Source organism: Amblyomma mixtum, chromosome 6 (genome assembly GCF_055824585.1).
Source record: "Amblyomma mixtum isolate Tamu chromosome 6, ASM5582458v1, whole genome shotgun sequence".
In the NCBI taxonomy this organism is placed as follows: Eukaryota; Metazoa; Arthropoda; class Arachnida; order Ixodida; family Ixodidae; genus Amblyomma; species Amblyomma mixtum.
The window spans coordinates 94,360,364-94,472,423 of NC_143017.1; the positions used below are offsets into that span (position 1 = coordinate 94,360,364).

A 112,060-nucleotide genomic window follows, 5' to 3' on the forward strand; every position below is an offset into this window, starting at 1 on the left:
TTATCATACAGTTGTAAGGTAATGCATACACTAGGTTCGTCATCATTCGCCAAGAAGCAAAGCAGTGTTGTGGCCTATGGGTTCGTTCTCGCCTCGCAATATGAAGGTCATTGGTTCCATTCCCCGCACCTAGGGAATAAATCTTTTTCTTTGCTGACAACGTCATTGGGAGTTTTCAACCACTTTTCCTGGACACCGACGCCACCAAGTTTTGCGGCTAAAGAGCCGCATAAGGGTTTCGCGTTAAAAAACTCGCTACATTCGTGTAGCTATGGGATGTGCGCACAACCCTCACTGGACAAAGCTGTGTCAGAAAACGAGCAAGATTACTGACGTGAATGCAAAATTTGTTGAAAACAGCAATGAAGAATAGCAACTGCAAATCACATCACAAACCTTCAAATCACATTTATCTTGGAAGAGAACTAAAATATCCTGGACGTACAAGATGTGCAAAGCTTTACAGTTAACCATTCGCAATACTAAGCTGCAAACTTTCCAGCATTTTGCTATTTCTGACCGAAATGCAGGAATGTAGGTAATAGAACAGACTTATTATTCTATTGCATAATTAGGCTCTTTTTACAGAGACAGCTGTTGTAACAAAGTCGTGCGCTCGGACAGCAGGGGCAGAGGGAGTGTGCTGTCCGAGTGCACGGCCAGCTTCCCACTACTGTACTCCACACATGTTGAATAGCAAAGTGCAACTTTATTTCCAATAATGCACCGAGTGAACAGAACTCCACAATAAAACTCGACACATTGCAGCGGAATACAAAAATCACCTTAAAGTAAAACAACGAAACACGGCTGCTGCATCTACAGACTCTGATCACCAGTCTGCAACGTCGCATAGCAAAGTTTAAACAATCGATACCTTTCAGGTCACACAATACACAGGGTTACACTGCTGACGATCACTTACTTGCGCCATTTTTACTGGTCTCTTTCACGCGAGTTGACTGTGAAAAATGTACAAGCTGCCGCACACTGCTGATACATACCATTTTTGCATTCTTTCAGCACGCCAAGTCTTGGAAAAACTTGGCAGAGCTGTGTGAGCCACTAATACTGAAGGAAACGCGAGGTCATAAGCTGCATAATTTACCTGAGTCGTGTTAATTCTGCCTACCTTCATGTGGTGCCACCTCCCCTGAGATTCAGTACAGCCTACACCAGGATCAAAAGACCAAAGAATTCCAGGTTCTAACAATGATGAAGCTAGATTTCCTTACTGTACTCCAGCACCATCCTGACGGTCACCAATGTAGGCACTAAACTCTGAAAACTTTTCTGCACGCAGCTTCGCTGCACAGCAAAACACCCAGCTTCGAAACAGCCTTGCTTTCATTGTGCATACCCAAAACAACCAACACTGTTGGCACTGAATGTTAAGCTGCATCTACAAATTTCGCATACCACACAGCTGTAAGAAGCTGCCAAGACTTGGCAGGTACCGAAAAACTTCTGTAACAATAGTCAATTTCGTTCACACCCAATAACTTTGGCCACACCCGGTGACCATTTCAAGTATACCAACTGAGTTGTTCCCAGAGCCGGGTTGTTCTCACAACCGAGCTAGTGGAATATTAAATAAGAGAGGGCACATGGCCTCAGAATTCTCCAATGCAGACAGTGCACGGCACATGGGCCAAAAAAACAAAACGCATGCACACATGAAACTTCCCATGAACAAAGCGTGGTGGGGCACAGCCCTCCAATCGGCTAGCTATTCAAGGGAGCAGCAGCCAGACGCTCAATGGTGTGCCTGTATTCCAGCTCCAAATCCCTGTACTGACTCTCGAGCTGCTCAATGCGGTTCTCAGCGTTGAGGCACTGCAGAGTGGCGCGGAACTCTTCCGGTGTCATTGTCCGTTGCAGTTTCTCAACATCCGCCTTTTGTTTCTAAGAACGCCAAAAAAAAAAGAAACAGCAATTACACATCAAGTTGACACCTAACCTCCTTTATAAGGTTTATAAATTGCTTTGGAAGCAAAGTGTCCTGTCCGCATGTGTCTCTTTTGTGTCCATGTCTTTTGTGCTTCCAAAAGCATGAAGCCTTTGTGTTCGTGATAAACTCATATGTAGATTAAAAGACTGATATGTGATGTAGGGGTGTGCGAATACAGTCGCCGGCCAATTATTCGGACTCGGCGGGACCCGAAAAATGGTCCGAATAATCGAACAGTTCGAAAAATCTGTGAACTTAAAAAAGAGAACTTTTCCACGAAAAACCGGCTCTCAAAATCACGAAAATCGCTGCTTCCCATCCCATTATCTCGAATGGCAACGATGGAGAAATAACCAAACCTATCAAAGCCACTCTGACTGCGCCCGCCGATTACGTTTAAATCCAAGATGGCTTTTTTCACGGTGGTGGGGAACGAGTTGGTTGCGACAGCGATGCCCGCTCGAGTCTATATTGGGCCGAAATAATGAACTTTCAGTTGAAAAACGACCTCCACAATATTGTTGGTGTCTGTTTTAGTCCGAAAGTTCGAACTTCTAGACTCCACAAAGTCCAAAATATCGGTCGAGAAAATGTACACGTTCCTATGAGATGTGCAACGGTTCCTCAGCGAAGTCCGAAATATCGCGCAAGTCCGAATTATTCTCATTCTCGATAGCTTTCGCAGTCACCTTCTGGAGTCCGTTCGCGCGAAGTTGAGAGAATACCAGGTGATACCAGGTGATACCAGGGGGCCTCACGTCAATGCTACAGACTCTGGACGTATCTCCGAACAAGCCGTTCAAGGAGAACGTTCGGAGGCTGTATGCAGAATGGATGGCCGAAGGCCAACATGCTCCGACGCCGGGCGGCAAAATCAAGCGACCATCTGTGGAGCTACTGTGCAGCTGGATATCGGAGGCACGGAACATGATTCCCACAGACGTGGTCGTGAGAAGCGTTAAGAGAGCAGGCATTTCCAATGCCCTGGACACAACTGAAGACCACTTGGTGCCGGATGAGCAAGAAAAGCCGACGAAGCAGCGACCAGTAATGGCAGTGTCGGCACAGGACTCAGAGTAGAACTATCGAGGACGCTGTACCATCAAACGTGAGTAGAGATGGTAAAGTTGCGGGCTGCTGGCCTCGGCAAATAAAGTGCTTTTGCAGTTCGTGTCAATGTCGTCTCAACTTTTATTACGAGTCCTGCTTGAAAGTAAAGTTTTGGTATCTTTAGAATAGCTGGATTGAGAATCCCGATTCACAGCCTATTTGAATTTGCTTTTAGCACTCCAAAACATTCGTTCGAAAATTTTCCCTCCGTAAGTATTGCACCCCCTAACTTTGCATCGATTTTTCGCGGAAAAAGTGCAAGCATTATGCGAGTAAATACAGTAACCTGTGATGGAACCATGATAAACAGCTATTGCAGCACTGCTATCTCGAAAGCACTCAACCATTGCTCAGTCTTTCATAAAATACAGTTACTGCAATGCAAATGGTCTTTGGCAGTTTTGGGAGGCGGGGGAGGGGGGGTCATATGATAATTCAACTTCCGGATAACCCAAACATTTTTTTTTTGTCCGTTAAGCCTGAATTAACTGGCTTTGGCCAGATAAGACAGGATGTGGAACGTTTCAAAGCCCGCAACTTGGGAAACAGTAAATCTTGCTAAGGAAACCTGTGGCACTATGTTAGCAATGGTAGACTGAATGCGGACCTGCAGTAAGCTGTGTATGGGCACTTTAAGATGTCTGACGGCTGTTTTGGCAGAGGGCATTTGGAGAGGGACACCAGACAAAGAACTTCCTGTACCTGATAAGGGGCGTTGAGCCGGTTCTTCACTTCCAGGCGGTACTTTCGGTACTGGCTGGCGTTTGCAGTGTTTGTTGCTCGCAACCGGAGAATCTCGTACACCCTCCGTGCTTGTTTCTGGAAGAAATAGGCATAAAATGCTAAGATGTAAACACATTCATAGGCAAAACATCTTACAGGAACATTGGTTCTTACAGTGACAGAAATACATCGTGAACATACAAGGTACCCAAAGCAATGCAAGCTGACTGAAAAAACAAAGTACACAGAAGAAAATGACGTTGTATTGTTAGCAGTTGCCCTGTGCAAGCAGGAATACTTTTATTTCATAATTCCCAATTACTTTCTTTCTTTCTTTATTCAAGACATTCAGTTACAGAAATGCCTTGGGGGACGCGACAAAAGGCAATAGACATGCCTGACGGGGCCGCGCCCCCCTTGGCTGCGGCGGAAACAACATAACATAAGCACAATAATTACAAAGCAAAAGAAACATCAATACTGCATGATATGAAAGGGCATGAAAAACACAAAAATACAGGTACATAAAAACAATAAGTTGGATCAGTAGTGTGGTGTTATGAAAAACAGGGATCTATGTGCGCACGTCTTCAATCATCACAGTGAAAGTAAAGATCCGGAGTGAAGGCGAACGAAGTTATCAGCACAGCATGGTCTTTAGTTTTCATTTAAGAAAAAGTCTCTAAGTGTTCTTCTCAGTCGTTGCACCTTGGTGGCAGTAAACAGTATCTCAGCTAATTCAGGATGTGCATTAAGGAAATCCGGAATCAAATAACTTAGTTTTTGATCACCGTATGTTGTACGCGAACGGGGCCTTGGTATTAAGTTTTGTCGTAGATAATAAGGACCAGGTTGCGCATGATATTTAGTTTGAAATGTTATATCTGTTTGGTGAAGACGCGAAATTTCCAGGGCCAGTTTGTGTTTATGGAGTTTGTGAATGGGCATTATTTTATTACCTTTAAAATTAGGTGCAGTGTCCTCCGAAAGATCTAAATTGCCTATTGCTCTCACTGCTCGCTTTTGCAAAGAGAAAAGACGATCCAAATTTGTCTTAGTCGTTGTAGCCCATACTAGGAAGCAGTAACAGAAGCGTGAATGTAAAAGCGCATACAGTCGATCCCGGATATATCGAACTCGAAGGGGATCGCGAAAAAGTTCGATATATCAATAATTCTAAATATAAAATATGCCTATTAGACGCTTATTTTAAAACTGCGCAAATCTCGGACAATTTCCCGGGATCGTAGCAAGTGGGAACTTACCGATTTACTCCTCTCAAGTCCACAAAAACGAAAGCACAACTCCACGATCAGCGCGCTTTATTTCGCGAGAAAAAAGTCAGTGAGCTTTGCTTGCCTCTTCCTCTGCACCATGCAGTTCATTAAGCTGTCCTCAAGCTTGTTGATAGTATCCAAATGAGAAAGTCCAGTGCCCTCCATTGCGCCACAACAGCGACGAATGACGCTGAATGCGGATGCAAGTTCAGCCGCAGTGCATGGCGGCTGGGCCTCTTCGCACAATCTTCGTCACTGCTCGGGTCCGCTTCCTCGGTATCGATGTCAGCCACGATGTGAGCATCATAAATTAGGTGTCTGCGGGCCTGCGGCCAGCAGGGTTTCCCTCTTCCCAGCTCCTTATGGCCATTCCCATTTCCTTTCACACCCCCCACAAAGTTCCCATCAGTGACTAAGAGCGCAGCTGTCCAAGGCCAGCGCCGCGTGAACTCTTATTAGGAGAAGCCCATTTGCAGGAGCGCGCGCTAGTGGAAGAAGCCCACTTCCAGGGTGGCGCTTACTGGGAGAAGCGCACTTGCGGGGGCTCGGCATGGCACGGAGTTCGATATATCAAATATAGGGTGCACAGGAGTTCGATAAACGTAAACAAATTTCCTATACTTTTGCATGAGATTCCCAAGGGGATTCTACATCTGTTCGATATAGGCAATAATTCGATATATCCGGGTTCTATATATCCGGGATTGACTGTAGTAGATTTGCTTTTTTACAGCAGACGGAACATGGTATCTTATCTTGTTTAAAATTCCCTGAAAATTAGTTACCGTGCCTAATGCTGGCATTGAAAAGATGCCAACATGAAAGCTGCCAAAAGAAATGCACACAGCAGCATCGTCTGAAAACTGCTTAATTCTGAGTGTTTCCCTCCTTAATGCCTAAAACAGTGCACAAACACGCAAGCCAGAGATAGCAGCTGTACGAAATAACGGCGAAGTCGGCACTCCATTATTTCCTCAAAGCTACAGCAGCCACATGCAGTCATTCAAACTCTACTCCGTTTCATACTGAGCAGGCAACGCTGCCAAAGCAAGCGCGCCTGTTCGCACAGGCTAAGTCCGCCCCAAAAAGTAGTTCGCCACACAACCAAAGTGAGCACAAGCATATTTTGTTGCGACAAGCCTTAAGTGCCGTGACTGGCCCCTCCTGGGCTTCGTTTCACCTCTTGCCACATTTTCGTCCTGCGACTCATCGAGACTTCGAGAAGCAAGAACTAGATTTAGTTGTATGACGCGCGGCTGGTAGGGTAAACTGCTCTTACTCCACCTACGCCCAAAAAGTAGTTCACACTCAGTGAAATTTATAGCCAGAGGGCCCAAACACTGAGCGACTCACAGCTCCGACCGTGGTTTTCAGAGCTACCGTATAGTGCGGAATATAGGTCGAGGTTTTTTCCGAAAAATATTACCAAAAGGTAACCCCTCGACTTATATACCGGCCTTTGGCACAAACTGAATAGTCGTCTGGTCTGGCAACATGTGTGAGCCGAGGACATTTTGGCATCCGCACCGTTATCGTTTCCATGTTGACGATTCTTTCCTTCCTCTTTGTCGACCGACGCGGCTAAACGTTGACGGCGGTAATCGTTCTTGGTGTTGTAACGTATTAATTTCGCGACAGCCCGCAAAATGAGTACCGGTACTCGACGTCAGTTCACCACAGCGTTTAAAAAAAAAGTTATGGAATTCACTGAAGAGTATGGAAACATGTCCGCCCAGCGACACTTTGGCGTCTCGGAGAAGAGCGTCCGGTACTTGCGAGTGCAGAAAATCGAGCTGTCTGCCTGAAACGCGTGGAAGGCGACCTTTTGCGGGCGCCGCACGGTGCACCCTGAGCTCGAAGACAAGGTATGCGGGCATTCAAGAAATGTTGCATTAGCAACTCTTTGGACGGTACCGAGGACGACATGCTGTGGGACGCAGCCAGCACAAAGCAGTCATCTTCGGACGAGAGCTCAGACAGCTCGGACGAATGAGGAGGCAGCGAGTCTGGTGGCACCAGTGAATAAAACGAAATTTTGTGCCTCATAATTTTTATGTTGACTTTTTTGCTTCAAGGTAAGGGGGTCGACCTATATTCCACCTTGACCTATATTCCGCATTATACGGTACCACTTCGTACTATACCGCGCTGTGTTTTCATCCAAACACTGACCGAAGCTGCGAGAAGAAAAAATAACACGTGGCAGAGTCGTATCAATTCGCAAACACTACTTCTGCAGCCTCCGCAGCGTTGCCTGCCATGTGTGAAACGGATTATAGACAGCGAACCAAGCACTGCAAGAGGTGATGGGGCAGGCAATACCCCTAACCGCCTCAGGCATCTGCAAGCGTCCCCTGTGTTTGCAAGCACAGTGTTGCTCTATAGCTCGTGATTCTGCCTACCCTTCCAGCCACCTATCCCAACCAGGAGCATAACATCCAAAGCAGGCACCTCTGCACCAAACATCTGCAGGGCCTTGCAAAATTTTTAATCGCAATTTCAGTTGTTGCTAGGTTTCACTCAGCAAAGTAGGATCAGATAGGCACATACGCAGAGAAATCAAACGTCGTTACAGCGAACACGTAAAAAATCGTAGAATAGTTCAATAGAGCCGAAATTCATGATACAGTAGAATCTCGATCATACAAATCTCATGAAAAATATTCTTATCGTCGAAAATGAACATAATCCACGTGCAGAATTCACGCATATCTGTGTCTGTCAGGGTTTACATACCGTTGCACGCTTCCACTCATTGATAACGACACAACTAGCGATCACGACTGATGCATTCGTATCATCCGCAGTGGGGTTGTTCGTAACATCCCAATTTCTGCCAACTGCAGACAATGTACTCTGGCCAGGGTATTTTACGAATTCATATCATCCCAAAATTTATATCAACCAAGACTGTATTGTCGAGATTATACTGTATAAAATTCTGCCAAAATTGCACGCAAGAGCAGCACAATTTAGTCAGTGAAGGAACGGCAAGTGAGGCGACTCGTATTACTAGGGATATGGGGAGACCTTTTCCGAAGCTTTAGCGATGTTCTGATAACGACACAACTAGCGATCACGACTGATGCATTCGTATCATCCGCAGTGGGGTTGTTCGTAACATCCCAATTTCTGCCAACTGCAGACAATGTACTCTGGCCAGGGTATTTTACGAATTCATATCATCCCAAAATTTATATCAACCAAGACTGTATTGTCGAGATTATACTGTATAAAATTCTGCCAAAATTGCACGCAAGAGCAGCACAATTTAGTCAGTGAAGGAACGGCAAGTGAGGCGACTCGTATTACTAGGGATATGGGGAGACCTTTTCCGAAGCTTTAGCGATGTTCTGAAGGCACGCGTAACGATTCCGGAGACAGCAAATACCAAGCAACAGTTAGGTCGGCTTCCCCACACAGCACCGCCGCCAGCACACAAACCAAACATTAGAGTGCTTCACCACATTACAGCTGTGTCGTGGAAACTGGTACGTCAAAGCAAAAGCTACTGCCGTTTTTACCACTCCTGTGGCAGCTGACACGAGCTCAATATGGTTATTGCAAGGCTGTAACTGTCGACGGCTGCAAGAGGCGCGAACGCATGCTGACCGCCTGGCTACCAGGCCCTCGATGTGCCTGTAGTTTCCGTGCCACTGTTGGCAAGTGCGAGATTAAAACACTAGTGCAAGACAAACGCTTGCAACATAACCACCAGTCACTTGTGCACTGCGGCGAAGCCTGTTGCCTGCCATCCGGGCGGGCACCACTTGGCACCGAGTTCGATGCATCCGTTTCATGGCCAACCGCATTCGATATACCATATTATCTCACGTAATTCGCACACCCTTCTGTCTAAAATTAAGGCTTAAAAAAAAAGGATGTGCAAATCACACAGAAATTTCACGAACACATACTAAAAAATTCTATAAAGATCATAACCATAATGTGCAATGTTTACGGTATACCGTATAAATGCATGTAAGGCTTCCGTGTACGGGCCGCATCCTGGTTCCCCGAAGGAAATATTTAAAAAAAAACGATCCGTGTAAGGGCCGCACCCAAGCTTTCCATGACCCACGCGGGAATAGCGTTTGAAGTGCACGCACAGGAGCTTCCAGGTGCAGCCCATGGATGGCGCCCAAGGCCGCAGGTCATCATCGTCAACGTCGTCAACAATGCTTTCTTCCGCCGCAAGCTCCCGCTATCCATATCACCGCTTTTTATGGCTTTACTGGCGCTGAGCGCTGCAGTTCCATGCTGGATGGACAAGCACCTTAACAGTTACACGGCAGGGAGTTTGCTCTCGAACACGGCAAGCGTGCGGCAGGCAGGAAATTCGACGTGGCCGAGAAGTCGTCTGACGATGGTGCAACCAGAAGGATGCATTGCGGAACACAAGCTGCAAAAAGCGCGCTTTCCAAGGCAAGCCGTGCAATTTCCCGAACTGGAAGAACTGCTCTCCTATGTGATGGAAGTGCGGAACAAAGGCTGCGCGCTGACAACGGACATGCTGCACGACTTCCTGTGGGATGAGCAAGCACCGGAGCACAGCACCAGCTTGGAGCCGGAAGACTCCATGAGTGACAACTGCATGTAGATTAAATGTCACTCATTCTCTGATTGGTGAGGTTTTACTAAAAAAGTTTTTTTTCTGCACATCACGTGTGTGGACCGCACCCCTGAAATTGGCCCTCAAATTTGAAAAAAAGAAGTGCGGCCCTTACACGCATTTATACAGTATTGCCGTGCATATGTCGATCCCAAAAATCGCACCCCCCCCCCCCCCCTCTCCCGACCCATGTGATGCCTGACGGCACATATGTGCGCAGCTCGAAGAAATAAATGCAGAACGATACAATTGCAAAGCCAGCAGTCAGAGGCAGAGGCAGATACAAGGCGATAAAACAGCATCCTTGTACACGGCCCGGCCGAGTAGCAGCAAACAGCAGAGCCAAGGGTTCGGTAGTTTGGGATTACTGCACGACACATGCTCTGGAGGTACCAAAAGCTGGCTCTTGCAGCCGTTTGTACGACAAAACGACCGCCGGCATGAGCGAGATGGGTGAACAGCACTCAACTACGGTTTGACTATAACGTCTAGGAGCACCACGTGACAATAACAATATGTATGGATAGCCAAGAAAACATAATCTTTGGTTTCTCAATCTGAAATAAATTTCTTGCATAACTGGTAACAATCTGTCTTTGCGAGTGAATTCCAAAAAAAAAGTCAACAAAGACTGCAGAGACTGTAACCTCAGCTCCACTGGCACGTGATGCAGCAGTTTTGAACTTAGCTCTTGGTTTTCTGGATGCTCCCGCAGATTCACACCCACTTTTATCGTCCTTAGACAACCTGAAATCATCAAAATTAACTAGACTGATTTACCCCGTAATTATCCTTTCCCTAATAAACCTCCCATTTTCTTTTATTTTTGCCATGAAGGAACCATTAGCAATGAGACCCTCATGGTTCATTACTTTCATCTGCCACTTCCACTTCCTGGGCATTACACGGTGAGCCAGCATACTAAACTAACAAAAAGAAACACATACAGTAAAAGCTCGTTAATTTCGACACTGACGGGACCGCGAAAAATTGTCGAATTATCCGAATGTCGAATTATCGAATGAGCAACAAAAAAACAATGTTTGCCGCAACCTCTATTTGGCAAAGAAATCTGTTATCGTCGCCTGCTTTTTTGAGCGAATTTGAGCGACTACGATAGCTTTAACAACTGCCAGGTGCTGCACGGCACACGCACCGTCGGGGATTTGTTCACAGAAGTCCTCCTGCACGGACAAGGCTTCTGCGGCTTCTTTCACCGTGCACTTCGGCATTTGGGACAACTGCTCACAATCGTCGCCTTCCGACGAATCGAATCGTCGTTGTCAGCACCTGTCACTTATATTTTTATTATTATTATTATTTGAAAATACTGTTGGCCGTGAGGCCGTTACAGTGGTGGGGCGTGACACTTGGAAAGCAAAAAGGTTTCGACGATTATACAAAAATACAAAGTGAATCTTCATCTATACAATCATTTCTTACCGCGTAATGTTTCACTTTTTATACAGAAGCAGTGTTAATAAATATTAACTTGAAAAACAGTTATTTCACACAGAAAAGGAAAAAAAAACAACAAAAATTTCTACATTCCCGGCCTTCACCTTAGGTGAGTTGATTAGGCGTATGACACACACACACAAAAAAAAAGAAAAAAACTTTTTAGTGCGAAGTTGAGATAGCTTTTTCGAAAGTTGTTAATGTACTGGACTGTAAGAGAGATGCTGGTAAATTATTCCATTCTGCTATCGTCTTCGGAAAATAAGAATTAGCATACACATTAATGCGTGGGTTCGGGGTTTGGTAACAGTATTCATTGCTTGCTCTGAGATGTGTAAGTTGTTTTGGGACCAAGTAATGGGAGCTATTGATATTGAAGGAATTTCTTGAGAGCTGAAATAAAAATTTTAGTCTGGTTACTCGGCGACGTTCGGCTAGAGGTGGTAAATTGAGAACACATAACATCTCTGTTACAGAATCAGTACGTGCATATCTGGACAGTATGAATCGAGCTGCTCTTCTTTGCACACTTTCAAGTTTTTTTATCAAGCCACTTTCTACAGGATCCCATATAATGCAGGCATATTCTAATGTTGGTCGTACATAAGTTAAATAGGCAGCTAGCTTGGCAGACTGTGAGGCCAGTTTCAATCTTCGGAGCAAAAACCAGAGTTTCTTTTCAGCGGCTGAACAGATTTTCAGTACATGATTTTTCCAGCTTAGATCTCTAGAAATGAGGACTCCCAGGTATTTAAGTGTTTCCACTGTGGTAAGTGCGGTAGATCCTAGCGTATAACAGTACTCATGGACATGTTTGGTCCTGTTCGTGACGCGTAAGACTACTGTTTTCTCTTCGTTGATTTTCACTTTCCAGCATTGGCACCATTTTTCGACAGCTACGAGAGCATCATTAAGCGCTTTTTGATTATCTGTATTATTTATACAACAGTAGAGCAGGCAGTCGTCAGCGAAAAGTCTCACTGTTACATCTTTATCAATATGGGAAGCAATGTCGTTAATATAGATTAAAAATAAAACGGGACCCAAGACGGACCCCTGAGATACACCGGAGGTTACGTTTAATAATTCTGATTTACTACCATTGATTTCGACAAATTGAGTTCTTCCGCTTAGATAAGCTGATATCCAGTGCACGATTTTATGATTAATACCCATTAATAGTAATTTGTTAATTAAATCACTATGTTGGACCCTGTCAAAAGCCTTCGAAAGGTCAAGGCATATTGCATCGATTTGTTGCTTGTCGTTCAGAGCCTTCGCGAAGTCATTAACGGTCTCTACTAGTTGTGTTACAGTAGACAACTGTTGCCGAAAACCATGCTGATTTGAAAAAAAGCTTTTGTTGATTCAAGATGTGTATAGATTGCCTTTGATATTATGTGCTCTAGAAGTTTGCAACAAACGCAAGTTAAAGAGATTGGCCTGTAATTTTCAACTGTCTGCCGGTTCCCAGTTTTGTGTACTGGGATCATTTTAGCGGTAAGCCAGTCATTTGGGATCTGTTTCTGTTCGAGTGAGGTTTTGAATATAATAATCAGATAATGGGTTACCCATTCCGCATACCTGCGTAAAAAGGTGTTTGGTATGCTGTCCGGTCCAACAGACTTTTTACGTTTATATTTAGTACAAGAGATAACACGCCTTCATAAGTGAGCTCAATATCGGGCATTGTTGATTCTTGTATTTGTGACGACAAATTCGATGACACAGTGTTTGTTGCTGGGGTGGTAAACACAGACTGAAAAAACTTATTATGAGCGGTCGCAATCACAGAATATTACATCCTCAGTCAGCTGACAGGACACAAAGGCGAGGCGCGCAGGCACTGGGCGTTACCCACACGAAAGCAGTGCGGGGAGGAGGTGAAGCGAGCGTGGCTTCGGCCACTTATCTGTTCTTTCAGCCAGCGTCCGCTTCGCGGTTGTTGGCTGCGACGCGCGTCTTGTCTTTTCTCTTTATCTTTCCTCTGATCTTTTAACTCTCCTCTATCTGCACTAGGCAGCGGTGGTTGCTCGGCTGAGCCAGTAGGCAGGCCCGTGCAATTTCCTTTCATCCTTCTCTCAGTCGCAACAACAACAACAAGCAGCGCAGTAAACACGCTGACAAAAAGGCGCTGCCTTATGGTTAAACAACCGCGATCGTAGCTGCAAGAACACGTTGAAACTACGACACACGCCAAAACGAGACTTGCTGTGGATGACACCAACAAGACTGCTGCGACACAACAAAGCACAAAGAAAAGACGCCAGCTGCATCAGCTCGCTTCCCTCGCCCTCTCTCACGCTGGTGATGACGATGACCATACGGATGGCCTATCAGCCGTACAGTAGCGCCGCTCGTGGCAGTGTTTTTTTCTTTTTGCTCTCGGCACACCGGCTTGGCGGGCTGCGGAGTGAAGTCGAATTAACCGACGCACGGCAAAATTTGTTCGAATTAACGAGAGTTTCGCCCCATAGAATTCTATGTATAATTGTAGGGACCTCGCGTGCGCGTCGAATTATCCGATTTTCCGAATTAACGTGGGTCGAATTAACGAGCTTTCACTGTACATATGGAGAACCAAGCCCACGCACACAAATACACATGGAAGAGCCAAAAAAATTAAAAGAACCGCAGTCGTGCAAGCACCCACCTTGTTGATTTTCAGCTTCTCCTGGGCTTCTTTCCGCATCTCTTCCGAGAAACCGTTGAGCAAGTGCTCCTTGTCGAAGGAGGCAAGCTTGAGACAGTTTCTGGCATCCACAAAGTCCCTCAGCCGGGTGAAGACCTCGGAGGGGTCTTCCACTGCAGTAAAAATGACAAGGAATTCATATCAAATCACATGCACACACAGTCGCAGGAAGCAGAGTACTTTTGAGCTAGTTCGCAGAACGCAAGAAGAATCTGATGTAGCAACAACAGAGCGGCGAGCTACCTAAGCCACATCTAATCACACGCACACTTAAAAGGTTCCCAAGTTTTACACTTCCAACGAACCTCGCCAACTTTCCAAGGTAAGTAATAACAGCTGCTGACATGACTGGACTCAATAGTGCTAAGCGCAGAAAAAAGAACAGTTATTGTAACCCTTTTCCCTAACAGGCTTGCGATAACTCCAGGTCTGCTACAGCGTGTAAGTAAATAATAAGTAAACAGCGCACAAAACTGGACTCCAAACGGTCGGGCAAAGGGACCCACTCAAACAGTATGGCTACAGTGGCTTTGGTTTGGTTTGGTTTATAGGGTTTAAAGGGACACTGAGGAGAAATTGAAGTTGGCTTGTATCGACAGAATATCAGCTCCTGATTACAAAAACGCCACTCATACTGACAACAAAGCTCTTGTAACGTAGAAAAGAGCAAGAACCAAAATACAGGTATCGCCGCCACAGGCCAAACTCGCAAGTACAAGCGTGATGACGTCATAGGACAAAGCAGTGTTGCTAGAACCAATGGTTCTAGCAACTCTAGGACCCGAGAAGCCACAAATCACTGAGGCGCAGCCAATGCATGCGCAAATCTTCTTGACGTCGCCAGATGGCGCCACGTGCCCAGCAGCTATGCGCGCGCCTGAAGCATCGAGACGAATCAGCGCCTGCTCGCCAGCGGCAGGCGGGCTCCCGGTGTTCCGCTAGCGGTAACAAGGTACACGGTATGCTATAGGTGTCTATTTGCGAGAACTTCGCTGACGACTTCGAGAACAAGATCCATCGTAACGCTGGCATAACGCCAGTGCAAACGTAAGCGAAGCGATTGTAGCGACGGCCGCAATAGCCGATAGATGCCGTCAACGTGCGGCCGGCGGTAGCTTTCTTTTCGGCTGCTGCTGGGCCGCTATGCTGGCTGCCAGAAATCACGGAGTCTGCGTTACGTCATATCACGTCATGTTTCACGTCACTTAGTCCTGTGTCGTCATAGGAGAATCCCAAGTTTGAATCAGAGCGGCGGGAAAAACTTTTCAACTTCGACTCCAAATTTCTTGGAAATAAATGCATCTTTCGCTGCCGGCCAAGTGGCAACAAAGCCATGAAATGCCGAACTATCGGATTTTGCTATAAAAAAAATATTAATAGTGCTCTCCTCACTGTCCCTTTAATGTCCCAAAGCGACTCAGGCTATGAGAGACGCCGTAGTCAACTACAGTGGCTCATGGCACGTAACATGTACAACACCGGCCGCTAATCATACCTGTACCACACATAACGCGGAAATCAAGTAAGAAACGTAAGAGCCACAAAGAAATGAAAGAAGTGCGATGAGCTCACCTTTCTTTTTATAAAGGCTTAATAACTTTTTGTGGCCCTTTTCCCGGCCTCAAAACAAAGCATGGTGCATGTTCAGTAGAAGGGCAGATGGATGTGAAAGCTTAAATAATAGAATCTCTGGCCAAGCTTGAATAGTATACAATTCTAAGAATCGGTTGGATGGATAGATAATCTGATGTTAATGGAACTATGCAAAGAATTAAAAGTCGCTTGTAAATGCTTTTGCTTAGAAATGATGTTAAGAAGCATTCACATCAAGTATGAGTCTTCAGAATTGAGCCGGCAATTTATTATGAATTTTTTACATTCGCGGGCCGATTGGTGTGTTCGTAGCGACCGATTTTGAAACTAAAATCGTGAAAATAGACGCCACTGGTCCTGTGACGTCGGCAGGCCACCACACGCTGTCATTCGCTGGAGCCACGGCAGCCATGACGTCACGGGCACACTTCCAGTAGCTGTGAAAATCGCCTGCTCGTGCCGCCGCGCGAGCAAGGGCATTGCCTTCGCGCATATGGCTTCAATTTACCTCTGCCACCTCATTCTGTCGGGAGGTGGCAGGAAAGCAAAGGCGAAGAGAGACCGGAGAGACGCTGCCGACACTGCTGCTGGGGTGCTTGGTGCAACAACCGGAAGTCGCAAACCGAACGTCAGCGAATGACGTATTCATGGGCGGAGCCCAGTCCTAGAACTGTTTTCTTTATTTTTTTTCTGCTGCCCCATGTTTACGAGTTGAGGAGGAGAGGAGGAGCGTAATTTTTAATCGTCTGTAACTTCATTGTTATTGACGCTAGCTCAAAAATTCTTGTGCTGGGGTGACGAGTGATAGAATGCCTATCTCTTGTCTGCTTTACGCAACCTCAATTAATTTATTGCATAGTCCCTTTAAAATATCTGCTGAAGTAAACTAGACTAACAGCTCATTCTGGCCATGATATCATTTAGCAACCATAACTTGCAACGGCTCAAGCCAACTGCTGCAGCCAATAACTCTAGAATTAGCAAGCAGCAGCAGCTCAATCTGTTTCCCCCAAGAAACGCCACTATGCAAGCTTTTTATTCAGTCCATGGTGTTAACTGCATCACACCACAACTTGCTGACGAAAAAGACAGAATTTCCAGCCTTGTTCAGCAGTTACGGAATGCTAGCCAGCAGTTTTTTTTTTACTTGGCAAAAAAAAAATAGCCTCCAACAATAGAACTCTAGAACATAGGCCAGCAAGCACTAGCACAAAGGCACTCTCAAAGGACACGCTACCTGTAATATCCAGCACATCACTGCGGTCTTTGTAGTAGTTGTAGATTCCTTGCAGCAGCTCTGTGCCCAAGCCCATCTTCTGATATGGAGGTAGAATCAACATCTGGCTGCAAGGGGAAGGAACTCTTAACAGTGACTCTCACTACTCAGTTTCCGCAACACAAGGATGCACTTTGCACAATGACTTGAACTTATTCCAATTTTTGTGCAGCCCCTAACTATATTCAACCTTTTGTTCAGCTCAGTTACACCTACTCACTTGTAACCTATGCTCAGTCACCACCCTGAACTACTGCAGCTGACACACGGTTTGGAAATCGACCAAAGAGTAGACACATCAAATTTAAAGGACACACAGAGCTTACCAAATACTGTCTGCATGCACAAGGAGGCATACGTGCAAGTGTCAAAGGGAAACATTGTAATTAACAAACCTGATTTTATTTTGACTGTAAAGAATGCAGAGCTCAGCTTGACTGACTTTCAGAAGCTACCGTGAGCAACTTCACCATGACATATTAAATGGGGCTCAAAAACATACTTCTCCTGGACTGTGCATGCGTGAACGGCGTGCCAGGCAAAACACTGCATTCCTGACAGCCCTATACAGCACTAGAAAGGTGTTGTTGCACTTCCCCAGTTGAGGCAACTTATCAAGACCTCAACCAAGAGAAATCAACAGCAATGTTGCTGCACCAGAGTTCGCTCCGGTGCAGCAGGAGCTGACTAACGAAACTCCTATCGTCCAAAACGAACAAAATCCGTATGCGGAAACATAGGAAATGAATTCATGCAGGTCTTTTTATGGCTACCAGGAGTTATTTATGGCTGTGCACCAATTCTCACTGCTCGAGGTGTGCACCACGTGACTGCCAATCGCGCATTCATATTATCCACAATGACATAGGAGAGATTTCGGAACGACTGAATTTCTACACACTGTACACTAATTCCTCTGGTCAGGATATTTTACGTATTCTTATCATCGAAATTTTACTGCACAATTCCAAAGCATACTGAAGAATGATACACAGTGTTCCAGAGCTACTGATGTCATGAACAGTACTTACAAAAGGCACAACATGACTTACAAATTCAATCTCCCTTCCTGTACTGAGAGATCAAAGTCAACTGTCATGTGCACTAAAAGCTGCACATTTACATGGATGTCACACAACTGCCTCGCAAATCTTAAAAGATTCATATAAAGATGGTACATCAGATGTTTTGGTTTATGGGGGCTTAACGTCCCAAAGCAACCCAGGCTATGAGAGACGCCACAGTGGAGAGCTCCGGATTATTTCAACCACCTGGGGTTCTTTAATATGTACAGTCGACGACCGAAAATTCGGACGCCTGATTTTTCGGACATGCTTGATTATTCGGACTTTTTCGCGGCACCGCGACATGGCCCATAGAGCCAATGTGTAAGAGCGCTTGAAGTTTCGGACGCACCGCAACTGACCACTCGATTTTTCGGACCTCGTTCGCACTCGCCGCCAGTACCCAAGCCGCCATATAATGTGTACAGTGGAACCTCATTAATTCAGACTGCAGGAGATATCGAAAACTTGATCAAACAAAACGAAATTCAAGCTTAAAGGGAGCCTCTTGCGACGCTGAAATTCTGCGCGAGTCAGCACATTGCGCTCGCGTGTTTTCGAATTCGTACTGTCCTTGAATGTTTTCCGCCGCACGAACTTGAACCGTAGTCTGAGTTCACGGAACTCATCTGTGCCGAGTCTTTAGTCCCGAACACGGAACGCGAATATGATCGCGGAGGCTACGCGCACGCCGTGGCCTCCGCGATCGAAGCGCGCTTCGGGCGCGCCGCCGGATCTTATCGCGGCCGCGATCTGCTCCGGCGCTGCGCCGTTCGCGGAGGCCACGCGCGCGCACCGGAGCTTCCAAGTGCCGTCTATGGATGGCGCCGTGATCATTATCATCAACATTTTTCTCGGTCGCGATTTTCCGCTGTTCACATCGGCATCAGTATCGCCAGCTCCAGCCTTTCGTGGCGTGTTAGCATGCGTGTTAGCGCGTTCGCCGTGATAGTGGCTTTCGCGTGCTGCCGCCGAGCTTCACAGTTTTAGCGCGTTGGCAAGCACCTTAAGCTACACGGCTGGGAGTTAGCTCTCGAACGCGGTCGGTAAGCGTGCGGCGGGCGGGAAATTCGCCGTGGCCGAGAAGTGCGTTCGATGATGGTGCAACCAAAAGAGAAACAAAAGTTGCAAAAAGCGCGCTTTCCGAGGCAAGCCGTGCGAGTTTCCCGAACTGGAAGAAGAGCTGCTCCTCTATGTGATGGAATTTCGGAACAACGGCTACGCGTTGACAGCGGACATGCTGCGCGGCTTCTTTTGGCATGAGCGTGCACCAGAGCGCAGCACCAGCTCAGGAGTCTAAATACTTCGCGAGTGACGATTGAACGTAGAATAAATGTCGCTCATTCCCTGGTTGGTGTGTTTTTACTTCAAAAAAAAAATTTTTTTCCCATATCGCGTGTATGGGCCGCACCCCGAAAATTGGCCCTCGAATATGGAAAAAAAAAGTGCGGCCCTTATACGCGTTTATACGGTACTTCGCGCGGCGAAATATAGTCATGAGGAGCCTTAGAATGTGTGCAATAAAATTGGCCGCTTTCTCCGGCATAGTGGTAATAAGTTCGTGATTTTTTCGGTGAAATTTGATTTTCCGGACTGCCCGATTTTTCGGTCGTTTTCGCGGTCCCTAGAGAGTCCGAAAAATCGGTCGTCGACTGTATTGACATCGCACAGTACACGGGCCTCTAACATTTCGCCTCCACTGAAACGTGACTGCTGCGGCCAGGATCGAACCCGCGTCTTTTTGGTTCAGATGTAAAAGTGAGCACACCGTGGTGGGACGTACTTTGCAACCACCACAAGAAAGCCCAAAACAAGAAAACGATGATGACGGCAAAAATGCTAAGGCGGAACAGCCAACAATGCCCCCGCCAGCCAAATACCCAACCAGCATTAGTGATTAGGCCTGTAATCCTTTAGAATTGAAGGTCAATTTAAAAGCTGGCTATACTGCACATTGTTTTTAATTCCACTTTGCCTTTGCAATACAGGCTTCTTTCATTTACTCCAAGAGAGTGTTACCTCCTCCACCATTTGCACAAAACATTCTCAGCATTTAACGCTACAAATGACTCAAGCATGCCGCCATGCATGGCGCACGAAGAACAAGACTCAAGTCTCTCAGCAGGGAGAGCAGCTTCCGAAAGCAACAGATGCCGCGACGCAGTAGCAAGTGTAACGTACGAGTGGAGACTACTGCTTCTGTCTTCAGTCATCGGGCCTTACCACACATTCAGACGCTCATGCAAATATGTTTGTGTGTCAAACATCCACACATTGCAGACACTTTGAATGCCACTGAACTTACCTTATCCTCGGTCTGATGTGTGTTGGGTAGGCATAGTATTTGTACACTGTTGAGTAGCCAGCAAAGGGGTAACATGGGACTCCATCCACAACCTTTTTCTCGTGCCTGTCATCAGTGAACAAACCAGCAAAGAACAGAAAGAAAGAAAGAAAGAGAGAAAGAAGACAAGTTCATGAGTCCAGCTGGATACGATAGGGCACAAAATATCTTTTTCCCTTAATCACTGGTGCTGCATTGCAAGTTCCGGTTTCAGAGTACTTGTGGAATGACTACCATCTAGAGCAGGGGTTCTCAAACTTTCTTGCTTGGAGGAACCCCAAAAAAGCCTTCAATAAGTTCCAGGGAACCCCCCCCCCCCCCTGCTTTCACTTACCAGCAATGTTGTCGAGCGAGTGCATTTTTGCAAAGAGAGAGTTGCAAAAGTTAAATGTTTATTGCACAGATTAATACAAATACTAATGTGATGGGTGGTACTGCTTCCCTTTTGAGAGCAAGTCAAAGCGTGGCTCAGTAGCACTCAGAGCCAGTCTCATATCAGCTGCCGGGTCAGGGCAGGTGAGGGTTCTCGCGGAACACAAGAAGACAGCCCGCGGAACCCCTGTGTTCCACGGAACCCAGTTTGAGAACCGCTGATCTAGAGCATGGGTAGAGAATGAGCAGACCAGCTTCGCTGGCCACTGCACGAGAGCACTATATGCTATCGCTGCAGCCGAACACGCCTTGTGTTAAACTGCAACACAATTTCGCACTGTGCACAGCACATCGTCTTCTTCAACTATATATCCGTGCTTCGAGCTATGTGGTGCAGTGACAAAGAGAGGTGTGCTGCATGCACTGGCGTGGACAATACTGTGGCAGAAACGCAGCAAAAGGTGGCTCGAATATTGGTGGCAGCACGGAACAGTGCGGAGTGGGCGGCTTTGAGGGATTTTCCTTTACCACTCCAAAGTTTGAGTTTTACAAACACTTCTTTTTTTTCCCGCTACGTGATCTACGCAGCAGCGGTCTACTACAAAGGGCACAGCTGCATCACCATCATCATCATCACTAGAGCATAGGACGTCAGCACACATCGGGTAAATCGGCAATGACGGAAAGGTTGGAGACGCGCATAATTGGCTACCCAGGTCAGTGGACACCTCAACCGCGCTTTCAGGTATATCGCGGTGGTGTCCGCCTGCAAAAAACCGTGCTTTCGCGCAATATTTCGTGCTTAGCAATGAAAAAATGCCAGCCACTTTTTTTTTTGTTTTGGACAAGAAAATCAAGTACAAAAACTAACAGCGACACAGAACTTAAAGAAAGAAAGCAAGACAGGGTCAACTTTCTATTTAGGTTTAATGAACTTTTCCTGAGGCTTTTCAAAGCCTCATAGGGCAAATGGATCTGAAACTTGAAATATTAGGATCTCTGGTTAAGCTTGGATAGCATGCAATTCCAAGAATTCGTCAGATGCACAGATAATCTAACGTTAAAAAGTCTGTTCAAGTAGGCTAAACTTCAGGCATTCTCTGAGAGGCCATGCATCACCACCCTCTTTTTTACATGCTTTTTCAGGCAGGAGAGAACAGAAGCCTAGACACCTGGAGTTCCTTAGCACCTTTTGAAATTTGTTAGAGTCCTCCAAGGCCACAAGGTTTGAGGGGCCTCCACTTTAATGTGTAAATGGCACAACTCCAGTGACCCCAAAGAGACAACATTTTTGCATTTTGGGAAGAAAAATTCATTTTTGGTTCATTAAACCCTCTCAATACTTTCACAATGCCCCAGCCTTACGCAAGAAATAGGACAATACTCACAGAACAAAGTACTCCCACTTCTCATCGTCCGAGTCTATGTAAGAAGCAGCATCGATGAACCAGAGGATGAAGCTTTGCATGCGAGCGTGGTAGTCCAGGAAGCCGGGTGTCGTCACTCCTGCCGTGTACAGTTCGAATGTACGAGAGAGGCCTCCTGCAGGGAAGTGCGCATCAGAGGGCTCCATCAGACAGCTTCACATGCCAAGGGTGAAAACTGTCTGTGAGAAACGCCAGCCAAACTGAAGGCCGCTTCGGAGAGACACAATTGGCAAAGCTTCTTCATAGTGCACTCATATCTTCGCACGCACCCAAATCCACATCTTGCATCCAACAAAACCAGAGCACCAGAGACCAGGTATTGAGCTCGTGGTCTCATGCAAAGCAGCAAAAGTCCCAGACACATAACCTGCACAAACCATGTCGCCAGCAGGAATTTTTTTACATTAATGAAAGCTGCCGCATGCTGCAGTAGCAGAAACATCATGAGAGTTGGCCAAGTGCACAGATTGCAGCATTGGCCAAATTAAATGGAGCGAGGTACTAAGTCAAACCAGGCTTTTATACAAAGGCAAACTACCTGCTAAGCTGACGGACCACACAAACAAAACATTACGTGTTTGGCTCTTGTCATACAGCTGCACGCTCTAATCCCACACATACACAGCAAGTGACTGAACTCGAGTTTACACAGTAGGGTCAATAGCCTCACAAACGCAGAACATCCTAGTAGCCAAAATTAATCATATAGGGCCTGTTATGAACGTGACTCTAATGTCCCAAGGAGTTCCTTTTTTTTAAGCAGGTCACAACCATTAACATCATTATGTTTAAACCTTCACAACAATTTCTGTAGTTAGTGATCAGTACATTCCACAACTCAGCCACTAAGTCTGCAGAAGCACATAACAGAGGAAACAGGTGCTTTTTATGGCTATCCAATAAAGAAATTAATGCTTTTCTACCCAGACTTGATACTTTGTTCACATGTTAATCATTATATGATATGGAACTGGACAAACAACTTTACACGATACCGCACCTGCCTGTTTCTTACCTGCAGTATCTGTCAAGTTACAAAAACAAACTACTGCAGTCTGCGGAGTGTAAACTGCAGCCTTTGATGTAAAATGGTCTGCTGTAAGCTGGTAGAAAGGGCTGCACCAGTGAAGTGCCACTCCACAGTGTCATTTTAAACCACGCGGCATAAAGGAATCATCATAACTGCACCTTTTCTCCCCAGAAGCACCAACTTCAGAGCACCGTGAACGAAAGCACGAATACCCACCTTTTCCGACCTTGAAAGAGTGAAGTAATTCACCAAATGGCCGGAACGCAGGTTCTTTGGGCAGAACTGAAACAAACTCGTCGATGTTGGTGTGGACACCAGATGGCAGTTTTTCCAAGACAGCCTTGAGAACATCGTCAGCCTAAAAAACGAAAGTTGATTTCTAATGCATACCACCAACTTTTGCCGAGGGGCACACAAATGAGCATAACTCATACAATGCACAACACAATAAGAAATTGTCAATCAGCAACAAGTGCTCTACATTTGCCTCAAAGCAACCACACAAGCTGGCCCTGTTAACAAAGGCATGACATTGTGCAATGTGGCAACATACCTGGACACCATCACTTTTCCTCACATCAATCTTTTCAGCGTAGGACATGCCAAGGTACGGGGTGAGTGAGCAGGAGCCGTAGTACAGCTTGACATGCAAGTCCCGGTAGCCAAAAATACTTTCGCTGCAAGAACAAAAGAGAAAGAAAGGTTTGGTTTAGTTTATTGGGGTTTATCGTCCCAAAGCGACTCAGGCTATGAGGGACACCATAGTAAATGTCTTCGTTGCCGTCTAGGACAGTGTGGAATTGGTTTACACTGGTTTGCTACATTGCATTAAAACAAGAAATTGAACGTATTTTTGCAAAAATTACTGTACCTACGTACGCCTTTTGATGCTAGATTTGAGGCATTAAAAAGCAACTCCGCAAGTTTTTTTCAACATTTTGAGTTGATAAAGACATATTAAAGAGCAACTCTGCAGGTTTTTTTAAACATTTTGAGCTGATAAAGACATACTTTTTTAACTTCTTTGTCTTCACTACAACAAATCGCTCTCAAAAATAACATGGAGAAGTTTATAATAGTAAAAACGAGAAAACGATACCAAAACTGGGCTGCTTGAATTTTCGAAAGCGGTGCTTGCATGAAGGGATGGCATCACAAACATTACTTGCCAAATGCTATGTGTACAAGGGCTAAACCAGCAACTGCAAGCAATGACTCTGTTCTGAAACAAACCTATTATATCTTTTTTTGTTCAGCGATTGTGGAGCAAGTAACGATAGCAGGCAATGTTTCTGAGGTCACAAACGGAGGGATGTCCATAAAAATCAGCTGAACTACGCCAACTCTAAAATTAATTCACAGATACATAAAGCCCCACTGCGGCAAAATATGACAAAAAGGATTAGGAAAGAACACATGTACACTAAATATTTCAATAAAAGATGTGGGCCTCAAAAAAACTCTAGAAGTTGCTCTGAAAGTGCCATTTTTAGCAAACAAAATGGACTTTTTAATGATTGGAGGTGTGGTTTCTAATCATTTTGCATAATAAATAGCATAATGCTTAGCATGTCATTTATATACTCATGATTCATATAGCTTTGTTTTCAGCTGCTTGAGACTATTGCCTCATTGGTTCTGTTCGTGCACGGCTATCCTCATGTATGCCTGAAATGTTTTCTTTTGCTTTTCTGTTTGCATTTCACCCATTTTTGTTCCATGACGCATAGTTGCCTTGTACCTTTACCAATTTTTGTGAACTGCAATATGTTATTATCGGAACTAACTTGTTTTTGTCTGTTTTGCTGCACTTTTACTATGCTTTTTATTTCTAACCAATTTTACACAAACTTCTGTATTTGACCCCCCCTTACACAATGCCTCTCTGGAGGCCCGTAAGGTATGTGTAAATAAATAAATATCACAGTTATTTATTACTGCTGCAGTTGCCACGAGCAACCCATTGCACTTGCGAACATATGCAGTCATTGCCAGCGAGGCATTATCACTTGCATCAATGTGTATCTTGTTTTGCATTGCAGCTTGATGAATGCAATGTGCGCACATGAGGTCCTCTAACATGAAGAAATGACGTCATCCAAACAATGCCATTTCGTATTAGTCACTTTACGTTACTGCTCAAGAACTTGACTGTGCGTGCCTTCTTCAAGAGGCTAATCTCATTATTGAACAAAATGCTGCACTGCACAATGTAAATGTGCGACATGGAAGGGGCCAAGTTCAGAAGACTAGAGAGAGATGTAGCATACCGGAGACAAATACCGGTTTTACGTACGGGAGCTGCGCATGCGCAGTGGCAAGCGCGTGGCCGGTTAGAACAAGTGCACATGCGCAACAGGCGTAGGACGTAAAACCGTTATACGTCTCCGGTAATCTCCCTTACGACATAACAGTGGTGACACTCCTGGGAGCCCCTTGATTTGGACAAGTGTGCACACAAAAAATTTTCCAATAAACATTTTTTTTTTCTTTTGCCATGACCTGCGCGACTTCAAACACAAACCACTGTTTCCTCCCAGACATAACAAATACGCTAAACATGTAAGGGTACTAAAGTACAAGGGACAACAAAGAATCTTACCCCTCGCCAAAGATTTGATGTGACATTTCCGGGCGAAACGCGATGTCATCATCCTCGATATCTTTTGTTGTCATAACTGTAACCGGTCAACAAAACAGAAGTCAGCAACGATGCGACGAACAGTGACGACAGGCTCCTTACCCAGCTTGAACTGTACAACATCGTTCGCCGAAACGACGTAGGCCTCCAGGGCCTCTTTAGATAAGGAAACATCTAAAAAAAAAGTGACCAACACAATAATGTTTCGACGTATAACAGCAAATACGGCACGCTGGCAGGCAACACGTAGCGAAGCAGTAAAATCGCTGCGATGTTGACGTTCGCGACAACCGCTGTCACCAAGCGTTTATTCGCGCATCAGATTGCGCACACTGAAAACGTATGTAGAATTAGCAACTGCAGATTCCACAATAGGCGCTCTGCCAACAGCAGGCATACGTGAATACGCCGGCGCAAGCACTACAGTTGCTACAGTTGCCGAGTCTTCGGAGTCATGGGCAAGGTGGCGCTTCCCTTAAAGGTCGCTTCCGAGACTACCTCAGCGAAATGAGCAACAAGCCAAGCATTTTAAACAGCTTTCGTTACTAGACACCTGTCTTCATACGTCTTTGCGCATCGAGCTCGACGGTTCGCCGCCAAATGGCACGCTTACGGCGCCAACACGGCACATGAATACTCACCCGCCATTTTCATTGCTTGTTTTCCCGCCGAGTCACGTTGCGCGCATCCGGATATGACGTGACTCTGCTCGGTTGGAATCGGAACCAATCGCGTCTCACCAAAGGTTTGTCCAATGGGAGCGAGGAATGCAGACCGCTGCTTCCCTTTTCACATCATGGCCACTGAGAATGCAGAAGTGACCTTGCTCGAAGAAAAGGTACGGCCAAAGTTGTCATGTTTAGCTGACGAGCTGGCGAAACCACCTCCGTTACATGATCCTTAGTTCATGCTGTAGAGTTATGCCTGTTTTCCTTTGCATTCCTTTTGTTTTCTCCTGCATTTTTCTGTATCTAGGCCGGTATGGAAGATTACGGTCTCTTGAGCTTGCTCCTCACCCGTGCATCATGCGAGGTATGATATGAAGCCCGGTGCCGGTGAATCTGTTCTGGCTTTCTTTTCTTTCGTTGCTCTTCATCACTTTGTTTTTCTTCTGTGTTGTCGCTTCTGTTCACCTGTGTGCAAAACGTACTCGCCGACTCGCAATGGTCGAAACGTGTACGCTCTCTCACAGCCTCCGACAGCTCGAAACTCTCTTATTTCACTCGGCCGTTTTCCCGACATCCTATAGCGCAAGCCGTCAGAGAACGACCGTTATGGAAAGGTCGGACTTGCGACACAGATCGTTAATGTTTTATGACTCGGTTGCGCTTCTCAGCGGCCTCTCAAAACTATAATGTAATCGCGATTTGCAAGTTAACAGCTCTTATCTCTGCCCCGCTTGGATGACGTTTCATTCACATGCAAGTTATTGTAATTTCGCGATGATTAGTCTGCAGTGTCTGCAACGTCCACCACATCTGACGCTCTGTTTTAGTAAAATGGGCGGGGACCGCGGTTATACTGGATTGCCGACTAGTACCTAGTTTCTGCTTCGTTATAACGTTTTTACTGTCACTGACGGAATTTATACTAGCACTGGCGTTAGTGAAACACTCCGTGGTCTGCGAGGTACCTGAACGCCTCGACGCGATTAATCGTTTTGTTTTCAAAATTTCCTGTTCCTGAATACACTTAAATGAAGTTAGCTTTAGAAATTGTATTGTGTACTACGTGCCAAACTTAGTGGTTTTACCTGGTGCATTTTTTTTTCTGCTTGTTTCTACCTTGACGTGTAGCTGCAAGCGTTTATCTCCCATCATCATATGCTCAAAGGTGACAGAACTGAAAAAATTCTGTGTAGTTTGTGTGTAATAATTATAACTATTAAATGTAGTGGTATTGATTGACTGTATTAAACTATTACTTGAAATGTGTTGAAATCAAACATGACAAAAAATTAGCTTTCAACTTGCGCTTGCTGTTATTTGTCAATAAAAGGTTCTTGCATTCGCATGAGGATGCAAATAAGGTTGAACTTCCAAAAGCACCTTACTCTACTGAGCAAAGCAGGTGACCTGTTTGAATCACTGAATAGGGCTTTTGTATCAGTCCATGTTTATTATTTCATTTTAGCTGACTGTAACCATATTGGTTTATTGCCGTTTTATTTTATGTACGCATACAAGAAGTCATTACCATATTAAATTTTTTTAAAAGCCCTTTCTTGTGAAGTATCGACAGGTGAAGTTTGTGTAGTTTGAAGCTGCTTTGCTAGTGTTGCGATTTTCAGACCCCATGTGTAACTCTGTTGTCAAGGTCATTTCAAGAACTTGTGCACCAGCAGCAGGTTCTGCATGTTTTTGGCTTTTGTTCGTGTGAACATTTTGAAGTTGCAGTTTCGTCGTGTCATCTCTTCATGCAAGTATAGCCCTACTTGTATGAACACTGACTTTCTAGAGAAGGTGTGGAACAGAACATTGTTTCATATGAAAAATGTTGCAGGTTTTTCGGCACCTTTGTTGTCATAATGCTGCCTTTATTATTTCCTGCTTGGTCTGTTGGGTGTTGAGATGTAAAACCCCTCGGTAAACCAAACTCTGGCCTCAGCGTGCAGTAAATCTGGTGCCGATTCCTGTTGATGTTGCCTTCGGGTAATGTTGGCTGAACGTAATTAGCATGGCTCCTTTTATTTTGCATGCCCTTCTAGGCTGATGCCCAAAAAATGTACATTTATGTGTTGAGTCTGAAACTAGAAGCATGCTTAGTGGTGTGCACAGATGTTTGCTGCCCTGTTGTTTGTGCTCGTTAAACTCATCCGCACTTGATCTTCAGTTTGTGTTGTGTAGCTCATGGTGATGCACCTTTTGCTGGCACATTACAGGCAAGCCAACAGTACGTTCGACGAGCTGACAGTGACAGGCTTCGTGAAGTTTTTGACAAAGTGAGCGCGAGTTCTCTCTTCTAACAATAACTGCTCACACTAGGCATGCATTATGTGTCTGACTCATTGCTTATGTTTTTCAGTATGCCAGCATTGAAAAAGAAGGCAATCATTACATGACACCAAATGACTTCGTGCGAGGTTTTCTTGGCCTCTACGAAGGCCCTAAGTACAACCAGCAAGCAGTCAACATGCTGGGCAGCATTCTTGACACTTCCAAAGATGGGTGAGTAATGTTGAAAGATTTTAAAGAAGTGAGAATCCATAGTTGTAGAAGCTGCAGCATCTGCTTTTTCGGCTTGCAAAAGCTTTTCGTCTGGCGAAAATCTTTTCCAGCCCAACTGGTTTATGTAACAATTTCCAGAACCCAGATGGTTCCAACTGGAACCAGCTGGAAATTGTTCCATAAACCACTTGGGCTGGGAAAGATTTTCACCAGGGATATATAAAATGTAATTGAAAGAAAATGACTGAAACAAAATTTTTTTTGAGTGCTCATAGTTGGGCTGTCTTGAAATCTGGGCATGTAGCAATGAGCCTCAACATGACAGTATTGCCATGTGCAAAGAGTGTGGTGCAACAGGTTTTCTGGTCATGCAGGAATTGAGTAGAGAGCAGAGCATATGCATTATCCGGCACTCCGGCAGATACCTATAAAGGACACCTTGCACTTATCCATGTTTTTGCTTGCTTGTAAGAATACAAACTGAAATTCCAAAGTGGCAGTTTGATGCTGTAAGCAAGTTGAAGTATGCCGATTCATGAGTCACTGAGGCGATGATCTCCTAAGTCACTCAAGGCATGAACAGCAAAGCATGATCAATGAGTTACACAGGCAGAGCAGAACGGTGGATCTAAAAATTAGCATGCAGAAAACCAATGTAATGTTCAACAATCTCGCAAGGGAACATCTGTTCACAATTGGTAGGGAGGTGCGGGAAGTGGTAAGTGAATACGTCTACTTAAGGCAGGTAGTGACCGCTGATCCAGATCATGAGAGGGAAATAACTAGAAGAATAAGAATGGGGTGGAGCGCTTATGGCAGATTCTCTGAGATCATGAATGGCAGCTTACCAATATTCCTCAAGAGAAAAGTATACAACAGCTGTATCTTACCAGTATTCACCTATGGGGCAGAAACGTGGAGGATAACAAAAAGGATTCAGCTAAATTAAGGACAGCACAGTGATCTCTGGAAAGAAAAATGATTGGTGTAACATTAAGAGACCGGAAGAGGGCAGAGTAGGTGAGGGAACAAACGCGGGTTAATGACATCCTTGTCGAAATCAAGGGGAAGAAGTGGTTTGGGCAGGGCATGTAATGCGAAGGCAAGGTAACCGCTGGTCCTTAAGGGTAACAGAGTGGATTTCAAGGGAAGGCAAGCGTAGCAGGGGGCGGCAGAAAGTTAGGTTGGCGGATGAGATTTAAGAAGTGTACAGGGATGTGGTGGCTGTAGTTGGCTAAATGCAGGGTTAATTGGAGAGAGATGGGAGAGGCCTTTGCCCTGAAGTGGGCGTAGTCAGTCTCGTGGTGATGATGATATGATGCATGAGGTGGCTGCCACTATTGACTCCTGAGGATTGCTCACTATAAGCACAAAAAAAAAGTACCTTAACAATTTTCCATCACATGCAGTGTGCATTTAGGGCTCAGTATCTCTGTGCTTCTTTTATTCTTAGGCTTATTTCATTCATGGAATTTCAAGCTTTCGAAGGTGTTCTGTGTCAACCAGATGCCTTGTACAAGACGGCTTTTCAAATGTTTGACACGAATGGGTCTGGTTCGATTACGCATGGTAAGGCAGTGAGTTTTTAACTACTGCATGAAAGCTCAAGAGATGTTTTCGCAGTCATTGGTTTGACTGAAGTGTATCATCTTTGTCAATCTTTTTCAGACGAGTTTGAGGATATCATCAAGAAGACAACACTGTATGAAAAGATCCCATTTGACTTTAAGAGTGACTTTATGACACTGCATTTTGGAGCAGACCACACAAGGACTGTTAGCTATGCAGAGTTCTCTCAGCTTTTGCACGTGAGTCTATTTTTTGCGCCTGTCCTAGTTTGTGCTAAGTACTCAGATATATGTTTGTATTTGTTCGCTGGTTTTCATCCTCACCAATTTTCTTCCATGCTTTGGCGGTGCGCACAAATTGGCTTCTGTTTAGGACTTCCACGAAGAACACGCCATCCAAGCATTCAAACAGTATGATAAAAAGCGAGCTGGTGTCATTGCTGCTATGGACTTCAACGATATCATGGTGTCAGTCAAGTCTCACTTGCTCAGCGAAGATGTCAAGAAGAACTTGGTTGCAGTAAGTTGTCTTTTGCTTTTTTTTTCGTCTTGTGTCATTCCATTCGTTGTTCATCAAACAGTTGTACTAACGCGTCTCTGTCCACTCATGAAACACTTTCTAAGCTGTGTCGAATATGCTCTGTGTTTACTTTCAGGAGCCTACCATTTCATATTATCCCACAGTAAGTCAAAAGAACTGTGCCTGCAGTGGCAGTTGACAATTATTTTAATTGATGCTGCAGTTATTTGTGGTTCTCCGTGTTTATCGACTGGTCGTAGAAAAAGTATGGATTGACAAATAGATCCAGCATTGTTGAGAAGCAATATGCAGCTGATGTAGAACCCACAGGATGCACTAATGAAATGTTTCAAAACCAACAGTGCAAGCTGACAGTTGTGAGCAGATGGTCGCAAATGCTATGTTTTGACTGAAGAGTTGTACTCTTAAACCATAAGTAGTCACATGAGCAACCAGCATTACTGAGGAAAATTCCTCACAGGTGAATAGAAACCCGCTGTATCTTCTTTTTAGCCCTATCATGAGAAATGTCAGACTATCATATTTTTTATGCATGTTTGTACTGTGTTACCTCCGCTAAACTAAGCAAAGAGCTCGTGGCAGCACCTGACTGGGGATAATGATGGGGTGAAAAAAGCTCTCTTGATTGGATTCGCAGCAACAATATTTATTGACTTGAGGAGTAAGTAGGTGCTCTTCTGCCTACATTTACTACCTCGAAGAATTGCATACTACTGTACAGCCTGGCAGTGTGCGACATTGCAGTAGAAGTTTATGCGCCTGGAACAGTTTGAGGTGGTCAGGTAATGTTTGTGGCAAAGGAGCGGTGCTTGCTGCTTCAGAGGCACAGTTAGTAAATGTCCAAACAGGGTTCTGCGTGGTTAAGATTGCAAAGAAGGCCCTCAGTAAAATGAAATTGGTGCCTTTGCGTGATGCAGGTTGCAGGTTCTGCCTCTGGGGGCCACCAGGTTACGTTCCCATACTTCATGGCCTTCAACTCGCTGCTCAACAATATGGAACTTGTGAAAAAAATCTACCTACACTTTACCAAAGGAAACACTTCTCTCGAGGTTACAAAAGGTCAGTCTTGGTCTCTGCTACGTTGACGATGCAGCATTGGGCATGTTGCATCTCTTCTAGCAAGTTACCTAAAGGAATATTACAGTCAGACTTTTTATGAAGCATGAGAGATGAGTGAAATTTTGTTGCGCATGCTAGGACTTCATTACTTGCCCATTTTGTTGCATATTCTGATTTCTGATTACATTTTAAAACTGCATGATTGCTGCCTATTACATTTTTTTTATTATTAGCATTTCTTGTCAGAGGAGAGAGAGAGAGGGGCGGCATATATGCAGGGTGCTGCGGAATTATCGCAACCACTGATTTTGTATGCAAACAACTATTTCCCTCAAATATGCATTCATACCACCCTTTGCATCTATTAAAGGTGCACTGAAGAGGATTCTGAACATGTCTTTTTGCCGCGGGAACTCGATCCACACGTTCCTAGCATTCTTAGAAACAGTGACTTATTGCCCTGTGTGGCCGATTTCCCCAATTAAAATGAGTTAACGTCCGGCTCCCGCCTTTTTTTTTTTTAATTCTGCCTCGTACGGTGGGCGGAGTCGACCAACGCGTGGAGTGCCTTTCACCCAGTCCCGTGGAGGCTTTGCTTTCGCTTTATTTTGTTTTTTAGGTTTCTATGAGTAAATAGTTTCATTCGCAGATAATATAGCCGCAAAATAAGCCCGAAGAAATAAAAATACGCGCGGACTATTTGCTACTACGGACTACTACGTATTACTCCGCCGATGGCAGAGCGGCAAGCCGCCACGGGACTGGGTGAAAGGCGCTCCACGCGTTGGTCAACTCCGCCCACCGTACGAGGCAGAATTAAAAAAAAAAAAGGCGGGAGCCGGACGTTAATTCAATTTAATTGGGGAAATCGGCCACACAGGGCAGTAAATCGCAGTTTCTAAGAAAGCTCGGAACGTGTAGATCGAGTTCCCGCGGCAAAAAGACAAGTTCAGATTCCTCTTCAGTGCACCTTCAAAAGCATAATACATTGTGAAGCATAAGGGATGAGTTAAATTTTCTTGTGCATGCTAGGACTTCATTACTTGCCCATTTTGTTGCGTGTTCTGATTTCTGATTGCATTTGAAAACTGCATGGTTACTGCCTATTACATTATTATTATTATTATTAGCATTTCTTGTCGGAGGGGAGAGAGAGAGAGAGAGGTGGCATATATGCAGGGTGCTGAGGAATTATCGCAACCACTGATTTTGTATGCAAACAACTATTTCCCTCAAATATACATTCATACCACCCTTTGCATCTATTAAGTAGTTATGTTGAAATGCTGGCCCCGTCATGTTTCAAGTGTGGTGCTCAGGAATGGGCAATTTCGGTCCTAGAGTACAAGCTAACTATTGGATTATGATTCTTGAATACAAGATAACAACTTTATAACAAACTATGTAAACAAACTATGCAAGTGTAGCGGGTGATTAGCAATGCCATCAAATATAAAGCAGTTTAGTTTCTTTGCATTATTGCCAGGTGGCTCTGAGGTGCACACTGTAAAGCCCGTTATATGCTTTCAGCTACTGGAGACAGCAAGGTGCTTTTTATTTTCATGCTTGGTCTGGCACTGAGCCTTTCTACACTTACAGTGAGCTACCTACAGAAAAGAAAATGATATGTAACTATTAGAGACATGGGGAGAGCAGAGTGGGTTAGGAGCAAACATGAGTGAATGTTGTTGAAATTAAGAAGACGAAGTGGGCTTGGGTAGGGCATGTAATGCGATTGGAAGCTAACCTATTGTTCTTTAGTGTAACGGAGCGGACATGGGTAGGGCATGTAATGCGATTGGAAGCTAGCCTATGGTTGTTAAGGGTAACGGAATGGGCATGGGTAGGGCATGTAATGCAATTGGAAGCTAACCTATCGTTCTTTAGTGTAACGGAATGGACATGGGTAGGGTATGTAATGCAATTGGAAGCTAACCTATCGTTCTTTAGTGTGACGGAATGGACATGGGTAGGGCATGTAATGCAATTGGAAGCTAACCTATCGTTCTTTAGTGTAACGGAATGGACATGGGTAGGGCATGTAATGCAATTGGAAGCTAACCTATCGTTCTTTAGTGTAACGGAATGGACATGGGTAGGGCATGTAATGCAATTGGAAGCTAACCTATCGTTCTTTAGTGTAACGGAATGGACATGGGTAGGGCATGTAATGCAATTGGAAGCTAACCTTTCGTTCTTTAGTGTAACGGAATGGACATGGGTAGGGCATGTAATGCAATTGGAAGCTAACCTATCGTTCTTTAAAGTAACGGAATGGACATGGGTAGGGTATGTAATGCGATTGGAAGCTAACCTATCGTTCTTTAGTGTAACGGAATGGGCATGGGTAGGGCATGTAATGCAATTGGAAGCTGACCTATGGTTCTTTACTGTAACGAAATGGATTCGAAGAGCAGGGAGACATAGTAACGGGTGGCACAGAGTCTGATGGGCGGACAAGATTAGGAATTTTGCAGGGATAGAGTATTTGTAGGTGGCACGGGTCATGGTTAATTGGAGGTTAGTGGGAGAGGCCTTTGTCTGGCAGTGGGCATAGCTAGTCTGGTGCTGATGATGATGTACTCACCGCAGAGGAGTTCCTGTATGCGGCCCAGCAGATGTCCCAGGTCACACCACTGGAAATCGACATCCTCTTTCAACTCGGTGGCTTCCTTCATCAGTCCACAGGGTGAGCTCGCGGTCGATTCTTAACCGGTTGCATGCGAGTGTGTGTGAGGGGCATTTTTGTGATAAGTGGCAGTGCGCCATATTCACGTTTTGCGTCTGAGAAAGTGTCATTATTGACCAACTCTAGTTACAAAGGAAGTCTCCTTGGAAACACTTAGTTCCGCAAAGGCTATATCGCGACAGGAGGAGGCTGTGATGTGTTAGCCTGTAGCTTTGCCCGCTTTTAAGCTCACTACTGTCTTAACTGGTTCTTGTGCACTGAAATCTACGGCTTCTGCCTCATGAAGAAGCTTGGGCCAACGGCTAGTCCAATCAAAAAACTGCATATTTAACTACCATTTCATTGAAGACATTCCTTTTTTAAGCACCATGGTTTCCAGTGCATCCGACAAACAGATTAGCACAATATTCCCTTCAGGTGCAATGTCCACTTATGCAGATGCAATAAAAGCGCAGACATCTGAAAATCCTTGGGTAAAAAAATATCCAGTCAGGCATGTGAAATAAACATAGAAATCCGCTTTTTTTTTAAATAGGTGGCTCCTGGTTTTACGATACCCCTGATATGGCTCTGCTGAGCGTCAATTTTCGTGGCTTGTTTTGGTAGCATAAATGCTTTAGAATTCCTAAAATGTGTTGATTGCATGATATAATGATCTTTTTTGACATGAAAGAGTAAAAAAAGTATAATTGAGACATTGAATGTAGTGCTGAGTCTCGATGCAGATATATGAGCATCCAGTGGTAGTTGCATAATTACGATTGGAGAAGTTTGGAAGTAGTCGTTGCTGTGTGATCCTGGCATGCTTCTCGCAAGGAATCTAATGTTGGCAAGCTGCTCTCCCCACTGTATTAGAATACTCCACCTGAAGGGAATGTGTGTGGTCAGGAAGAACGCGAACAAATATGAGGCAGTCTGGCATACCTTCAATTAATTGCTGCGAGGCTGCAACTAAGGACAGCAATTAAATTCGCAGCTGCAATGCTTTGCTTCTAATTTATTTGCGGTCGTCTTTTTTCAGCCTTATATTTCACCTTTTGTTTCTGAACTGATAACAGGGTACTTTTATATTACTGCATGTTTGCAGTTTTTATTCTTCATAGTCTTGCCATATTTAGTGCTCTTAAATTTGCCATAGTGTTAAAAAAGAAAGGCGCCATCTAAACTTGTAGCTTTGCAGCAGTGACACTTTTAGTATTTTTATTCAATGCGATACGGGTAGCTTGCTTCTGTCAACATTTCTTTAGCATTCAGTTGCCATTACATAACACTGAACACGTAGGCATCTTAACAAACAAGGATTTATGCTTCTGCTGTCTTTTGGTGTGTTTTTTTCTTCTTTAAACAAGAGGAAAGGTATGTATTACAAGTGATCGATTGCTTTCGTACAAAATATTGTGGCAACAATGTTTAACTCATCTGTTAGAACTGACCCATTTCACTATTGCTTTTGTAGAAATTGCCATTTGCAGAAATTTCTTGCTTCTTATTGAAGTCATTCAGTGTCTAGTTTTTTTACTTTTTCCGGATGAAAAAGACAAGGTTAGTAAAGCAAGGTTCTGCAGAGGCAAACAAAGTTTAAGTTTACTTTAGCAAGTTCCCAATATCGTCTTTCCTCAGTTTTCTTCACTGTGTAATCTTCAGTTAATCCTGAAATTATAAGGTACTAGTCTCATTTTTGATGTGTTATAATTTTCCTCTGACATTACCTTGTCTTTTTCACCCGAATAATTTCCTTGGGAATAGTAATGCGGAATTTTTTATCTTTTTTTTGTGTGTTTCTCCTTTTCATTTAAAGCTGGGCATTAAGTTTTCCAGTAGCATGATTGAATGGTTATTTATTGCCAGCCTGCTAAGGCATGCATTTAAGAGCATTTCTAGTTATGCTGGCTGGTGCTGCGGGGCTGATCATTTTCTTCAGCATCGCAATTAAACAGAAACTGCAAAGTCACTGTGCTCAAATCTTCCACACCAAGAGCAATTTTTGTTTGTTTTCTAACCGTGGTTTTGTTGCAATCAGCATTGACTTGTGCTTCACTGGGAATTCTAGATGTAGCTAGTTGGTTCACAGCGACTTGGCCGTAGTGACAACGCAGCAGACAGCCCTTTAAGCAACAGCAAGGTCTCAGTAAAGTTGGAAAAAAAGACAAAGGACAGACTGAAAGTGGGGCACATATAAAGATAGGTGCGGTTGTCTATACTATTAGTATGGCTTCCTGTCTGCTTTGCACCGTTTGTTAAAGTTAATTGATATCTTTGGCTACTGTGGCAGTAGTCATCGACCAAGAGAGGTTAAGGAGAAAGGGTGTCTGTAGCGGGAACAGGCGAAGGACTAAGCAAGGCCGCGTGGTTTAGTGGCCTGCAAGAAGAAACGACTGTGTGGCTTCTTACATCCAGTATTCAGCACTGGCAGTGTTTGCTTCGGGCTAGGAATGTTGTGTTGGTGTCCACTGGAGTAAATGTAAAGTTCTCGAAAATGCCACCAAAGCTTGTCCTCATCCAAGAAAAATTGACAGAACTCTGCCGTTCACGCACCAAGAAAGCACACCCGCACTAGCCTTGCTGGTACGTGCGCTGTGTTTCAGTGGCCCATGGACATTCGCAAATAATTCACTCGAATGAGGAAGCTATTCACTCACTGAAATCATCTTGAATGGTATCTGCGTTAATCTTTTTTTTACTCTTCATTGGGACGTTGTGCTGCATCTTTCCAGTGCGATAAAATATTCGCTTAGTGGAAAGAAGAGAATTTATTGGCCTGCAGATAGAGTTACCAAGTCGCCGGTGCAGAATTTGTAAGATGCTGGAAGATCGTTGGAGTTCTTAGTGGGTTATAAACACATTGGGTAGCAAAGTGCTGGGGCAAAAAAATGCATCTGTCTAAATTTGCCTCTGCACAGCTGTGGTCACATGACTTAGTGGGCTTGCAACAAAATCGGGGTACTACCACTTTACGAGTAAGCTATTTTTTAATGCACAGTCCAATCCGGATATATCGAAACTCGAAGGGGATCGTGAAATGTTTCGATATATTGATAATTCGATATATAAAAAATGCCAATAGATAAGCTTCTCTGTAACCTGGAAGCAAGTATACACTACACCCACAGAAGTGATGCACTTCTTGAACAACGGCAACGAAGTGAGAGAAGCATGTCAGGCGAGGGCTGCCACTAGGCTTTATATAATTAAGTTGGCTTCACTGCATGTCAGCGATATGGCATGGGAAATGAGTGCAATAGGAGATATTCAAAATTCCGGATGTGCGCTTTCCCGCATAACAATGGTGCCCCTAACAAGATGGCCGACTTCGCTATAAAGGAATTACATGGGCTTCAGGACAGGCGCTAAAGGTGTGGATAGAATGTAAGAAACGTATTTGGGAAGAATCAAACAAAAAACCAGTCTTTTTGCTTTGTTTCAGCTGGAAACGCATGGTCCGCCATCTTGTTGGGGGCAACATTGTTATGCGGGAAAGCGCACTTGCGGAATTTTGAATATCCCCTATACCATTCAGAATCACACCCTACATCCAATTCCTCACACATTTTGACAGCTCTAGTGCTGCCCAGCAGATGGCCAAAGACCGCGCAACTGACCCACCTCTGGGCGCGAAAAGTGAATAAAGAGTACCACTAGGAGAAGCACCACTTGCAGGGGCACAGTGCATAGTTCAATATATCAAATGATCTGCGGAATTAGAGTTCGATATAGAGCATGACTTTCATATACTTTTACACAGGATTGTCAAGGGATAATCTGTGTGTTCAGTATAGCCAATAATTCATAATATCCGGGTTTGATATATCCAGGCTTGACTGCAGAACTTGTGTTTTATATCCCAGCAGCTAATTTCTTTTGTTAGAATGTTTGGCAAGGGTATGGACAACCAGCCCATCTGAATAGCCTTCCCTGTAAGGTTTCTTTTTGTTTTTGCTTGAAATTACACTTTATGGATACAATCTTGACCCAAAAAATATACATCTCTCGGTATAGTTTAAGTCAAACTATACTCACGGAGATACTTCAGGGCTTGGTCCAAATATGGGGTCAACTGTAAGGATGCTGTACATAATAAGCACTTTCAAAGATGTTTTTCCAGTTTTTAAACTGCCTTGGCTGCTTGGTCACATTAACTTAGATAATTTTTTCTGTGGGCTTTTGCCAGAGTATTTATCGGAGTTTAGAGCACATCTAATGGATGTGGTATATGTGCGGGACAGAGCTGACTCCTACAATCGATGGTCCACATTTATTTCTGGCATTCGGAAAATGTTAGTATTTTGGAACTGTTCTTGGTGTGGAAGTCATTTGTCAGTGAATTACACCGTGCCTTCTGGTGTCAAAAGCTACAGGCACTTCCGATTGAAAAAAAAAAAAAATGCTTCGTATCTTTTTTGAGTATCAGGCTAGTCCAGATACAGCTTTTTTTTTTTTCCAACCTTTGCAGTTTGCTGCCTGTTGAAGTGCCCGACAATTGCACCTCAATCTCAATTTTGCACAGTGCAGTCAGTGTACGGAGTGCTTGTTGCATGTTTTGAGTATTTTAGCTAGCTCAGTTGTTAAAAGGCAAAATTAGTGCACGGCTCAGAACTGTGGTGTGACCAAAGGAAAATGCTGCGTCAGCACTGTGGCCATCATGTGCTTATTCAGGTTTGAGCATGCGTAGTGAGCATACGCGGAGTGGCACTTCTTGCTGTCATGTTTTAGTGCCTAAATTTAAAACTCATTCTCTTTTTCTCATGGCATAGTGTGTGCATAGTGCTGATGTAGCAGCATTTCTCAGTTTCACTTCCGCACCTGTGTACTCTATTTTTTTTTTCAGCTCTTAATTGTCATTGCACGAATCATTACTGAATGTGATACATTGATCAACACACACGCAGTGTCCCAGAGTGTAATGCTACTGCATAGGTTAACATACATGCCAATGTGTGATCAAAACTGTGCCTTGGTGAAAAGAGTAGCATCCACTCTGCATTGTTTTCCCGTTTTTATAGCAATGCAAACCACTGTACACTGCTTTTGTGAAAGCTGCATGCTGAGAGCATTCTGTTGTGCCCAGTCCCTTTAGCTGTTCTGAGTATAAGTGTCACAATGTCTGGTTACTTGATAATTTGGATGGAATATGGACAGTCTTGAAAATTTCTTGTTAGTGTTGTACAGGCTGTACATGCTGCGTTAACTGTGCAGCGGTTTAACTAGTTTAGCAGTTTAACAGTTTAACTAGTTCAGAGGTTTAATGCCATAACTATGCATGTGGGATATGCATTGGTTCTTCAGTAGCACCATTAGTTAGAAACCTAAAGAGATGTTTAGAAATTGGCTCTGTAACTGGTGGGATTGCACTGTTATGTTTTTAGAGTGGCAAAAAAAGTCCAAAATCGGGCTATACACAACATGAGTGCTTTATTGTTTTGTTAGTGTTATTCCGTGTTGCTTGTTGTACTGGTCAAAAGTGGCTGCACTTATTGCTGACATGAAAGACCACATTCCTATAGCTTCTTTCTTTAGATGTTTAAAAAATTTCTTTGAGACTTTGTGGAAGAGCTTTTGACAAAATGAGATATGTTTCATGTAACCCAATGCCAGATCTCTTTGTTCTACTGCTTGCAAGGCTTTTCTGAAATTTGTTCACTTTTGTAGAGTGAATTGTTAAGAAATAATTCCCTGTAACTGCAGACTTACTGACACACAGAAAGTACTGCTAGATGACTGAAAGTATGTGAAAAATTATTTTGGGTTTCATTCACACACATTTGATTATCTTATCAATGAAGCTTTCTGTATGTGATTATTGTAACAGTCTGAGCATACATGTCAGCTCTGCTTAAAAAAAAAAAAATGAAGTAGGTAATATTGGAACATATTACCTACGGAAGTCCGTACTGATGCTAGTGGCCATGGAATCGGGGCAATCCTTTCCCAGCGTCAATCCGGCACACATCGCGTAATTGCCTATGCTAGCCGCCTCCTATCCCCTTCCGAGAAGAACTACTCCATTACCGAAAGAGAGTGCTTGGCCCTAGTCTGGGCTGTTGGCAAATTTCGACCCTACCTATATGGCAGGCCATTCACAGTTGTTACAGATCATCACGCACTGTGCTGGCTCTCTTCTCTGAAGGATCCTATCGGTCGCCTCGGTCGTTGGGCGCTACGACTCCAAGAATATGACTACGTTGTGATCTACAAGTCCGGACGGTTGCACAAAGATGCCGACTGCCTCTCTCGTTACCCTGTTGCCCACACTAATACTGTGACGAGCGCAAGCGCTATTGACCTGTTCTCTCTATCGCCGTTTACAACTATCGGCGAAGAACAGCGTCGGGATGCGGAGCTTCTCTCCATCATCGATCGCCTAACGTCCGCCCACACCGACCCTTCACTGAACCGCTTTGCTCTCGTTGATGGTATTTTATACCGCCGGAATCTTCAACCAACTGGTCCTGACCTTCTCCTCGTCGTCCCGAAGCACTTACGAACAGTCGTTCTCCACGAACTCCATGACCTCCCGACTGCTGGCCATCTAGGCGTTACTCGCACGTACGACCGCATCCGCCGTCGGTTCTTCTGGCCTGGCCTCTACCGCTCAGTGCGCCGTTACGTTGCTTCTTGCGATGACTGTCAGCGTCGCAAGCGCCCTGCATCTGCTCCCGCTGGCTATCTTCAGCCCATTGACATCCCTCCGGAGCCGTTCTACCGTGTCGGCTTGGATCTTCTCGGCCCCTTTCCTGAGTCCACTTCTGGGAACAGATGGGTTGCAGTAGCCACAGACTATGCCACCCGGTACGCGATAACACGTGCGCTCCCCACGAGTACTGCCGCTGATGTCGCCGACTTTCTTCTTCAGGATGTCATTCTTCATCATGGAGCACCCCACCAACTGCTCACCGACCGAGGCCGCACCTTCCTTTCAGCAGTGGTAAACGACATTCTTCGCGCGTGCTCAACTAAGCACAAGTTGACGACCGCTTACCACCCCCAAACTAATGGCCTCACTGAGCGACTCAATCGCACGCTTACCGACATGCTCGCCATGTACGTCTCCTCTGATCACCGAGACTGGGACGTCGCACTCCCATACGTTACATTTGCATATAATTCATCCCGCCACGACACTGCCGGCTACTCTCCGTTTTACCTCCTGTACGGCCGCGAGCCTCAACTGCCGCTTGACACATTGTATCGAACATCTCGTCCCCCACATTCTGAATACGCCCGTGAAGCCATTGCCCATGCTGACCATGCTCGCCAAGTCGCCCGTTCCCGCTTGCAAGCCTCCCAAGCTTCTCAGCAACAGCACTATAACCGCCGCCACCTGGACAGTGCCTTCTTGCCTGGGTCCCTTGTATTGCTCTGGGTGCCTTCTCGCCGTGTAGGGCTCTCGGAAAAGCTTCTTTCTCGATATGTGGGCCCGTATCGTGTGCTGCGCCAAGTCACAGCCGTCACATACGAGATTGAGCCTGCCTTCCCCGAGTGCACTTCCCGTACTCCACCCTCCGATATTGTGCACGTGTCGCGCCTCAAGCCCTACCACCTACCTTCTTCTGACACTCGCTAAGCAGCACCGCGACGGTGCTTTTGCGCCCGGGGGTCATGCTACGTGTCGACTCAGAGAAGATGAGGCCGACGAAGTGAGAGGGCGCTTGGCGCGTGCTCGGGCTCCGGATCCTGGACGGTGGCCTGTGTTTTGGCATCCGGTGCGCCCTGTGCTTGTGTTCTGTTCAGCGTGAGTGCACCAGTGTTCTTCGTGGCGTGAACGCCACGTAACAATATTGTGTACTTGCTTCAACATTTAGAAAACAGGGTAAATCAGCAGACTGGTATCATTAGAACAACACACACACAAATATAAAAGATTGAAAGAAATGAGCAGTGAAAGTAAATTATTTCGCTCTGTCATTGTTTTTCTTTTTGTGAGCAAGCATAACATCTTTCAAGCTGTTATAGCATTCCCGTGCCTGTGACATAAAATGGCTAATATCTGCATGCATTATAGTTCTATAGCATTATTTTGGGGCACTTTTTCTGGTATTTTGACTTCATTCTATTGAGTTCTGAAACAGTGGGACTGGGTATAGCCGTATTGCTCTCAGAATGTGGCAGTGTAGAATTTGTTATTCCTAAATGCTACCCCAATAGTAAGATTGAAAGACTGCCCAAGTACAGGACACAGGTGGGAACCCTGAACCCAGAGCCATTACTTCGACCCCAAGACATGTCGTTTACTAGCAACACCAGTTGAAGCCAGATACTGAATCAAAATTTTGCGCCACGGTGTTAAAGTTCATTCGAAAGGTCTAGAGGCCCTGTCTTCGAAAATTAGGCATGGCCACGGTGGCTCAGTGGTAAGGCGCTCGTCTACCAAGCCGGAGTACCCGGGTTCGAACCCGACCGCGGCAGCCTCATTTCGATGGAGGCGAAACGCAAGAGGCGCCGTGTGCTGTGTGATGTCAGTGCACGTTAAAGATCCCCAGGTGGTCGAAATTATTCGGAGACCTTCACTACAGCACCTCTTTCTCTCTTTCTTCTTTCACTCCTACCTTCCTCCCTTCCCTTACGGCACGGTTCAGGTGTCCGCCGAGATATGTGAGACAGATACTGCGCCATTTCCTTCCCTCAAAAACCAATTTACCAATTTTAACACTAGCAGCATGTGCACAATGTGTGGAGTAGCTCCTGCATGAATGCACATAGTGGCGCAGAAATAAAGGCTGATGTGCTAAATTACCACCTGCCACAATTGAACCTTAAATTTTCTTCAGCTTGAAGCAGCTGAAAAGGTCTTCGCTTAACCAGAAACAGTATTTAACCGACAAAACAAGTTGCTCTTTCACTGTCTGTGAGAAAATAATTTTTCTTTTTCAACGATTTGGAAACTTTTAAAGAAATCAAGGAGATTCAGTATCGGTATTTATAGAGAGCAGTGTTACAAAAGCATACTTCTCTGCGGTTTGCAAAGGCCTTCAGACTTGCTCATCTTGTAGCCACTTTTGTGGCGAGTAGGTTTGTTTCAAAGACAGGTTATAACACCGCAAAGGGTAGACATGTCTCTGACGTCAGAGTGCTGGCACTGGGCTCAGGGTTGTGAGCGGGGAAAACAGCCACCCAGGTTGTTCACACCGGGGGCTGCTTCTTCAGGTGGGGTGCCCTCGCCGAGCTCTTGCACCATCTGTTGGAGTCCCTCCTTTGGGTAGAGCGGTGCGAGGGGCCCCCGCAAAGGGGGGCAGTGTCGCAGGAGGCACCTGGTTTTGTCTTGTAGAAAGACGGGTGTGTAGAGGCAACCGGAGAGCGCCCTGAAGGCAGAGAGGCGCGCGCTCTCACCATGCGTCCCGTGGGGACCCACTACTGCACCTTCCTCTTGTGGGACTCTGTCTCCACGAGCGAAGGCAGGAGGAGGTTCCCAGGTAACCACTTCCCCCCCCCACTGGGCGGCACAGACTGCACTTCGGTGGGGTAGAAATAAGAATAATGGTCGGAGACATACGCTGTTAAGCACCATCTCTCCATCTCTTCTCTAGCTCTTATGTCCTGCAAGCAAGCATTGGTGCCCATTTGTACCACTGGGGATCACTTTGTCCATCCTAGATGTGTTGTGGCGACTGCACTTAGTGTGACTGCCTCGTTAGTGTTTGGATGTCTGGTACAGACTGGGTTATAACGTGACGACAGGAGACTAAGCTGCATTTATTTGACATCTGCCCAGACTGAAAAGATATCCTAAATTTGGATCTGTTTATCAAATACCAACTGATTCTGTAGCTAAGCCTTTCACTATTTTTTTTGTTTGGAAAAGTGATATGTTGGTATTCTTACTCAAACTCTAATTGGGTAGTCACTCTAAGCTTCTTCACCATTGTTTTGATATGAGCCAAACACTGCATTTCTGCACAAAGGTCCCCCCCCCCCCCCCCCCCCCCCCCCCGTGGAATTGACCTCTGGCTGAGGTGTGTGGATGGCGGGTGCTGAGGCAGTGTTGTGGAAAAAAGAGGAACACGTACGAGAGGTCTCTTAGCCATGACAGAGTGCAAAGCATAATTTCATTTTTTTTCCCCGTTCAATTTGTCTAAAACGTCCGTTCACTCAGATCACAGCTACCTCTAGCTAAGTGTGAAAATTAATTTAACTGGTTAGCACAGAATGCTGCGCCTCGGGTGAAAAGCAGCGCGAGGTCGTGTAGATGAAAGATTTGTTTCATTGTGGCTCCTTTTGAAAACCTTATGCTCTAGTTCTGCAAACAACCGATAGCAAATTCTGGCATGGAACCAGAGTTTGTGGGATTTTATATTAATTTTAAATATTTGCACAGAGGCAAAGCAGGCAGCACACATATATGAATGACATGAAAATAATTGCATTGCAGGAAGAGACTGCACAAGCAACTTGTGTGGAATGGTAATCGTATAATAAGGGAGGGGGGTGGCAACAGGTGCGGAACATGCAGCTGAAATGTGTACATAGAAATCTGAGTTCAAACAAAAATAAATAAAAAACTCACAATAATATTGCAGTTGAACCTCAGTGCAAGCAAGTCACACTTTAAGCTTAACATTTGGTTCCATTTTAGACTTTATTTTATTTCAGTGCATGTTCTAATAGCACAAGTAACTCTTCACGCATTCAAACTGCTCCTTTTGGCTAGCCTGTTAAAAATTAGTATTTCTAGCAAAAATTCTCGCAGGAATAGTTCGATACTAGTGCTCTATCCTTTTGTGCAGTCATGGAGATTGTGCCCGCCAAAGCACACTCTATGCAGTTGATCTGGACTTCCTCTGACAGGCAGTGTGATGGCGCATCTTTTCTCACTGCCTTGTATCTCGCTAAATTTGGTTGACAAACATGCACACACAGGTTATTGATGAAACCCTTCCTTAGTAGTTATTTTGCCTTGCTTTTTGTCTTATTTCATTTCTCGCTTCCTACAGATGCTATGAGGTTCATATGCGATGTGTAGTAAATTTGATAAAGCAAGAAAAGCGAAACGGCCGCGACGGCTGAATTTCTTTGGAGAAGAAATTCTAGAGGCCCGTGTACTGTGCGATGTCAGTGCACGTTAAAGAATCCCAGGTGGTCGAAATTTCCGGAGCCCTCCACTACGGCGTCTCTCATAGCCTTAGTCACTTTGGGATGTTAAACCCCATAAACCAAACCAAGAAAGGCGAAACTGTTGTCAACAGAAGTGAGATGTGAAGGCAAAGTATATTGTTATATTGTTACATTATATTGAGGTTCTCCTGTACTGTTACTGTGCACAGTATGTAACAGCCTATCCGGGGGGCTCTAATGGCTACTGAAGATTCACTGGAAGCGTGTGTACTAAGAAAACTGGAGCAGGTTAAACTAGAGAGTAAATTATATATCATCTGCGGATTAAAAAGAGCTAGCAGTGCCTGATGCCACGAATTTCAAACTTTACTTCAGTTTATAGCATGTCATGATACAGTTAGTATTGTGATGTTCAACATTAGGCAAGTGCGCTCAATAGGTGGGTGCTACCGACTGTTGCGCAAATCAGAGAAAATCGAAAAAAAATTCTCTCGGCTTAACCGCGCGTTTGTTCGGGCTAAAATTTCGCACAGAGGTTGCATTTGGTGGTCAGTTTTGTTTTCTATTATATTTAGGTGGGTTACTTGCCTGATTCAGTCAAAATTATAAGGAAATCCCCATCGTATGCGGTGACGGCGAACCAAAACCGGAAGACTTCGCAGCAGTGGTACCCGTGGCGCCATCTCGCACCCATCAGAGAAACGAGCTCTCTACCGGGGTGGAGTTGGCCTCGCATAGCCATGCGCATAGCCAAGTCACGGCCATGGCCTTCTCTTGATCGCTGTACGATCGCATTTTCGGTGATGTCTCGCGCTGCTTCGCAGCAGAGAGCACCAAGCAAAGATAATTTGCTCACCAACTTAGCCCAGCTGGGTTTCTCCAGTGGGTGCGAGATGGCGCCACGGGTACCATTGCTGCGATGTCTTTCAGTTTTGGATCGTCGTCGCCACATACGATGGGGATTTCTTAATAATTCTGACTGAATCAGGCAAGTACCCCACCCAAATGTAGTATAAAACAAAACTGACCACCAAATGCAACCTCTGTGCGAAATTTGAGCCCGAACAAACGCGCAGTTAAGCCGCGAGAATTTTTTTTCAATTTTCTCTGATTTACGCAACATGCGATATTATGCTGGCATGTCTAGGGCTTACTTGTTTAGCGGGTACTATTATATAGGGTATTATTTGTAATGCTTGCACTTTCACACTGCGTGTCTGTCAGAATGATACTGTTTGTAAATATTCTTAGTTTTCTATAAAAGGCATACCTAACTATCATATTTTTGTGCATATTTAGATATAGCATATCAAAGAAGCCACCTACCTTTGCAGAAAATGGAACGAAAGGATTTTTTTTTTTTAGGGACATAATTTACTCATAAAATGCTATGCTAGCCCATTATGTACTCAAGAGCTACGGAAACAGAAAGCTACAATTTTTAACAATATATCAGTGGCTTTTTGCCAGATGTTGTGGCTATGAGACCTACTCTTTATACAAGACAGATGTGTGCTACCAATGTTAGCCAGTCATAATTCAAGTACCATACTATAATTCGCAACATTGTTTCTACTTTACATTGTGTACACTGAGGTGAGTGCACAGAAAGAACTTTGTGGCGAAAAGAAAAATGGCTAACAGCCTGTTTTCTGTTTCTCTTTATGTTGAAAGCATTGCCGATCTTCGCCAAGCCACTTAAGGGTGCATATCGGGAAGTTCAGGATGCGTTTCCAGATGTTGTCGTTTTTAACATTACTGCTAGTTACGATAGAATGAAATGAATGATCTGGCAAGACCCTACAGATTACATTCTGATTATGCACATAAATAATCTGGCCTGCGTGAAAAATTTTACTGTGCTGGTAAAATTTGTGATCCTAAATTTAGCAAACAAATTAGCGATGCCATCAAAGTTGTTTTGTAGTTGTACATGTGAGTAATTTTAATTTCACCAAAAATTTTGCTGCGCCGTAATGTTTAGAGGTTTTTATAATGCTGAACAAAAATTCAGTGTCAAGGGTTAGTGACTCAAAAAGATAGTGCATGTCACAAAGGTGTGCCATAAATCGTGTGTACAAATAGCAGGTACATGTGGGCAAACAAAACCTCCTAACCTGCTTGGGTAGAAGGGGCAGAAGTGTCGGGAATGCTGGAAACTGTGTACTGTACTGCGGTGCTTGCTTCAAGTTTGATACATGTGGCAAGAAGTCCGGCTTAAGCCTCGGTGGTGATGAAGAAAATGATTAAGGTAAAGCACTTATCTTATTAAAATGATTTATTCCTCGTTATCATGTGAAACATACCTGTAATCAGGCTGTTATGCCTGCAACAGAACATGATGAAACAGTGGATAATATCTACTTGAATAATAAATTGTGAAATGACTGCATCATAAAGCGAAACAGCAGCAAGTTCTTATTTTTCAGGAGCCTTTGATTTCTGTAGAAACTCCCGCTTGTAATGCAGTGTTATTACAAGCATACATGGAAATATCATATTTCTGATCTTGGTGCATTGGTTTAAGGGGGGATGGTAGGCAGAGTTGAAACAAAAAAAGGCTTTTTTTATTATTTTGCCCTTCAAAAATATCGGGAATCCTAAAGAATGTGCCCCCCAAATAGCATGCTGCACTGGAGGATGTTTTAGAACGGTTCCAACCACACCTATTCACTGTTTAAATGAAGCATAACTTAAGGCAGGATGCGTTTGCGAGGCTTGTTTTGTTTCAAAATAAAGAAACGATCTCCTAAAGTGTGTCTTCCTTTTATAAACTAGACACAGCTTACTAGAAAAAAAAGATTTGACTTTTGAGCAGTTCATTTTTTTTTTTTTTGTGCTCTGGTGCTGTATTTTGGTGCTGAAGCGCCGTCAGTTGTTTTGCTAGTCGTGCGAAAAATTAGAGTTTTGCAAACAAAACATTGCAAAGCATGCTGGATCACATGGACAGAAACCTGATAGCAAGAGGCATACTTTCATGGCCCTGCCGAATGGAGGGACAGATAGAAGACGAAGGAATGCATTAGGACTGGCTTTATAAACTACTTCAAACAAATGTCTGTGAAGGCTAGCCACCAAGCAAATTTTAAGATTGGTGCTACGCCACCAAAGTTAAAACGACAATTTTTGATAACTCAACATTTTGTGCATTTAAGTAACATTTTCTCACCAACCTTTAGAAAAAATCAGAGGAAACTATCGGGACTTCTAAGTGTACACCTTTACCATTTACTGAAATAAGGGAGTAATTACCCATTGGCATCCACCCGAGCACAGCCATACGGCTACAAAGGAAAGCTATACAGCTTTCTCGGAAACTTCGTAGTTAAAGAAAAATTCGTCCTTGTCCGGGGTTCGAACCCAGGACCACCGCTTTACCGGAGCAGTCGCTCTACCAATTGAGCTAACCAGGACGGCAAGCTTATGGTAGGGCGAAAGCGAATTGATCAATAACTCGAAGTGGGAACTGTGTTGGTCCTTTGTAGCCGTATGGCTGCGCTCGGGTGGATGCCAATGAGTAATTACTCCCTTATTACAAATCTACTCCACCTTGGGGGATTCCCCTAAACATTTGACCAACACAGTTCCCACTTCGAGTTATTGATCAATTCGCTGTCGCCCTACCATAAGCTTGCCGTCCTGGTTAGCTCAATTGGTAGAGCGACTGCTCCGGTGAAGCGGTGGTCCTGGGTTCGAACCCCGGACCAGGACGAATTTTTCTTTAACTACGAAGTTTCTGAGATAGCTTTCCTTTGTAGCCGTATGGCTGCGCTCGGGTGGATGCCAATGAGTGATTACTCCCTTATTACAAATCTACTCCACCTTGGGGGATTCCCCTAAACATTTGACCAACACAGTTCCCACTTCGAGTTATTGATCAATTCGCTCTCGCCCTACCATAAGCTTGCTGTCCTGGTTAGCTCAATTGGTAGAGCGACTGCTCCGGTGAAGCAGTGGTCCTGGGTTCGAACCCCGGACCAGGACGAATTTTTATTTAACTACGAAGTTTCTGAGAAAGCTGCATAGCTTTCCTTTGTAGCCATATGGCTGCGCTCGGGTGGATGCCAATGAGTAATTACTCCCTTATTACAAATCTACTCCACCTTGGGGGATTCCCCTAAACATTTGACCACCATTTACTGAACTAAAAAAATCATGGTACAAATAAAGGTTCTTTTTTTTTTTCAAATAAATATTTATATCTCTGAAGAAGGTACGATAAACTGAATGTCAAAATTCAAAGATGTTTTTGAATTTTTAATGTTTTTGAAGTATTTAAGAATATTTATGCAAATTTTCGTGATTTAATGCAGAATTTATATCATAAATGTACCTTTCTCAAAGCTCCACAGCGCAGATATTGTTTTTTCTTTAACTTCAAATTGGCGCAGTATATTTTAGTATAACTTGGTGGTCTTTACAGAAACTTACAGATCAAAGATCCAGGCAACTTTCAAGTTTTCTTGTCACTACCAAATCTGAGCTTATAAAAAAAATCCTTACCCACACCTGACGATATACCATCCCCCCTTAATATTTTCGAACGGGAAAATGTTCTTTTCTATTAAGGACTTTGTTTTTTGCCACCATAGCATAACTGACTCTAGTGTTTTCAGATGTATTTATTTATTGTAGCAAAAAATTTCTTAGTCTCAAACTGCTGTTACAGAACTGCGGAAAACAGTTTTAAAAATTGTTCAAGAACATGCTGCTGCATGCTGTTGGACTGCCACTAGTCACTTTCTGGATGCAAGCCTAGTCCAGTACTTTTATCATTCAGGCGGCAATAAATGAAGCCTCAAAGTTCTTTTTGTGCTACCCACACCTGCTATCCAAGTGATGGTTGTCCTGCATGAGTTGGTTACAAGATAACAGCAGTGAACAGAGCGCGTTCACAGTGTTGTAACATGACATTTACCGTCTTTGGGATTATCTCGCATTCTGATTGAATGGGTCGTATCAAGTGGACAATGTAGTCTGAGCTTTTCAAAAGCATGCGAGAAAACAATGTTACATTGTGGATGGTGTTGCAGTGCCACTGGACGTACCAGTGAATAAAGCAAAGAATAAGCTCACTTTGGGCAGTAAGCTTCTGTCTGCAGGCATCACCTCTCATTTACAGGCCTAATAGAATCGGCACATAGGTTTCTGACTAAGAGCTTGACCCAGAACTAGCTGTAGCCTACTTGACCATGCAGCTTTTTTTTACTCAATAAGTCAGTTAAATTAAGGCTACAGTATTTAAAATTTATTGTACTAATGTTGTCAAGTGAGCATGCTTGGATACTTTTAGTGAAAATACTTGATTTGCCCTTTGACATTCACTATAAGCTCTAAAATGTTGTTTATAAAATTTCGCTTTATATAACTATAAGATACTGTCAAAGTATTGCATTTTACACACCTGTTGTTTCGTGGGGCCATGCACCTGTTTGCTTCACTGTAACCTCTGCGAAATTAAAGATGTGAAAAGTCATGATTTGAGGTGTAAAGTGCAACTGTTATGCAACCATTGTTAGTAATTGGTACTAAAACAGTTGTTAGTAATGCCGCCGCGGTGGCTCAGTGGCTGTGGTGCTCGGCTGCTGGCCCGAAAGAAGCGGGTTCGATCCCGGCCGCGGCGGCTGAATTTCTTTGGAGGAGAAATTCGAGGCCCGTGTGCTGTGCGATGTCAGTGCACGTTAAAGAACCCCAGGTGGTCCAAATTTCCGGAGCCCTTCACTACGGCGTCTTTCATAGCCTTAGTCGCTTTGGGACGTTAAACCCCATAAACCAAACCAGTTGTTAGTAAACCGATGGTGTATGTGCGTGGTAACTGAAGATCACTTTAGCGATAGTAGCTTAGAAGCAATTGCTTTAGCAATCTTGCAGTAAAACAAAGTTAAAAAGTTTAAGGCATAGTGTGCTAACCACAGGGTTAAATTTAAAAAGGCACATCCCCCCCCCCCCCCCCCCCCTGCCTTCCAGCAAAAGGTTTTGAAGCCATGAAAAAACTTTTTTTTTTAAATGTGTTGTGTAAATGTGACAATTCCTCCCTCCCAACCACTCCCTCCAAAAAGTCACTTATAAATCTGCCCCTGGCTTACCAATGCAGCTTCTGGAACCTTATTGTGAGCTTTCTCTTCAGACAAGGTTTCACTGCCCTACTGCCTAATGCAGTTATTGTAAATTGTTTTTGCTGCTTTCACCAGCCTGTTAGTGAACTTATTGTAAGCATTACTCAGAATTTAATTTTTAGGAAATAAGAGAACATCCATTAATGTAGCGAATTATGTTCACTTGTCATGTATCCTTAAGACTCTGGTGCTGCATTTCCTGCCACAGTGTAGCATATCTTATCTTGCCCCTAGTGGACATTAGATGTAAAGGTGTGCAGACACATTGTCCATTTTATGCCACTCATTCTGTCCAGCACTCGAACGCTTGCAGTGAATACTACATATCTGCATGTTGTAAGACTGTGTGCACACATTACTGCCTGCTTTAAGCCATTTGGAAGCAACATAGCAACATAGCCCTTGCTCATTACCAGAGTGGATCTTGGCTTTTATTAAAATTGCTGTCTCACTGTACTATGCTGTCATCTGGTTTTCACCCACCAGGCAGCATAAACACACTTTTCCTGCCTTTCTTTTTTGCATGGTTTCAGGCGTGTAACGTACGAAGACTTGGAGAGAATAGCCCCCTACAGGCCGACCAGGTTTCTTTCGAGGCCCATTGCTGAAGTGAAGGCAGTTAGGGTGCGTGTGGCTATTTTTTACCATTGACTTAGGAAATGCACTGTTTCTAGCTGAAGCTTGTGGGGGGTAAATACGTTCTCTCCCGCTTAACCCATTAAGGCCCAAGAAAAATCTAAGTGAGGGATTTTCTTCATTTTTAGCACATAATGCTCTCTTATAAAGGAAAACAGATTACTTAAATTTCGTTACGATTGCTTCATTCATTCCGAAGTTACACAGGCGTACTTTTTATAGTACGCTGGGTCTTCCCCATAGCACAAGTGGCTACTGCGCTCCACTCCTACTTGGTGGCGTAAATTTCTTTAATGTCCGTGATTTTTACAAAGGGTGATATAATACTTCTTAGAGGTCCTCATGAATCTTTTCTGACTCTACTGGCACCATAGATATCCTAATTTGCACAGGAAGCTTTCTCCTTTTCTGAGAAGCATCATACACGGTTGAGCCAGACTGTCTGAGAACCTTTGGTTGCTGCATGTCACGGCGTAGGTAATGACGAGTAATATTCTTGCCAAAGCAAAAATCCTCAGCATGCTCGTCCCTAGCTATTTGGTTGATTGCTCAGGCGTTCACAATTGCAAGTGGAGCTTTCGTGTCAACAGCCTCTCCCACTTTTTGTCCCTGATGCCAATGTAGTAGCAGTTGATGGCTTGATCCAAAAGGTCGACATCTGCCATACCACTGTTGTATTAGGAAGGAAGTTTTGGCTCACAGAATTCCTGTTTTTCATGCTCTCTAGGCAACCACCGCTTTACAAAACATGTAGGCTGAAAGCTGTTATAGTTGCAGGCCATATTGACTACACTATTGTCATTAGTCTTCAATAAAAGCTTGTAACCTACACTGTTGAAGCAAGAACCAATTTTTCCTGGCTGCTTCTATTCCGTTGTTTTCTTTGGGCCGAGTGCACACTTCCTAAACCCGTTTTGGCAAATGGTTCGTGTAGCTCGAAATTCCTTCCGGCGGAGCGTTATAAGAATGTCTTGACTGGTAAAAGAAAGTTGCCAAAAAAGATGAAATGGTCACAAAGCATTGAAATCGCTTCAGCCAACGACAGGACAACGCCTGGTTGCAAAAGTTTTTTTTTCCGAACTCAAGGACTTTCCACAGCAGGTGTGAAATGCATAACAGTAACCGTCTGTTCTACCGAACATATAGTTCTTATAACAAACATTTTATTAGAACGAATTAAAATCACACCACCGCCATATTGAGGATAGCTGGCGACAAGCACAGCAGTCTCTGAGGTTTCGCTGAGCAGAAAAAGTGCTTTTTTCTCACGAACTGCAAGGACCCATAAGACCTATGACCTGGAGTAAACAGGCGCCGTTGTGCACACAGGAAGACCCAGTGTACTATAGAAAGTACAGCCGCATATAATTCATCATAGAGCAAAAAAAGCCAAAGGTGTGGGACATTCAAAGCATCCACTGTTTACTTTCGTTTTTCGTGCTGCTCTATACTTGAAACTAGCGTAATATGTACATCATCATGGCCACAAGAAAATTATAAGGCAGCGACTACCGGTGGAGTTCATGGCAAACAAACATCGTGAAGTTTCACTATGGAAAGAAGGCATACTGAGAAGAGAAAACGCGCCTTCTAAGCTTAGGGGCGTTGGCCGATCCCCTGGTGACAGAAGCATTACCTACTTGAAAAGAAAAATTCAATCTTTCGTCTTGAAATCATAAAAAATTTAACTGTACTTTTAAAAGTACGCTGGGCGCTAATGGGTTAACCGTGGCTGACACAGGCACTACTGGGCGCACGCCGACTGTGGTGGGCTTTCCTCTGAGGGGGGAACAAAGGAATGACGACACGTGCTGGCGCTAACAAGGCATTTATCACTGCAACAACAATAACGCCAGCTAGCAACAAAATGCGCTAAGGAGTTGAGGTCGTCCGACTTACCAGTAAGGTTGAGAGCGAAATGTTCGCCCCTTCTAGAGCAGGGGAAAAGCTCCGAGGCTGGATGGGGCGCGCTTGAAGGAAGACGTTTCCCATGAGGCCTCATTGCACACCAGTTCTCAAGCAGAATATAGAGCATCCTCTCTTCCACGTGCGCAACAATCACGAACCGTGGCAGTCGTGTTGCTGCGCGAGCGGGACCCTTTCTTGTTAGTTAGGCAACTAGAAAGAATGACGTATTGTGGAGAAGAAAACCAAAGGGGTCGGAGCGGGTCGAGTCCCCACAAGCTTCACCTGTGTAGTCTTATGTAGTGTTATATGTGGTTGGAGTACGTTGCACCAATCAGTGCACAGACATCTCATGGTAACTGGCTATGCATGTCTGCTTTCAGAGCCCCGATGAGAGGGGCGTTGGAGTCCAGGTTCTAGAAAGCGTCTACCGGTTCACGCTTGGTTCAATCGCTGGTGGTAAGTGCCATGCATCCAATCACCATGAACTTTACGAATGCACTCGGTTGAGTTTTCTTTTCGCTGCATGCATGGTGCTAGTTATGCCTTGGGTTTATACATACAAAATGCCGCCGCTGTCAAATTACAGCGGCTGGAGCCACGGTCGTGTACCCTATAGACCTGGTGAAGACACGTATGCAGAACCAGCGGACGGGCTCCTACATTGGGGAGCTGATGTACCGCAACAGCTGGGACTGTGCCAGCAAGGTCATCCGACACGAAGGCCTCTTTGGCCTCTACCGAGGGCTCCTACCTCAACTGGTGGGCGTCTGTCCAGAGAAGGCCATCAAGCTCACGGTAAGTGGTTCCATATCGTAGAGGCTTTTCATTCCGCCTTGGCTAACAGAACTGAACTGCAGTGCTTGCAGTTGTGGCCGTTCTTTTGAGGTGTCTGACTGTTGTGACCTTCTTGCAGGTCAACGACCTGGTCCGGGACAAGTTGACGAGTGGGAAAGGAGAAATTCCAGCGTGGGCAGAGATTATGGCCGGAGGATGCGTATGTGCTGCACTTCTGTCTTGCTCTTCAAATGTTGGGGAAAAGATAGGAAGGAGAACAAATGCAAGCATCACTCGAACATAAAATGAGGCATTGACAAAGCTGCAAGGCAGTGGTAGTTGGTGTACAGGGTGCTATCAAATGGTCTCTGGATTGTCTCCACAAAATTGAATTGGTAGTGCAGTTTTCATTTGCCACTATTCTCTAACATGATATGCATTCGGCCACTTCTGGAGCACTCTCTGAGTCTTCTCTTTCTTCCTCAGTCCTTCTTAACCTTTGCCCTTCCTGGGTCTCTTGTGCCAGATCCTCAGCCTTTCAGCTACACCATTTCAAGAACCAAAAAAGAAAGTGAAAAAAATCATGCATGGTCAGACTGACAGATTATAAACGGTGAACAGCAAGGCTAAACTTAGATGGAAAGTCTGCCTAGAGTGTTTCATGGCTGATCTGCCAGTCCTGTGCAAAGTTAAAAATCTAGAAGCTGGTGCCCCACCGCTTGGTTCGACAGGTGCTTTACCGGGCCATTTGATCTGAATGTTTGCAGTCATGTTTTTGATTTTGTTGTTTTTGTGGACATCATGGGCTTGGTGACAGCCACATCATGTACTGTAGGACTGCCAACGCTGCGGTTGAGGAAGGAGTGACAGCTGCAAACAGGCGAGGCGATGGTGTGGCATTCTCTGTTACGCATACTGGCAGCCATCTCAACTTCACTTTATGACTTGAAAAATTATGTGTCTTGCTTCAATCTCTGGGGTACTGTAGGGGGTGCCAGATTTACATGAAACACCTCTTTTGTGGCTAATATAAACAGCGTGCTTGCTGAGCCCTCTTGGGACTCGGAGGTGGTGGGCTTTCTCATTGCTGCTGTTTTGCTTCTGGGTCACTAACCAATGAAGTGAAGCACCCACGAAAGGGACGTCTTGTTCCTAATACGAGAAATCTGACGCCTTGTAAAATTCAGTTTTTCCTGAACCATTTTGTGATTGCAAGGGACTTGCGCAGCTGAGAGGCATGAGAAAGTAACTGGATAATGGCAGTCACCATGCATATTAAATTTTGCTTGTATGGTTGATGAAGCTTCTGGAAGCATCTGCCTCACATGGTGATGCAGCATTGTGCTTCAGTTCTGCACAGTGTTGCAAGTTCAGCAACTGTTTGGAAGTGCAGCGCTCGTCCTGTTATGATTGTTCTCTCTCGTCCTCGTTTTGTTTGCGCTGTGACAGATTCTTGTATTATGAACTGTTGCCTCACTTCATAACCATAAAAAATGACAAGGCTACACATTAAAGGGACACTGAGGAGAAATTGAATTTGGCTTGTATCGACAGAATACCAGCTCCTGATTACAAAAACACCACTCATACTGACAACAAAGCTCTTGTAACGTAGAAAAGAGCAAGAACCAAAATACAGGTATCGCCGCCACAGGCCAAACTCGCAAGTACAAGCGTGATGACGTCATAGGACAAAGCAGTGTTGCTAGAACCAATGGTGCTAGCAACTCTAGGACCCGAGAGCCAAAAATCCCTGAGGCGCAGCCAATGCATGCGCAAATGTTCTTGACGTTGCCAGATGGCGCCACGTGCCCGGCAGCTACGCGCGCTCCTGAAGCATCGGGACCAATCAGCGCCTGTTTTCCGGCGGTAGGTGGGCTCCCGGTATTCCGCTAGCGGTAACAAAGTACACGGTATGCTAAAGGTGTCTATTTGCGAGAACTTCGTTGACGACTTCGAGAACGAGATCCATCGTAACGCTGGCAAAATGCCAGTGCAAACGTAATCGAAGCGACTGTAGCGACGGCCGCAATAGCCGATAGATGCCTTCAACGTGCGGCCGGCGGTAGCTTCCTTTTCGGCTGCTGCTAGGCCGCACTGCTGGCTGCCAGAAATAACGGAGTCTGCGGTACGTCATGCGCACGTCATGCTTCACGTCACTTAGTCCTGTGTCGTCATAGGAGAATCCCAAGTTTGAATCAGAGCGGCGGGAAAAACTTTTTCAACTTCGAATCCAAATTTCTTAGAAATAAATGCATCTTTCGCTGCCGGCCAAGTGGCAACAAAGCCATGTCATGCCGAACTATCGGATTTTACTATAAAAAAAATATTAATAGTGCTCGCCTCAGTGTCCCTTTAATGTTTGTTTTTTTTTAATCTGCTTGGCTTTTGTTTATTCTTGAGAAAGTAACTCTGCTGCTTCTGCTATAAATTGTGCCACCTGTACATTTTGGGCCAGGTTGTGTTTCTGTCCTGAAATGTTTCCTGTGTGTTTTTCACTTCAGGCTGGTGCCTCACAAGTGATGTTCACCAACCCACTGGAAATTGTCAAGATCCGTCTTCAGGTTGCTGGAGAGATTGCATCCACAGCTAAAGTCAGGGCGTGGACAGTCATCAAGGACCTGGGAATTAGAGGACTGTACAAGGCACGCTCCCATATGTTCTATCATGTTTCTGTTCCATATGTTCCTGCAGACAGGAAGATATGAACTATAGGTTCCTGTCTGTATCGTTTGGTTGTGCTTCGTAAACTGGAGTACTATGAAAGGAATGGAGTCATCAAAACTTTGAGTCAGTCTTTACATAACAAATGCGTTGTCAGTGGTATGAATCACAATGTGGAGCCTTTTGATGAATACCAATTCGTTTCGACCATTATCCTTTTTATTACCTAGCTTAAGTCGATGCCGCTGCAGCATGACGTATCAGCTAGTTGTATGCACAAACATAATGAAGTTTATAGCTGTAATGAATCAGAATTCTGCGGACAGTCAAACCACAGGCAGTCTCTCTCTCTCCTGTGTTTGCATTGCATGCATGCCCAGGGCTTTTTGACTTGGCAATGCCTGTCATCAGGGTTATTAAAAAAATTTTCGAGGATTAAATGACAGTGACATAGGAAAACAGAGGATACGTAGCGGCACTTGTGAACAGGGTTACAGATTTTTGCATTCATTTTTAAAGCCAGAAATACTGAGAACAAGAAAGCATAAAACACCAAAGTACTGAGTAAGGCGAGGCATTGGTGGTCTCTTCCTGAAGTATGCGTGTGAGAAGCTTTTTGTAGATTCAACAGTTGTATTCATCAGAAAATGAAACTCACGCTGACATCACCCTTTTTTTTTTTCATTACAGGGCTCCCGAGCGTGCTTCCTGCGAGACATCCCATTTTCGGCCATATATTTCCCAACCTATGCGCACTGCAAATTAAAGTTCGCAGACGAGATGGGCCACAATGGACCCGGCTCTCTGCTCCTGTCTGCTGTGATTGCAGGTGCTTCAACTTGGCTGTTCCTCGGCTCTGGGCTGTTGCTATCTTGGCCATTGCATGTCCCAAGTTTTTTCGAAACGATAAGGCGCACTTATCAAAACTGAGATATCATAAAATGGGAAGACATGCCTCCCCCCCCCCCCCCCCCTATGGAAATGCTAAGTGGTCACAATGGAGCCAGTGTTAAACAAATTTCCTCTCACTGGTCATTCTCTAAGTCTTCTGTCAAAATGGTGTCATTACTCAATAGATGCAGAAAGGCTGAACTGATGGATGCTAAAGTGGCGCTTCCTTAAGGTCTCCACCAAGACATTTTCCTTAAGTGCTTCCAGCTGACAATAACTTACTGTCGTTTAAGGAGTACTCATGCGCAATTTTTGCGCTTAGTCTTTTTTTTTTAATGATTGAGTAATGCATGTCTCATCGTTTGCTCAAGCACAGGGAATGCTTAATTAAGTTGCGATTCACTGTAAGCAGTTTAGATTGCCAAGAGATGAGAGGACACCACGATGTCAAGGTGTACTTGAGCAGCCACAGCTGGTTCTAGCCTGGGCTCAGCCATGTTTGACTTAGAGCTCTATAGCTTTGTTGGTATCTCATGACCACATAAGCTGGCAGGAGCATGTCATTTCATTACTCTTCGCTGCGCATCATAGGAGCTCACTAACATGCCTTTGAATATCTATGGTGCGATGCCACCTGAATGGCCTGCAATATCTTGCTTTTCGAGCTACGTTTGCTGCTAATATTTTGTGCAGGGTATCCATGTATGCAAAGAAATCCAACTATATGAATGTTCTGGCTTCTAAATCTGTTCTCAACACTCCTTTAATGCTAAATATGCTTTGCAGTATTGCCATGCCAGGTGTCTATAGCTGTTAATGTTGCTTTATTACTACCCCTGCCTTCAGTCAAGTGTTAGCACTAGTTCTTGTATCCCTGTGAGGATATGAGACTCGTATCACCGCTTGACTGCTTTAAGAATCGCAGCTTCTGGCCCATTCATTCAAGCATCAAGACTTTAAGAGATCTCGTGGAACGCAACACTGCCTGGCGGTGTTTGCGTTGTGCCCAGCCCGTGCTGACGATTTAGTTGGCTCTTGGCAGGTGTGCCAGCCGCGTATTTAGTGACTCCTGCGGATGTCATCAAGACAAGGCTGCAAGTGGCTGCCCGGCAGGGTCAGACCACCTACTCTGGTGTCATGGATGCCTGCCGCAAGATTTGGAAAGAGGAAGGTGGACAGGCTTTCTGGAAGGGAGGACCAGGTACGTGAACAGTGCCGTGTTTAGATGTGTCGATTGTGTGGACCTGTCAATGCATTGATTTTAGCATGAATAGTCAGCTGATGTATGCAGCATTTTCAACTGTGCCCCCTTTGTACCACATCTGCAATTAATGCCTGTTGTGACTTTGTCTGTATGTGTTGAGCGTCAATAATAGACTGTTCCTGGCAGTTGCTTAGGCCTTTGCCCTTTATGGTCACAAGTGTTCTAGCTTAAATTTTAAAGAAAGCTTTGCACTCTTGCAACCATCCGGACTGTCAGTGCCATAATGTAAAGGCAGCAAAGTGTTCTCTTAACTGGCACGTTCCTAATATTCCTTCCTGGCACGTTGATAATATTTCTGCCTTACACACTCGCGCAGCTCGTGTGTTCCGGTCAGCCCCACAGTTTGGCTTCACGCTTTTGACTTATGAGATCCTCCAGAGGCTGTTCTACATTGACTTTGGAGGGAGGTAAGCCAAGAGCTTGTGTGATGAAATTTGTAATTTCTGATAGCAGGCTGTCACTCAATGCAAGAAACTAAATGCCTGGCATGTTTTTGCCTCGACAGGAGGCCCACAGGGTCACAAGTTAAGGTGCCTGTGCAGGCCGGGGAAATCAAGTCTTCCAACCCCGACCACATCGGTGGCTACCGTATCGCCTTGGCCACATTCAGTGGGATGGAAACCAAGTTTGGACTCGTTCTGCCCCGATACAATGTGTCCGCCTAGAGGGCACATTTTTCTTAGTGAACGAAGTTTTGGCTTCTCGCGTGTACACAGACCCGCTGCCCTAGTGTGCTGCGTACAAAACTTGCTCAGTCACACGGCGGTAGCATAGGCAAGGAACTCTCCGAAATGCCCCCTGGTTTTTAGCATGTATTATCAGTGCGCCATTGTTCTAAAGGCGTCTTTTGAACCGCTCTTTTTTCCCTGACCACCCTATGCGCTTATGAACCGAATGTTTTTTCAAGGTTTGGACTGTGTAGAAAGAGGGACGCGAACGAGAACAAGTGGTGCTGAGAAGGTTTTAACTGTCAGTCTAGGAATGTTTCACTTTTTTTTCTAGCATGTGGGGTGGCTTTTGATGCAACCATGGTACCCGCATGCCTTTTTGTGTTCATTAGCAGTTAACCTTTTACACAAGGTCATCTGTAAGTGGTAGTAAAGTTGTGTTCATTCTTCCGAGTAAGACGGTGACATTTGTGTGTAATTAGGAGCGTTCCGTCGTGTTTTACGAGCAGCCGTGTTTTGCAGTTGCAGTTGTTGACTGGTTCACACGCCGTTTGTTCGATCCTTCATACTTTGAATTTTAGTGGGTTGATGTCGAACATGCCACTGGCTGCCCGGTGGCCAAGCGTGGTTTTTACTGCTGTGAAGGCTCTTTTACAATTTTTTGTAGTCAAGTTTTCTTGGAAATGGCAGCATGGGTAAAGAGTTTTCAGGGTTTCGTACCACCAGGTTGCCAAGCCACCCCAGTTGAGTACTTTGCGTGATGGTTTTGCCATGTGGATACAATGAATATACGGGCTGTCCTTTTTTGCCTTAGCAGTCCTAGTCACACTAGTTCTTAACACATTGCCCCTGACTGTGGTGCAGGTGTAACTACTCTTACTTTCACCTAGATTGTGTACAGTTGTTTTAATAATTTTATTTTCTTTCCTCTTCAAGCTCAGTGGTAGCATGGCAGTTTCATCTGTACAGAAGCATTAAAAGTTGAATGTTATACTTTCACCAGTGTGTTACTTGTGTTCTTTCATTGTTCTAGCTACACCAAGAATAAAATGTGGGACAGAGACCCTGCACATGGGACCTCTCGCGATGCCTATAGTTCAATAATTTTTTTTTTCCCAGCTCAGGTTCGTTCAGTTATGGTGTAGTTTAGTTACTGGGAAAAAAAAAAAAAAGTGCCGCAGCATTTATATGCTTGGAGCACACACTCTGATAAAAATGTAGTGTGTAAAAACGTGACTACTGACCATTAATGCGTCAAGTGCTTCTAATGGAACAAAATTTCTGCAAGTTCTGTATCTGCCCATTCCCAATGAGAGGCATCGGCTTGTTTATCGACCCCCTCTCATGAAGGGAAGCATCTACAACCGCAACACTTGTTACCCTCTGCGAAGAACGGCAAAGGGAATATGTAAATGTGTGGACATCACTCCACTGGTGGGAGCCTGTGGAAGTGACCCCATGAATGCGATGTGATGGGCGGTTAGTATGCTAGAAAAGAACATGCCCCAGGGTAGGTATGCCTTTTTTTACTCTTCCTCTCGACAGGTTGTCTAATGTGATCGTATGGCAGCCCTGCCGAGCAAAAAAATAAAGTGCAATATTGGTCTTGCTCCAAAAGCATGAAAAAGAAATGCATTCGTCAATCACAGTGTTGTGGCTTCAAGTCGACGTGCAACTTCGTGAGCTTAAAGGATGTAGACCTTATCGTGTACACATCTCAAAATGCTGCCTCTCTGCACTGTTGCAATTGGTAAGTTCTGTTTTCCTCTTTGGAATACTGCATAATAAGAAACTCTTAATTGCGCACAAGGCATTAGTATGTACAGTTGACCATGTGTAAAAGTTCCCTTTCTGCGGCGGAAAATTTTACATTCCGCAGTATTCCGCTGGAGAAGAAATTGATACTTCAAGATACAGAATACAGTGTGGAAAGAAAGCTTTTCGGGTAGCTGAACCAACCTTCGCCACCAGGCTTGAAAGCCGCCAGGAGAAGCCAGCTTTTCACGGACCTTCGGGAGAAGCGCAGTGCGGAAGTGCACTGCGTTATATCGCGTTATATCCTTAAATATAAGGCAAATTTGGCATTTTTCCATCGTAATGTCGTATGTTATACTGATGAACGTAACAACAGCATAGAGAAAATGCGGCAGCACACAATTCCGCAAAAAAAAATTCTTAAATTCGCGATTTTTTTCAGAATCGCAGGAGTGACAACGAATGAATAACCGGCTAAAACTTCACTTTGCATGCCTCGCATGACCTGAACTTAATTTTGACGTATTCGCTCTTCTGCCGCCGAAACCGAAACAGCACGAGCAAAAATTCATGCATAAATTTTCAGAGGACGCAGGTGAATTCGAAAGGATGATTTAAGTTCACGAATGTCTGACAAATCATTACAGAGGAACACACAACCAAAGTTAGGTGTAAATTATTCAGCGGACGCAGGCGAATTCGAAAGGATGATTTAAGTTCACGAATGTCTGACAAATCATTACAGAGGAACACACAACCAAAGTTAGGTGTATGTACTGCTTCCTTGTCCTGTACCCACCCGCTCGTGCTCCCTAGCAACGTTCATGGAACTAAACTCCGTGAAAAGTGCTTGTTGAAGGCGAACATGGAGAGAGCAGAAAGTCAAAAATTGAACCTGGCCTATAACATCAAGAGTTCCCGCTGAAGTACAGATTATCGGAGCCCGCAGAGTGAACTCCCCGCTTATTAAGAATTTTCGGATAAAACTATACGCCTTGCATTACGGTCAAGCCTAAGCACATTTTCAAGAAATTCGAAACAGCGCAGGCAGTGCTCGAGATAGCTATGTCTACCCCGTTTCGCAGACGTCTACAGTCGCGGACAAAAGTTTACGGACGCGGATTCGCGTAAGAAAATTCATTTCTGCGAACCCGACCGCGGCGGCCGCGTTTCGATGGAGGCGAAACGCAAGAGGCGCTTGTGTGCTGTGCGATGTCAGTGCACGTTAAATATCCCCAGGTGGTCGAAATTATTCCGGAGACCTTTCTCTCTCTTTCTCTCTTTCACTCCTATACCTTCCTCCTCCCCCTTCCGGCGCGGTTCAGGTGTCCGCCGAGATATTTGAGAAAGATACTGCGCAATTTCCTTTCCCCAAAAACCAATTTGCCTCGCTGGTTGGTCAGCTGGCATTTTTCTAGACGATGGAGCACCCATGTGCCCACGTGCTACAATGCTTTTCATCGACTTGCTTTGCCCGACCGCACCGAAATATTTTTTCTCCCGCAAACCTTTGTACACGACTAAGCCATCTTCGTCAACGCATCTGCATGCATATTCTTCGTCAACTGCGTTTATTGAGCTGGAAAATTATGGAAGCCTCATATTTTTACTATGCGCAATCAGTATGCAGTTGAGGCGCGGCGTCTGCCATGTATATTGTGCACGCGGCTTTTCAAACTTTTTTCGAGACTTCGAGTTTTTTTTTACAAAGCCAGTGATGGCAGCGACATCTTAACTCATTGCTGGGCATAATGGTTTCGGCCATTTTATGTGTAGAAAAAAAATGATCGAATTTCAGAAGTGAAATAAAGATATGCCTTGTTCTATATGGCGCGCTTAGGATAAGTGACTGCTGCTGTAACATTTTTTATCTGTCATATGGTGGAATGTTTATTAAATGACGCTCAAGCATTCGTTGCGGGAACGGTTGCGGTTGATGAAAATAATTAATTCGGCTTGCAATTTCGTAAGAGTGGAAGTGAGCGCCGTGCGCGAATTCCTGAAGTTCTTGAGCCATTCATGCTATATTTTTTGTGAAATAAGGGGTTCCAAATATATGTATACAAACTTTCAGACTTTTCTCGATTTTAGAACGGCCGCCGCGGTGGCTCACTGGTTACGATACTGGGCTGTTGACCGAAGTACAGTGAACTAGAATATTCTAGTTCACTGTAACCGAAGGACGCGGCTTCGACCCCGGTCACGGCGGTCGCGAAACGCGAGAGGCCCGTTAACTGTGCGATATCAGTGCACGTTAAAGAACCACTGGTGGTCGAAATTATCCGGAGCCCTCCACTACGGCGTCCCTCATAGCCTGAGTTCCTTTAGGATATGCTGAACCCTATAAACCAATCGATTTTAGAACATAGCGCGAGTCTGAAAGAGGTATGTAGAATTTTTTTTTTACTTCGAGTTGGAGCTTACCGTATAATGCGCACGAACAAGGAAACAACGCACCTTATTTTGCCGGATGTAACTAGACTCCGAATACGAATATTGACTACGGGGGTCGACTACGAATATAAGTCGACCCCCCCCCCCCCCCCCCCTCCAACTCGCAGCTCCCGCTGACTAAAAAAAAGTTTTAGCTCCAAATGCAAGTCTACATGTACAACCCCCACCAGCACTGCCCCCATTCTCCTCGGGATTCTAGCTCACTATTCGCGGCGGCCAGCAGTCGGAGGAAAATGGAGATTAAAGGTGATGAAACAGCGCTCCTGCCTTCCACATTTCCGTGCGATTGGCACACTAGCGGCAAGCCGAATGCCAACCCTAACGGTCCTGCAGTTACGGTATAGTTTCGGATTCCGGTGAAAAGCGCGCTCCGGATGTTACCGGAAATTTACACTCGCTCTGTCAAGGAAAGCGACCGTCTGCGCCCGTTAATTCTTTTTTCGGGGAGGAGTACTGATGATCCTGCCGGGAACGGGCACCAGCACAAAGCGTGTACTACCCGCGTCCCGCCAACAGGTCGACGCACTCCTCCCATTTATTTACGTTTCAGAAAGACATCACAAGACTTATAGCGGCATTATACGAAATTAGTTTCACGTCGGTGCCTGCCGCCCCGCTATATTGAATACAACTGAAGCCGAAGCAACAAGTGCACTTCAAAGGATATGTAGCGGGCAATGACCTTGCAGCTCCTCTAGTTCTACAGCCAAGGGCGTCCGCAGAAGGTTAGCACCGAAAAGGAACTAGTGCATAAATAATATCCGTAATTCCAGGAGGCGGGGGCCACCGGCCCCCCTTCTGGACGCCCATGTCTACAACGCATTGCCAGGCCTGCCTAGCCACATATGCCATACGGGGTTGCTTAAACTATCATAATGCAGTTTTCTTAATGGCTCACGACATGCATCATCTTGGACATAATTGCCATTGCTCGGCTGTTACAACCGAAACAGGCGAGAATTCAGTTGCAGTCTTACACATCATTACAAAGACAGCATGCAACCGAAATTTGGTTCGTTTAACGTCCGACTCGGGCTATGAAAGACGCCGTAGTGAAGGGCTCCGGAAATTTCAACCACCTGGGGTTCTTTAACATGCACCGACATAGCACAGTACACGGGCCTCTAGAATTTCTCCTCCAAAGAAATTCAGCTGCCGCGGCCGCGATCGGACCCCCAACCGAAATTTCATTTATACTTCGATGTACTTCACTCTACATGACTAGCATTAAAGAAAAAGCATGGGCATTGAGAACATGCAAAGCATGACTTGTAATTGCAATCAGTTCAATTTTTTATCAACCAAACACTAAATGAACCTGGGAGATGGATGTTGCGAACCAAAAACAACAACAGCTCCGCTCAAAAGGCAGAGGGCCTAGCCTCATAAATCTCCCAATTGCTCCTTCCTGCAATTCATGAAGTAAAAAAATAACGCCAACATGCATCTACGTCAGAGAAGGTAGGCACAAGAACTGAATGTACAGGGACCCTTTTTTATTTTATTTGAAGCAAGGCAGTTTTACTTCTTGGCCGCTGCTGTCTTGGCGGATGCCTTGGCTGCACCTTTGCCCTTGCCCTTTCCACCGGCTTTCTTGGGCTTCTCGGCAACTGGGTCCTTGGCCTTGCCACCCTTTTTCTTGATCGCAGCTGCCCGGCGATCTTCAAACGACTTCTTCAGGGCAAGCTGCCACGGCTTCAGCTTGCTCTCATCCAGCTTCACCTGTCGAGAGATCACATTTCCTGTTTGGCACTATTCAGCCGAATGAGCCACGCAGCTCAGTTTTGGTTGCCTTGATACAAACTGTGTAATGGCTGCAACTTGCGGGCAATTATGAGCGAAGACCTGTGCTATCAAGAACTGGACCTGAAAAGGTGTTGCAGCCTCACTACACAACTCTGATATTTTACAGAAGACATGCTCCTGATTGGCTTTCAACATAACAGTTCCTGCTGTTTGAGAACTTCAGGACATTACAATTACTCCTAGCGGGGAGTGATTAACAAGCTTAAGAAAATATTAGTGGTTCTTTTGGTTCGGAGTGCATCCAAAGCGAATAACAATTTCCATCGAAGAAATGTTAAGTGGGTATTTTGAATATTTCTGGAACACAAACAGATGTTAAACAGCACGACAGACATTTTTAAAATGCATTTTTCCAACGCACAAAACCACCTCATGAAAAAAAAAGAGAAAATGCATTGAAGCTTTGTCAACTTTCATTCAGAGGCGCTCGCTTCCGCTCGTGTCTTCCCATGGGTTACCTCTCAGTCTTCATAAGTGTCACTGCCCATGCAAACTGACTGCTCTTGCTTCACACAGCGAGTGCATTCATTCGCGGCATGACTGTGGAAACGTCATACCAGCTGGTATCGTGATGCGATAGGGTGCGGACATGATGAAAGAATGGCTATGACTCAGAGGCTAATATTATCGCTTGTAGGCGGAAGAACATGGGGAGCGGCAATTTTCGCGATTTTGAAACCGGTTTGCCGCACAAAAGCTTTTGTTTAAGTTGACCGATTTTTTGGGTACGGCTGAGTCCGAAAAAACGGTCGGCAACTGTATTTGCCTTGTGCAAGCTAGCTTTCGTGATTGTGCAGTCAGCTCAGACTTCTCCAGCACCCTTCAGCTGATGCACGTCACCATGCCGGTTCCCGCGCGGGCGCATTACAGATCTAGATGCTGCACATGCGCAGAACCGCTTCAGAATACACGCAAGCGCCCACCTCTGACCTCTGAAGTGTCGAACTCTGGGCATTGGCTAGGTGCGCACTGCAATGCCGACCCAGAGGAGGTATTCTTAACCGAAACCTCGAGCGCTCCAGAAACATCATTTGCTTGTTACTTTGAATGCCAAACACGCGGATCGAATCGAATATTCGCACAGGTCTAGTAAACTACCGATTACATCCACCTGAGCACAGCCGGTGGGTACAAAAAAAAAAAAGCCCTTTAAAGTTGAAAAATTTGTCTTGGTCCAAACCTCAAACCCCCAACTGAGCAAGGCAGCAACCAAACTAACCAGGATGGCTAGCACTTCCTTAATTAGAACGACACTAAAATAGCACTTACACCCTTCTTTTCGGCAATCAGGAGCTGCCTCTTGAGCTTGCGCTTCTGGTTCAGAAGAATAGCAGCCCGGCGAGTAACAGCCGCATACGGGTTGAGCCTCAACATGGCATTGGCGTTCTTCAACGGGTTCTTCTTCTGGGTGCGACGCGTGACACGCCTCCTGCACATGACACCACAAATGACATCACGGCACCCATATCCAAGAATATGCGCAGGGGAATAACATAAGGCAAGTGGAACTCACTGTGGTGCCCTCAGAATGTGACGAATTTCTTCGCTCTTCAGGATGCGGTTGATATCGGAGTTCGTCATCTGGGGCTTGGGCAGGCTGTAAAGAATAAAAGAATTGCAGCTGCACTGAGCATACCATCATTCCAAGAAAAACATGCATCCACCAGTTCACTGACACATCACAAGTACAAGGCTGCCACAGTTGACAAAACGCAGTCAACCAGAGCAAATAACACTCAGCTTTACAGCCACCAACACTGGAAATAGAGGAGAGAAAACAATAACAAAAGAAAACATTGCACAAACTTACTTGAAGCTCTTCTTTTCAGCCGAGGGCTTCTTATATGTGCCGTATATCTTGTCAAGCCGGCGGAAAGCAGCCTCGGTCCAAATGACGAAGCGACCCACATGACCACCGGGAGCCACCTTCAGGAGGTTGAGCTGATCCACGCGCAGAGTGTCAACGCCTGCACAACAACGTACCAGACATTCTGAAACACACTGCCCACGAAAACACAACTACACCCTTGGGAATTAGGCCTGAAATAGCCATAACTGAGCACAACTGGTGTCATGCGGCACCACCAAGCCAAAAAGAAAAAAAAAAGCCAGGCTGGACACCATGTACGCTGCACCACCTGTTCTCGTATCCATTTTCAATGCACTGCTTCCACACCATGCTCTTAAATATGTACCGACTAGCCTAATTACACGGTTGTAAAAAAAAAAAAAATCCTTGCCCTTAAATGCAATGTTCACAGGGAGAAATGTGTGCTGCAGTAGTCTAGAGAAAACCACATACACACGCATGCACAAATTCATTTTCATATTATTTCACGCTTGCAATGTCCCTTTACAGTGATATGTGATGTAACAAACTCCACAAAGGAAGTAGTGAAAATACCTCCATATCACCCATTTTCTATGCATTTCAAAACCAGCATTTAAATATACCTGCCGAGTTCAATTACCTCATCTGGTTCCACCAAAAATGGACTCTGAAATTAGGCATATGGCCAATTGCAGCTTGTTTACAGGGTGAATCAACAAAGGTGGCCCCAAATTTTTTAGAAATTAAGAACTTTTAATGGTGCTACACCAAAACAACGTGTTAACTGTCGCTGTGGACTAGTCTGCTGCCGTCATTGTCGCCCCAAGCACCGCCAGACACAACTTGATGTTAACTCCTATCAATGCACTCACTTAGCATCTTGCAACACGACCGAAAAGGAAATATGCTCTTTAGGGGGGTGACAAGCACTGACCAGGAATGTTCCTGAAAGCGCGTGTCAGTCCGTGATCTGCTTCGTAGATGACGAGGGGACCCAACCTCTGGATGCGCCTGCGGTTCCTCATCTTGCCCTTGCCAGCACGCAGCCGACGAGACTTGTAGACCTGGCACAAGGAAGCAGCAAGTGTTCATTGTATGCCTCAAGCCTCCACACAGCTCCCAGTGCACAACAGGCATCTCGGCATTCATACACTCCTCAGAAAATTAAATTCCAATGTCCAGAGACAGCATCAGCAGTGTCTTCTGTAGACTCCATCTGACCTCTGAACCTCTTTCAGCCATATAACGATCACAATAAAAAAAGTCACAATAATGACTGTCACAGCTGTAAATAGAGACTTCATTCAACCGCCAACATCCCCATTCGGCAGCAGCTGCTGGAATCAGTATTCAAAAATATGTCTTTTCTTTACCCGACAAGCTAACTTGACGGCCTTCCCCACGAAATCGCTTCTACTACCTGCCCATCTTCGTTTTTGCAACTTGTATCTGACCATTTTCTCAATCACTGTTTACCATGATCCTTATTGTTTGTATAAAAACCCACCCCTTATGTAATGCCCCTACGGGGGACTTTTAAGGTAATAAACTGAACTGAACTCTTACCGAGTTCATGTAAACAGCATACTGAAAAAATTGCGCAGAAAAAACGAGGACGAAGCAAAGACAAGACCAGGACGAGGGCTAACTCACAACTGAAGATTTATTCCGAAACACATGCACATATAAACAGGAAAAAGAAAAAAAACTAATCATACCAATCTGACATCAAGAACATCACGTCACCCCCCTGCGTACTAGAGTGATTTGGCCAAAAAACAGAACTCCCTATCAGAGAAGCGGACGGAAGTCTGGCTGACGCATGTATCTCCGCTGATACGCATATGAAATGCTTCCATGAGTTCCCGCACAAGTTGGTCTCTATGCCTAAACAGAACTGTTGTTTTATCAAAGAGCGGTTTACACTGCCGCTTCTTATCACCGGCATTACAAGTGCGGCAATGTAAACAGGTCTCCAGTCTTACCTTCTCGACGTCGGTCCATGCCCTGATCTTCTTGAGGAACAGCACGGCCTCCTTGGTCTTGGTGAGGTCCTGCACCTTGTCGCTCACCACCAGGGGCACCTCAGGGATCTGCTCAATCTTGTGGCCTTTGGAGAGCACCAGACCCGGCACGCCAGAGGCAGCCACCGCCGAGCAGATGGCGTAGCGCTTCTGGGCCACATTGATGTGCCGGTGCCAGCGGCGGTACGTCTTGGTGGGCGCAAACATGCGGCCACCACGGCACATGTTGCCAAAGGCACCCTGGCCAGAGCGGTGGGTACCTGGAGGGAGACACGAGAACAACATCAGCCACAAAACACAGGTGAACTGTGCAAAGCAGGACCAAAAGTATATTTTCACCACAAATCCAAAGTATATTCAAACTGCAATTCACATGCCCAACACACAATCCCAACATGTAGCTAAAGTTTGCCTTGCAGCGATATTCATCACCATTCTCATCATGACATCACCATTCTCATCATGACATCACCATCCAATGAACACCTCCTTCCTTGCGTTCAACGCCTAAGCCCATAACGGGGTTTAATAAAAAAAAAAAAAGAACTTGTGCACTGCTAATCAAGCTCCCAATAGCACGAAGGTCCATCAAGTGACCAAAAATTATTTGAACACCCTGTAATGCAGCAAATTATGGCACATCACCTAACTGCAGTGCCTGAAAGAAGCTTCAGATTGCTGGATATTTGCACAGACACAAAGTTCCTGGTGTGTTCCTTGCCTACGAAATGCACATGCTCACAACGAATCCTCACGACAGCTCCATCCACCAACACAGCACAGCTGATGTGAGAGCACAGATCAAGCTGAGAACATGACCTGCAGCATTACTGTATGTTCACTGCCCGACAGTCCCTAATGATACATTCTCGCCAGCACGCGCACTTATTCGGTCGTTCCAGCGACGGTGGCGGCGCCACGCGGCCTCTTCCTGAAGCAGCGAGCCGGTGATCGCTCTGCGCGGCGCGTGCAATCGCAGTGGTTTGAAGCGTAAGATACGCGTCAAAAATGAGTTAATTCTGTTACTCTACGATGTGCGAATGTTCGAAACAGCAAACATCTTGTTTCTGCCAACACGTAAACTGTTAAAAAAGCAGTGATTAAATATATTCGGCAGGTTGGTAACATGAAATTTCAGCCCCATGTCCGGTGTGTTCCCCAACGACGTACTCAGTTGAAGCCACGACACCGTGTCGTCAATGCATTCCTGTTCAAAGTTTTGTTTATGTGACCAACGTAGCGTATTACAGCTACATGAAAGCAGTGCAGTGTTTACATACTGAGTTGACATGAAGCATACTGGTTATATTTTAAGACGGCCGCTTCCAGCAAACAAAGATTTTTCATGAAGCTTCAGTCCATTCTGGTCTAAATTAAACATGGCCAGAACGTGATTGCTAAATTGAGATATAAATGACAAAAACTTCATTTCTCGGATATAATGTGCAAAGTGGCTGGATAACAGCAAACGTTTCTTCGAAAATGTCGTCTGCTCACTCGATCACAGCTCTTTTCTCCCACTAGTTGAGAGTTCATTTAGACTGTGTTATGAAGCTGAAATGGTCCTCTGGCTGCCGCTTCAAATAACAGTATACATTTCCTTTTCTATCACCGCATATGTGCCCAGCATACACTGCAGATAAACTATATAGTCGGATACAACTCAATCTGCAGTTATGCTCCGCCCACATGCAAGACCGCCAAACACAATTCCTTCGTGAGAAAATGTAGACCACTGATAAAGCTTTTCTTTTTATCTAAACAAGCAGCTAATCACAAGTTAAAATTGTGGGCTCAAGGATCTTGATGTTGCTGGCTTGTTTGATACAGAAAAATATTCAAAAGTATATTTTGATCACTGTTGTAATTGGTAAGTGGAGTAGCCCCGGACGCCGCGGACCGTGCCCAGTATTACGAACTGCTGATTTTTTTTAAAATTGTGTCCTTATAGGATCATCGCGCAATAACTACACTGCCGCATTTATGCGGCTAAAGGCTGCACTCGTGTCAGCACCAAATATAACGTCAGGTTGTCTTGAGTCATTAAATTCTTCAGGCACCAGCTTAAAGCCTAGACTGTAGAATTCCGCATTCGAGTGAGCGCCGAAAGGGACCAAAATTGCGAAAAAAAGTCAGGCCCTTACCCCCATATTGACTGCGATCACCGCACAGAAATGTGCCGAAAGAACAAGAAAGTGAAAGCGCAAAAAATTGCAGTTCAAAGTGTTTGTCGCACGTTACTCTGCTCAGTTTGCAAGTTTCAACGTAGACGAAGGTTTTGCGGCACTTGCCAAATAGCAGTTCCATGCTCATATAGATAAAAATTTATTTCGAGCCTGTAATGCAGCGAAATTCAAGAAGGGGCTGATATTAATAGGTTACTGCGCTTTTTTAGGCGCTAAATCTGGAACGAAAGATGCCACAATCTCAAGAAACAGCTTTGCTTCTACTGTGCGCACGCCTTAGCAGCGGCACCATCACCGCCTCGTCCGCCATGTCGTACTGCCGCCGCGCCACCTATAGGAGCTGGAATGACCGAATACAAGCTCTCCTGTCAGGCCACACGGGCCTACAGCTTGAACCGCTCACAGCTCAGGTGCATAATGTAACTGAGAACTACACTAGGAATCTCTCCTAAGCTAGAAACCGGGAGCTTGTAACAAACATCCCTAATCCCAACTTCGAGGAGACAGCGTAACCATTGAGCATGCAGGCCCCCCTCAACTATGCGCGTTGCCAATGCGACTCACCGCCACCGCGCACACGGGGAATACGGGCCACAGCACGACCCGTGCCCCAGGACTCGGCGGACGTCTGGTGCCCGGCTTCCTTGGAGACGGCGTACGGCTGGCGGCTGTTCTTGGCCATGTTCATGTGAACGAAGTTCACAATGTCGGGTCTGATGGGCGCTTTGAACACAGCCGGCAGCGCCACGGTGGCGCCAGACAGCTCGTTCTTTTCATTGTAAACGTTGACCAAGGGTCGCGCTAAGGTATACGCCTGCAAAACATGGTGCAGAACGGGGATCGAACACGAGACATCAAAGGCCGTGGCTCCACGTTCGCCGGAGCAAACTGCATGCAGCACAGAACTTCACTGCGGGATCAAACCTAACGTAGAATTTTCTCACCCGCTCGTCTAATGAAAAAATCTCAACCGAAAAGAACAAATCGGTACACAGATAAATCAACACTTAACAAGACACGTGGCGCCAGAGTGGTATGTCTGCCACACGACGAAGCAACAACAGGCAAAGTGATGAACAAAAAAGTGACACCGTATTAGTTAAAGTTATAGGTTCTTATTTAACCGCACATAACCAAGCGCGTAAGACGTGAAGCTGACCCTCCAACCATTTTCTTCTGTGGTTTGCGGCAATAGGCGAGAAAACTAGGCCTACTGCCGGTAGCTGACCCAAGTGGCCCAGTACCCGATGCCTTGAAAAATATACAAAAAAACCGCGCGACAGACTACTTAAGCTCTCAGAACGGCAGAAACATTGTCAGCACAGTAGATCTCAGAGTAGCACAAAATATCATACCATTTTTAACGTGGTTATATTAGCGATGCCACTAATCGCCTCTGCATATGGCGACAACGGACATAAAAAGGACGGAACTATGTTCGGAGCGATACACGTTCCCAACCGGAACCGGCGGCACCGGAACTGCCAATACCGCTATCCTGCCGACAAAAAAAATAAACCCACAACAAAATGTTTTTTTTTTTTCTAGCATAAAAACTTTAAAGTTCTAATCTGCTCAACAAAAACTATGAATAATTTATTTGTGTCAGTGTAGGTCTGTTGTAATAATTTACAATTTTAGTCATTATCGTTTGTTGTTATCGCTAGCGCTTCTTGCGTCATCTCTTGTAAACAAACGGAGACAGTTGCCAGCACTGCTCTGCAGGGAAAACAACTTGCGAGTACTTATCAACACTTGGACATGGTAAGCTAGCGTAGAATAAATCCTATCATCCTAATTATTTTTGAAGTTTGTTCGCAAGCTATTCAACCTCATGTTTACTTTTCTTTGCTTGCAACAGGCTCAACAGCTTGATTTAAGTGGCGAGCATCACGATATAATCGTACGCTACCTGAAATTCGCGAAGTCTCAAAGATCGCAGCGCCTGAAAGTTATCGACAGAAGTTTTGACGATGTCAAACATGCGAGGTAAGCCCCCCTTTTGTTGTCACTTAATGACGGCGCTGAGTCGCAGGTCGAATTTTCCATCAAATCTTTAATGTTTTCACAGGCTTCTCGAGGAAACCTACACGTCCGAAGAAGTTAAACAAATCCTGGATGATCTCTGCACTGTCGTTCGAGCAGAGGTGGAGAGCGAGCTCATCAACGCTGCTCACGCAAATGTAGTCCTGCTGAGGCAGCTCTGTCAGCAAGCGGAGAAGTGGCATCTTCAGCTTCAGGCAGACATATCGGAACTTGAAGATGGGTAAGTTTTACAGCTGTGCTTCCGAGAATGGTATGCGGATTAGCGCTGCGGTAAGCGACCTAGCTAGCCAATACCAGTCTGAAGGCACCCCGTACCTTGGGTACTTACTGGGCAGAATACTGTGCAGTTTAAACCGCATGTTTTGTCGTTGGAATTACGTTTGCAGTTCACTGATTGAAAAAGTTGGCGACATGGAAGCAGAAGGGCTGACCACAGGAAGGGTACTGCAGGCTTCTTCTTCACGCTCACACAAGCTGAGCCCGCTTGAAGATGCGCATGGACCAAGTGCTCTTCTGCAGAAGGTTAAGCTTGAGAAGAATGTACTGTTACTGTAGTTACTCTTAACTTCAGTTTGTGCAATTTTGTGGTATATTTTCTTAATATTAAATTAAGATCTCTGCCTTTTTATATTCCAGGAAATAGCACGAATGAAGAGTGAGAATGCAATGCTGAGGAGCCGGCTGAAAGATGTCGAGAGTCAGGTGCGATCGAGGGCTCAGCTCTATGAGGTTTATGGAAAAAATTGGACCTGTGATAACTGTTCTTTTCTTTGTAGGTTTCCCAAATACTTAATCAGAAGTCTGAGCTGGCTGAGAAGTTTAACCAAAAGAAATGCGAACTCATGGAGAGCATGAAAAACAAGGTAATGCAGTGTAATTTTGGGTCGAAAAACAGCGCGAAAGGGACGGAAGACAAAGTTGAAGGAAACCACACGGACGAGCGCTGACTCATCTATTTTTTATTCAGAAAAAACAGACATTTATAGTTAAAAAAGTCACATGACCTGACGTCACCCGCGCACATGTCCAGAGTACAACAGTCTAAGAACTATACCATGAGTCAATAATAAAACCTTACAACGCAATTTCAGAACACCATGATTAACCGAAAAAGCACGAGACAGCCAGAAACAAAAAACAAAAGCACTAAAAAACAAAAAAAAAAATAACGTGTTGTCAAGAAACACGACCATCAATAAGGAAGGCTGACTGACGCATTCATCCCGTCTTTTCCGAATATGATATGCCTCGGTTAATCACGGTGTTCTGAAATCGCGTTATAAGGTTTTATTATTGACTCATGATATAGTTCTTAGGCTGTTGTACTCTGGGCATGTGCGTGGGCGACGTCAGGTAATGTGACTTTTTAAACCATAAATGTCTGTTTTTTCTGAATAAAAAATAGTTGTGAGTCAGCGCTCGTCCGTGTGGTTTCCTTCATCTTTGTCTTCCGTCCCTTTCGCGCTGTTTTTCCACCCAAAATGAACGTATACCAACTCGCCCAACTTTCCATTCTAATGCAGTGTAACAATGTAATGCAGTAACAAAAGTTACTGTGCAGATTTACTGCGCATGAGAAATGCCACATTTTTGATGCATTTGCAGTGTTTATTCATGTGGCACGGATACTAAAGAAACTACCGCGTGCTGCATTTATTTGTGAAGGGAACTGGACAACATTTCAGTAGCGGTCCAGACTATTGCTTTAGCATGCTGGGGCGATTGCTGGTGTAACTTGTTATCGTAATCTCACTAATCAGGTACTTTTCGCAGACAAGGTTGAGGAGGTGAGGGCCCAGTTTGGATATATGTAGGAAGGTAGCTAACAGAGCATCGGGGAATTGTAATTTTATATTTTATGGTGCGTTGATGTGCTGATTAGGATGAGAAATAAATTGTGTCACTGTTTAGATAGAAGACAATTTTATAGAAAGTAGAAGAAGAGGCAATCACATTGGGCGATAGGATCTGAACCCATGACCTCCGCATGTCGCATGCAGTGCTGTGCCAACTCGGCTGTCTCCAACCGAGCCGTCTCCCCTTCCACTTTGGAACGCATTTGTGTTGCGTGTAGCCTAACGTTTAAGTGTGTTCACCAGCACCGCCACTAACCAGAGTGGCAGATGAATGTCCTATTATACTGCAGGTGTCATTTAGAAAGTGATCGAATGGAGAGGGCAGGAGCTGTGCCGTCCTTCCTGTTACATTATTATTTTAAGTCGAAATGAACGAGGACAAGAAAAAGCAAATTTTTTTTAGAAGCTCAAAGGGTGCTTATGAAATTTAATATGCTTTTGGTCTATGTGTATTGTGCTGATGAGGTAACCATGCATGGTGAACCAATCACTGCAAGCTGGAGAAGAAGGAGATTGATTTGAGGTAGCAAATGGGACTGTTGAGTCACGTTGCATGAAAAAATAAAGATGTGTTCTACAGTGACTTGTAGTAAGGGGCGGCAAGGGCAGTAAGGTATGCCTTTATATCTGAAGGGGCAGAGAAGGAAGGAGCCTGGAAGAGGGGGCAGTGCTCTAATAGGGGATATTCAAAATTCTGCAAGTGCGCTTTCCCGCATCACAATGTTGTCCCAAACAAGATGGCTGACCATGCGTTTCCAGCAGAAACAAAGCAAGAAAGACTGGCTTTTAGTTTGATTCTTCCAAAATACATTTCTTACATTCTATCCACACCTTTAGCGCCTGTCCTGCAGCCCACGTAGTTCCTTTATAGCGAAGTCGGCCATCTTGTTTGGGGCAACATAGTTATGTGGGAAAGCGCACTTGCGGAATTTTGAATATCCCCTATTGTGCAGTCTGATAGCACAGTGTACTGTGGCATGGATGTTGATCCATTGAATTCATAGTCAAATAAAGCCTTTTAGTGTATTTCCATGCTCCTTGTTATTCGCAAATGCTTATCGGTTCACGAAATGATTTATTTATATATGCCCTGGGATAATTAGAAAGGCACAAAATATACATTGAAAGTGTTACAGTGTTGGCTCCACAAAATTAGCTGTAAGGTGTGCAGCTTCAGTCTTGATCTCACTGTGGCACCTTTCACTACTTTGTTGAGTAAAGGCAGTACAGAAACAAGGGCTTATCTCAAGGCCTGAAATTAGCATAAGCTTAATTACTGTTTGCATCATTGGTCATCAGAATTAATAGCACACAGCGCACTCGTGACAGTGCGAAAAGATCCTCTTCGCAACAATTGTGTGCGTTGTAGCTGTGTTCCTGTAGTCTTATTCTGGCAGAAGCCAATGTGTTCTTGCATGAAGGAGGAATTTAGTGCACAATACCTGATGTGCATACAACAAAAAGAATGTGATGTTTTGTTCTTCATGACTGCTGAGCTTTCCAGAATGGGTTAGTCATTTTTCAAAGCACTGTCCGCATTGAACAAGCTTACTTACTTGCTTTTGAACTTTTTAACTCTGAAAGGTGATGAGTTTTACAGCAGTGGTAAAGCCAAAGTAGTGACAGATTTAATGCCATTATTCATTCCTTATCCTATTTTTTGCTGAAGCTAGTGATTTGCTTGGTGAGATGTATGTAGACATGCAAGGCGTGCAGATGCACGGATCAAATGTTGGTGCAAGCACCTTAGCTCATATAATTAACACTTCTTTATTTAGTGTTTAGGAAGTTTGCTAAACAAAAATTAATTTTGCATTGATATCTTTTTTACTATTATTTTTACTTCTGAAAGTACTCGAAAGTAATTGAGAACACTGTTGCTTTAATTTTATGCACACTTTCTCAAAGCTGTGGGCTTTGCTGCCTAACCTAGTTTTTAGTATTACATGGCTCATGTGAAGTAATTTAGTGAAAAATTTTGTGGATAGCTGAAGTGTAACTTACAGGATGTTGAGCTGACATTTGTCTTGGCTGTGTTTTTTAGGAAAGGAGAATGGAAGAGTCTACTGAGTTCATTGAAGACCAGATGAGCAAAGTCAAGATTGAAATGGAAGAGGTATTTTTGAGTGGCTTTTTGTGCTTGAATTGTGCAATTTGATTGGTCTGGTCCTTGTCTGGTGTCGTCATTAATTGTTGTTGTTTTCGCTCATTTTTCAGAGCCTCAACAAGAGCAGGCTATCGCAGCAAAAGCTGGAGTCTGATTTGGTTCTCACCCGACAGAAGCTGCTCGAGGTGCAGGCTCAGTTAGACTTGGCTGAAAAGGTGTGTAAAAGTAATATTGCACTGTCTTCCCGTTTTCTTTTGCTATCCACTGGTAGATTTTACTGTACCAGTGATTTAACCCTTTAAAGGTGCACTGAAGAGGAATCTGAACTCGTATTTTTACCGCTGGAACTCTATCTAAACGTTCCGAGCGTTCTTGGAAACTTTGAATTATTGCCCTGTGCGGCTGATTTCCCTAATTTAAATCGTTTATTAACGTCCGGGTCCCGCCTTTTTTTTTTTTTAATTCCGTGCAAACGGTGGGAGGAGTCGACCAACCTGTCAGCCAGTCCCGTAGTGGCTTGCCGCTCTGCCATCAGCAGAGTGACACGTAGTGATCGGCGAAAGCAAAGAGTCCATGCGTATTTTTATTTCCGTGGGCCTAATTTGCAGCTATGTAGTCTCTGACTAGATCTATTTGTTTACGGAAATCTAAAAGAAAAAAACAAAACAAAAGCGGAAGTAAAGCCGCCACGCGAATGCCTGAAAGGCACTCCATGCGTTGGTCGACTCCTCCCACTGTCTGCGCAGAATTAAAAAAAAAAAAAAGCGGGAGCCAGACGTTAGTACAATTCAATTAATTAGTCGTAAGTTTCTAAGAATGCTCAGAACGTGTAGATCGAGTTCCTGTGTCAAAAAGACGAGTTCAGATTCCCCTTCAGTGCACCTTTAAAGGGATACTGAACCAAACTTTTGGAGCTGCTCTTTTGCATGTAAACAAGAGCTTGACTGCTAAAATTGATAAATATGACAAGCATTTTAGCGAAAAAGGCGGATAACATGCTTTTTTTCGCAATTTACTGCCATATCGTTGCACCTGGCGGCCGCCTGTGGAAGCTGCGACTAGACGTCATTACACCCGCGCGCCCACCATTCCCGCAGAAGCACGATTGCCATTGCTACTCATGGCTGTTCCATGTCTGTCGTCTGCTCATGGCGTACACAGATATGTCAAGATGTTAATCGATGCTGTCTGCATACCATAACCGTATGCACGCTTACGTCCGCTAAATGCAGCTACTTTTTCCGGACCTTACGCCATTTCTAACATTCTCACTTTTAAAACAGAAACGCGACGATGTTCAGACTAGTGGCGCCATCAGGTGGTTAGGAGGGGAAGCATTGTTGACAACAAACCGACACCCTTCTTGGCCTAAAGGGAGCAGAATCGTCACTCTAAATAAAAAAAATAAAGCAAATTTATTAATTGTAAGTTTTCTTATGGGTGATAGGAGACGAAGCGAAAGACCGGTGGCTCATTTATGGCCAGTGAACGCGCTGAAGAAGCCAGTAACAACGACGAAACCAGTCCGAATCGAGGTTTCATGCATCGAAGGGCGCCTCCATATTTGTCGCTGCGGGAGGGTGCTATGACGTCACACTCTTCACCTCGCGCCGGCCGGGAGGGCTTGGCGCGTGTGCATGAAACATAGGAAATAAAACCATCCACTGAAAAATATGCGCAGTGACGACTAGATTTCGGTGTAATCACATTCCGAGAATTTATTTTCAGCGTTTTTGTATAATTTTAAGATTTTGCTTCAGTATCCCTTTAAGACACTGTGTACGCATTTGCGCAAAGCGAATTTGCTTTTTCTGAGAGTGTGCTTCACCTAGCACAGTGATTGCTTTGTTCTAATTCTTGTTTATAATATGGTGGTTTTTTTAAATGCCTTATAGTGAATGCAGCAAGATAATATCTTGTGAAACAGTGAGCGGTGTGGCACATTGCCATTTTTGTGCGGACAGATTTTGCCACCAGTAATGGCATCATTCGTTTTTCGCAATTTCAAGTGTAACATGCGCCTTCAAAACAGGAAGTGATTGCATGGTCCTTCTGATGTTTGCGGTACATGTCCTGGCATTTCTATTTTGCTGTTTCCTTAAATTTGGCACTTTGTACGAAATTTCGCTCATCCCTGTAAAAAATTAACTGCCGGTATTTTGCGTTGGAAAATAAGTATATTGCAGACTGTCTATGCTCTTGAGGCAAAAAATATATGTTTTTGATAGAAACGACATCTGAAAGGGTTAACACCTTTTTTGTATGCATCACAGAGGTGTCGTACTGTGACAGCTTGCAGATGTAATAGTACGATAGACTTTCTCAGTCAAAGCTTGGACAATACCTCTGAATTAGGAAATAGCCTAAAGACCACTAACAAAAAGGAGTTGGGGAGGTGGGTGGCAGTGCTGGGCATTAGAAGAAGACAGTTAGGTGGAAGGAGCTTTTTGTAGCAACAACAGCATTGTTGCTAAGGGAGGGGAGCACATGTATGCTCGTAGGGAAAGCTACTGCACCTTGTTTCATGCACTGTCTTCCAACAAACCTGTGTAGCCTGGCCTAAGCACTTCTGTATTTTCCAGTGAGATGACAGCTTGATCGAAGAGCCCTCACGAGAAGCCTCTTGAAGTGGCTAATGTCTTAAACATACTCGGTGAAGATATTTCCATGCTCATATGAGAAGCAGGAAAACAAACACTTGAAATTTGCTATGTGAACAAAGGAGCGCTAGTGAAAAGATTAACATAGCAGCGCTTTCTGACATGGATGGATGCGGCGATTGACAGAGCAAAATTTAGCTGAGCTAAAAGAGAAATAAAGGTATAGTCAATATTTCCAAGTGTTACTTGAGGATTTAAAAAGTGCAGACCAAAATGACAAGGAGTATCTAGGAAGAGTTAGAATAGCAACCAGCCAAGAAGTATTTGAAAATGTACGAAAAACTGAGTTGATATCCGGAGACATGACTACAAACAAACTAATTAGGAACTAATGCAAACACTGTCCCAGCATGCATCTGAAAACACATGTACTGATTGCGACAACTGGTGCAAGGCCCACTCGAAAAAACCTAAAGCAACTGAGCTTATTTGCTTACGAATGACATAATAGCTAAAGTACATTTACAAAAATGACAACATGCAAATATTTATTAAGCGAAACAAACGCTTTCGTAATGCCACTTGATACACAAACGCAGGGTGCTCAGTAAGTTGTCTATCCCAGTAGGTTCCACTAGTGTTAGGGAGCTAAGCTTGTCTGTGAGACTGAGGCAAGTTCAGACATAATACAGCAGTTCAGTCCGATTAAAGCAGTGGAATTTACAGTATGGGAACTCCAGTAAAGTGTGGGCTAGAAGGTAAGCAAGAGATATGTGTACTTTGTGTTGCGATTAAATTCTCTGCAAAGAAAAAAAAAATAAACCGATGAAATGATGATTTCTGTATATGGTCATAACTGACCTTCTTACTATCGAGTGAAGTTTTGGGTCAGAAAGTTTAAAAGTGGAGGGGAATAAATTTAAGATGATCGTCATAATGTGCAGCCACTGGTTATGTAAGATCATCGGTGTTATAGCTCATGAATTAGGCATTTCATTATATGCACAACTTCTAGTATCGTTCGTGATGTTTTGATGGTATCAAAGGCCAGTTTCTGGTGGGTGCATGACACCTGAGCAAGAAGCATGTCACCGGAGCCAAGATAATTTAGCCATGCTTAGAAAAATTCCAGGAGACTTATATCCTCGTTTACGAGGGTTGAAACATGGGTACAACATCATTATCCAGAATCCAAACTAGAGCCAATGTAGTGGAGCCACTAGGGTCACCAGCTACCAAGAAGCTGGAAATGTCAACTATTTTTATGATACAGGAGGTGTTTCATGACTAAAATTATTGCCGCACAAGGCGGTGGCAGGAGACATCTGTTGTTCGATAATGGAGGCATTACTTGAGCAGTCAAAGCATAATACCGTGGGAAGTTGTTCACAAGTATGTTGTTGCTTCTGAACAATGCGCAAACAAACTCATAAGCCTCGCAGATCACAAGCTGCTATCTGGGAATTCTGCTTCGTGAAGCTTGACCAATCGCCTTGCAGTTCAGACCGGCATCCCTAGGATTATGTTGTCTTTTGTAACCCGTACAAATTTCTGCATGGGCAACAATTTTCCGATGATAATTCAGTGAAAAGCGGCAGCAGGTTTCCTGCAGCAGCAAGAATTAAGTGCCCTTCTGTTGTGGAAGAAACCATCAAAAACATAGCGGAATTGGTGTGTTGATGTGAAGAGAAATAACATTGATATGTATTAGGTTTAATTTGCTCCCAAAATTTTGTTTTGGTATTGAGGTAGACTTCTCTCGTATTACCCTGATCAGATAAAATTGGTGTACAAACTGCAGAGGTGCTTGGTGAATGCATGCGCTCACTTGGAAGCAAGATAAAGAAAATGAAAAATGTTCCTTTTCTGACTGTGAGGGCCGCAAAGCTGGTGATTGTTTTTCCAGCGTCAGTGCTTTTTGCCAGTTCACTTTCAACAGATAACAATGCAAGTAATGATAACGCAGATGCCCCAGTTCCATTATAGATGCCAAGCAGTTCTTGATAGGTTTCAAAATCGAACCCCCTCCCTTTTCTCTCATGACACCATATGCTGATGTATCCTTCGAAATATTTGCAGGTGAGGTGTAAAGGTTTTTATGCGAGTCCAGTGACATTCAATGCTTGACCTTTTTTGAGGCCATGCCTGTCACTTTGAAGTGCCGTAATTCATTCACTCTCAGTTCAAGTGAAAAATTCATTCTCAGACAGTTAGCCATAGGAGGCTACGAGTTTCGCGACTGAAACATTCAGCTCATTCGTTAAGCTCCTCAACAACCGCAGCATTACCATCAATTTCACTGTGTTCCCCCTCCACCGTTGCACCTGCACCCCTTGAGCTCTGCAACTGGTGCGGACCACACCCCTTCTTAACCCCACTGATGAAGACGCTGTCTTTTATAGGTACCATCGAGTGTTATCACGCACATCAATTTTCGCTCAGTGGGGCAGTTGACGAGAACAGATGACGGCTGCTGGAAAGCGACAACAACTGATCATTAAGCAAACAAGGGAACGGGGGAGGGGCTCGTTATAAACATGAAAGAAGCCAACAGCCATGTTGGCTCTGAGGCGCTATCTACAGGTGTGATACAGCAAAACCTTGTTATAGCGAACAGGTAAAAACTGTAAAATGTTTCAATATACCAAAATCTGCATTGTAAAATTTCTCCAATAGCTCACAGTAGAGAAGAAAAAATATAATCAGCGAAGGAACAGCAACTCCGAGAGACCTCTTCTGCGGTTTTAGCACTGTTTGCAAGCCACTTGCGGTGATTGCAGAGGCCGCAAAAACTGACTGGCAAACTTCAGCTAGGGTGGCTTCCCCACACAGCACTGCAGCACACAGCTGTGGCAGGTCTAATGCCAGCTAGGGTGGCTTCCTCGCATTCCTGCGGTGTCGCTTAAAAAATCGAAAGCCAGGGAGAAAGCTGTCGCAGTTGTCACCACCTCTGCTCCATGACAGTTGACGAGAACAGATGACGGCTGCTGGAAAGCGACAACAACTGATCATTAAGCAAACAAGGGAACGGGGGAGGGGCTCGTTATAAACATGAAAGAAGCCAACAGCCATGTTGGCTCTGAGGCGCTATCTACAGGTGTGAGAGGTGCAAACAAGTGCTGACCATCTGGCTACCAGCTGTTCTTGCCACTATATCTTTTGTGGCGCTGTTGACAACAGTGAGATAAAGCGTGAACCGTGGTGCTAACACTTGCCGCACCACCACTAGTCACTAGTGTAGTGAGGCAAAGCCTGCTGCCTGCCATCTGAGCGAACTGGACGCTCGGCAGTTCGATATATCGGTTTTATTTGCAAACCATAGTTCAATATATTAACTAAGAAATGCATGTGTTTCTGAAAATATTTAGGAACAGTTTGATATAGCCAATAATTCATAGTAAGTAATTGTGTTTGTTATAACAAGGTATGAGTGTAAGTGCTTAAAATGATCTACAGTGCTTTGAAACTATTTTGGAACATGTTTCGAACAATTTAGGACAAGTCTGAAAACATCTACATCTTTCGCGAACAGCTTTGGGCTACTATGAAGTGTCAGTTCGAGGTCATTGTCCTGATTTTTGCTGGGTGCGAAGTAAATTCTTTTTTGGGCAGATGGAAGTAAGTCTTGCCCTTATGATTTTGAGATAGTACCGAAACCAGACATAGCATTCATTTCATGAGTGCGTTGCGTAAACTGGCTCCATGAGTGAAGCAGACAAGAAGCGAAAAACGAAGCCTACGGGTGGACAGGTGCCCACGTTTCGTGCTGAGGTCACGCAGTTTCTTCGTCAGAATTAAATTCTGATGATGCAATATCATTGCCGGAATCACTGCTGCTTGAAGTATCGAAAAAATCTGTTGCAGGTGCAGCAGAATCGAGCGAAGTGGGCTTTTTCTGAGCACTTGCTGTCTCTGCGGCTGACGCTATCTTGCTAGCACACTACGCCAGAACCTCAACTTCAGAGGCGTTTCAGAAATCACCGCCATGCAGTAAAAATGAAAACTACACTAGAAACGAAAGTAGAGTACTTAAATAACAAACTAGATAGCTAGCACAACAAATCCTCGGTGGCCCCGGTAGCACTGAAATCGCACTTCAAATCTGTTGATCACTGGTGATTGATGCATAGTGGCAAGGTAATGAGAGAGTTCAGTTTCCAAAAAGGCTTTTAAGCAAGTAGGTTTAGCTTTGCTTAAGGTAACTGCCTACAGCTGCAATACGATGATGAATAACGGGAGTGCAAAGAAATTACATGAATTACGTTAGGGCTTTTTATGAGAGTTAGAAAAGAACACATCTGACTGTGGCATCGTGACAATAGGCCAATACCATTGGTTGGAAGTTCCCTTTAAAGAGCATTTGCCATTTTTTGTTGTTGAGTTGTATCCGGTTATTGTGAAAGTTGGCTCGATTTCCACCTAGCTAACGTCGGCTTGTTATACACCTATTTGTAGCCATTGAACAGACATGTACCTTATGAAAATGGCGGTGGTTTTAAAACCTGTCTGGGTTGACCCTCCCCCCCCGTGGTGGCTCAGTGGTCTTGGCACTCAGCTGCTGATTCTAAGGTTGTGGTTTGTGTCCCGGCCTCCTCGTTCACATTTCGATGGAAGTGAAATGCAAAAATTCCATGTGCTGTGCCATGTCAGTGCACGTTGAAGGACCCCAGGTGGTCTAAATTAATCCGGCATACTCCATTGCACCATCCCTCATAGGCCATATGTTGCTTCAGGATGTTAAACCCCATATACCAATACCTACTTTTGTGGGCTGACCCTAAGGGCAGGGGAACAGTCCCCCCTTTCCCCTTTTAAAGGGGCCCAGAAACACAATCTTAGTTAACTGTTTTGCCTGCTGATTGCATACAGTGAGTTATAATGGTGCTATTAGCGTCGGTAATACCGCGTATATTCCGTTTTTTAATATTTTAATGCCCTCCCAAAAACAACTTCATGGCTCTGATGGTGTCGCCACACAGTGGTGGGTTTTTAGCAGCGGATATGACATCACCTGTCGCGAGCTTGATGATCGGACAAACAGTAAATATACTGCAAATTGTGTGAATAAATAGACACACATTTTGTCACCTGTCTGCGTTTTAGATTAGATCAACAAAAACAACTTGTTTGTCTTAGATAAAAGCCCTGACAAGCAAGTAAAATAAAAATACACCACCAGGGGCGCTCTGGCATGGAAACGACACTGCCAGTCTCAGCAAGAACGAGTTACAGAGAGCAGGCAACCATGGAGTACAAACTTCCGCGACGTGCTCTGGCTGGCTGTTTTGATTGGTTGTGCCAGGTGCCGTCATTGGGAGAGCGGAATAGGAGTGGGAAGCCCCGCCAAAATCGAGTTGAGGGCAGAGTTTTGTTTGCTTGTATTTTCAAATTTCTTCACTGAATAATTCCCGTTCCTGTGCATCGATTCCTGTAATTCTTTTTAGGTCAGCATCTGTGTGACATAAAGAACCCACCTGAAGTATAGCCGGTATCCCCCCAAGCAGTGTTTCGCAGCCCCTTTAAGCGAGAAATTTCATATAGGAAAGCTACGTTGAACCCAATTTTTTCAATGGAAGAAGTCAAAGAAAGGCATGGTGGAAATGGGACTTCCCCCACCCCCTCCCCTAACCAGCCCCACCAAGATTGACTAATAAATAAGCCCCCGGCTGACTCCGCATTATTCTAGAGACAGCTGTTGCCTCTTTGTTACTATTGCCAGCAGTTCTTTCAGTCCTTCTTATTTGTCATTTTATGCATGCTTTCAATTAAGCAAGAAATAGGGGTGCTTATCTTCCAGTTAGCATTTGTGTTTTCTTGCCAGTGCTTTGCACTCATTACCGTGTTCCATAATAGTTGCCAGTGCAGCCATCCTCATCCCAGCAAACAAGTGTATCACTGTGACGAATGTTTTGCTATTGCCCATTGCAGGAGTTGGAGAAAAAGTTCAGCCAAACGGCCGCCTACTCAAACATGAAGAAAATGCTGTCTACAAAGAATGATCAGATCAAAGAGCTGCGAAGCGCTCTGGCTACGTGAGTCATGCCTTTGGACGCAAAAAGCCACCTCAAGCGTCTGCCTACTTGCACCGCTGCCTGTGCAAGCCTCTTATTTTTTCTTTGGTTCTCTTTTTTTTCCCCTCTGTTTGTTCACTGCAGTGCACGTGAGAGCATCACCGAAGCACAGGAACAGGCTTTCCTGCTGTCTGTCTCATATTTTGATGCTGCACTCTTGGGGTGTACACGTTTTGTGACTCGGTGCATGCTTTCATCTTCCATTAGGTTTCAGACCGGCGAGGTGTAGCGAGAAAGAAAATCTCAAGTCTTGTAAAGGTGGTGCTCTGCGGTGTTGTAGCTGCCACCTGAAGCTCTTGACCAAAACCTGTCTAGTCACTGCTGCAAAATGCTCACCTCTGGCATTTGGTGCTTATGGAGTCTCTTGAAACGTCGTGGTTTTTCCTCTTTTTGTTTGTGTTGATGTTCTACATGTGTTTTTTACTGGTGAACAGTGCAATATTATTCACTAAGCTGTGTTTAACAATATTTGTAAGTCTCACGTGAGGTAATATTCATACAGTTGACTTGTGTTAATTTGATCTTGTGTATTGCATGCATCCGGTTAAATTGAACAGATGCCTTAAGTATAGTCTGCCTGGTATAGTGTTGTATTTTATTGGTAGTCTTTTGGGATTTCATTTTACTCTTCATTCTGTTGCAGTGTTTCTTTGAGAAAAAAGGCTTTCACAGACATTTACATTTTGGTAAAAGTGTTCTTAAGGTGATAAATTAATAGAATAAGGTGTGATTTCAACTTCAGAGCATTAGAAAAGAAGCGCTATGTATCGCAATGCCATTCTGGATATCCCAACCAAAGCTGCTCCCAAACTGTTTTCTGGCAACCTTGTCGGTAGCTTTCTTCTCGGACATATCTTTGCATAGAAAGTGCAGAATATCTTCTAGTTACTAAATGCTCGTGTGTTGTTGAAGCAGCGAATGATGAATACGTTTTTTCACAACACGGGGGCATGCGTAGGTTAAGGAATGAACATGCCTAATTTCACGGGCTTTCTGCCAATCCCTCTTAGTACCTGATAACTAGGTGTCTGTATAAAAAGCACCAGGAACGGGTTTATCATGCGCAGGTGCTCTTATTGCAATTTATAGTTTCATATATATAGAAGAATTTCATATATTTAAAACAAAAATGTGTGGCCCTGAAGAGGTCAAATTGACACAAGTTGACTGTACTGCTCTGTGTAATGTAGAGGAAATTTTTTGGGCCGTAATTACTGTTAAATGTTGTTTTTGACGAGAACATGAGATCATATTTTACGTGTGTGCTGCTCGAAGAGTTCTTAGATTTGACTTTCCTGGGCAAGAGCGTAAACAGGCTTATAATCCTTTTCTTTTTTTTCTTTCTGCAAGTGCATGTCCAAAACAGAAAAATGTTGTTCAGTGAGACACTCATATCTGTGATAAGAATATACTTGCTGTGATCAAATTGCTGCTTTGCTGTCTGCAGAGGCATTTAAGACAGCTCCTAAAATGATAATGCCCACATTGTCGAGGGCCGCTAAAAGGATGGCAGCCTAGCTGCCCGTCGTAGAATTTATTGTTTTCACATTAGAGGAGAGTGCATCAGTCAGTGTGATATTTAAGGCACAAACTTGAATGGTTTGTGTTATGTCGTATACTAGGTAAGTTCCAACATGCACACCGCACATACAGAGATGTAGCTCAGCATGCACAAGTTAGTTTTGCACAGTGCTAAAAAAAAAAAAGAAAGGTGCATATTGTTCTAGTCAGAGGAAGTGCGTATTCACTTTTAAAGATAACAGTTTTAAACAGAGAAAATACCAGGTGGAAGGTAAGTGTGGCTTCGTACGTACCCTGCCGTTTCTGGCTAATGAGCCTTTTTGGCTGTTGGCCCCTCAGGTCTCCATGTTGTGCTCCAATTTCATGTGGTACTGTGAATGCCTCTGGTAATATAGGCTCCCCAAGCTCAAGTTTGGCGGCTCGGCAGCATTGTCACGTTGTTTCCCTGGTTGGGGTGAGGCATAGCTGGCTGAAAAGGCTTGTGGTATGTTTAGCCACTAAAGCACACTTTGCCCAACTTGTTATTCTACCACTGACTTGCTGATGTTTGTGGAAAGGTGCAGGTGGCTATTATCGTGCTGTGGAGTGCCACAGCAGCTGAGAAAGATGAAAGGCAGGCCAGCAACCTCCTGTGAAAATTGTTGTTTCCGCAGGAAATGGTATCAAAAGCACAGGTGGGAAGTGTGGAGATCACAACAGTTTGCTGAGTCTAGTAAGTGTTGCCTTTTGCGGTGGTATTGGTACGGAGTAGTACAACTATTGATCATAGCCATGTCTCCGACATCAGGCAGGCCTCTGCTTGCTTGATGAAACAGAAAAGCTCGTAAAAGTGGTGCATTAGCTTTTTCATTCATTTTCACATGTGTGAAGGCAGTCAGCATTTTTTATTACTGGTGTCAAAAGAATGGGATATTGTTACAAGGCAGTAAGCCCCTTGAAGGCAGTTTGTAGTTTCACTATAGTTAGTGTAAAATCTGTTAAGGGAAAGAGTTGATGGAAATAGCACAGTCCACTGTTATGAGTGTGCTTGCACCTTTTGTAAACAAAACTAAAGTCTTATGGAATGTTCATGTGCAATCATGCTAGTGACATCATGCATGCAGGCAGAATGCCCACTGCAGAAACATGGATGATATGTATTCATTTTTCTCTATAATACTGCCTACGCCTGTGAGCTCAAAACGAACATGTCGTAAATGTAGAACTAATTCCCAATTTATCAGCGTGTAATGCAATTAAATGGCACTCCTTAAGAATGCAGAATGCAAGCGATTGATTCCAGTGTAAAATATGCAAGAATCTAAGTTACAGCACATGTAGAAAACAAGACTACCTCCCCTACTAGCAGTGAAGCTGTGCGTATGGTCGGACAAGCTGCAAAATAATCCAGTTAGGTCAAAAGTTGCATTGTAGATGCTGTCAGCACTAACTTATGATGCACGTTTTGCTTTAAAAGAACTGTTATCGAATGTATAGAACTTTTTGAACAGAGTTGCACTGTGCAAGTTTTTAACAATAGAAATCGAAGCCATGCTGCAAACACCATAGTATAACAGCTTTCAGTAGCTGTCTGTATGAGTGACGTGCCTGGATCGTAACTCAAAACTAGTTTGGTTTGGTTTATGGGGTTTAACGTCCCAAAGCGACTAAGGCTATGAGAGATGCTGTAGTGGAGGGCTCCGGAAATTTCGACCACCTGGGGTTCTTTAACGTGCACTGACATCACACAGTACATGGGCCTTTAGAATTTCTTCTCCAGAGAAATTCAACCCCCGCGACTGGGATCGAACCCGCGTCTTTTGGGTCAGCAGCCAAGCACCATAACCACTGAGCCACCGAGGCGGCTCAAAACTAGTGTCAGTGAGCTGAAGCAAAACTAGTGTCAATAAGCTGAAGACATTCACCTTTATGCTAGCACTGCCTTGCGAGAAACTGTCTTAGCAACCATTGGATCAGTTACTTCCTGAAAGGGTGCTGATACTGACACCCAGAGCGCCGAATGGCTGAGGTTGGGGAGTCTACACTTCAAAATGTTTCTGTGTCTGGCATTTTTACATATTGACCCTCTTGAATACTGTGCTTGTTGTTTGTTAGAAGCATATTACTGTTCAAGCAGTGTGGATGATAACATTGCTTATTTCTGGTGGAAATTCTACCGAAATTCTGGTGGAAAAACTGTTTCCTTACCGTCGAACTGTTATACAATCCAGTACAAAATACTCAATTTTTATTTCTAGTATTGTGGTTTATTCAGTCTTTGGAGCTGGCTTTCAATGGTCGCATATAGAACTGAGCACTGGTAGAGCATGAAAATATATGAAAATGCTAAGCCTTCTTGCAAGACAAGATAACATCACATTTTTTTTTAAATATTTATAAAACTAATGCTAGTCTTATATTCTCATGTGCAGCTCATTATGTACTGCTTTCTCAAAAATTGGAGGCTCCATCCACTGGTGCTAGCATCCAAATAGTGGTGTGGCAATCATTTGTTGTGAGAGTGAAGACTGCCACAGGCCACTTATTACAAAATGTTCCTTGACACTACGTGTAGTAGTGTGTGCCTCTGCTGTTTGTTTGGCATGTTACTTGTGCAAGGGTGCTTTGCTCAAACTACAGCAGTGGAGGTGCTTTGGAGAGTGCTGTAATCTGCATTCGAGGAGCAGAAGTTGTCTGCGCTCTGAGAGCCAACACCAAGGGGTGGACCTCCTTGGCCATGATTGCAGTGGTCTTTGAAGATAAGCGATAGTTGTTCATGTGTCTGCAACTTTATGCACCATTGCAGCTCTAGTCACGAAATAGTTTGTCTCTATGAGGCTGCGACTTCTTTTTAACAGATGAAAGTGAATTTTTCCTACCAGTTTTGGATGGGTTCAGACGCTCCTTTCTTGCATCATACAGTGATGCATCAATGTCTGTAAACTGCGCTCAACCTCACTGTGTGGGCATGTTGATAGTGCTTGGAAAATACTCTTTTGAAATGAACAAATCGGTTTTATAATATTGACAAGCTAAAGTTGTGCTGCAGGCTTGTGTGGCACTCAGTGGCAAAGGCTAGTTAGCATCATTCAAGAAGACTGAGCACTGGTCCTTGAAGGGACGGCAAGATATCTGGTGTTTCACTGTTTATTGCTCCTATGCCATTTAGGCATTGTTGACTGTAATGCTAGTGGTGTGTTAATCCTGGAATAAGTTGGCCAGGTACTTAACAGGTACCCATGCTAAACTTTATTGTGTCTTTTGGAGGCACACTTTATCATCGAAAAGTTACGGATGTGGTTAATGGTCTAACTGTCGGTGGTAGTGCATTCACCGTATTCCTCAAGTTTCTCCAACCCCTCTTAACCCAGCATGTCAGCCTAAAAGCAGTGCTCGTTACCACAGCTTTTGCTTATGTTTCTGAGGGCAGGTAATGAGAAGGGAAATGGAAAAGTTATTTTTGCTGCCGGCTTCATTGGCAGTTACCTCTTGCATATCATGTCTGAATTGGTGTTTGGGGTTAGTTCAAACTGCCGATACTGTAAGAGTTGTGCAGTCTCAGAGGCACACCCCATTGTTTACCTTTTTGGCACCTGACGCATGAAAGTGGCGATGGGTGTGTGGGAGTGTAGCGACTGTTGGTTCATGTAGTGGTGCGAGGTTTGTTTGGAGACCATGTTACCTGTGTATGCCCTGTCATTTATCTTCCAGTTCAGTGGCCAGACACGCATTCAGAAAAGAAGCAGTTCTGTTGAGCACTGTTTCAAGTGGAAACAAGTATGCCTGTCTTACGTTTGTATGAATAGTTGTGAGTGCGCCGCCATACAGGTTACTAGGAAAGGGGCATGTTTGGAGTTTGATTGTTCTCTTCCACTACATTTTTTTGCTAAAAACCTTATTACCTTGTTTTTTTGTGTACGTCAATAAAGTGTTCTATTGGCTATGTTTGTTTCATTACTGCTCAAAATACAAAGAAGCATAGAAATATGCAGCATTGACTAGACCAAATACCTATATATCGTTCATTAGTGTCAGCTTCTGGAATGCAAGAATGTAATTTAGCAGTCATATAAACAGTATGTGAAGGACTGTGGAGCAGACGCAACAGAATCACGCTACTCAATACAACACGGTAGTCTATTACCATAGCCTGCCCCGTCAGCCAAAGACCTCCTGTCCAACTTTTTGCTCTCCTCCAAAGCGCAGTAGCAAGCGCCATCTCTTGATAAAGATCACAACCTTAAAACAATATTGCGTGGCTTTTGATCACGAGTGTGGTCTGCTAGGTGCGATTGGTAACAGACACCTTTTATGGTCCTCATTTAAAGTTAGCATATAAAAACAACTATGCTTTTTATGTTCCTGAAAAAAAATTAAAAATTATTGTAATGTGAGTAAAATACTGAAAAGCACTATTTTATTTTTTGGAGCCATCTTTTTTAAATTCGAAGGTTTTCTTAACAGCAAACGTACGTACTGCTTCAATTCTGTCTCTTGAGTGCCGGCGCTTGATTCCTAATGATTATTCCTTGGGCGTCTACCTTACATTTTGTTCATCCCTCTTCTTTGTGCACACATCTCGTCGTCATGCGCTACTGCAGCTGCATGTTGCGCAATGTAAGCGGGAAGAAAAGAGCCCGGTGTATCGTTTCATGAAGTGCCATCTGACCGCGCTTTACGCATCATTGATGGCTGAAGGAATTTTGAATGGCGACTATCGCGATTCGCAGTTACTACACCGCCTGTAGTTACATTTTCGACTCTCAGATTTTTAAGATGGCTGCTGAAACCAGGAGCCATACCTAGTAGTGTATCAGGGGACCAGGAATAAAGCCCAGCAGAAGAGCCCGAAAGCACAGAACAGAGTTGCCATTCGGTCACACCTTGAACTCCTCAGCTGCACAACGCCAGCCATTCAGTGGGTGTGATGTGATTCAGATATCTCTGTACGGACGCTATATATGGTACACAAGAAATGAAAAGATGCAGAGTGTGCTTCAAGTGAAAACTCTGAGCTCTCAGAAGGGTGTTGTTGCGAATATCTACGCTCAGCGCAGTGTGTGAAACTCGCTCCAAACTTTCACTTCCACGACCGCAGCGTGGAAGCAACAAGAACATGCACACTTTCAAATTGGCTTCGTATGATTGGCTCCTTAATTGGCTCCAAATTGGCTCCTTAATTATTACCTGTGGTGTAGCCCATCGTAAGTAATATTACGCATAGCAACTGTTAGAATTTCGAAAATGCGGTTTCCCTCGGCGCTGTGGCGCAACAAATTTTGGCTAGATCGCGCCAAAATTCATGTGCTTTCGATTAGCTTTCAAGCAAAGCAACCTTTTCCAGTGCACGTAATTGTCGAAATAGCCAAAATTTGTTGGGCCATAGCGCCGAGAGAAACCACATTTTCGAAATTCTATAAGGTGCTATGCATATTTCTTACGATGGGCTACATGACAGTCAATAATTAAGGAGCCTAACAGTAAGTTAAAAAGTTAACTATTCAGTTTAGTTAACCAGCCTGCTAGTTAGAACGTCTTAGCTGTATTCTTATGTACTACACCACTGACAATTCTACGCTGTAAAAAAGCACTCTTCGAACTCAAAAAGCCTTTTTCTAAATATTGTGTAAGTCTCATGTGGAACACCCTGTACAGCTTCGGCAAGTAAAACAGTGGTAGGGCTTCAAAGTGCACGAGTAGACGTGCAAAAGCATGTGCTTAGCCCGATTGGCTCACAGCTTTTCTTTGCTGAGTTGTCTCCACTATGGCGACGGTACTAGACTTCGGTTAAGTTCTCATAAAGATTAAACTAATCTGATCTGTTCGTATATCTGAAGGTATCCGAAGTTTGTAGTAAGTGATGTTTATTTTTTAAAAAGAAAACTGTGTTATGCGCGCCTGTTTGTTCAAAGCACACCCTACCACAGAAGTTTCCTGGCTCTCCAGGCCGGTCATGTTCTCCTCACTGAATTCCTGGCTCCCACTCGAAACAAACACCACAGCATGAAGGAAAAGGAGATTATCAGCATAGAACAAGCCTTTCTCATCTCGAGGCCCGTATAGGGTATGGCCTTCCTCAACCTTACAAAAGCGGAGAAAGAGAAGCTGGAGATCTCGGTCCGCAGATCCTACGAAGCCGCGCTAGGGATTCTAAACCCAGCCTCTAGGACCAATCTCATGCAGCTGGGAGTACTCAGTGCCATGGAAAAGATGTGGAAAGTGCAGCGAATATCACAACTCAACAGGCTAGACCTCATCAAGCCATAAAGAAAGAGAAGGAAAGTGCATGGGCCCGTCAACTGGCACCAATTTGGCCACTATCACTGCTGCGTGCTGACCGAAAGGAGTTGAGAGAAATGTGAAACGAAAGCCACCATGAACAGGAATTTTGACCTATGCTCATACAATGTCTGTCTAACGTAAGTATTCATGGGCAGGGATAAGGAAATGAGGGGCTCGTTATAAATTAAATATTGAGGAAGCCAAAAGTCATCGCCAATTGTAAAGCATAGGGGATTTTTTTTTTCAGCTTGATGCATTAAAGGACAAATGGTAGTGAAATTATTTTCTGGCTGAAAATTAAATGATGAAGAAACTAAAAGAAAAATTGGAGGGACACTTAAGCGCCGTCTTAAGACGCGATAGCGTAATGGGTTAGTTCTCATATATACAGGAGGTCATTCTCTACTTTACATTCATAGGTCGCTGGTAGTTAAGCAATGCGCCACTGCCCTGCGATGGCAGGTGCTCCCACCGATGGGCCTTGTGCGACCTTGGTTGCTCTTCCTGAGCGATGAATTAATTATTAATTTAACCGCTACCCACCACGTTGGGCAGTTTGCTCACTATCCGGTGGGCAGGTTGTGATGGCGCTGTAAGGTCACGTGACCTAGGTGGCCCATCTGTCTCCCACGTTACCCACGTTGCTTTCTGGGGACCACTTGCCAGAGCCATGCCCGTGATTTTTCGCTCAGAACGCCGACGCCGGATTTTCTGGAAAACGGGGCGTTTAACGCTATCGAGTTAAGAAAACAACCACATGCCGCCGGTGGGATCCGAACCCAGGACCTACGAATTTCGCATACGGGGCTCTTACCAACACAACTACGGCGGCGGTTGTCCAATCTATCAATTTCTTTAGATTTCTGATCAATTGATTTTCAAATAAAAATTCCCACATACTTTCCTCGGTTTCGATGCCTGTTAGCTTCCTTAAATATCAGTATTCCTGCCTACATGATAAGCTGAAGCAAGTCGTCATCTCAGCCGCGCTGAAGTGCCTTGCCTTTATCTAGGGAGTGCAGATATGTGATATCAATCTGTTTGATACGAATGCGGAGAATTCAAGGCCAGCCGACGCCGTCAGGCAGCATGCGTTGAAGAGGGTGATGTTATCATGAAGGTACGAATTATAACCGCCCCTTTCGGCGCATCGTACGTAAGTGGACGGAAGTGCTGCTTTCTGCGGTGTCGTGACGCATGCGTGTTCTGCAGGAACAGACCTGAAGCAGACTGAACTTAACATCAAACATTGTTCGCTGCCTTTACCAGAAAATAAGACGTTGATATATTGAAAGCGCCTTCGAACTCGGGGTGTGTGATAGCTCTTGTGAACTAATTCTCCAAGTATATACTTAGAGACCAGGTCAACATTACAAGTGACCACTAGAATAAAGCATGCCAAAATTCGTCGCAGAAGTCTTTTCTAAAGAAGAGCTTTCTGAAGAATAATCGGCCAAGGACCTCATTTTAAATGGCGTGCATTAACAATTTTTTTTAAACTAGTGTGTTTGTCTGCCGGACAGTAGACAAAGTGAACGCTTCAATCCCTCTTTCAAGTCGTTCTTTCAGCACAGAAGACAAGCCAAAAGAAAGAAGTGGAATAAAATGGAGGGACATCACGTCTGTCGCTGGACGTTTTAACTAATCCGTAGCCATGTTTATTCCTTCTTTTTTTTTTCTCACCTTTTATGTGTGTGCGTTTTTCTGCTAGACACAATGTCAGAGCCATTAAACAAGTGCCAACAAGCCCGACTGCATTCAGACTGTTTTATACAGAAAAATCTCATCATTTCGCCCCCCCCCCCCCCCCCCTTCCCTTAAAGGCGCTTTGTGCGCAACTGCGTACATGTGAACTCGAAGCCTTTTCCATGTGATCTACATGGCACCTATTAATTTTTTTTTCTTTAGATGAATTGAACATTCTTCCTATAGAAAACAGAATGTTTTTTTATGCCAACTAGCGAACGCAGCAAATAATATTTCTCAAAATAGTGACCGTGGTAGCACGTTTCACCTTTTCCTTGCACACAGATTTTTCCAGAATTAATAATGCCAGCTAATCCCCCCCCCCCCCAGAGTTTCTACCGCCATGCACATCTTTCAAACAGAAAATTCCACCATCCTTAATTGTGCGAATTTCACAAATCCCAGCTGGTATTTTGATATTGAGCTTTCCACCTATTTTGACAGTTCTGAAGAAATTTCGCACATGCGTTTTACAAACTAACTATTGCTGTGTTCCACTGGAAAAGTGGCTAATGGTTTTTCTTGAGGCGCGGATTTTCTATTCACGCGGAAAAAGATGTTTTCCATCTAAATAATAAAAAGCGCCTAAAAGGAATTCGGAAATCCGGGTAAATGGGACTACTGGCGAGGTTGCGCCAACTTCTATGGTTGGTTATATTAACTCTATGCTGCCAACGCTAATGTAGGCCTATCGCGTAGGGCGATCGTCAGTTCGGATGTACGTGGTCTCACATCGATCAATTCGGACGGGCTTCCAACATAAAGCCATGTCTCGATGGGACCGCTGCGCAGTGAGCGGTCATCCCAATTGAATGGCCCTTTTCAAGCAGGAATCGCATGGTGCAAATTCTGCGCGGGTGCAGCCTTGTCCACTCGCCTGTGACTCGGGCGTGACGACATTCGCGGAGCCATGCGTCACCGGAAAATGGACCAGCCGCAAAGTTTCGGTTTCGCTTCTTTGTGCTTCGTGCCAGCGCGAGGCGACGGCAGTTGTCAACGGCCTCACATGGGCCAGCCAGCCGAGGACAGCTGCGCAGCGTTCCGGATGGCATTTTCTTGTTCGTTTTAGTAGGCTTTCTTGCCGTTCCGATTCCGACGCGTGTTTTCATTCCTTGCGTGGGCATGGTATCTCCGTTCTTCGAGTGCGTCGAAACACTTTCGCACTGCGCACTGTTTGCAGTTTGTGCAGCGAAGTATACCAGGTGTCCCAGCTAAATGTAACCAAGCTTTTAAAAAACACGAGGTGTCCTAGCCGTCTGAAACCAAATGAGCGTTGTTTAGAGTTGCGTGACCTAGTCTGCAGTATTTTTTCGTTCTTCAAGGCTGACTAATTAGTCAAGCTTAATTAACTAACTTTTTAATTATTGACTTCAGGAACAAAGTGTCAATGGAAAAGTTGTAGATCGCTTTGAGAAACAGCTTACTGAGACATTTGCAGCAAAGTAATATTTACGTAAAGTAGTTTTTTTACCGGCCTTTAACCATAACCCGCACAATAAAAAAAAAAGCTTCCACATGTCAACTGTGCAACTTCAACGTCCCAAGACGCGCCTTGAAGAATAAAATCCATTTTTTCTGAAGGCCTCTCCACGATGAGACTTTGGGTGCACATTGGGGCAGAGAAGAGAGCGAGGAGCTGATCACGTGACAACTTTCTTTTAAGGCCTATAAATGAAGCTACGTAAATCGTAACTTGACGGAAACAGCTCTACTAGCGGTTTTTCGAGGCGATCTAAAACTTTTGCATTGACACTTTCTTCCTGAAGTCAATAATTAAAAAGTTAGCTAATTAAACTTAACTAATTAATCAACTTTGACGAGCGAAAAAAATACTCAAGACTAGGCCACGCGACTATGAACAACCCTGAGCTGGTTTCACTGGGCTAGGACACTTCCCCCTTTTTAAAAGTTTGGTTACATTTAGCTGGGGCACCCGGTATATATGCCCACATCCGACGACGCCACACGCAAGGAAGTTCCATTGTTGCAGCATCACACCATGAAGGAGGCCGCGGAGGCCTTTTATGTTTCTGGAGCCGTGAATGAACTGCGCTGAAAAGAAAGTGGTGCGGTAATTAGTCGGGAATCGAACCCCTGACCCTTAGGTTGCGGATCAAAGACGCTATGTCAAAGACGCCCTTTTATGTCAACGACATAGTATGCATAAGTAAGCTCCCAGATTTTGTAATATATGCAGATGACACCACTATATATTCTTTCGAGCGGCACATGTGCGAGATCTTGAACAGCAAGCTACAGATTGTTTGCACCAACTTCACGAATGGACTCAGTCGAATTCACTGATCATAAACACAGGAAAAAAAGCAAAGCTGTACTTTTTAGGCCTCGTAATAAGGATCCTGCTGTCTCACCAACTTGTCTAAAAGTGGGTTCCTCCTTTATTCAAATAGTTCCTGCGGTCAAAAAAATTTATCATGGGATGAACGCGTTTTTTTCCAAAGCATATTAAGCATATGCTGTTCAATGCACTGTTTTCTTCTGTTGCTAACTGTTGTATTGTCACGTTGTAGCGACGGCAGTCCAGCGGTCTGGAAGACAGCAACAAGACTTGCAAACGAAGCTCTTTATTTGGGCTGACTTGTGCCCGCAAAAGAACTGAATCACTCGGCGGCGGCGTAAGCAACAAACGTGCTCGTCAGTCGTCGAACTACGAATGCCCGCCGCTCGCGGCATCGCTCAATTTAAAGCCGGCAAGGAAACTTCCAGATAACAGGTCAAGATCATCTAGAGTAATCTGGAAAAAACGTAGATGCAGCTCTTCATGGCTGTGACAAATCGAGATTAGTGCGGCCGCTTCTAGCGTCACGAACAAAAATGATAACACCCCTTTCCTGGGGCCTTGAGCGCGAACGAACGGACACTACAATGATATGTGGAAGTATTTTGGTCTGGGGCACAACATCATTTATTAATATTAAACGGTTGCATTTACTTCACGAGAAAATTGCTCAAAATATTGTTAATGCTTCACGATTTGAACATACGGAACCGATTTTTGCATCGCTTGGCATCACCCCGTTCCCCAAGTCTTTCAATCTATACTATTGGGGCGGTATAAAACAAGTATTAGATAAAATAATTCACTTATGATGCACCTGTCGGACTTAAAATGAAAAGAACTGAAGTATGCCACCCGTACCGGTTTCACATGGTTCGTGCCGAAAACTCGATGAATTATGGTCGCCAAATGCTTTCTTACACTCTTCAGTGCTCATTAAATAAGGCATCTAAATTGATTGGCAATTAGGTACTGTCGGCACTTCGTGTCACTGAGCTTTGTACTTATGATTTGCAGTTTTTTTTTTCCTGTGTGCTGACATGCCGTTTTATTTCCATATTCGCGCATCTCAGCGATCCTGTTATGAATGTATGCCACACGCTGTATTCCATTCTGGTGCTGCTGTCAAGTCATTGTAGGGTGCGTCGGCCTCTGTCAAGCCTTTTATTTCTCTGGCTTTTTGTCGGCGCACCCAACATCCTCAAGATGTTGAATAAAATTGAATTTAACCCATAGGCCACGCGGGCATGTACATGAATTGAAGCGAGGTTTTACATTGCTACGCGCTGCCAATGGACGCTGAAGGAACAACGAAGTGGGGACGGGGAAGAAGCAGCTCGGCATATTCTCGCTGATGCACCGAGCTCTGGCCGACTCGCCTTTGTATATAGCCTTCATAAATAGAACCTGTAAAAAAATTGGCTTTAAGCCTGGATATCTCGAAGCGAAAAGCTCTCGCTGCTTTTCAGCCAACTCCTAAGCTACCACTTCTGGATCAGTGTTGTTGTTAGGCTTTGAAAAGATGGCACATACCCACACTGAGGGATCGGCCAAGAATCGGGAGATAAAGGATCGGTGTTTCTGCGCCGTCCGACTGTTGCTTCTTCTTCTTCCATGGCGAGTGTCTGCGCCTTGTTGAGAACGGGCCACAAGCCCACCGCTGGAACCAGTGTTAAAGATGGGGCTTCTATCCCACCGCTGGAACCAGAGTTGAAGACGGAGGGGTGCTGGAGATGACTAACTCGTTTAGCCTCGCAGGTACCGGCTCCGAATGACGATGTCGGACTGCGTTATCGAGGAAACTGTACAGAAGGGTTTATTCTACATATTTACAGATGAGAATCGAATGCAATGCAATCCAATGCTCCGATCACACAACAACATCCCGTTAAATACGGTTCGCGTTCCCTAGATCCCTGACTGGGGAACTTGGTTCGAATAACGTTGTCCAATCGGATGGGCCATTGATGACGCTGGCGGTACCACCCACGGCACGGGGCGGTGCCGAAGCTCTCTCGCTCTCTCACAGCTCGGGGGATGAGAAGGGGAAGACAGTCATCAAACACAGATGCGTCACCTTGACCACTGCCGCAAGTGTTCTGTGCGTTGCCTCCGTGGGAAAGCAGAATCCCGCAGACTCCTCGCAGGTGGTTGAACCTTCTCGAACTCCCCCGCCGGATGGCCGAAGCACGAGACCCCTTCGACACAGCGTCTTTCAATTAGCAGCCTCGCTCAGCGTGACCTTGCGTAGCATCATCCCGTTCGGTGAGCCGAAGGCCGACTCGGCCAACGTATACCGCTGTCCGCCGTGCTTCATGTGCATCTCTGCTTCCAGCGTTGCTGCTGCTGTCCCAAGTTCTCGCCACATCGTTGCCTAACGACGACACTCGTTTGACAGTAATTTCTCCCAGGCCCGTGGTAGACAGCGTCCTTCGATCGGTTAGGTGATTTGGAGAGCAACAGCCCCGGCCGTCGTCGTCTATGCTTCTGCCGCCGGCGCCAGGCCTCGTTGTCCACTCTTAACAGCTCGTCCGCGGCCCGAAAAATCTCGAATGGCCAGCGTTCACGACCGCTGGGCAGGAAGAGATGAGGCCGGAGTCGGGTGGTAGGGCTGGTTTCCAGAAATGGCATCCAAGCTCGAACATTCAACAAAGAATGGCATCAGTGGACTGTTCCACGAGACAGGGCACTGACCCACAAGCAAGCGCTCGGAATTTGCCAAAGACCCACCAGGCTTCCCACAATGACAACAAAGGTTTACTAAAACATGATTGGATTTTGGCGCAATTTTGGTGCCGAGAAAGCGCAAAATATCCCGATTGAAATCGCCAAAGACGGACTGCTTGGACCAAGGTTAAAAACAAAAACCCACACACAGTAGGTGGTCCTACCAAGTACTCCTGTCTACAACAATCGGCTGAATCCATCAGCATTTCCGTGCGGTTTTCCGTTCCTGAAACGCATCGAGAAATTGTTTTTGGAGAGCAGGACTCCGTCTAAGCAAGCGACCATTTTTGGGGGGACAAAACTGTCATAAGCACGTTTGAGACGATGGTCAGTCTCAAATATGAACTTTGCGCCGTTCAAGTAACTCTGGTAACCCGACAACGTCTGTGCCGCCTAAACCAAACGCGCGCTCTTTGTCTAAAGCGCTTAACGCTTTTCTACATGTCAGCCTGCGGCTGACGTACTGAACATGGTGCTCTTCGTGGCCGTCGCCAACTTGACTTAATTAAAATAGCACCCAGTCCTCTATCATTGACGTCACACTGGACTAAAAACTCTTTACCATAGTAAGTGGTCTGAAGCAAAGGTCTGGACCCGAGCGCTTCCCCCAGACGAGTTTTCTCTTCGGTCATTTCAGTGTATGTCAGTGAGGCTCCCTTTGGTAAGGTGTCAGACAATTAAGGGATCAAATCTCCGTCTACGCGACTCTAAGCGTAGTTCTACGCGAGCTGCACTCCTGTGAATGCCGTTATCTCTTGGTAGCATGTGAAATCGACACCTGTGATTTCTAACTCGGTGACACCATAGCCTTTCTAACTCAGTGACGCCATAGCCCTTGTCTAAGGTAAGGAAAAAAAAAAACAGTAACCTCCGATCAACTCGTTTTAACTCAAAAGTAGCCTTTCCCTGCCTGATTTCATAAACACACACAGAAAAAAAAAGAGGAATAAAAAAAAACGAAACAGCTACTTCGAGTCGCCACGCGGGGGGGAAAGCTGACTCCCCGCCGCCGAGTTGAAAGGATTAGTCTTTCAGACGCGCCCGCCGCGGTCGCGCTTTGACTGATTGTACTGCGGTCAACTCGTGACAAAAGGCTGCAGAAAAAAAACGATCCCCGACTCTCACTGTCGTTTCCGCGCCCCCTCGAGGCTCTACGAAAACCTTGGTCGCGCCTACAATGTCGATAACCGACTCTGGCTCTGGACAACGAGCAGTGACCAGCGCGAGAAGGTACCTCTTTCTCTCGCCCCACGCAGGAAGCTCGGCTACCCATTCGCCATGCGCGCTTCCTAGAATGCGGTGCCAAATGTGAAGGACGATTCCTTTTCAAGTGCGCCCGCCGAACACGCCTGCATGTGTCGTCTCGGTTGTTCGACTCCTGCGTTCGCATGCGCTGAGTACCGCGCAACCTTGCGGTTTCTGATCTCTTGGGCCGCTTTGCCTTTTTCCTAACTGGCTTTTTGTCCGGACGGCGCGGTCTAGTCTTTCTTACAGGCCGATGCCCCTTGAAGCACTTCGCGCCTGTTTTGCTTGGAAGACGTGCTCTCCCCTTTTCATTACTGCGGTCAGCCTTTGACTCGCGTCCCGCCTGACCAGTAACTGCAAGCGTAAGTTTACGAGGCGCAACGCGGGAAGGCTTCGCCTTTCCTTCCACCGCATTTCTTTCTTTCGCACCTGTGTGCGCAACCGAATCTAGGGCTTTGAATTTGATTCGTTTTCTCTTGGTTCTTGCCCTTTTTCTTTTTCTGCGCCTAGACTGTACCGCATGCGTCTCCTGATCATACCTAGCTATCTCTAGTTTTTCAGTCGCACTTTGGAAATTTTCCTCAAATTCCAAACTGGCCTCTGTGCCTTCGCAGCAGAGTGCCAGCTCCACGCAGCTGACAGACGGACATGAAACTGCCCCTGAGATCCCCAGCTCATTCCCTCGGGAGTTGTCCTCTCCAGCTTGCCTGTCGCTCTGCGCGCCATTCTCTGCATTGCTGCGCTCAGCTACAACTGAGCCCGCCTGGCTGTCGCTCTGTGCGTCATGCTCTACATCGCAGTGCTGAGCCACTACTGAGCCCGCTTGCCTGTCGCTCTGTGCGTCTTTGTCTACATTGCAGTGCTCAGCTACAACTGAGCCCGCCTGGCTGTCGCTCTGCGCGCCATTCTCTACTCTGCAGTGCTCAGCTACAACTGAGCCCGCCTGGCTGTCGCTCTGCGCGCCATTCTCTCTACTGCAGTGCTCAGCTACAACTGAGCCCGCCTGGCTGTCGCTCTGCGCGCCATTCTCTGCACTGCTGCGCTCAGCTACAACTGAGCCCGCCTGGCTGTCGCTCTGCGCGCCATTGTCTACATTGCAGTGCTCAGCCACAACTGAGACCGCCTGGCTGTCGCTCTGCGTGCCATTCCCTGAACTGCAGTGCTTAGCTACAACTGAGCCCGCCTGGCTGTCGCTCTGCGCGCCATTCGCTCTACTGCAGTGCTCAGCCACAACTGAGCCCGCCTGGCTGTCGCTCTGCGCGCCATTCTCTACTCTGCAGTGCTCAGCTACAACTGAGCCCGCCTGGCTGTCCTTTTGCTCGGCAGTCTCGCCTTCTGCTTGCGCCAGCACTGCCAAGGTAGCCTCTCCGGAGCCTTTGTCACTGAAGCCACTGTGACATCCCAACTCGCTCTTACCGCGGTTGTTACTCTCAAAGGGGGTTTCCGCTGTTTCTACCTCGAAACCTTTTCCGATATTAAAATCTCCCTTTTCGCGGTCCTGCCGGTTTGACGCCTGTATCAGCTCTACTGAAAGTGTCGCGCTCGCAACTGTCCCGACAAAGTTGTCCGTTGCCACTCCTACCTCACTTGGAGGAGAATCCTCGCACTCGTGTAGTTTAGACGCTATCTCGGAATGCTCTCTCTTAGCATTACGTCCAACTTCTCCGGACACGGTCTCGGATTCTGCGGCTTCTCTTGGACCACCGCACCGGTTGAACGCGTTCTCTGCCACTTCCCTCGTGGTGTCGCGATTTACCAACGCGGCTACGGTCACAGACTTTTCGGGTCTTATCTGCGGACCTATTTCATAAGCATCGCTTGCTCTTTCAGGACTTCCGGCTCTCACACTACCGCCCTTTCTTCGTATTTCGTTTTGAACTTCTAATATCTTTAGTTTCGTTGTTTCAATTTCAACCTTCCACTGTTGCCGTTGCCGTTCCTTCTCTTTTTCCCACTCTCGATCAGCTTGCTCCTTACGTGCTTTTTTCTCCCGATCGGCTTTCTCTTTAGCCTCCTGGTCGGCTTTCTCTTTAGCCTCCTGGTCGGCTTTTTCTTTAGCCTCCTGATCAGCTTTCTCACCTTGTACCAAATTCCACGTATCTACCAGCAACTGATCGTTATGCTTGACTTGTTTAAGAATGAATTCGCCCAATTCAAGTTTGGTTAATTTGCTAGGCACTTCAACCGACAGTTCCTCGCATATCAACAGCAAGTCCGACTTGTACAATCTCATTAGGTCCATGACAACGCTTTCTCCGCTTTGGCTCTGCTAACTCCACAATGCCTTGAGAATAACCCCTCTCAAACGACAAAGCCCTGATTCCCAGTCAAGATTATTCTCTGAATCTTAAAGCCTGGCGAATCCCATTGCAAAAGCCAAAACGCTCACCCGTGGAGAAAGTACGATGTCGCACGGTCCATCCCAGCTGCTGCCAACCAGTGTTGGAACGGGCCACAAGCCCACCGCTGGAACCAGTGTTAAAGATGGGGCTTCTATCCCACCGCTGGAACCAGAGTTGAAGACGGAGGGGTCCTGGAGATGACTAACTCGTTTAGCCTCGCAGGTACCGGCTCCGAATGACGATGTCGGACTGCGTTATCGAGGAAACTGTACAGAAGGGTTTATTCTACATATTTACAGATGAGAATCGAATGCAATGCAATCCAATGCTCCGATCACACAACAACATCCCGTTAAATACGGTTCGCGTTCCCTAGATCCCTGACTGGGGAACTTGGTTCGAATAACGTTGTCCAATCGGATGGGCCATTGATGACGCTGGCGGTACCACCCACGGCACGGGGCGGTGCCGAAGCTCTCTCGCTCTCTCACAGCTCGGGGGATGAGAAGGGGAAGACAGTCATCAAACACAGATGCGTCACCTTGACCACTGCCGCAAGTGTTCTGTGCGTTGCCTCCGTGGGAAAGCAGAATCCCGCAGACTCCTCGCAGGTGGTTGAACCTTCTCGAACTCCCCCGCCGGATGGCCGAAGCACGAGACCCCTTCGACACAGCGTCTTTCAATTAGCAGCCTCGCTCAGCGTGACCTTGCGTAGCATCATCCCGTTCGGTGAGCCGAAGGCCGACTCGGCCAACGTATACCGCTGTCCGCCGTGCTTCATGTGCATCTCTGCTTCCAGCGTTGCTGCTGCTGTCCCAAGTTCTCGCCACATCGTTGCCTAACGACGACACTCGTTTGACAGTAATTTCTCCCAGGCCCGTGGTAGACAGCGTCCTTCGATCGGTTAGGTGATTTGGAGAGCAACAGCCCCGGCCGTCGTCGTCTATGCTTCTGCCGCCGGCGCCAGGCCTCGTTGTCCACTCTTAAAGGGCCACTGACCAGGGTCCGGACATTTTTGAAAAACAAGCCCACTGCATAGATGAGGCATCGAAGATAACCTCTGCAAAATACTAGAGCCATGCGCGCCCCGAAAAGCTGCGAAAATTCAAATCAAAGCCCGTTCGTTCTTTCCTTCCTTCAAAAACGGGCCCGGCCCACTACTCTGCACCCCGCTGACGTCAAGGGGGGATACTTTCGCTAAAGGCACTCCATTGGTGCATCGTTCTGACTGACGGGAGAAGGTTGGGCGTAGCCTTGGCGTCGCGTCGTCTGCACAAGGCTTTCCGCAGCGCCTTCTGTTCTGGCTCATGCCTACAAACCCGCATGAAGGAACAAAAAAAAAAAAAAACTGCGGAGGGAGCGTGCGGCGACAGCCTTGAACCCTAGCCATAAAAAGTAAAAAAAAATAGTAAAACTGAGGGAGTTGGTTCGCCCCCCCCCTCCCCCCCCGCCGTGATCACGTCACGAGACGCTCTGCGTGCGCGCTCCCTTCTCAGTTTCTTTTCTTCTATGCGAGCCCCCCAAAACAAGGTTTTAATTAGTAGTGCAGCAGAGCCTTTCCCTCGCTCGCCCACTTCACCGCTCCGCACACAAACCGCTTATCTTTCGTGCATCTTGCGTACGCCTTGACTCCAATGAATGACATATGCTTTGGAGCGGAGAAAAGACACAAACACACAGAACACAAACACGCATGGAGAAAAGCAAACGGGCGGTTGCCGGGTCCGCGCTTCGCCGTGTGTTTCGAACACAACCGACTTCCGCCCCTCCGCTCGTGAAACGGTGGGGAGGCCTAAAAGAAAATGAAAAGGTGGCTCGTTAACTGGGAATGACAAACAGATGTATGAAAGGATGCGCTCGCTAACAAGTCTAGGTGGTCGAGCCGATCGCGCCTCTCGATCGCTCAGTGTGCGGAGAAAATGCAAAAACCAAGAAAAGAATTCTATTGAAGGCGGGGCCATGACGTCGCCCTGTGACGCACTCCACAGACACCACGCCTCCGGCTTACACCGGAGAAGGAAGGGGTGATTTTGCCTTGCCGAGCCTACTCGACGAGGAGCGGGAGAGAAGAATTTCGAGGAGGGAATGGAAGGAGAGGAGGCTCGCTCAAAGAGAGGTAGAGAGTGTCTGCTGAGCTGGGGTGGTCAGTTGCCCTTTAACAGCCTGTTCTATGGGCAAGCACGCCTTATATACCCCTCCTTTCAAATGTACACTGCGCACGGCTGCGGCGAAAGGTCAAACGGTTGCGAGGAGGAAAAGAGGCGGCGAAAGGTCAGGCGACTAGGCGACGGAGTCAGAGCGCGGCGGCGACGACGGCTGCGGCAGCAGCAGCCACCTACGCTCCGCGTGACGTCACTCGGTTTCGCGCATGCGCAGCTGTGGCAAATCTGTAGTGTGGCTCACGCGAAGCGCGGTGTTGACGAGCCTAGTGAAGCTTCAAAATTACGTATGTCGTGTGGTCTTTCACATAATAATGGAAACAGCATTCGTGTGGGCAGAGGAGTCGCTGACGGGAACGCCATAACGACATGTCCTTAAAGGCGGAGCTTGTGTCCCCCAAATTTTTTTGGCAGCTTTTTGGGTAGACTTTGGTAACTCGACAATCAGATATTTCGGAAGCTTCTACCGGTCCCCTGAAATTCAATATAACGAGGTTTTACAGTACATCGCCAGTAAGCGCATACGATAAGCCTAGTTCTTCAAATCAGTACCTCCAGAATTCAATCAGGGCGTAGGAAGTCAAAGCAGAGTGTGCATGCAGCGAAATTATTGCTTCCTTTAATTCATCATGAACAATGCACCACGTAGCTAAGTATTCAAGCTGCTTTTCATGCATTGCTAGAATGGACCACTGAAAGTGCCCAATAAGTAGGAGCCATTTCCCCTCGTATTTGCGTTGGTAGTGTAATGATAACTTGCAGTGGTTGAGCATAAATCCGTTGTACGTGTCACTCGTTTGTTTGGAATTCTTGTCGTGTTTTTAACGGTTTTAATAAAAAAAAGCGTTCGAGAAACTTTCGGATTAAACTTCACATTTCATTTTTTCATAAGCTTCGTTAGTCAGCTAATAAATATATTCTTCTCTACTAAATTCAAATTTGTGAATACTGCAAATGGTGCTCTGCTGGCGCAACTTTCGTTTAATAAGTTCTGGACATACATTTTTTAAGACGTTATTTCATTATTTTCTTATATTTACATATTTCTGTATGTGTATATTTTCCCATACTATCGATCTTCCCGTTTTTTTTTAGTAGACAGATATATCAGAACGCCTAAAAGTCGCAGCCTGGTTTACGTTGTGTTGGCAGCGTCCTCTCTACTCTGCCATTTGTACTATCGTGATGAAAATATTTGGGGACGCGCTTTTTCAGAAAAAAAAAAGTCTATTGTAGTTTTTCCGCACCACCCAGTGGCGTGGTATTGTTACCAGGGTATAGAGCTTGCACGTGACCTCACAACTTTACACACTTCAGGCAAATAGATTTTCTTACTGCTCCGAAAGAATATGTTTTGCATACTCGGTTGCGTAAACTTTTCATAGAGATAGCATCTTCCAGTGTATTGCAATGCTGTTTTGTGCAACGTTTTTAGATCCCTTTCAGTTTGAAAGCTCCGGTGCACGGATTGTCGCCTTTCCGTTTCCTGCCGCGCGGCGGCGCTCGCCACGCTGTTTGCCCGACCAGCGTGGCCCTTCGCGTCTACGCCATCGTCGCCGCCGCCTGATTTGGAGCAGCCAGCAGATATCAGCATCGAAGATATCAGCTCTCCTGCGCCATTTGTTGGCAGTGAAGCTTATCTTACAGTATACAAAAGCTTCAAGCAAGGGTGCTTAAAGCATCCCACCAAAAAGATGCTAGAGCTTAGGAACATTGTAAACAAAGGAATCTCGATTTCTTTGAAAGAAGGTCCCGTTTTTGTGGACGTTTTTTGGGAGGTGCTAGACGAGCTGGAATCGCAAAACCATGCTCGGCTTGGATGTGCAAAGCATATGGCCACTTTTACATGCCAAGTGCTGCATTTTGTCACAGTGACACGCATGCACTTCTATGCGAGAGACGTGAACATTCGGCTAGAGAACAGAGAAAAGGTTGTCATTGCAAATAAAAAAACTCGCCTTCTGTAGCCATTCCCTCCGTGCTTCCGACTTAGTGTCTGCATTTAATGCTTGTCTCTGTTCAATGAAATTAACATTCTAAAAATGAAAGTGCTGGACGCTGCTCCCGGCTGTGCGATCATTGCAAACAAAAAGCTTTTCTATAGTTATTCCCTCCCTGCATCCAGCTAAGTATGTCTGCATTTATAGTTATGTTCACTGAAATTGGCATTCTAAAGAACGTGCAAAATGCTGCTCGTATGTGCGGTGCTTCGTTGATAACATAGCGCGGAATTTTGTGACTGATCTAGAACCGGAACATCGCTAGTTTTAACCTTTCATTAATGTTTCGTGCATTCTCCCGAAGAAATATTGATAGGTTTAGTCCAAGATACGCATATCATCACCGCTAAACGTCGCAAATGCGATGCGATAAAGCGCAATGCAAACGAATGGTTTTTTGGGAACTGGCATCAGCCTGCTCTTTATCTCACCCTTACTAGCCAGGCGAAACAGTTCTTTAACCATGAGACTGAATTTTCAACGTGACAGCTCCAAAAGTACAGGAAATTTGAGTTCGACGTGCTCGCTCCCAAGGTTATCGCGGATGAGAACAGGCTATCACAGCAACTGCCAAGCGCGAGCGCTCCGGAGGCTCCGGGCCGACAGCGACAGCAGCGCCGCGTGGTGAGTGGAAGCGGACGGGGCCGCTTTCTTGGGCGCGGCCCGGGGGAGCTTGCAAACTGAAAGGGATCTAAAAACGTTTTGTGCTTCTTAAACGGACGGTTGTAGACAGGAGAGAACAGGGACTCCGGAACAGGAGGGCAGGGGAGCTCGCCTGCGACATCCCACCGCTGTCGCATGCTAGTCCCAAGGGTAGCATTGACCTGGCGGTCTGGTGTCCCGCGAAGAACATCGGCAGATTCCGGCAAAGTACGATGGCATCGTCTAACATGAACAAGGTTTAATACTGCATCTCGTACGAACGGCAAGAGAAGCATCGGCGACGCTCTCAACATTGTAAAGGATGTTTCCAATGCAATACTTGAATAGAAGAACAGGAAGGTTGTTTTTTCGAGCGTTGTACTTCCCCCGGGTAATGATGCCGGTGAGAAAGATTGTTCTAGACAGGACACCCTACTGCTACCACTGTGTCCAAAGAGGTGGACAGTAAGAGTGAAATCAATGGAAAGGTTCGCTGAGAACTTTGAAAGGGTGCAGGCAACTTAGCAGGAACTGGTGCAAGCTCAAAGCTCTTTCAGTTGCACCGGCAAGACAACCTTAAAATGATATGAGAAAGTATTAAAGAAGTTCGAAACTTTATTGGGCATCAACCTTTCTATAGCCCTGTTTGGCCCGTGCGAGGAATTAGCGAGAATGCTTCAACGCCCAGTTTACCGCGCTGCAGGAGCAAAAGAAGTTGCAGAGGCTCTTTGTGACCGCTTGTTAGGGCTGTGGTCTGACGCCTCATTTGACGTCCTGTGGCAGAGTTGGGTCTAAAGGAACCTCGAGCGCCCAGAGTGTCGCAGCCGCCCAGAAGGCTTCAATTCACAGACAAGTCTGAGGATCTTGCAGCGCTTGACGGCAAGTCATTACAGAGCAGGGACTCCGGAAGCGGGGAGGGGAGGGGGGGGCGGCTGCCCCCCTCAACTTTTTTTTCAAAGGAAAGTCTCTCCTGCCCAACGTCCTCTTGTCATGCTAGCCTTGAAGCTCGTCAGTCTGCGATACTGTAGCTTTGTACCTAGTGCTCATTTTCACGTCTACTTGCATGGATATATAAGTTCACATTTTTTTCAGTGCGAGCGCGAATTCAGAAATATTAAAGATGTTTTTTTCGCCGCTTTCGAATCCGTTTACTCACTTGCGCGGACTGCGCAGGTTTCAGTAATTATGAAATTTCCAACCATTTTTAAAGTGTATATACCAATGTAGAATAAGCGAGGATGCAATTATGTAAAATTGAAACGGCTACACTAAAATAAAACATTAATAATTAATAAGAATTTTACAGGAGTCAAGTGGATGCAGCTAGCACAGGTCCGGGTTAATTGGACGAATATGGGAGCGGCGTTGGCCCTGCAGTGGTTCTAGTCCGGCTGGTGGTGATGATGATGATAAAGCAAAGACAATACTTGCCCCCCCCCCCCCCCCCCCCGCACACACACACACACACACTCTTCCAAAAACGTTCCGGAGTCCCTGGCAGAGAATGAAAATTTCGGCGCATTATTTTTGTGTCCACTTCAATATTTATGGTTTTCATATACTGCAGTTGTCACTGCATCATGCCCGGTATAAAAACATATTTCGTGCACAATAACTTTTCTTGATGTCCTGTTATATTAGACCACTGCACGCGCTTCTTATATCCAACCAAAAATTGAAAGCACAACCGTAACGTCAGCTTCCAGGTGGTGAAAGGCTTAAATCGCGGGGGCACGAGGTCACGCGCATTCAAATTCTTTGCATCGTATATTTTTCTTTCGCTGCTTAGCAAGCTGCCATCAACTCAAGCTCCAATCCGTC

General features: G+C 45.1%; 4 protein-coding genes and 1 non-coding gene across 7 annotated transcripts; 3 read left to right on the top strand and 2 right to left on the bottom strand.

The window, feature by feature from the left end:
- Window positions 1-689: 689 nt before the first annotated feature.
- Window positions 690-26,244, bottom strand: Hat1 (histone acetyltransferase 1). 2 transcript variants are annotated; one of them, XM_089548409.1, is made up of 11 exons: window positions 26,212-26,244; window positions 25,673-25,744; window positions 25,532-25,607; window positions 23,483-23,606; window positions 23,146-23,287; window positions 21,861-22,014; window positions 20,062-20,166; window positions 16,654-16,760; window positions 13,785-13,936; window positions 3,764-3,880; window positions 690-1,905 (listed from the first exon to the last, which is right to left on the bottom strand). In XM_089548409.1, exons 1-11 carry the CDS (start codon window positions 26,222-26,224, stop codon window positions 1,726-1,728), a joined length of 1,242 nt encoding a protein of 413 aa, XP_089404535.1. In that variant the 5' UTR covers window positions 26,225-26,244; the 3' UTR covers window positions 690-1,725. The 2 variants fall into 2 exon arrangements, with proteins under 2 accessions (XP_089404535.1, XP_089404536.1); XM_089548410.1 differs by lacking the exon at window positions 26,212-26,244 and adding an exon at window positions 26,124-26,210.
- Window positions 26,245-26,309: 65 nt separating this feature from the next.
- aralar1 (calcium-binding mitochondrial carrier protein aralar1) lies at window positions 26,310-61,560 on the top strand. 2 transcript variants are annotated; one of them, XM_089548407.1, is made up of 18 exons: window positions 26,310-26,408; window positions 26,546-26,602; window positions 28,452-28,511; window positions 28,595-28,737; window positions 30,191-30,306; window positions 30,406-30,545; window positions 30,679-30,825; window positions 31,764-31,905; window positions 34,498-34,594; window positions 52,290-52,380; window positions 54,681-54,756; window positions 54,887-55,095; window positions 55,214-55,294; window positions 57,579-57,719; window positions 58,429-58,567; window positions 59,672-59,830; window positions 60,210-60,300; window positions 60,399-61,560. In XM_089548407.1, exons 1-18 carry the CDS (start codon window positions 26,325-26,327, stop codon window positions 60,556-60,558), a joined length of 2,133 nt encoding a protein of 710 aa, XP_089404533.1. In that variant the 5' UTR covers window positions 26,310-26,324; the 3' UTR covers window positions 60,559-61,560. The 2 variants fall into 2 exon arrangements, with proteins under 2 accessions (XP_089404533.1, XP_089404534.1); XM_089548408.1 differs by lacking the exon at window positions 26,546-26,602.
- TRNAT-GGU (transfer RNA threonine (anticodon GGU)) lies at window positions 49,551-49,624 on the top strand. The gene has a single exon. It is a non-coding gene; the product is annotated as a tRNA-Thr (tRNA).
- A 4,691-nt stretch (window positions 61,561-66,251) lies between the features above and the next one.
- Window positions 66,252-74,101, bottom strand: RpL4 (ribosomal protein L4). Its single transcript, XM_089548411.1, has 8 exons — window positions 73,973-74,101; window positions 73,182-73,431; window positions 70,393-70,691; window positions 69,342-69,471; window positions 68,387-68,543; window positions 68,090-68,173; window positions 67,846-68,005; window positions 66,252-66,492 (listed from the first exon to the last, which is right to left on the bottom strand). Exons 1-8 carry the CDS (start codon window positions 73,973-73,975, stop codon window positions 66,292-66,294), a joined length of 1,284 nt encoding a protein of 427 aa, XP_089404537.1. The 5' UTR covers window positions 73,976-74,101; the 3' UTR covers window positions 66,252-66,291.
- A 216-nt stretch (window positions 74,102-74,317) lies between these two features.
- On the top strand, window positions 74,318-92,740 carry LOC149339738 (leucine zipper transcription factor-like protein 1). Its single transcript, XM_089548412.1, has 10 exons — window positions 74,318-74,381; window positions 74,479-74,606; window positions 74,689-74,883; window positions 75,050-75,185; window positions 75,300-75,365; window positions 75,440-75,526; window positions 78,564-78,635; window positions 78,737-78,841; window positions 87,155-87,258; window positions 87,382-92,740. Exons 1-10 carry the CDS (start codon window positions 74,379-74,381, stop codon window positions 87,524-87,526), a joined length of 1,041 nt encoding a protein of 346 aa, XP_089404538.1. The 5' UTR covers window positions 74,318-74,378; the 3' UTR covers window positions 87,527-92,740.
- Window positions 92,741-112,060: the final 19,320 nt, after the last annotated feature.

Coding starts and splice junctions, on each gene's coding strand:
- LOC149339738 (XM_089548412.1), top strand. Junction 74,884..75,049: donor ATATCGGAACTTGAAGATGG/GTAAGTTTTACA, acceptor TTACGTTTGCAG/TTCACTGATTGAAAAAGTTG. Junction 75,527..78,563: donor TGGAGAGCATGAAAAACAAG/GTAATGCAGTGT, acceptor TGTGTTTTTTAG/GAAAGGAGAATGGAAGAGTC.
- RpL4 (XM_089548411.1), bottom strand. Junction 69,472..70,392: donor CATGGACCGACGTCGAGAAG/GTAAGACTGGAG, acceptor TCCTTGTGCCAG/GTCTACAAGTCTCGTCGGCT. Junction 68,006..68,089: donor CACATTCTGAGGGCACCACA/GTGAGTTCCACT, acceptor TGTCATGTGCAG/GAGGCGTGTCACGCGTCGCA.
- aralar1 (XM_089548407.1), top strand. CDS start 26,325: ATGGGAGCGAGGAATGCAGACCGCTGCTTCCCTTTTCACATCATGGCC. Junction 34,595..52,289: donor TTCCTTCATCAGTCCACAGG/GTGAGCTCGCGG, acceptor GCATGGTTTCAG/GCGTGTAACGTACGAAGACT. Junction 52,381..54,680: donor CTGAAGTGAAGGCAGTTAGG/GTGCGTGTGGCT, acceptor GTCTGCTTTCAG/AGCCCCGATGAGAGGGGCGT.
- Hat1 (XM_089548409.1), bottom strand. Junction 22,015..23,145: donor CTCTTTCAAGGTCGGAAAAG/GTGGGTATTCGT, acceptor ACTTCCCTGCAG/GAGGCCTCTCTCGTACATTC. Junction 20,167..21,860: donor AAGTGGGAGTACTTTGTTCT/GTGAGTATTGTC, acceptor CACTGATGACAG/GCACGAGAAAAAGGTTGTGG.